General features: G+C 35.4%; 3 protein-coding genes and 1 long non-coding RNA gene across 4 annotated transcripts; 2 read left to right on the top strand and 2 right to left on the bottom strand.

The window, feature by feature from the left end:
* Window positions 1–429: 429 nt before the first annotated feature.
* On the bottom strand, window positions 430–1004 carry LOC120351210. Its single transcript, XM_039427556.1, has 2 exons — window positions 654–1004; window positions 430–514 (listed from the first exon to the last, which is right to left on the bottom strand). The coding sequence occupies exons 1-2, from the start codon at window positions 999–1001 to the stop codon at window positions 497–499; spliced, it is 366 nt and encodes a 121-aa protein (XP_039283490.1). The 5' UTR covers window positions 1002–1004; the 3' UTR covers window positions 430–496.
* A 37888-nt stretch (window positions 1005–38892) lies between these two features.
* LOC111048015 (methyl-CpG-binding domain protein 3) lies at window positions 38893–40991 on the top strand. Its single transcript, XM_039427558.1, has 2 exons — window positions 38893–39202; window positions 39962–40991. Exons 1-2 carry the CDS (start codon window positions 39023–39025, stop codon window positions 40058–40060), a joined length of 279 nt encoding a protein of 92 aa, XP_039283492.1. The 5' UTR covers window positions 38893–39022; the 3' UTR covers window positions 40061–40991.
* A 9621-nt stretch (window positions 40992–50612) lies between these two features.
* LOC120351209 lies at window positions 50613–54462 on the bottom strand. Its single transcript, XR_005571234.1, has 3 exons — window positions 54410–54462; window positions 50742–50801; window positions 50613–50651 (listed from the first exon to the last, which is right to left on the bottom strand). It is a non-coding gene; the product is annotated as an uncharacterized LOC120351209 (long non-coding RNA).
* Window positions 54463–56726: 2264 nt separating this feature from the next.
* LOC111046399 (nuclear pore complex protein Nup133) lies at window positions 56727–120090 on the top strand. The gene is made up of 9 exons (XM_039427546.1): window positions 56727–56894; window positions 75925–76039; window positions 78969–79096; window positions 102170–102360; window positions 105805–106113; window positions 112103–112282; window positions 112861–112975; window positions 114503–114682; window positions 116000–120090. Exons 2-9 carry the CDS (start codon window positions 75933–75935, stop codon window positions 118150–118152), a joined length of 3363 nt encoding a protein of 1120 aa, XP_039283480.1. The 5' UTR covers window positions 56727–56894; window positions 75925–75932; the 3' UTR covers window positions 118153–120090.
* Window positions 120091–127458: the final 7368 nt, after the last annotated feature.

The raw sequence follows: 127458 nt of genomic DNA, 5'->3' as shown, positions 1-127458 counted from the left end.
ATCATCATTATTATTGCATGTTATATGATTAACACATTCACTCGGACGGAAAATCTTTCTTCAGTTGTTTTATATGTATTTTTGGGCGCTTAGCTCAAATTTGATACTACCAAGCTCATTAAACGATGAAAAAGGGGGGGTAGAGGGGGTCCCTCAACCCCCAAAATTAGATCTCAGTGTTTGGCAGTAGAAGCATTTCAAAAGCATATAAAGAGAGCCAGTTTTGGTTCGGGGGATTATTCCTAACCCTCATTTAGGGTTGTTCCATCATCCACCACCTATGGACCCGCCGTGTCCCGGACTGGCTCAAACCGGCAGGTGTCAAACAGGTGTCCTCCATCAATAATCACACATAAATTTGTTTGATCAATTTCTTCTTCCTCTATTACAGCATCTTGAAACACTTTTAGGATAGATGATTTAGTTCCTTTTCTTAGTGAAACATTGTCAAAGAGAGATGGTGGATGTGAAGACAGTTCATATTCAAGATACAATTTCAATTTTTGAGAGCTATCACACACACAGAGTATTCTATTGAAGAGCTGTTGAAGTTGACTGGTATTTCTTTGGATCTGACTTTAACTAATTTGTGTGCTAGTTGGGTCTTAACCATGTCCTTTCTTTTTAATGTCAGTTCCCAAATGTTTTCCTACCATTGTCTTCATAGCAGCACAACCTATGTCATAGGCTTGGTCACAGTTGACTGACTCATCACTGATGAAACCAGATGATAATGAAACTAGCTCTCCAGATTCCTTATTTAATGGATTGTGTTGTCTGAACCATGTGGTGAACTTATCAATATCAGCTTGGTCTCTGAGTTTTCTTGACTTTCTCAGCTCAACATGTTGTTCACTGTAGGTAATAGAAATGTCTAAGAACTCCTCTAATGCTTCATTAATCTTTATGAAGTATGGTGTCCCAAGAATCCATTTATTCACAGTACTTTCATTCATTCCCCTTCCATGAGTGAGTCCTCCTACAGATTTCATTGGCCTCATCAGACATTGATCTATGCACATGTCTGTCCATGTTCCTGACCAGTATCTTGTTGTTCTTTTCACAGTAAAATATCCCTTGTTGATGAAAATCTAATTCTTTTTCAGAGGAGTTTTTCAGTTATTTTGGTCATTTCTGGGCATAAATATGCAGACTTTGCATAAGGCAAGTGGCCTGATGCATGGAAATATGGAAGCATATCCGTTGTGCATTTTAAATGCATAATCCAATCTCCTGTCCTCTCAGCATACACAAAATTAAGAGCTAAATCTATAGTGTGAAAAAGCTGCAGCCACAACTTAGCTGTCCTGCTTGTCTTTTCAATGGTTTTCATACATTCATCCAATTGATTGAGTTTTTCTAATAGCAAGGGGTTCTCTAATGCATGTTTTGTTGACATTTCTCCTGAAATAATTTTTCTACATACTTCATCAACTTCATCAAAACAGTGTTGGATATCAGGAAACTGCTCTCTAGCAATGTTCATTAGAGCTGCTACTGTTAGTGTAAATGCTCGAAGACATCTGTCATAAGCATGCCCATTCATCATATGACTTACTGTAGCTTTTCCATACACTGTGCCCCAGAGATCTTCTAGACCACTTCCTTCCATAATCTTCCCAATAGCTCCCATATTATAAGACATCACTAAATGAAATCCTCCCAAACGGACAACAGTTTTCGATATTTTACTGTCTTTATCAGAGGCACCTACTATATCCATAGCTTTTAAGAAAAGAGGCTGATCAAATGTAACAATACAGGTTTGATTTTGTTTCTTACTTTGGTCAGCTGCAAAAAGCAATGCTGTGTAGATGGTTGACATATTGCTGGGATCCAAATTAATAAATGGTACTGCCATAATGTATGTTGTTTGACATTCTGCTGAGTTTGTCATTAGGTTGGTCATAAATCCACTCCACCCAGGCTGTGAGTGTACATGAGAAAGCCATACGAAGTTGAGGGGATGTAAATATTCTGAAGGTAAACATGACACACTTCCAACTTCTTTTAGTTTATCCAAGTCTTCAATGATCATGTTAGACAGACCAGCATTTCTTTTCTTCATTGGATACACATACTCACGAATACTTTCAATGTTTTGAAATGATCCACTTGAAATCCTCTTCACAGTAGTTTGAGTTTGGACACAAGAACCTGGTGTGATGCACTGAATGCCTCCCATGGAATGAAAAGTTCCTAGTCCATCTAAGGTTCGAATATTTACGTCGGCATTGTCAAGAACGTGTTGAAGAAATCCATCAGGTTCAATAATTGGGGAGCCAGCACTGATTAGTGACGTTATGTAAGTCGAAGCTTCGTTGTATGATGCACACACTCCCATTGAAGACAACATGTTTATTAAATGTTTAGAACCATACAGTCGATGTAAAGTCAAGCTAGGCTTGTCTGTATAGGTGAAAGGAATGATCTTGGTCTCACAGCAGATATTATAGCATGACTTATAACAATACATTTCTTATTGACTTTTTGTGATTCAATTGAATTCCTCTTCTTTGTAACCTGTGACATGAACATTTCAAGAGTCTCGGGGATGAGATTTTTTCCACCTGATTAATTGTTTCCAAATCTGGATACGAATTGAAGTCATAGGTTTTCCTTTGTATGTCTTCTCTTATTATTGAGGCAGCAGCTGAAACAATCCTCTTCTTCTCTTCTTCTAGATCAAGAACCCTGTTTCTATACCAATTGTCCACAATTTTATGCACATTGTCAGTAAGGCAGAAAACATTCTTTTTACCAGAAACATTTGTTAATGTTAGTCTCTCTTTGAAATGCTCTTGGAGAAGCTTTCCTAAGTGTTTGTCAGAATAAGCAGCATCATCATCAGCTAAAGATTTAAAAATATCCTGAACTTCTTTTATAGTATATTGGCACTCATCATTGTTTTCTATATAGTTACATACTTTGGTAAATGTAGAAGCTAAGTTTGGTTTGAGGTCTACCTTTTTGTGTTTCAATCGGTTTAGATTTAGTAAATTCTGTGTACCAATGTTTGTGATAGCGCGCTTCTGCTGCTACTAAGTCTATTGCACTTAGAAGTCGGGCTTTTACATTTTCACCCCATATGTCACTCCTAATGTTGCACTTTTGTAAAAAACTTTCTTTGAACTCGATCGTCGTTACTTCGTGAAATGGTTTTCTATATTGAGTTGGAATTTTAGAGCTGTAATTTGCTGATTTTCCACAAATAAAACAACACAACTTAAAATCAAAATTGTCCTGATGGGTTCTACGAGTAACTCCAGTGGTTGATGTACTGGGTTCATTTTGTTCATCTAGTGTCTTTATAGCTGCTTGAATACTCGAAGGTCTTGTGTATTGTTGCCTACATAACTTGTGTAATTTAATAGTACTCTTTCCTCGTAGTTTTTCATGTAAACTGTCTCTTCTTTTTTTGCTGGCTTCAGAAATAGCATTGATTCCATTCTTTGCAACTACAATATTGTCATCTAGTTTGTTACCACAAATTAAACAATTTAAGTCCGATTCATCCATCACTAATTGTTTCAAACTTGTTTGGAGTAACAGGAGCACATCACGCCGAACTGATATTTCTACAAAACTATATTTTTGTAAGTAATCACTCAGAAGGGATCACAAATAAATAAATTCATAATCGAACTGTGTGAAAAAATTGTCACCATCAATGCACTAACTACGAAAAATCTACCACGTGTTTCACTATGAAAAATTACGAAAAACCTACCACGTGTTTCACTATGAAAAATTATGAAAAATCTACCATGTGCTTCACTACGAAAAATTACGAAAAATCTACCACGTGTTTCACTACGAAAAATCTACCACGTGCTTCACTACGAAAAATTACGAAAAATCTACCACGTGCTTCACAACGAAAAATTACGAAAAATCTACCACGTGCTTTACTACGAAAAGTCTACCACGCACGTCCGAACTTGGCAAACTTCCCTCTGAAACTGACATGAGGGATGAGAATGCCACTCATACGAGAATGCAAAGAACGAGTTTCTTTTCTTTATTTAGCAACAAAAACAATATTGAGAGGAGCAACGTTAGCGCCGCACCCCTACTGCCCGGCCCAGCCATAATAATAGATGTCATCTATTTCTATGGGCCCAGCTCACCACTGTATTGTCAAAATGTAGCATACAAAATACTCAGTCTTTTGTATATAATAGAGTTATATGTTATATAGTTATGCTATGAGCCTCACTCTGCATTTGTATCTTCAAAAATATCCATATTATGCATTCTATACAACATCTAGTCACAATGGTTCTCTTAAAATCTAACAATATAATTTTATGAACTTAAAGCCACAAAAACAAGCTACTTTTCTATTGAACATAAAAACTATTCTATCAATCTGAACTATGAGTATTGAAGAATAAAATATAACTGAGAATCTCTCGTTTTTCAAATAGACGCATGGCTTGTGCGAGCTTGATGTGAGGGGACCGCGTAGCTCGTAGCGTAAAAGTGTAGCGCGTTGCTATTTCCCCCTCCCAGAGCGACATTTCCGATTTTTTGTAAGCAAGATTTATATCGTTGGATTCAGAAAGAATAGATCTTAAACTTTCATTCAAAGTTTTTTTCGATAAAATTGCTTACAAATAAGTAAATTGGGAAACAAAAATGAGTCTAGTTGAAAAAAGTTCATTTTTTTAGATGTTTTTGTTTATATCAGGATAACTATCATTTTTATCGTGAAAAAGCATAGAGCCATTATTGTAGACCATTATATTAGCAACCTTTCTAAAAAAAATTCAACTCTATTCGATGATTGGTTACTGAGATATCGAGCTTCTAGTAAACATCGACATTTTAACTTAAAAAGGGGTGGGGGGGAAGCAAGAGGGGTAGGGTCGGGGACTTTTGTAGGGGAACTTCTCTTATACTAATGTAACATTGGGCAAAGTTTCAGCTTTTCACTAATTAGTTCCGACAAATGCCTATTTTTTGCCTTCATTGACTGGGCTAAAAGGAGCTTCTCTTTGTCTCAGAAACAGAGTAACGGCCAGCAACAGTCACAGTTATAACATAGTTATTTAAAAGTATTCTTTGAGTATCTATAGTGAGGTCCACGTTATAATGGTAGTGTACGATTTGCAATGGTGTTGCTATCCTTGCCTCGTTCAACAAATGTGAAAGAGTTAGGGGTTAGTTTTTATTTAGGTTATATTTAATAATGTTTTATTAGGATAGGTTAGGTTTTTGCTTTGAAATTGCAATATGCTAGAAGGGGCTAGGGTGCAGTTGGAGTTATGTTTTTTGATGTTTCAAATGTGAAAGGATAGGTTAGGAGGTTAGGATTTTGCTTTGAAATCTAAATTATCAAATGTAAAGGGGTTAGGGGTTAGTGGTTAGGTTTTTTTTTATTATATTTCATAATGTTCCATAAGGTTAGGTTAGGTTTTTGCTTTTAAATTGCAATATGCTAGAAAGGGCAAGGGTTCAGGTAGAATCATGCTTTTTGATATTTCAAAGGTGGAAAGATTGGTTAGGATTTTGCTTTGAAATTGCAATATGCTGGAAGGGAATAGAGGTTTTTCAAATAGTTATGTTTATTGATGTTTCAAATGTAAAAGGGGAGGTTAAGGGTTCGGTTTTTGTTTTGAAATGACAATATGCTGACTTAGTTATAGTGCTTTTCAACATCAGTTAAATAACAACTGTTATATTTTATTAATTATATTTTTCAAAAGTACTCTTTCTTATATGGAATAAATGATAATATATCAATTATTATATTGAATATAATGATAAATCATCATTGGATAATAATATCTTCATCAAATAGAATGACGATTGGCTCCAGTTATAGTGCTCGGTAACCATCATCACAAAGAACGTTACATTCAAAGATCTGACTGAATGGAACGGGAAAAACCCGTTTCTAACGCATGCGCGATACGGTGCTGTCTGAGACAGAGAGTGGTTTGTACGGAAAAACCTCTAATCCCTTCCAGCATATTGCAATTTCAAAGCAAAATCCTAACCTATCTTTCCACCTTTGAAATATCAAAAAGCATAATTCTACCTGGACCCTAGCCCTTTCTAGCATATTGCAATTTTAAAGCAAAAACCTAACCTAACCTTATGGAACATTATTAAATATAATCCAAAAAAACCTAACCACTAACCCCTAACCCCTTCACATTTAATAATTTAGATTTCAAAGCAAAATCCTAGCCCCCTAACCTATCCTTTCACATTTGAAACATCAAAAAACATAACTCTAACTGCACCCTAGCCCCTTCTAGCATATTGCAATTTCAAAGCAAAAACCTAACCTATCCTAATAACACATTATTAAATTCAATTCAATTCAATTTATTTTTTCCTTCTGAATACAATTCAAAGCAGTTACATAGAATCTTGAGCAATAAAGTTTATACAATTCAAGAAATGATATAATATACTTACTAATTAAACAAACAACAAAATATAGAACTATACTAAACAATAGAACTCTTGAGCTATCACAATTTTATTCATGTATAAAATTCTTGTATCAGATAGGAAAGAGCTTACATAGGCAACAAAGGCCTGTGCGTAAGCTCGAGTTATCGTAACAATATGTGTTATATCTATAATTATAAAGAGAGATCTCAATTTTTATTAGAGATCTAAACTACATTAAAATAATTTTCAATTATGAAACTATAATCCCCATGCATTAAGAAGGGATAAGAAAAGTGGAAAACTAAATTATAAATAACTTAAAATTTAGAAATGAAAGATGATGAAAACCAAGGAATAGCGAGGATGGCTACAATTTAAATAACAAATTCAAGTCAGGGAAACAGATCAGACAAGCATGACAGAACTGAAAAAAAATCTCTCTGAAGGCACCCAAAATGAATCAAACACGCGCACCCCCAGTAACAATGAGTGAGATGGCATTATCCTCACTGATATCAAACAGCCAGTTCTTCAAGTGCCACTTGAACGCAGAGTTCGAAACTACATCCAACAATCTATTCTGGTTGGAACGGAGAAGGAAATTTCGGAATAAAATATGAGAAATGTAAAAGCAATTTGTCATTGAAAACGATCTTGTTTGTTGTATTGTGTTTATACCTACTGCTGATGCATATCTTGTATTATATGAATGTTCTGTAGGAGTAAATATTGAATGGGAATTATTATAGATGTAGATCAACAGATCTTTTATGAAAAGTTTTCTCAGTGACAAAACTCTGGACTCACTAAAAAGTAATGCAGAGGAATATCTTCTATTCTTTTTTAAACCTGCCTTAAGAGTTGATTTCTGAACAGTCTCCAATCTGCTAATGTGCACCTGGTAGGCACCACCCCAGGCCAGTATACCATATGATAGCAATGACTGGACTAAGGCATGATACATCTGTCTAATTTCCCTAGCATTTAAAACATCACTGAGACACCTGAATGCATATATATATTTTCTTAATTTAGACAATAAGAAGTTGTATGTTCTGCCCATCTCACTCTCGAATCAAACACCACCCCCAGATACTTATAAGAAGAAACTCTCTGTATCACTTCACAAGAACAAGCATTCCTCTCATCAACTCCACATTCGTGAATTTTCAATGGATGTAAATTGGAATCTGAGTTATTACTTAGACTAATGGGCATAAACTTGGTTTTTGCAATATTAAGAGAGAGGGTATTCTGATCCAACCATTTCTTGATAGATCTTAGGTCAGACTCAGCTCTATCACGAGCCTCCTCCCAAGTTCTCCCTTCAACAAAAATTAAAGTGTCATCTGCAAAAAGAAATAGCCTCCCATGTAAATTTAATCTGGAAATGTTATTGATATATATGAGAAATAGTAAGGGCCCGAGAGTGCTTCCCTGTACCACCTCAAAGTCGACAGGAAGCTCATTACCATTTACTCCATTAATTGAAACACACTGCCTCCTTCCAGATAAATAACCATGCAAGCGCATTCCCAGTGACACCCAAGGCTGACAATTTTCTGATAAGGTTTCTCCGATCAATACTATCAAAAGCTTTTTTGAGGTCAAGGAAGATTAAGATTGGATGCATATTACTAGATAGAGAAAAATGAAGCTGCTTGTTTACATCAAACAATATATCCGAAACATTTTTGTCACCTCTAAAACCGTACTGGCATTCTGCCAGAATGCCATTAGTCGCAAGATAACTAACAAGTTGTTCTTTTACAATTCTTTCAAGAACCTTCGAAAAAACACTTAAAAGAGAAATAGGCCGAAAGTTGTCTTTGTCAGTAAAAATACCAGACTTATGCAAGGGAAACACTTTGGCAATTTTAAAAATATCAGGAAAAACTCCAGTCTCCAAGCTAAGATTAATAAGGTGAAGAAATGGTTTAATGAAAATAAATAGGTTTTCTTTCAATAAGGAGGCCGAAAAACCATCAATACCCGGGGCAGACCGCCTCGCAAGGCATTGACGTGCCCAATAACTTCAAGTTCTGACACCGTGTGGAGGGTGAACCTAGTGTCCAACCCAAAGTCCCAATCATCAACCAACAAAGCACCGCCCGAGTCAATTGAGCCGGCCAAATTCTGTCCGACAAACGAAAAAAAATAATTGAAATTGTCTGCTACATCTCTGAAAACAGAAGGAGTTATAGTAGTTACAGATGGTAAAAATTTATTAATGGGAAAATTTTGTTTAACATTATTCCTGCCTGCCAGTTCGTTGATAGTTCGCCAAAACATTTTTGGATTTCTCTGATATTGATCTAGCCTTCTTCTAAAATATGATCGTTTTGTTGCTTTTAGAATGCCTGTTACATGTTGTCTGAAATTACGATAATATATCTTTAGCTCCTCATTCAAGGGATGCTTTTTGATTCTCTTGCTGATTTTATCTCTTTCACGGATCAATTTAATGAGGTCCAGGGTGATCCATGGCTTGAGTTTTTTCATTCTCGTCGACGACTGCCTAAAGGGATTTTTGGAATTATTCAGCGCCTCTGAAAAATTTTGACAAAAATTGGTTGAAAAAGTTTCAACATCCTGATTATTATTTATAATGCTGTCCCAGTCAGCCTGACACAGATTTTGGTACAGCAAAGCATGGTCGATGAATTCTCCTGCGGGATGGTTCAATGTAGTTATTGGCCTGTCAGTTGAGAAGGATATTGTTAAACCAATGCTGTAATGATCCGTTATATTCAACTGTAGTGTAGCCGACTTTACATCATATATGTTCTGGTACCGAAGAAAAAAGTGATCTAAACAAGTTCTCGAATCATTTGCTACTCTGGTCGGTTTGTCTATGCATTGGGTGAGACCCGCTCCTAGGAGAGTATTCATGTATATGTCAGTATCTTGAGAATAATTGCCTATTAGATCCAGGTTAAGATCACCAGTCCATATTACGCTTACGTCTCTATTAATGCTATTCACAAGTTGCTCTAGAGAATGGAGAAATAATTGGATATCGCTATCAAACGTGCGATAGAATGCTAATAAATTAAAGGTTTTATTGTAAAAAGTAAAATCCAGCTTGAGCCCATGAACATCACCAAGTGAAACCTGGTTAGAGATAACTGATAAACGATTACTGTAAAAAACAATGACCCCATCGGCTCTATTGCGCTGTTTATCGGTAAAAACAACTTCATAACCCTCAATCGGCTGCACCTCCTCATCGCCTCGTAGCCAGCACTCAGACAAAACTATTATATCTATTCTGGGCAATTCATTCAAATAAATTAGGAGCTCGTCAAAATTCCTGGAAAAACTTCTTATATTAATGTGCAATATTGTAAGTTTGTCCTCGCCATTCCTGGTTGAGAAAAAAGTTTTATATTCAGAAATATTCTTCAATTCAGTACAAGGAAGAGAAATATAGTGATTGTATTGACTATCCTCATCCTCATCCATTACACAAAAAAACACAATCAATCATAGAAAAAAAAGAACAAAGATTACAACTGAAATCAGTAATTATTCATTACTTCTGCTAGCCGCGCCAAAAAGAAACAAAAATGATGATACGTGTACTTGAAAAAAAAAGATACTAAAAATTCCTTCACCTCACAATTTACCATGTGGATTCAGAAAAAAAACAGTCTTCCGTAATAATGAATTATTATATCTTTACTAAAATGATAATGAAAACTCGAACAATGTCTCCCACTACTTTGTGCATCACTGTACACAAATTCTCATCAACTTCAATCATTAAGAAGTTGACAGTAGCGTTTATTGATAAGACGGCAGCCGTTAGTAAACAAAGGCTATAAAAGTAGTAACTATCGCTCCGCCTATCAACAAATGAGATTAGATTGAATGAATTAGAATTATAGGTCAAAACTGAAAATGAAAACTTACGTTATACTTCCTTGCTACAGTACTTTACTTGCTCCTTTTCAATTCAATCAAATGTATATTCAATTCAATTCCATGTATAAGCAAGAATGTAATAATAATGAAAATATAGTTCTACTCTCAGAAGCTATGCAATATACTCATATAATTTCATCTGTCTACAACAGACTCATGGAAGGTAGTTTATTACAGTTCTGCTCTGAAAATATGACAAGGTGATGGGCGACTCCAACACCAAAACCCAGAAGTGCTCAAAATCTGACTGGTTCAAGTACAAAGCAACAATGAACAACAAATTATGCAATAATCTTGGTACAAATAAATAAATAATAAAATAATCTCAGTCCTAGCTAGCAAAATTAAGTCCGTAAACACTAACAAAATATAACCCAAATAAAACCTAACCTCCAACCCTTTTACATTTAATACTTAAGATTTATTCATCATCTTCAGAACAAAACATAAACATGTGGTCACCATGTGGTTCATTTCATGAACATGTTCACAAACATGTGGTTCAAAGCAAAATCCTAACCCCCTAACCTATCCTTTTACCTTTGAAACATCGAAAAACATAACTCTACCTAGACCCTAGCCCCTTCTAGCATATTGCAATTTTAAAGCAAAAGCCTAATCTATCCTAATAAAACATTATTAAATATAACCTAAATAAAAACTAACCCCTATCTCTTTCACATTTGTTGAACGATAGACAATGATAGCAACACCATTGCAAATCGTACACTACCATTATAACGTGGACCTCACTATAGATACTCAAAGAATACTTTTGAATAACTATGTTATAACCGTGACTGTTGCTGGCTGTTACTCTGTTTCTGAGACAAAGAGAAGCTGCTGGCAAACAGAGCCTCTATTGCCAGTCTGCCACTGCAGGAATAGGTGTGTTTTCGAGAATTAAATTGATTTCTATGACTAATTATTATTATGATGATGATAGTATTGCAAACTTGACTGGAATGAACAACTATAGACATCAGCGTATATTATAATAATATGATCATGTTAGGCCGGTATTATAGTGAGGTCCACGTTATAATGACAGTATTTGATCAACTTTGGTGTTGCTATCCTTGTCTATCATTCGACAAAGCAGGTAGTAATATCCTTTACATGCTCCGCAACGATGTCAAATCTGTTTTTGACAATGAAGAAAGATAATTAAGCAAGGCAGAGAACAGTGGCGGTTCTAGACATAAAAAACTGGGTAGGCAAAACTTATCATACTGTAGGTCTATTCATAGACCTAGGGTAGGGCTACTTAAGTAATTCATGTAAAAAAGACGTCAAAGCATATAGGTATTAAATGAAGATGTATTAATATATATAAAAATTATTAATACTCATATTTAATTGTTCAATTCGACACTATTTTGCTAATAGGCCAATCATAATTTTGCTGTTTTAATCATTCTTTCAAATAATATTTCAATTTGATAGGCTATTTATTTGGAATATCGAAGGAAATTTCTGAAATAAATACACATTTTAGTATTCATGAAATCAACGGTTTATTACACTTTAACATTATTTAGAACATAGAGTAATACATTTTATATCTACAACTGTAATCTTCTTTGCCCAACATTGCTGAACGCCTCTAAGATTTTTTCAGGGTTCTTAATCAGCCTTTCACTTTCCTCTCGTTCAATAGATAAAATTGAAAGATTAGTTAGACGTTGTGTTGTCATTGTAGACCTGAGGTATGTTTCCCCGTTTTAAGCATAGAAAGCCCTGCGTTCACGCACTGCAAATGTGGCATAGTAATAGAATAGAATAAAAACAATTTTCTGTTGAATCATCTAAAATATAACTCATGACTATAAACATTTAAATATACTTCCAAAATTTATTTTTCTATTTAACATTTTTAGGTTTACATGAAAATTTTTTAAAAAATCTCATAAAAACTGGGTAGGCGGCCGCCTACCCAGCCTAGGCCTAGAACCGCCACTGGCAGAGAATCGGCAACGCTGTTCTCTCATCCTAATCCACTGTCATTATAACGTGGATCTCACTAAAGATAGTAATGTTATTGGACGGTAACATGAAAAAAGATGAAAATATGATTTCTTACAACTTATTTCATATGATCTGCATATTACAGAAATATTACCGTCTAATACTGGCCTTAGTTTGTTATTTTTTTTGACCATCATACTTTGCCTTCTTGTTTTGAACTTAGAGATAATGTAGAAAAGTACCGCAAGCTGGTATCAAAGAAACGTCTTCATAAACAACTAGTTTTTTCGAATTCCCTAATCAAAATAGCATAAGAAAAATTGCATAGTTGCCTGTAAAGTTGGTATACGGGCAAAAGTTTTATGTAGTGGTAGTTTTATACTACCACAACATTGTGATTACTACAACATAACCTATTCACTTATACCTATTATACTTACACTTATACCTATTCACTTATACTTATTCACATAACCTATTCACTAAGTAGTGGCGCATTCGCAGGAGATTGCTCCGTTTCACTCTCTCTCCAGGTGAATGCCTTCGGGTTGCTGCTGCGTTGCTCGCCACTGCTCCTATTCGTGCTCTTTCCAGACGACCGTGAACCGAAACAAACGCTCTCACTCGCTCTCATTGTGAGCGCATAACGTGGGAACGTAACGCAGTTTCTTGAAGTGTCACCCGGCAAACCAATTTATAAGACATTGTCACGTCAAAATCATAATTTTGCAGTCACGATATGGCATTTCAACTTAGTAGAGCACTTGTACGTATAAGCAGTATTAACACTGTAACTTGGGCTACATTAATTTCACCAAGGCTTCAAGAAAAGCAATTCAAACAATTAATTTTATGGATGCATAACAACTGTGATACATATATTTAAAATGCTCAATGGAAATTCAATGTAGTATTTATTAAATATAACTGATTTGCACCTTGTCTTTTATGCAAGTTTCCATTATATCAATAGGGCCATTCAAATTTTCCGCCGCTTCTTGCCTCTCTCTGTCATGGCTGCCCATGTTCAATCAGTGAACTCTAAACTAACAGTATAGAGTTCACTGTGTTCAATTTGTAACAGGAATAGCGGCCACTCAGCCACTCTATAGTTTACAATATCTTAGCTCGTTATATAGCATATACACTCACTGAACTCCATGTTAGTATAGAGTTGTGCCAAAGAAGATAATTTTGAATAAAATTTAGAATTTAGAAATAGGCCGACACATCTAGAAAATACCTGAGTCTATACCTAATTCATGCAGGTGAACAGGCTAGAGTCAAGAAAACTTCAATTAATCTTGCCATGCCTGATTTAATAGGTTTATCCTATAAAATAACACTACAATTTGAAATAATAGAAAAATACAAACAGCTTCAATAAACATTGGCAGCTAAAATCGAACAACAGAAACAACAATATCATGTTACTTTGTTGACATTCTTCATCTGATTCGGGGGCGCATTACTATCCCCGTTTAGATAGCAATACGTCACAAAACCAAACAAGATCAGTCATAAAATAACCAATCAATTTCAACATGAAATTACTCAAGAAAGAAAAAACCCGTTGAACCCAAATTTCGTCGATAGTAACCCATATAACCCATTTCAAAATAATTTTGAATCCCCACCTTTTATTGACATTCTCGAATGAACCTTTGTTTCACTACACTGCACTTTCGTTGGTTTGTACGTTGCTTTATCGTCGGGGTTACAGTACCTTGTTTTTGGCGGTGAGCTTTTACCGGTTGAATTTGGCTTGATGGCGACGTCCTCTTACGTCCCTAGACCTGTCGTCTGAACGGGTGTCTTGAAGCGGTGTTACATAAAGTTGCGGAACCAAAGGGGTGGTAGTACAAGAAGTTGGTTTGGGAACACACATGAACCGCTGTAAATAAATGTATTACAGCATTAATTTCTAACTCTTCCTACAATTCATCAAAAGCTAAAACAGGAGTTATCTATTGATTACAATTAATTAAATTCTCTCATTCTTTGAATCCTCATTTTATATAGATTTTTATCTTTAAACTACTGATTCTTTTTATCAGAATTAATGGGTCTTTCTTCACAAATAATTCAAATTGAAATGATGCTAACTTATATGATATTTTTCGTTTGGTTTGCGAAATCAAATATAATTTTTCATATAGTAGCTCGGCTAGTATTGTTGGAAACTTGTGCGCCAGCAAACATTTATTTTATTTATTATTTATGAACTATAGGACGCAATCCAAGTGTAAATAACGGGCATTCGCCCAAAACTGCTCAGAACCTTTATTAAAAATGAACATTCCAGAGTTTATGATTTGATTTACCTACAAATACAAGTCCAAAAACTAGTATCAACTGAAATTATGAATTTATCACCTAATAAAACAAGACACTTTATAACACAATAAAAGAAAAAAATATTGAAAATTTCACTTTGAGGAAAGATAATGTTTGCCTTATAAGATTCACCTTTAATTAAATAAAATTAGTAGACACATAGAAAATAATTTAAATTGTATTAAAATTTGAACATTCATTAATATTAATTTCCTGGAGAAGAAAAACTTTCTTCTTCATCTATTAAGATTTCTATCATAAAAAATTTACTAAATCATTCAAAAGCCTTAATGACATAAGAAAACAGAGTCTGAAAAATATAAATTAAAAATGTCATAAACTCAATATGAACAATTCTTAAAAGTTTCATTTCAATTTAAAGGCTATCTTCCTGACTTTCAGCAATACTCTACGATAATATATCTCCAGGAACAATAACTCAAATGTAACGTAACTGAAAACTTTCTATACTTCTGTAGAAAAAATTATAAGTATCTTCCATCACTAATAAAATCAAAAGGATTATTCTCAATCAATATTATTAACTTGAAAAATAACAGGCTTTGTTGATAAATCTTTTGATTGAAGTTTCACTTAATAATTTCCCTAAATTATATTTTAACCTTATTTTACGTACCTTAGCGGTTATTTGAAGAAACAATTATTCGTACATGATGAAGAAACACAATTAAACCTTTCAGGACATGGCACTACTAGAAAATTTAAACATTAATAAAAATAAAACTAGCTCCTACATTAACTAATGAAATACTTGTAAACCTGCCCAAAAAGGGCGAAACATAATGACTACATCTTTACTCTCGTAGTGCTCCTAGCAAAGTGTCCTCCGGAACGTAATCTGGTCTCTCGACTGGGGAATCCCCACTACTGTATTTAGAAACAGGTCTCCTATTGGGCGAATGGAATCAATTTGACCAATCGTCGCGTGGCTTCTACAGCCTTTGGACAAATAGTAACTGCAAAATCGGTAGTTTGTTATAATTTCAATGCTTGCTGTTTTCCAACTTATCGCATTTTATGTCGCGACAAGAAGGCTAAGTTTTAGAGATAATTCCATAATCTACATTCCTCAACGACTCGGAGCCACAATTTTTAAATATCTATCATGGGAAACTCGAAGTCATGGCCGTTCATATTAGAGAGAGAAAATAATTTATTTCGCTAACTCACTTACAATAATGGCTCTAGTCTATTGAGTATTAAATTTACTATTATAACTTGGGAAAAGGCCTGAATAAAGACAGTGCCCGGCACAGAGTTCACTGTATATAGGTGAACTCTATACTAACTGGAAGGGGCTGTCCAATGCTAAGTTACAGCCAAAAGTGTGTAAGGCGGAGTGAGTGAGACAGGCCTACTGTGTGGGATTTCCTTCTCTCTCATACTAATACATTTAAGCAGGTTGTTGCGGCTCTTGAGTACGATTTTTCATTTTTAAAGTTGAAAACCGTTTTTGATGAGTATTAGGGCTATCAGTATTAGATCACAACCTTTTCTCTTAAATATTGTGATGTATTTGTCGTAAAAATGTGTAGAATTGAATAAAAAAAGACCGAGAAATTGTGATGTATTGTGTTGCATTTGGATGCAAGAATGGGCATGTTGAAGGAAATGAAACAGGTAAGTCAAACATTTTTATTCTATTCATTAATTTGAAAAAAAACTTTTTGTTTTGCATACATTTCCAATACTTTTTTCTATATTGATCAGTTTATTTGACCAAAAATAAAACAACAAATTTGGTTATATTCCTAGTATATGGTGATAGTCTCTATGCTAATTGGAAATTTAGGCCCACTTTATAGCATCTAAAATAAAGAAACATAGGTCAGGAACAAATTAATCCTTATTCAAAAAAGAATAAATACAAAAATGATTAATAATTCTGTGTTATCATCATGAGATGACATAATTTATTTTAGGTACCTACTTTTATTTTGAAAAATATGATATTGCAATCAGCTGAATTGTGATTAATTTTTTAAACCTTTCCATTTCAAATAAATAATCGTTCAATTTACAATATTATAATAATTATTTAGCATATTTTTCTGTTTGCTTATATATGGTCATAATAATAATAATAATATCGAGTGACCTGGCTGGCTCAGGTCTGGTGTCAGAGTTTTCAGTTCGCAACTGATCAATTTCAGGACCTCTGACATGACCTAACGACTGCTTTTTAGGCAGCCGGGACCGACGACTTAACGTGTCCATCCGAAACACGGGAGTGGCCCGAGATATGGTCATAATTATAATACAATTGATATGTTTCTTCATAGATTTATTTGCATCATTTCTGAACTCCCACACTTACATGATTTGAAATGTTATCAGAATACCTATTGCTATCATTACATATTCAATAATCCTGTGTTATTGAATCATCAAGAGTCCACATAATTCATTTTATTTACCTACTTTTATTGTAAAAAATATGATATTGTTATCAGCTGAATTATAATTTATTAATTTTTGGAACCTTTTAATCTCAAATTGTTCATTTTACTCTGGTAATTATGTAGCATATTTTACTGTTTGCTTATCATGGTCATATAATATAATAAAATGTTTCTTCGTTATTTGCTTCATTTCTGAAACTCCCACTCTTACATGATTTGAAATTACACCAATGCACACCTACATAATTCTACATCCATAGCCTGCTGTAAGTAGGCCTATATTATTAAATTTATTTCATTAAACAATAAATCATAAATCTTTCCTTCAACAATAACAATAAATCATATAATCCAAAAAACAATAGTATATCCTATCAAAATAAACATCAGACTGTGATAGTTTCAATTAAACACAGTCCTCCTTTGGACTGTGTACAAACAAAATTCGGGATTGGAATAATAAGGACTATGAGCCTGTTTTTTCATTCCCAATCATTTCATGACAGTTTATATTTGTCCTTGTTAAATAAATAAAAATTAATAAATGATACGCTTCTCTGAAATCTGGCCCCAAGTTATTCCCTTGCTTGTGAAAAGTTGACATTACTAAAACTACTGCAGTCACAAATGAATAAAATCTTTTCTCTATTCATATTCAACCTATTTCATCATTTTTGCTCTTAAAAAGTTAACAATAAACTCCTTAATGAAGGGAAAATAACGCTTCCATGGAATAAGACATACAATATAGAAATAAAATAGAAATTGCAACTGTGCAATGCATTTTCCCATAAGAGCCAATGTGTTACAAAATGACGAATCCCACAGCAATGCGGGTTGCCTATCTTCACCAGCTGCCTCACTTTCTTCGTGTTACTAGTCCATTCCAGTTAGTATAGAGTTCACTGCTGTATACACTAGATCCGTGACGTTTTGAAGATTGATACTAGCGCTGCCTATAACATTCTTACCAGCTTTGTGTGTCTCTCTACATTTTTCTACTTGTTTCTATATTAAACTAAATTATTTATTATCATCAAAAACAAAGCAATGGGTTTCTTTCTTGTTGATCTTGAATTGCTACCTAACCTAACCTAACCTAACCTAACCAATTCTAACTAACACAAACCCTAACCTAATCTAACCCTATATCTAACCTAATCCAACCTTACTCATTCTAACCAATACCTAACCAACTCTCATCCAATATAAAAAAACCTAACCTAACCTAACCTTTTACACTTATACTAACCAAACTCAATTCAACCTAACCTAGCCCAACCTAACCTAACCCCAAACCAATCTAACCCAACTTAACTCAACCTAACCAAACCTAACCTAACCAAACCTGACCCAACGTAACCCAACCCAACCTAACCTAGCCACCCCTAACCCAATCCTAACCTAATCTAACCTATCCTGACCTATCCCAATAAAAAACCCAACCTAACCTAACCCAACCCTACCTAACCTAACCTAACGTATCCTAACCTAATCAAATCTGATTGAACCTAACACAACCTAAACCAACCTAACCTAACCTAGCCATACCTAACCCAGCCCTAACCTAACCTAACCTAACCTAATCCAACCTAACCTAACTCAACCCAACCCAACCTAACCTAGCCTAGCCTAACCTACCCTAACCTAGCCTAGCCTAACCTACCCTAACCTAACCTAACCAAACCTAACCTAACCTAACCACATTGAAAAACCTAACCTAACCAAAACCAATCTAAACTAACCAAACCGAACCTAACCCAACCAAACCTAACCTAACTTAATCCAACCTACCCTTACCTAACCTCACCTAACCAAAACAAACAAACCTAACCACCCCTAACCCAATCCTAACCTAACCTAACCTAACCTAACCCAACCCAACCTAACCAAACCTAACCTAACCTAACCAAAACCAACTCAACCAAACCAAACCGAATCTAACTTAACCAAACTCAACCTAACCTAACTGAACCTAGTCTAACCTATTCTAACCTCCCCTAACCAAATACAAACAAACCTAACCTAAACTAACCTAACCTAGACTAACCCAACCTAACCCATCCTAACACAATCTAACCTAACCTAACCTAATCCAACCTAACTTAATCTAACCAAACTTAACCTAACCCAATCAAACCAAACCCATCCTAACCTAAGCTTATTAGATCTAACCTAACCTAACTCAACACTACCTAACCTAACCTAACATAACCTAACCTAATCAAATCTGATCGAACCTAACACAACCTAAACCAACCTAACCTAACTTAGCCATACCTAACCCAGCCCCAACCTAACCTAACCTAACCCAACCTAACCTAACCTAGCCTAACCCACCTAACCTAACCTAACCTCACCAAACCTAACCTAACCATATAAAAAAACCTAATCCAACCAAAACCAATCCAAACTAACCAAACCGAACCTACCTTAACCAAACCTAACCTAACTTAATCTAGTCTAACCTATTCTAACCTCACCTAACCCAAACAAACAAACCTAACCACCCTTAACCCAATCCCAACCTAATCTAACCTATCCTGACCTATCCCAATAAAAAACCTAACCTAACCGAACCAAAACCAACTCAACCAAACCACACCGAATCTAACCTAACCAAACTCAACCTAACCTAACTTAACCTAGTCTAACCTATTCTAACCTCCCCTAACCAAATACAAACAAACCTAACCTAAACTAACCCAACAATACTAACCCAACCTAGACTAACCCAACCTAACCCATCCTAACCCAATCTAACCTAACCTAACCTAATCCAACCTAACTTAATCTAACCAAACTTAACCTAACCCAATCAAACCAAACCCAACCTAACCTAAGCTTATTAGATCTAACCTAACCCAACCTAACCTAACCCAACCCTACCTTACCTAATGTAACCTAACCTAATCAAATCTGATTGATCCTAACACAACCTAAACCAACCTAACCTAACCTAGCCATACCTAACCCACCCTAACCTAACCTAACCTAACCCAACCTAACCTAACCTAGCCTAGTCTAACCTACCCTTACCTAACCTAACCAACCTAACCTAACCCAACCAAAACCTAACCTAACCTAACCATATAAAAAAGCCTAACCTAACCAAAACCAATCCAACCGAACCTAACCTAACTTAATCTAGTCTAACCTATTCTAACCTCACCTAACCAAAACAAACAAACCTAACCTAGACTAACCGAACCTAATTTAATCTAACCCAACCTAACCAAACCCAATCCAATTTAACTTAATATAATCAAACAAAACCTAATTCAACCAAACCTAACCTAACCCAACCTAATCCAACCCAATCTAACCCAACCTAACCTAACTCAATACAACCTAACCTAACCTAACCTAACCTTCAACCTAACTTACACCAACTTCAATCCTAGCCTAACTAATACCAATATAAAGCCAACATAACCTTACAAAAAAATGCAATTCAATTCCAACTAACACCAACCCTGACCTAACCTAACCCTATATCTAACCTAGTCAAACCTTACTCATTCTGACCAATACCTAACCAACTCTAATCGAATATAAAACAACCAAAACCTAACCTAACCTAACCTTTTTGTTACTAAACAAACCTAACACAATCCAACCTAACCTAACCCAACCAGAAACCTAATCCAACCTAAACTTCACCAAAACTAACCTAACCTAAACTAGCCCAACCTAATAAATCTATCCCAACACTATCCTAACCTAACCTTACTGTAAATAAAATGCTAATCCAACTCAATCAAAATTGAAACCAACCTCACCTACCTAACCAAAACTACCCTAATTAAATGTAATTTAATGAACACCTAACCTAACTGAAACTAATCCCAAATATTCCCAAACCTCATAAAAAAATGTCTAACTCAACCTATCCAGATCCAAAGTAAAATCTAACCCTAACCTAATAAAAAATACATGTACGTAACCTACACCAGCTTAATAAAATTACAAAACTGATCCAACCCAACCCAACCTGAAAACAAACCTATCTATTAAAAAAACCTTACCTAACAAAAAAAGAAGCTCAACCTAACAAAACCTTACCTAAACCGACTTTTTCATTATTGAACCAAATACATAGGAAAAAGAAATAACTCCAAACTTACCCAACTCAATCCTCAACCTCCCTCCAATCTAAAACCTAACCTTGCCTTTATACTAATCCTACCCTAACCATCCTATAGCCCTATCCTATTCCAACAAACCAAACCCAATCCACTTTTACCTTTTCTTCTAACAAAAAAAAACTAACCTAAACCTTACACCAACACAGTTATCCTCACAGCTTTTTTTTCACTCAAGAACGAAATGATGTATTGATCTGAGATTTGACATGAATATTCATGCTATGAAGACTCAACTTTAAAAAATATAAAAGAATTTCAATGTAAATTTTATATTGGTAAATTTTCAAAATGGTGGTCATTTTGAATTTTTGATAGCAAATTCTACAAAAACCGTTCACTTTACAAACAATTCACATAGGACAAAAAGTTAGTAAATTTTTTCAAAATCACCGCCATTTGAAAATTTACATAGGAATTTTTATATATATTTTTTTAAAGTTGAGTCTTCATAGCATGAATATTCATGTCAAATTTCAGATCAATACATAATTTAATTCTTGAGATAAGAATTCCTAAGTGAAAGAAACAAATTGCAGCTATGAGGATAACCGCTGAGTTTTGGACACTTGAAATATGACATTCTAGTCTCCTATCATCCAGGAACAATACCTAAAATGTTCGACACTACTTCTGAAACACTCTGTATATCATCTACTTTGAAGATAGGATCAATCAGACTATAGAATTATTTATAATCAATCAGCTGACAAGTGATTCAAATTAATTTTATTATTCATTGCCTGCATTACACAGATGTTTGGCCGTGTCTATTTCTATAAGGTAGAGTTTCAATATTTTTATGATGCCAATAATATTCCAAGTATCAATATTCTCACATTTGAAAAACTAATCTAATAGGTGATTGAAAATAAAATAAAAAATTATTAAATGAACTTAATAATGCTGAAGAAATTATAATATTCTTGATTGAAAAAAATAATTTTAAAATAGTACAGACATATTTTTATCAGATGGAAAGATTATCACGAAGCTGGATAAATTATTAGACTATCATATGGGATACAAATTCAAATGTGAACTGAGTTTTTGATTTGAAGAAAACAAATAACAGATTTTTAAGAGTAAATTATGATTCAACTGTGAATTGTGATTCAACTGAATCAACTAGATCAGGTGACATAAAATACTTGTGGATGAGAAAACTGTGTAAGGTCTACTGTTCACAGAACTACTAGTAACTTAATGCTTATAGATTCTATTAGATTGAACATAACTTATCATACACATGATAAACATATATGTGTAGGCCTATAAATTATAATATTATTATTCAGAATCAGTCCTTTACTTAAATCATACATCATTGGAATCAACTGTAGATTTCGGAGTCTGAAAAAATTATTTTATCAAAATTATTTCTATCAGGATTCAAGTTAATTTCTTGAAGAAGACTTTAACATCATTCGTTTCTAATAACCAGACTTCAACATCATACGTAATAAGAAGACTTCAACATCATTCATTTCTAATAACCAGACTTTCAATTTAAACTTGAAGCTTACCATATTATTCAGCTGTTTCAATTCTAAGGGTAACATGTTAAACACTCTTGGTGAGTATATAGGTAGTGTCTTCGATAGATTTCTTTGTAGGGTCTGGGTGGGATCCAGTTCCCTGTCGATCTGAAGCTTTAAGTGCTACTAGCTGGATTAAGTTTACCACTTCTAATGAAAAATACCATCAACACTTTATAGAAATGTAGATATCTTAGTGGGAGAAACCCCCATTCTTTGAATAAGGGATATGAACTTGTCATACGCTGTCATAAATACAAAGATTTATGATTGTATTCGGAATTACTTTAACAATGACATCAATACTAGGAAAACCTTAAATTTTTAACATTATAAATTATAATTCTCTTATCCAATTCACATACCAAGATTTATAATTGTATTCGGAATTGTAAAAAAATTACAGCTTGCGGGTACCGGTAAGCTAAAACATTCATTAAGTTCCTAACTTACCATCTTTAGAAGAGAATTTATGCTGTTCTATATTGGGGTGGAATCCATGAGAACCTATGAGATGTTTTAAATAATTTTCATGTAATTTTATCTCAATTTTACAGTAAAAACACTCATATCCAACCATTTTGCATTATTATATTTCACATTACGAAGATGAGAATTGAATCTTGCCGGCATCCAATCAGCTGATCGATACTTGGTCGCAGTCAGCTGACCGTTACAGAAGACAGAGTAACTGTTACCGGGAGCACAGAAAACATAGTATTTTCGAAGAACTGCGTAATAACTGCGACCGTTGCCGGTCGTTATTCTGTATCTGAGACAAAGAGAAGCGACTGTTCTGGGTACCCACCCTTGAGTTTGATGTTGTTAGGTTATGGTTAGTTTTATTGATCTATTGATGTTTATAGTAAAGCCTAATTTTTTTAAACTGTTCCTACTTCTTCAATTATAATAATATGAGCTTTCAGCTTTGTAATTAGAAAACAAACTTAATTTGAAATTGAAACTTCTAATTAAATTTGTATTAAGAATTCTTATTTGTGTTAATTGAATGATAAGAGAACTGTCAAAATATTAGTTTTGTCTGTTTTATAAAATTTATTTAATCAATATAAGCAACAAAATGTCTACAAAGATTGCTTCAACTGACTTATCTGTTGAAAGGAAGAGATTTGAATGTTCTGCTCTTTCTAAAGCATGGCAGCGCGAGGATGTAGTTCGAAAATCTGGTATATCACCTGGAAGGGTTGATGTTTATTATTACAGGTAAGTTCCTGTAATAGAAATGAGAGTAAACACGACATAGTATTTAATACCTTAAGAAAGGTTTTTAATAACTTGAACTATACAGGTTTTGAATTGGAATGAGTTTGTTTGGAGACTTAGTAACAGTAATAACAAATTCAAAACATATGTTGTTATACTACATTTTTCCCCCCAAAGAGTTAATGAATGTAGTCATTCAAATAATTAGGAGGTCTTCTATTTCTAAAACTTCTTCTTGGATATGTATTTTGATTTTCTTGTCCAGTAGTCTGTTGTCTAGGTTGTAAGCTCTCGGCAGTAGTACTAGTTTCGTTTTCTTGGTTTTGGGTTGCTTGAGGATTATGGAAGTATTCAAGTTCAGGTTCGGAAGTTGGTAATTGAGAATTTTCATCATTTTCAGAATCGGTTTGTTCTTCGTGATCTCTGTTTTCGTACTCTCCAACTGGAGCAAGATGACGTGTTGATACTGTGGTTTCTCTTCCATCAGGTAGCTTTACATGTGCATACTCAGCATTTCCAAGTAGAAGTTGGACCTCTTCAACAAGTGGCTCATATTTAGATGTTCGATTGAATTTGTTTAAATAGACAGGGCCGGAATTGAGAAGCCAAGAAGGAGCTGAAACACCATTGTTTCCAGATCTACGTGGGTGTAAAAACATACGCTCATGAGGAGTTTGATTTGTGGCTGTGCAAAGTAATGTTCTTGTTGAGCTAAGAGCATCTTCTAAAACTGACTCCCATTGATTTATTTCTAAATTGAGTGATTTTAATGCTAGCTCAATCGTTTTCCATAGAATACCATTATATCTTTCAACCTGTCCATTACCTGCTGGGTTGTAAGCAGTGGTTCTGCTAGTTGCAATTCCATTCGAGTGTAGGTAATTTTTCAAGTCTTGACTCATAAATGATGTTCCTCTGTCTGAATGTATGTAACTAGGAACCCCAAACGTAGAAAACAGGGTTTTCAGTTTTGATTTAACTGTAGATGATGACATGTCTGGACATGGGAAAGCAAAAGGGAACCGTGAAAACTCATCTACTATTACCAATAAATAACGATTTTGACTTGATGAAGGCAGAGGGCCTTTGAAATCGATATTTAGCAGTTCAAATGCAGAAGTGGCTTTAATCAGAGTCCCTTTGTGTTTGAAGAATTTGGGCTTGACAGCAGCACACACTTTGCAGGAGTTTGTTATACGTCTGATTTCATCAATTGAGTAGGGTAAGTTTTTACTCCGAACCCAGTGGTACAACCGTGTTATGCCTGGGTGGCATAGAGACTCATGTAAATCAACTAATAGATTTTCCTGATTTTGGATTGAAGAACATACTCTAGACAGAGCATCAGCAGCCATATTATCTTTGCCAGGTCTATATACAATATCGTAATGAAAACAAGACAGTTCCATTTTCCACCTCATTATCTTTTCATTTTTCACTTTACCATGATGGTTGTTATCAAACATAAAAGCTACCGACCTCTGATCAGTAATTAGCTTGAAATGTTTGCCAACCAAGTAGTGACGCCATTTTCGCAGTGCTTCTACAATGGCTTGTGCTTCTTTCTCAACACTTGAATGTCTTTGTTCTGCTGGTGAAAGTATCCTTGAGAAGAATGCAACTGGACGGTTTGATTGAGTCAAAGTAGCAGCAATGGTGCTCTCAGATGCATCAGTTTCCACAATGAATTGTGCTTCAGGGTCAATGCAGCCTACTACAGATCCAATTATTTCACTTTTTATAGTTTCAAACGATTGTAACCCTGCTTTAGACAAGGGAAATGCAGTACGGGCAAGAGGAATCACCTTAGTGGCATAATCTGGTATTAGTGATGCATAATGTGAAAACATACCAAGGGTCCTCCTCAGCGATGCAGTGTCTCTAGGCGGAGGTAAATTCTTCAGTGGTTCCAATCGGCTGGGGTCAGGCTTGATAGTTTTGTTAGATATATGATAGCCCAGCAAGTTGATCGATTTCAGTGAAAATGAAGACTTCTCATTATTAAGAGTTAGGTTGTATTTGTTTGCAGCGTTGATAGACTTTTTCAAGTTTATATCGTGTTGCTCCTGTGTTTTGCCACAGATTGTAACATCATCAAGGTAAGCATAAGTGTCTTGTAGCTGTTCAGAACGTATAACTTGGTCAATTACACGTTGGAACACTGCCACTCCATTAGTGACCCCAAACGGAATGCGTTTAAACTGGTAGAGTTGACCACATTTCTCAAATGCTGTGTAGTGCTTTTCTTCTTTCCTTATCGTAATTTGGTGGTATGCACTTTTCAAGTCGATAGTACTGAAAAACTCATAATTTGCAACTTTGTTTACAATATCATCGATTCTTGGTAGTGGGTAAGCATCCAGTAATGTAAAACGATTTATAGTTTTGGAGTAATCAATGACCATTCTTTTTCTATGATTTTCATTTGTAACCACTAACGCTTGAGCTCTCCATGGAGAAATGCTGGGCTCTATAACATCGTCTTTAAGCATTTTACTTACTTCATTTTCAATAAACTTCAAATCATCCGTACTGTGTGGTATTTGATTGCAATTGGTTTACATTCCGGTTTTAAATTAGAAAACAATGACACCGGTTCTACAGTTGAGGCTGCCACGCTGCATACGGTTAACTGCGGCTTTTTCCACCAAAAACTACTTTAATACTTTCATGGTTTTTCAAAATATCATGTCCAACAATTATATCCGCACAAAGCTCTGGTAAGACCGAAAGATTTGCTTTTTTGTAACAGTGATCAAGAATGACAAGATCTACTAAGCATTGTCCTGTTATATTGGATGTGATTGATGTAGTCGCCATTGATACAGTACCCCTACCTGGTCTTATAGGAAGACCTAGGTTAAGAGCAGTAGAATTGTTTATAAAACTCAGAGAACTCTCTGTATCTATCAAAGCAGAGACAGATTTTCCATTAACCAGGGCTTGTACTGTACTCTTTGTCAATCCTCCGGGCGAAGCTGCTAGGTCAATAGAGTTCATAATATCTTTCGATTTTTTTGATTGTTTGGTTTGTAATTTACTCGACCTGCAGACCTTAGCAAAGTGCCCCTGTTTTCCACAATTATGACAAATTGTATTTTTAGCTGGGCAGCTGACCCGAGGATGTCTCAGATTACCACAAAAATAGCATTTTTCATTAGCAGCAGCTAATAAACAGTTTTCTGAATCAGTATTCTGATTGCTTGCTTGAGTATTTTGGGAAGAAGTTGCATTTAATTGGGATGAAGATTGGAAAGCTAATGATTGTGCATATGCAAGTTCCAGGGATCTGGCTTGACTATATGCCTCTTCTAGTGTTAATGCAACATTCTCTAGTAAACGCTGGCGAATTGTAGGAGACTTCATTCCAGCAATAAATGTGTCACAAATATAATCATCCCTATTTCTTTCAGCTGTCACAGCTTTAAACTCACAGTCCTTACTTAATAGTTTTAAGGCATGAAGATATTGATCAATAGTCTCATTAGGCTGTTGTTGACGTGCAGATAGTTTATGTCTTGAAAATATTTCATTTACAGGTTTTACATAGATTCTCCTTAAAGTAGATATAGCATCATTATACGTACCACTTTCGCTTATGTACTCATAAATATCTGGAGTGATGAAGTTGATAAGTGTTTTGAGCTTTTCAGAGTCTGATGATTGTGGTGCGATACTGGTAATGAAGTTCTGAAAAGTTTTGTGCTAATGTGTCCATTCCTTGCTTGCAGTTGATAAGTTTGGATCCACACTAAACTTGTCTGGCTTCAGTATCGTATTCATTTTACAATATCAAGTTATTAAAATTGTAATAGAAATGAGAGTAAACACGACATAGTATTTAATACCTTAAGAAAGGTTTTTAATAACTTGAACTATACAGGTTTCGAATTGGAATGAGTTTGTTTGGAGACTTAGTAACAGTAATAACAAATTCAAAACATATGTTGTTATACTACAGTTCCACTGTCAATATTCAATAAAAAAATAGTAAATGTAGTGTTATCGAAGTTTGTCCTTAAATACGGGCAAAGTTTACCAAGTTTGTCTCATTGTTTGATTCATTGCAATGGGACGGACTCGTTTGTATTTGAATAATATGAGTATGAGACATTTGAATATTCTAATAATAAAAAAACAGCTTTCAGAACTGCAAAAACAAAGGCCATATTTTAATACTTAATTAATTGACACTTGATGTCGCTAAGAACTGGGATTTTCAGATCGGCAGTGTCATTTGGTAAAATCCAAAAATCATGTGGCTTGTAGAGGCTCTGCGACACTAAAGAGAGGCTTCTTATCCAACTCCTGCAGCAATTACAGAGATCTATCTAGCAGCCACTTGCTCAGTATCGAGCTGAATTTTGCTTAGGTCACTCTATATATTGCACTCCTCCAGGCTGATTTTTGAAGCATCTTATGACCCGAGTTGGGAAGCTGCTTTGAGTCCCCGCTAGTCTGCATCGAGGCACCTCCTGTCTGGTATCATGACGAGTGTTGTGGTTGTGTATGTCACTCCTTTTTGACAGCTGCTCATTGGTCTTTTTGACACAGAGCACAGTATGTACTGGCTGTGACTGAGAATGCCCAGGCTCTTATAAAGTGGAGTCATAAACCTCAGTGTTCTCTTTTGCATAAGCAATTTATAGTAAACGGCTTAGACATGTCCCAAAAGGTGTAGGCTACTCTATTCATCAAATGGATGTGGAAGAGTGCTTGGTATGCAATTACAAGGCAGTTCCGGTCAACCTCGTATATCAGCATCCTGGTGTGCCGTATTCAGGCACACATCATGGTTCCAGGACAGTCTTACATCAAGCCAGAAGGCGAGCATTTTTACCAATTCATCTGCAGCTGCGTGCCTCATCAATGAGTATACAAGGATGGATGTCTTTTGTTTTTATTTAGCTTCAGCTTGTTTGCCGCAAGCCACAGCTTTGCATAGTCAACCAGACTGGCACACCTGGTGTGCACCTGTCTCACAAAGGAAGCCCTGGCTATCAATGTGGTGTTATCGGCAAAGAGGACTGCCTCTAAATTAGGCAATCTTCCTGTTCTGGGAAGATGAAAATCACTCCTATGTGAACCATTTTTACCATCTTCCTTTACTTTACATGAATTTGTCTGTGCTTATCGTACAAGCGATATCGCCAGGTAGAAAATGTCAGGGATAAATCACTTCAGTTTGAATCCAGCCTTTAAGTCGTCAGGACTGAATGGTGATTCCATTTGGTATTTCTTCAGACGGTAGGTGTTGATAACATCTCAAGCTGCCTTGTAAGTGCTCACATGAGATCAGATGAATGTGTGCTTCCTTTTGGCCAGGCTAATCTGAGTCCCATTAGGTTTTTGCTTCAGCGGAGACTTCATCACAGAGTTGAAGACATTCAGAAACCCTGGAAATAGTATGACTAGCATGTATTCACGCGTAGTCAGTTCAAAAGCCTCCCACCAGTCAATGCTGGAAGCTTTCTGTGTTCTGTATCAGTTTTCTTATTACATTACAGTATTATCTAATTACATGTTAATAGGTAAACATCTTTCGTATAAAGTTTGAAGATGCTAAACAAGATCCAAATCTAAGAAAGGAATTACAAAAAATAAGGAGGTCGTATTTCATTCAGTCACCAGTAGGTCGCCAAAGACTAACTTATTTTGAAGTACGCTGGGCCACCATGATTGTGTGCTGGGCTAGCAACCCGAGTGAGACACCTCCGTGGTTGCTAAGATTTGGTGGTCGGGCGCCAGAATCCGGTTACTCGGCTGGTCACCCTAGTGTAATGAGAGCAATAAGAACCTAATTTGTCTCATTCAGGAAAACCCCTCAACTCGTTTGGACACTTGGTGACCCACTGTTTGCCGAGTCTGGTGCCTGGTAATGTACGGAATGTAATACGATCCTTAAACCCAAAGTATTTACATGACAAAATTGTGGTTTTAATTTAGAGAGATTATTTGAGAGTATAAAGCAGTTTTTAATCAATTTCCACTGTGAACTTTGTTAATAATCCATTGAGTTAGTAACAATGGATATATAATATATTTTTCCTACAGTTACGTTGAAAAGTGGCCATTGCTGCACTGATTACAGAACGCAAAGAATCACTTTTCCGCTCTAGTGCGGGAAAAATTTTTTCTGCACTCCAGATTTGCAACATGGCAACGCAAAATACTTAGTAGGTTATATGGAGCAACAGTGCAGCAAAATCAAAATGAAGTTGGTAACAGTGACTGGGCTGCTATAGTGAGGTCATAATAATAACGAAGCACAACGCGCACCTTATTAATTAGATATTATAACCAAGGACAACGAGGACTTTAGGATTTTAGGATTAAGGTTTTTATCAATAATAAAATTACACAGAAAAACATTTGATGGATTTCAGGCAATTTTACCCATAATTACCCACTTTTCATATTCAATGGTAACTGTAGGAAAAACTTAATGTGAAATACGTGCGCAAAGTTCCTCTGCTGCACTCAACAAACCATTCCGCCCTCGCCTTCTTTCGGTGCAGCAAACTGTCACTTTGCGCACTAGTTGCACAAATAACTATACTGATTGTTCTTTTGTTCTTTATTTCTAAAAAAATGATTCCACAAAAAAAATATATTTATTCATATACAAATACAATCCAGGTAAAAACAACAAGCATTCGCCCAAAACTGCTCTAAACCCTAATTTGGAATACACAGTCTAGAGGTTATTTAAAATAATAACTTAATTCGCACACTAAAGCTGCTTTTTCACTAAAGTTATAAACAAAATGTTGAAAACTTATCCTCATAGATTCTATTAGATTGAACATAACTTATCATACACATGGTGAACATAAGTGTTTGTCAAGTTCCCTTCAATCTAATAGAATCTATAAGGATTAAGTTATTAACATTTTGTTAATAACTTTGGTGTGAACGCAGCTTATTTTGTGTCAAAATAATCTACTACAATTTTGAATTTATCAGATTAATTAATTTCAAAATACGAATCTTAACAAAACTCTTCCTTTACAATCGCGAAAGAAATTGAAAATTTCACTTAAATCTGCAATTTATAATTTTTCATTGTAGAACATATCCAAATAGAAATTATTTATCCTAGTGATTTCCCTGGTTGTTTTTATCCATATTCCATTCACTGATATATAGAATTGATTGTACCTATCATTACGACGGTCTGCGGCTTTCCTTTTTGGACGTAAATGACTTCCTCCAGCGATCCCACTTCACAAGGCACGGTCTGCATCTCAATCGTCGCGGAAAGCTGATACTAGCCAGGAACTTTGAAGTGTTTGCCAAGCAGAATGCTGCGAGAATTGGTGTAGGTGACCTTGATCTATCGGCGACTACTGGTGGCAGGGCTACAACTGCGGATGAGCTGCGGATCCCTCAATTGCCTGAGTCTCCCGCTATTAACTATCTGTGTTCCTATCCTATCACACCCAATCAAGAGGAAATGGAAAACTGTGACGATGGATGTGAAAACTGTGACGATGGATGTGAAAACTGTGACGATGGATGTGAAAACTGTGAAAATGTGCATGATTCCATGTCATCTGAAAAGGACAATAGACTATCTCGGACTTCACCCCTTAGTAATAGTTTGATTGAATTACCAAGATCTTCATCTTTAGTAAATTTTAAAATTAACAATTCAAGTTTTTTATAGATAAACAGCCAGACAAAGCATTTAAAATCAGCACAATTCATGAACAGTAACAATGTAGGATTTAGAGTACCCAAGGGCCCCCGAATTCAAACACAGTTTTACCTTCCTTTTGTAAATTATGACGATGTTGTCAAGGCTATTTTATCACTTAAACCGAAAAAGTCATACGGAATTGATGGAATATCAGCCTGGCTGCTACATCGATCCTATTCAAATATTATTGGACCATAAACCTATTTAATTAATGAGTCTTTCAATCAAGGTCATTTCCCTGCAGTTTTCAAGCATTCAAGGATTATTCCGGTTTTCAAAGGGGGTAACAGATGTAGTGAAGAAAATTATCGTCCTGTAGCACTTATACCTACACTATCAAAGATTCTTATTCAGTTGTTGTTGAGCATTCGAGGTGAAAGGTTCGTTTATCATTTGTGCGCCTTATCTGTTTGTTCTTGAATCAAGTTATAACCGAAATACAATAATGTTCTAGCTTTACGGAATCTCTGTGTATAACCGCAAATTTGAAGAATTTAAAGCAGTAGGACTGGTTACTCTATTAGTGAATTCACTGTGATCGATTGTTGTTTTACGTACGGTCGCCTACAAGATGAGTTGCGAGAGCTGCAAACAACAGGTTAATCGTGCATCGAAATCGAAAATAACTTGCTCGAATTGCAGCTGTATGTTCCATGGTGCTTGTGTGGAGCTCACCGACAACGATCTCGATGTATTTCAAGGAACCGGCAAAGTTTGGTCATGTAAGAAGTGTACCAGTGCTTTACGTCTCCAACGAGCCAATTCAGACTCTACTCCAGTTAAGGCAAACACAATTTCAGCGACAAGTAGTAGTGCTCCAGTGACGATTGAACAATTAAATATTTTACTAACAAAAATGAAAGACGAGCTACTGGATAAGCTCTGAGCTGAAATATTTGCCTGCAGAAAAACTCTGGAAGAAAATGCAAAGGAAATCGCGAAGCAGGGGGCATCAATAACCGCCCTGAAGGAAGAAAACTCACACCTAAAAACCAAACTTCGGGAGTAGAACTGAAACAGGACGATCAGGAGCAATATGGCCGAAGAAACACCCTTGAAGTGTTCGGAGTTCCCGAGATGAACAACGAGGACGTCCAGGGCAGAATACTGGAGATCGGGAAGGCGCTGAACGTGAAGCTGGACCGCACGTCGATTGATGCATGTCATCGCCTCCCTAGAAGAAAGGACAACATCGCACCTGGAATAATAGTTCGTTTTGTTCGTCGTGGGGACAAGGATGCACTGCTAAAGAACAGAAAACAATGTAGAGACTTTTCAACTCAGCATATAAAATTGCAGGGAAATAGTCCAATTTACATCAATCAGTCCTTAACGGCGGATAGACGTAGACTGTTCGGTCAAGTCAAAAAGGTGCAAAGGGAGAGGGGTTTCCGTCATGTGTGGATCGACCGTGTAGGCAGAATAAAAGTTAGATGGGAGGATGGCGGTCCAATTCATATTGTTAGATGTGATGAGGATCTCCATAATCTTAAAAATGAGAAAAAGGACGATGCCGACGTAAGTAAGATTAAAGTATAGATCTCATAAAGCGTAGAAATGAACAGTAATGTTATTTGAAATCTTAATCTAGTGTTTACTGAGACAATTTAGCGTAAACAATATAGTTGAGCGTAGTAAACTGTCATTGAAGAAGGAGTATTTTAAAACTAATCTGTCATTTTATTTATTATAAGTTATCAAGTTATTTAATAAGAGTGTGAATGACATGCATGTATGGGTTGTTGTTCTGTATAATAAGAAGTTTAAATAATTGTTCATTGCTCCCATCCAAGCTTACTTGAATGATAGTACGTTATTAGAATACAGTAGCTTAGGAGAAGCGAATTCAATTCGTTAGATAAACTAGTTTCGTGAGATAGAGGTGTCTATTGTTATTCTGTCAAGTAAATAGTACCTATTGAACCTTTTATCGATAATGATAACTGACTATTTTGAACTGCTAATCTTTGAAGTTGGTAGAAAGTATTAGAGCTGAATTCCGTTATCTCGATCTTCTCTTGCTAATCTTTAAATACTGGGTTTCTCAGTTTAAATGAATTATATTTGCCTGTAGACTGACTGACGTGTATGTGTGTGTGAGAAATAGCATATCATTGAGTAGTATGGGGGAGCTAATATTTTTGTTGTTGCATTATTATACAGTAAGTAATGAAGTAAAATACTTATAATATTTATAAAATACTCATTCTTAGCATCATATTAATCCAGTCCTTGATAAATAACAATGTTGGTTGTGCACGGGGGATTCTATATGTAATTTTTCTTTTTTCCACACCTATATATATATTTTTTCTTAATTATTATTTCATATTCCTAATATTCTCTTCTTTTTTATTATCTATTTATTATTTTATAATCGTTATATTCTCTCTCAATTTATTTGCTTTTCAATATCAACTTATAATCGTAAAATTAATAATTACACTTTATTTTTATATTTTCCTAGCTGTGGCTAGGCTGCTAGTATCAAATGATGACGTTGACAGTTTAAATTTTTCCAATTGCTCAGAATTGGTGCATTCAGAAGAATTTGTTTCTTTCTTTGATTCCGTGGATTTAAGCTTTAAGATATTATGTACTAATATAAGGAGTGTTTCTAGAAATTTCGATGAATTGTTGGTGTATATAGATTCTTTGAACACACGGTTGGATTTAATAGTATTGACCGAATGCTGGCTTAAAGATGGGGCGGTGGGAAGGCCAATAGATGGATTTGATTTGGTAGCTACTGATAAACAGCGCAATCAAAATGATAGCGTGATTATATACATTAATAGCACAATAAATTATAGCGTTGAACAAACAACATTGGCAGATGTTTATGGTTTAACGGTGGATTTTCAGATACTGAACAAGTCCTTTTCTCTCCTAGCAATTTATAGAACATTCGATAGTAACATTAATTTATTTCTAGATGAGTTGGAAAATTATTACTATGCTTTAAATTCTAATAAAAGCTGCTTACTGGTAGGAGATGTTAATATAAATTTGTTCTCAGATGACCTAATCGCGAACAGGTACTTGAACTGTTTGGTCGGTGCTGGTCTTGTACAGTGTATAAATAAGCCAACTAGAATTGATGGTGACTCGATTTCTCTTATTGATCACATTTTTGTAAGATACGCTGATCAGGATCAGATGAAGGCGGCCGTGTTGCATACTGCAATAACAGATCATTTCAGTATAGCTCTTAATATTTCATTTCCAGTACAAAAACCGGCTGAATCGGCTAAGACCTATACTATTGTAAATAAAGGCCTATTAGCACAGGCTCTCCAGAATGCGGATTGGGGTTCGGTAGAAAACTGTTTTGAAATAAATAATTGTTCTAGTAAATTTCATCAAATTATAAAAAAATCAGTAGATTTCAGTATGAATACTAAGACGATGAGGTCAAGAAGAAAAAAATTAAAGCCATGGATAAATTCAGACCTGATTGATGCTATTAGACAAAGAGATAAATTGAGTAGGAAATTGAAGAGGCAACCATATAATAACGCTCTGAAAAATCATTATCTCACGCTTAGAAAAAATCTTACCGTTAATTTGAAAAGAACTAAACTTGAATATTATAAAAATAAACTAATGGAATTTAGAGATGATCCTAGGCGGTTCTGGGGAGTGATAGGAGAGTTGGCGGGAAAAAGTATTAATAAGGATTCTTTTGTTATTAGTAAATTTCTACCAGGTATCCAGTCTGTTACAACAGCGATTTACAAGAATGTAGCTGATGAATTCAATGTTTTTTTTGCATCAGTCGGCCAAATTCTGGCTGATGCTATAGATTCTGGAGAGCCTCTTTTAGTCGATGATAGTCAACATTTGAATCGAAATCACTTTGAGTTTCAGGCTGTAACTGAAGCTGAAATTATGCATGCCATAGGTAGTCTCAGAGGTGGGTCAGCTCCAGGGTATGATAATATCTCTGCTAAGTTCCTGAAAGATAATATTGCAATTCTGATCAAGCCACTAACTCATTTAATTAATCTTAGTTTACAGTCTGGTGTGTTCCCTGAGTTCCTAAAGATGGCCAAGGTTTTTCCCCTCTTCAAATCTGGTGACCCTACCGACAAAAACAATTACCGTCCCATATCATTGCTAAGCGTTTTTTCAAAAATTCTAGAAAAAATAGTGAAAGAACAGCTCATTTTCTATCTTAATAGGAATAGAATTCTATGTGACTGTCAGTATGGCTTCAGAAAAGATAAAAATATACCTGATGCTCTATTTGACATTTGCAAAGCCATAAATGAAGGAATGAATGAAAATCGACGAATGATGCTTCTATTCCTTGACCTAAAAAAAGCCTTCGATTCGGTTGATAGGAACAAATTATTGAATAAATTAAACCTTATTGGAATACGAGGTACAGCGTTGGCATGGTTCAGAAGTTATCTGTCAAATCGCCTTCAGTTTGTTTCCTTGATGGATGTCAGGGGTGAAGATGTGGCGGTTGACTTTGGGGTGACTCAGGGAAGCACTTTGGGCCCAATCCTCTTTTTAATCTATATAAATAATATATCAAAAGTAAATATACATGGGAGGTTATTTTTGTTTGCAGATGATGCATTGATATTTTTGAAAGGGCCAAGCTGGGTTGAAGTTAAGGAAAATGCTCAAAATGACCTTTTTCACATAAAAACATGGCTTGATCAGAATACATTGACAATGAACACCACGAAAACGAAATTTATGCCAATATCATTGAGACCAACGACCGATTACAATTTATCAAGTTTGAAAGTTCACTGCTGTGGGGATTTTCTCAGTGTTACATGTGGGTGTTCTTGTATTGAAATGGTCACTTCCTACAAGTATTTGGGCGTTTTTTTCGACCATAGGATGAGGTGGTCTGCTCACATTGAATACATAAAAAAAGACTTAGAAAATATATATATGCATTTAGAATGATGAGCGATGTACTGGATAAGAGAGAGATTAGAATGGCATACTTTGCATATGTCCAGTCCCTTTTGGAGTTTGGTATAGTTGCATGGGGTGGTGCTTGCAAGACGGTACTTCAGCCACTCTTTATTGTCCAGAAAGCCATTTTGAAAGTAGCTCTAAAAAAAATCCTCGTTTCTCAACTAACATTCTCTTTGAGGAGAGTGAGGTCCTGACTGTAAGACAGCTCTTCATTAAAAACATTTTAATACATTTATTCTCCAACATGAATATTCTTGGGCCCATTACACATATGCATCAAACGCGGTATGCTGTTAACACTGGTATTACAGCTATACCCCTCCAGAGATCCCTTACACAAACAAATTCCTTCTATATTTCACATGTTCTGTACCGTAACTTGGCTCGTCACTTCCCACACCACATAGTATTTCAGGGCGTCTCAAAATCATTATTTAAATTGAAATTGAAGAAATTTTTAATACAGCTGGGAGTGGACAATTCAGAAAACATCATCACAACAAATTATACCTACCTTAATTGATAAATTCGCTGGTGGTGACAACCTGACTACTGTTCTTGGAATCTGTATGCATCATTACAATAATTAACCTTTTTATTATTTTTTTGAGCTATCCAATAATCCTCTGTACGTAATAATAATATTAAATAGGATTCTGAATGCAGCAAAATTAGTCTTTCCTTTCTCTCTAACAATCTTATAATATGCAACTCTGGTTTGCGCACAGGCATTTTTTGCCCATGCAGACCATTTTCTAAAGATTTACTTGGCTTACTGTATTCATGAGGTTGATTTTATTCTTTGTTTGTTTTATATTGATAATGAGTACATAGGATTATTTTGTGATTTATAAAAAGCCTTTGATAAAGTTAATCATAGAACACTCTTACTCAAGCTTGAAATGTGTGGTGTACGTGGTTTCTCACTTTCATGGTTCAAATCATATCTTGAGGACCGGTCTCAGTTTGTTGAGGTGCAGGGAATCAAATCAAAAACCTCCAAGGTCAGCTCAGGGGTACCCCAAGGGTCAATATTGGGCCCTCTACTTTTTCTCATTTATATCAATGACCTGGAATTTGAATTACCGCTTTGCAAGGCTCTGTTCTATGCAGATGACACAACTCTGCTTTTTGGTGGACAGGAAGAGAGTATTCAGTTGAGGGTGAATAGAGCAGTATTATCTATGAATGATTGGCTATCTGGAAATAGTCTATCATTAAATGTGGTCAAAACTAAATTCCTCCAGTTTCTGACAAAAAATAAGTCACCCTTTCCAATATCCATATCTGTAAATGGTAGGCACATTAGTGAATCCGCTACGTCTAAATTTCTGGGAGTTACTATTGATAAGCATTTCTCTTGGATTCCTCACATCACTGAAGTGTGCAGTAGACTTAGTAAAGTGTGCTTCTCACTGAGAATATTAAAGTCACTGTTAAATAAAGAATATTTACTTACTGTTTATCATGGCTGTTTTGCATCGGTGATGACTTATGCAATGGAAGCTTGGGGGTTCTCATCCCATTCCAATGAGGTGTTCAAGATACAAAAGCGTGCTATCCGAATTATAGAAGACCTTCCAGTATATATGTAGAGGTACTTTTAGAAGAATTGGCGTTATGACATTTTATGGTCTTCTCGTTTATCGGTCTGTTATATATATAAGAAGGAATGGTGACCGTTTTATAACTGTAGGAGCTAGCCACAATTATTCTACAAGACATGGTACCAATTTGCTACTTCCCCAACATCGTCTTGCCTTGTCTGAAGGGGATATAAATGTCACTGGTATTAAAATTTATAATAAATTACCAGATAGTTTGAAGTCGATTAATAATGATGCTTTGTTCAAAAAAAAACCTTAAAAAGTTTGTTGTAGAAGGAGAGTTTTACTCGTTGAATGAGTTTTTGTCTGGCTGACTTTTTCTGACCTTTTATTATGTTAACTAAATCCAAAAAACATGTTACCTATGTGTATATAATTATTGTACTTGACGACTGCGATATACAGACATTTCTTGTTATTGTATTTATGCAGAAAATAAAGAATTTGAATTTGAATTACGATGATTCACATGATTTTATTCACTCAATGATGCGATTTTTACAATGCAATTATCTTCACTCTATTTTATTTTTCATGCAATGCAATACCCAGGTACTGTATTTCCTCAATTCAGGTACTGTACTTATCAATTTGGCACTCATCATTTATTTCATACTGTGATTGAATTCATCAAATATTACATTTTTTTGTGTATTAGATTTTGTATTTATCAAGATATAAGATAATATTTTTATAAAAATGTATTCTTTGTTTGTTTTTACCGAAGTTGTTTTGGGAGAAGAGACTTGAAGGACTACGAGCGTGTGATACGTATGGCCACGAGCTGCATGCAATGGAACTGCCGAAAGGTTTGAAACCAGTTGGACCCCATGTGAACGATGAGACGATACTGCAGTCGGTAGCGACGGCCCTGCATGTTTCCAACCAGCCGGTCACCGGCCAGACTGGCTCCAAGTCAGCTTTGGAGAAGAATCCAGGGGTTTTCATCAATCCGGATCAGCCTCTCGTTCAGGTTTGTCAATGAGCACAGTGAGCGCTCACTTGAGGATTTTAACATTACTATGTTATAAAATTACTATCGAACCATTTGATTAGCCAGAAGTTTTGAGCGCATCTTCTTGAAATCTCTATTCAGATCAAGTTCATTGACCAATAAAATTAACCCACTCCTTCGTCGTTTTGCGGCGGAACAGCATATCTTATCTTAGTGTGCTGGAATATCAACTTTCTTACTTTCAATAACTGTGGCAAGTTTTCTTTAAAATAATTTCTCCATAAAATTGAATAACAACGTTCCAACTGTGTTACGCCACTATCTAGCAAAAACTTTGGTTTTTAAGTGGTGACATTTAATGATGATGGTATTGTAATAAAAAACACTGTATATACACTCTTTCATTCTTCCATAGCTATAGAATTCTTCTCAAGTATCCTCTTTCCCATTTGTTATTCAGGACTATTAGTATGTACATAGAAATTGAAAATAAAAAGCACCCATTTAATATTAATTTATTTTTATACATGTTTCGCACTCTTGATAGTCATTTTCAAGTGTAAAAACATGTTTAAAAAATGAATATTAAAAGGGTAATTTGATTCCTGATTTGTATATCTCTCTATTGTTTTTTCCCACATACATAATTATCGTAGTATTATCATAAAATAATCTTGGCGATTCTTCCACTCAATTAAATGGTATTGTAGGTTTTTGTGAATTCTAATTTAGTAAATTTATTTGACAATTGCGCTTAATGCCTGTTCTCTTTTGCAGGCTGTGTCAGTTGCTGATGAAGATATTAAACGCCAAGAAGAAAGAGTTTCATCTGCCAGGAAAAAGTTGCAAGAAGCTATAAGAAACTATCTTGAATAATATGGTATTTTTTGTGTATTTTAAAATAACAGTATCAAATTATATTCAACTTTCTAGATATGTTTACTGTTGTCAAATTTATTGTATATAATAAAAATGTAGTTACAATTTTCTTAATACAAAACAAACACATAGTTTTGTCTTAATACACATAGTGAAAAAGATATCGAGTACAGAGTTGCTGATTTTTATATTCGAAAATATTTTCATGTTGTAATTAAATTTGTTTGTATTTAAAATCTCAAGTATGTTCTTCTAGCACAGACAGTGGTTCTATTGGAATTATTGTGTACTCAAATTGAAAAAATCCAAGAAATTAAAATTTTTATTAGAAAATTAGAATATTACTATTTATTAACATCTCATTAAGTAGAAAATATTTTATTATTAGGCGTATATTTTTAAACTTGAACGTAAATCTGAATTAATTGAAGTATTACCTTATATTTCAAATGTGTTCTAAACTGTAATGTATAATTTTTATCGCTTTCATGACTTGTATATTTTTTGTCTTGATGTGATTAAATATACGTTTCTATGTTCGTATATTCTGCATCTGTTGTCCAGTATTGCTCATCAAAAAATATCAGTACTGAGGATGCGCTAGTATGTTTTTTAAACAATGTAACAGAAATGATAAATTCCAAGAAAAAACCATTTGCAGTCTTCATGGATTAATCCAAGGCCTTTGATACCATACCACATGATAAGATTTGCAACAAACTGGAGAAGTATGGTTTTAGAGGTCATTCATTAAAATTCATAAGAAGTTACTTGGAAGGTAGATTCCAAATTTTAACAATAAAAGTATAGAGAAACTGTCATTTTACGGCCTGCTCCAGGGAACTGTACTTTCACCAATTTTTATCATACGTTATCCTATTAAGCGAGCAATTTATGTACATCTGTTTATATAAAAAACACTTATTGACATGGGCTACTTTTTAATTAATAAAATCTTATAGTTATAAAATAAAATAACCTGACGATGGTGTAATATCAACGAAACTAGTTGTTAAACTATTTTAAAGTTTTTTTAAAAATAAAGGGTACTATAAGATTTTATTTTGTTTTACTGTTTATATTTTTATATTTGGTTATTTATGTTCAACGGATCTCGGAAACGACTCTAACGATTTTTACGAAATTTGGAACAGTAGGTTTATGATATAAAAATTCGATTGCACTAGGTCTCATTCTAGGGAAAACTCACTGAACGACATTAGAAGGATAATTCATCCTTGGCTGAAACAGCTTAGACTTTCGTGGTCTGTGGATAGTAAAAAGTGAGCGAGTGATTCTGTGGAAAATCAAAATATCGCATACCCGAAATTCATAAGCTGACGCCAGCTGTAAAATACTAGTAGTTCTGTGAACAGTAGACCTCGCGCAGTTATAAACCGCAGCCTCCTCTTATACTGTCCATCAGAGTAAATCCTGTCTGTATGTCATGTCGACGAGCTATCGGTGTGAAAACGGCTAATGGCTGTTGGGGTTGGTGTATCAAAAATGCTAATATCAAAAGCTAATCTCCTTCAAGACATACTGGCAACAGGACAGCCAAAGTTCAAAGCAGAGAAAGTTCGAGAGACAATACTATGTTATTTTAGTTATTAATTGCATGCGTTATTGCACGCAATCAATAGTTCATTTATTTATTTATTCATTCACAATGGAGACAACGTGTTTCCCCAAATATGTCTCTTTAACAATAAAAATTGTACAGATACAAATGAAAAATAATGATAAAAATAATACGAACTTATGCAATAATGAATAATACAAACAACAAAGATACCACCTAATTCAAAAATGAAAAATACAGAGATTTCAAATACTTATGAAAAAATAAAACAAATTGAGAATTCTAAATTCCAAAACTTATAAAAATTGAAGAATTTAATAAGAAATAATGAACAAAAATTTTATCAATCGAATAAATAACATTAATAACCGAACGACGTCTCAAACCATATGCACATCCACACTGATACACCAACTATTTATTTGATCAGATCATGCTTACACAAGATTTAATTATCATATAACGCTTTCCGGAATTTAGCACGAGAAAAACAGAAGATATCTAGGCGCCCAGACAAGCTGTTATAAGTTTTTTGCATCCTATTAAGAGTGCATAAAAGTTGCATTCAATGAGGCATGCCATTTATAATTGACCGAGCGAAGTGAGGTCTAAGATTCAAGTCGACGGTTTGGCATTTTTCTTAATGTTTATATGTATTTGCGCATTTACGGCGAAACGCGGTAATAGATTTTCCTGAAATTTGACAGGTATGTTCCTTTTTAAATTGCGCGTCGACATATATACAAGGTTTTTGGAAATTTTGCATTTCAAGAATAATATAAAAGGAAAAAGGAGCCTCCTTTATACGCCAATATTACAGTAAAAATCTGGTGTGATGCACTCACACGACTTTCCTTGCCGTTATGAAAATTGATCACCTGACGCTAGTGTTCACGCGCATCTCAAGTCTACTATTCAAAGATCTAAGCCAGCTGGTGACAGGACAATAACGCTGGAGACACACGAGGTCTGCTATCTCTTCATAGTGGATGATTTTATAGAAATCAACAGTTTGCAATTGAAATAATAACATTTTCTCGAATTTCGTGCTTATTTTCAATTTTAGGTGAAAATGTTACTGAACATTAATGGTAGAGATTTCCATGCTCAATCTTTTCCAGTTGAATTTTTTTGTTTAAATTGTATCTGAAGCCTGATAATTGGGAATCTAAAATCAAACTTTGCATAGATGGAGTGGAGCTCATGAAATTTTTACAGACATGGGACTTGTGGCAGTTGATAGAGCTTATCAATGACTTCTTCTTCTGTCTCCTTTTTCTATTATCTTCTCCTTCTTCTCGCTTGTTCTTCTTCTCCTCCTGTCGTCTTCTTCTTCCTCTAGCTTTGTCCGGCAAGGACTGATTCGTTTTTGTATTATGGAGTCCCTTTTGTATAAGGTACCAAGAACAATAACAGGGATATTTCCCGGGCTTTAGAGAATAATGATACTAGTTCCCTCTGTCCTTTTGCTAAGTTGAAACGTGTAGCAACGTGAGTTGAAATGTATAAGTTGACCTAAATTTTTGAAGGCTGATCTTCGAATTGATAAAATGATAGAGACATGATCACAAGCAAATCCCTAAGAACATAAATGGAGATGGAGACTATTCCTTTTAACATAATCATGTTTCCTCATCCTCAAATGATACGAGTCGATCCATTCGGCGTATTCACGCCGATCCATTTCATCTAGAAATACCATCATCTGAATATTATGGTACCGTAACAATGAAGTGTGTGCAGAAAATCTCACTGACACTGACTGTACAACTGTGAGATTAACAACAAGGTATTCTTAGTCTAGGACTCTAAAAGACTCTCTGTTGTGAGGCCGGGTGACATAATTATTCTCGAGTGACGTTTTCATGTGAAAATTCAGATTTTTCTCCCCTCACAGGTTTTTACCTTGAGCATTATTGTTCTAAAAATCATTTTGTTTTTATATGTATGTAAATAATGTGTGTGTATGTTGAACAATAAAAAATTTGAATAATCAAGATTGATATCCAGTTCTTCAAACTGAAAATATATGCAGACGTGGAAGAAGAAGAAGAAGAGGAAGAAGATGAACAATAATAAGAAGAAAAAATATAGATAGGAGAAGATTATAACCGTTGAATACACTATTTTATCTATAACCACTCTTTTGACGAATTGAAAACTTATAAATTACTGGTGGTACACCCATACAGTCAGGGGTGTATTCAAATACCGTTGGATAATATCTTTCCAATATTGTTTCATTCATCTAGAAGTATATAATCTGTTCTTTCTTACATTGATATCACTTATGTATAAGTTACAGCAGTATCAAAATTATTTGATATTGACTGAACAATTAAAAGTCACATTGAAATGGTTATTTTGGAGTTTGGTAGAAATAATACATTTACATGGAACTCAATTTATTCATTGAAGGCAATCTACATAATTCTAATAGGTTCTGATAACCCATAATGATAAAATAGGTGTTCAATGAATAAATGAAGCCTAACAACTTGAAATATATTTCAAATTATTTAAGATTAAATTGATTCTACCTCGGTGCTAGTCAGCTTTACATTAATTTGTACATGTATCATTGTATTGAATTATTGAATATTTGATGATTTTGGTAAAACGACATTTTAATCCTGGACTAGTAGTTCTATGAACAGTAGACCTCGCGCAGTTATAAAACACAGCCTCGGCTCATACTGTCCATAAGAGTAAATCCTGTTTGTATGTTGTGTCGGCAAGATATCGGTGTGAAAACGGCTAATGGCTGTTGGGGTTAGTGTATAAAAAAATGCTATCATCAAAAGCTAATCTCCTTCAACACACTGGCAACAGGTCAGCCCGAGTTAAAAGCAGATTTCGAGAGAAAATACTATGTTTTCTTTCCGTTATTAATTGCATGCGTCATTGCATGCAATGAATAGTCAACACAACTGATTTTTTACTAAGTTACATTAATATATTAATTGCATGCGTTATTGCATGCAATTAAAAATCCACAACAGCTGAATTATTATGGATGATTCTATTCTGATTTTTACTGTAATATTGGCGTTCGAAGGAGACTTTACCTATTGTATTAACCTTGAAATGCAAAATTTCCAAAAAAACCTTGTTTAATAAGAAATATACCTGTCAAATTTCATGGTAATCTATTGCTGCGTTTCGCCGTAATTGCGGAACATATAAACATAAAGAGAAATGCAAAGCCGTCGACTTCAATCTTAGAACTCACTTCGCTCGGTCAATAAATCGAAATTTTAAGAAACCACAAATATCCTGGATGAAAAGGGGAATGAAATGCTATGTAGATATGAATCTAAATGTCCAGGATACACTAAAAAGTCCACTAAATTCATCATTTTTTTCTCCCACAGGAGAAACGTTTTAAGCTGGCATCAAATGATGTCACCACATTATTTACATATGTAAATTATATATTTATATATGTATGTCACGTGGATTGAAGGAGCGTTGTTTGTCACGTTGTTTGTTGATTGAAGGAAGATTCTATTCTACTATTTAAATAAATCATAATATAATTTACTTATCCACTTCAAGATTTACATAGTGATAATAAGTAGGAAATGAAATGTATAGCAAACACTTCAGTTGCTATGTAGGCCTACTGTATTGTATTCTGTAGTGTCTTATTTTTTTACTAAAGTGATGAAGTATCAGAAAATACTATTATTCAGCATTGTTATGTATTATTTTCAATGTCATTTTTTCTCTTTCTTTTCAATAATTTGTTTTTTTTAATAAGTAGATAACTTAACTATTGTTTGTTTTTAATCATGTTATTTGTATTATTTTTTTGTATTGTTATAATACTTGATAGAGAGTTGAGTGTAAGAGAGGGTCGACTGCGCCCTAACTTCGCTCTCTGAGAAAAATGAAGGCAGTCATTCTATTCTATTCATGTCACCATAATACAGTATATATATTAAAAAACAGATGACATCCAATTTATTAGAGGGAATGGAATGCCTTCATCTTCATGTGTAGGCAACACACCACACCAACCTTGTTCCTGTGAGACTGACCTTGTCTCTGTGAGACTGACCTTGTCTCTGTAAGACTCACCTTGTCTCTGTGAGACTCACCTTGTCTCTGTGGGAACTTGTTCCTATGAGACTGCCATTTATAAAAATACTTGTTCCTATGAAACTTGTCTCTGTGACACTAATATCGTTCAAAAACACTACTTGTCTCTGTAAGAACTTGTCTCTGTGATACGGACCCAATAATTGAAGTACAAATGTACTCATGGTGGTGTAAAAAAAAGTAAGTCCGACCCAACCAAAAGACACCAAACCAAAAATAAAGTAAGTTTAAGGAAAAAGCTATGCGAAGAGCCTTTAAACAATTACCTAAACTCCCGATTTTTTTTCTTTTTTTGGTGGTTGGCGGGGGTGGAGGGGAAACCCGAAAGATAGATTAGGAAACAACTCCAGAAGTGATACTTCATTTTCAGTTGGTGTTCAATTTTCAGCTGCTCTAATATAATTATGCTCTATTTAGATATGCTACACCATACATCCGCATATATAGGCACTAAGCTTACCTTGTCTAAAATATACAGCATTTTAATGAGTATATGGATATATATATATATAAGCTTACAAGGTCATAAGCCAACATCTACTGTCATATCGCCAAATCGTGACGTCAGCATCGGATAGAAAACTTTTCTGTAGAGTTTGTTTACATTAGTAGATATAAAAGGCGGCACAAGTGTGCCAGAACCCGCCTTTATCTCAAGGTCATCCAGGTCAACCACCCTAACCTCAAGGTCATCCAGGTCAACCAACCTAACCTCAAGGTCATCCAGGTCAACCAACCTAACCTCAAGGTCATCCAGGTCAACCACCCTACCTCAAGGTCATCCAGGTCAATCACCTTAACCTCAAGGTCATCCAGGTCAACCACCCTACCTCAAGGTCATCCAGGTCAACCACCTAACCTCAAGGTCATCCAGGTCAACCACCCTAACCTCAAGGTCACAAAAAAAAAAAAATTGAAAAAAAAATTGAAAAAAAAATTGAAAAAAAAATATTAAAAAAAAAATAATAAATAAATAAAAAAAAATATATATTAAAAAAAAAAAAAATAAATAATAATGAAAAAAAAAAATAATAATAATGAAAAAAAAAAATAAAAACACATAAAATTGGGAAAAAAAGGGAAAAAAGGGAAAAAAAATTCCCTCCAGATCCTGAACTGGGGTATAAAAGGAGTTGTTCTACAAGGAGTGGGACATTGTGTCTTTGACAGTTGTGCCGTCAGTACGTGTGTGTACCACCAGTACGTGTGTGTGAAAAAAAAAAAAAATAAATAAAAAAATAAAAAAAAAATAAATAAATAAATAAATTAAAAAAAAAAAAAATTGAAAAAAAAAAAAAAATCAAAAACACAAAATCGAAAAAAAAATAAAAAATAAATAAATAAAAACACTTAAAATTGGGAATAAATGGGAAAAAGGGAAAAAAGGGAAAAAAGGGAAAAAAAATTCCCTACTGATCTTGAACTGCTCACTTGTCGCCCGGCCGCCACCAGTCACCCCACCGGTCGCCCGGTCGGAAGAAGTATCATATTCTATTTAATTTAAGACTCGAAACAAAAATCCCTTATGGTGTAGTGGTTAGCAAGTCAGCTTTCTGAGTTGGAAGCTCTATGCTCGAATCCAAGGCGGTAAAGGTAAGTATTAAAGGTCAGTATCAACAGAACCAGAGGATATATTTTTTGTATGTAGTGGGGAGACTGGCCCACCACTGCCAGTCATCCTGCTGCCAGTTGTACGGCCGCCACCGATCGCCTGGCCGCCGGTCGCCCCCGCCGGTCGCCCGGCCACCACCGATCACCTCATCGGTCGCCCCACCAGTCGCCCCACCATCGTCACCAGTCGTCCCACTATCGCCACCAGTCGTCCCACTATCGCCGCCAGTCGCCCCACTATCGCCGCCAGTCGCCCCACTATTGCCACCAGTCGCCCGGCCGCCACCAGTCACCCCACCGGTCGCCCGGTCGGAAGAAGTATCATATTCTATTTATTTAAGACTCGAAACAAAAATCCCTTATGGTGTAGTGGTTAGCAAGTCAGCTTTCTGAGTTGGAAGCTCTATGCTCGAATCCAAGGCGGTAAGGTAAGTATTAAAGGTCAGTATCAACAGAACCAGAGGATATATTTTTTGTATGTAGTGGGGAGACTGGCCCACCACTGCCAGTCATCCTGCTGCCGGTCGTCCGGCCGCCACCGGTCGCCCGGCCACCGGTCGCCCCGCCGGTCGCCTCACCGGTCGTCCGACTGCCACCAACAGTCGACCTGCTGCGGCTGGCAATTGTCCCGCCGGCTGAGCATGAGCATTCTGAGCGCAGTCAGTGGCACTCAGAATATACTTATAGCTAAACTATATCTAAGGAGATGGTAGGTAATAAGTAAACAGTTTGGAATACAATTAGCTATTTATTGATTTATTCAACATCCATTTCATTGAAAAGTTTACTACAAGCAGGTATATCTCTGATCCAAAATCCAAGTTGTTTATCATATTGAGTGTGCAGAAAAGTGATGTATCCATGATGTTTCTCCTTGGTCCATGTCGAGCAGGTGATGTCCCAGGTAGTAGACTCCTTTTCCAGCACTAGTCCTTGGCAAGTCTTCTATGTTGTCTGATAGTCTTTGGATGATATTCAGTGATACCTCTAGAACACTGTTTCAGCTAGAGACAATACCCTGTCATTGATGTTGAATCACCTCACAACCTCTTTCCTTCAGGTAATTGATGCTCCTTCGAGTCAAAAGTATAGGTGTAGTAGTATTTCTCACCACTACATCATCCTCCTTTTCCTCTTCCTCCTCCTCTTCCTCTCCCTCTTCCTCCTCCTCCTCTTCCTCCTCCTCCTCCTTCTCCTCTCCCTCCTCTTCCTCTTCCACCTCTACCTCATTGTCCTCCTCCATATCAGTTTCCTCTTCCCCATCTTCTACATGATCCTCAACCATCTTCAGATCAAATGGGGAGATTGATGGTAAATTTGTCTCACCATAGTCAGCCCACTTTGAGAATAGGAGTACCATCTTCTCTATTGTTCTAGATACACAGTTGATCAACAGAATGTCTATTCTCCACAGATGATTCCAGCACAATGAATCTAATCTGCTATGTATCCAATATATATCCATATTTGTTTCTGTTGGAAGGTTTCGACTAGGTTGACTAGTGGCTCAGCTAGAGGTTTGAAGTGTTCCACATGTTTCTCTTCTGCAATCCGTCTACCCAGCATGATTTCCTTATGCCTCCTTTTGATTTCACGCTTCAACCTAGCAATCTCCAATATGGTAGGAGCAACCTCCTCCAATGTTGGCTTATGGTTCCTTTGTTTGATATACATACTGGTCAGTGTTTATAAGTATACTGAGGTCTAAGAGTTTGAGCTCCGCTATTTATACATTTTGGACCCATACCAAGTGCGGAGTGTCACTGACTGTACAGTGACTGATCAGTGACTGATCAGTGACTGAACAGTGACTGATCAGTTACTGATCAGACTGATCAGTGACTGAACAGTGACTGATCGGTTACTGATCAGACTGATCAGTGACTGATCAGTTACTGATCAGACTGATCAGTGACTGAACAGTGACTGATCAGACTGATCAGTGACTGAACAGTGACTGACTGACCACTGAGTGGATGACCCTACCATCCTGCCACAGACATGCTGAATACTGGTGAGCATGGTCCATGTGGCAGGAGGAGCTAGGGTCATTGAGAATGCTCATGCTCAGCCGGCGGGACAATTGCCAGCCGCAGCAGGTCGACTGTTGGTGGCGGTCGGACGACTAGTGAGGCGACCGGCGGGGCGACTGGTGGCTGGGCGACCGGTGGCGGCCGGACGACCGGCGGTGGCCGACCGGCGACGGCCGGGCGACCGGTGGTGGGGCAACCGGTGGCGGCCGGGCGACTGGTGGCAATAGTGGGGCGACTGGCGGCGATGGTGGGATGACTGGTGACGATAGTGGTACGACTGGTGGTGATAGTGGGACGACTAGCGGCGATAGTGGGGCGACTGGCAGCGATGGTGGGATGACTGGTGGCGATAGTGGGACGACTGGTGACGATGGTGGGGTGACTGGTGGGGCGACCGATGAGGTGATCGGTGGTGGCCGGGCGACCGGCGGTCAGGCGATCGGTGGCGGCCGGACGACTGGCAGCAGGATGACTGGCAGTGGTGGGCCAGTCTCCCCACTACATACAAAAAATATCTTCTGGTTCTGTTGATACTGACCTTTAATACTTACCTTCACCGCCTTGGATTCGAGCATAGAGCCTCCAACTCAGAAAGCTGACTTGCTAACCACTACACCATAGAGGATTTATGTTTAAAGACTTAAATTAAATAGAATATGATACTTCTTCCGACTGGCGGCGGCTGGGCAACCGGTGGGGTGACCAGTGGCGGCCGGGCGACCGGCGAGCAGTTCAAGATCAGTAGGGAATTTTTTTCCCTTTTTTCCCTTTTTCCCATTTATTCCCAATTTTAAGTGTTTTTATTTATTTATTTTTTTTTTTAGATTTTGTGTTTTTGATTTTTTTTTTTTTTAATTTATTTATTTATTTATTTATTTTTTTTTTTTTTATTTATTTATTTTTTTTTTCATTTTTTTTTCACACACATGTACTGGTGGTACACACACGTACTGACGGCACAACTGTCAAAGACACAACGTCCCACTCCTTGTAGAACAACTCCTTTTATACCCCAGTTCAGGATCTGGAGGGAATTTTTTTCCCCTTTTTCCCTTTTTTTCCCAATTTTATATGTTTTTATTTTTTATTTTTTTTTTTTTTTTGTGACCTTGAGGTTAGGGTGGTTGACCTGGATGACCTTGAGGTTAAGGTGATTGACCTGGATGACCTTTAGGTGGGTGTGGTTGACCTTGATGACCTTGAGGTAGGTGTGGTTGACCTAGATGACCTTGAGGTGGGTGTGGTTGACCTAGATGACCTTGTGGTGGGTGTGGTTGACCTAGATGACCTTGAGGTTAGGGTGGTTGACCTGGATGACCTTGAGGTTAGGTTGGTTGACCTGGATGACCTTGAGGTTAGGGTGGTTGACCTGGATGACCTTGAGGTTAGGGTGGTTGACCTGGATGACCTTGAGATAAAGGCGGGTTCTGGCACACTTGTGTCCGCCTTTTATATCTACTAATGTAAACAAACTCTACAGAAAAGTTTTCTATCCAATGCTGACGTCACGATTTGGCGATATGACAGTAGATGTTGGCTTATGACCTTGTAAGCTTATATACATATATATATATATATATATATATATATCTATATATATATATATATATATATATATATCCATATACTCATTAAAATGCTGTATATTTTAGACAAGGTAAGCTTAGTGCCTATATATGCGGATGTATGGTGTAGCATATCTAAATAGAGCATAATTATATTAGAGCAGCTGAAAATTGAACACCAACTGAAAATGAAGTATCACTTCTGGAGTTGTTTCCTAATCTATCTTTCGGGTTTTCCCTCCACCCCCGCCAACCACCAAAAAAAGAAAAAAAATCGGAGTTTAGGTAATTGTTTAAAGGCTCTTCGCATAGCTTTTCCTTAAACTTACTTTATTTTGGTTTGGTGTCTTTGGTTGGGTCGGACTTACTTTTTTTTACACCACCATGAGTACATTTGTACTTCAATTATTGGGTCTGTATCACAGAGACAAGTTCTTACAGAGACAAGTAGTGTTTTTGAACGATATTAGTGTCACAGAGACAAGTTTCATAGGAACAAGTATTTTTATAAATGGCAGTCTCATAGAACAAGTTCCCACAGAGACAAGGTGAGTCTCACAGAGACAAGGTGAGTCTTACAGAGACAAGGTCAGTCTCACAGAGACAAGGTCAGTCTCACAGGAACAAGGTTGGTGTGGTGTGTTGCCTACACATGAAGATGAAGGCATTCCATTCCCTCTAATAAATTGGATGTCATCTGTTTTTTAATATATATATTATGGTGACATGAATAGAATAGAATGACTGCCTTCATTTTTCTCAGAGAGCGAAGTTAGGGCGCAGTCGACCCTCTCTTACACTCAACTCTCTATCAAGTATTATAACAATACAAAAAAATAATACAAATAACATGATTAAAAACAAACAATAGTTAAGTTATCTACTTATTAAAAAAACAAATTATTGAAAAGAAAGAGAAAAAATGACATTGAAAATAATACATAACAATGCTGAATAATAGTATTTTCTGATACTTCATCACTTTAGTAAAAAATAAGACACTACAGAATACAATACAGTAGGCCTACATAGCAACTGAAGTGTTTGCTATACATTTCATTTCCTACTTATTATCACTATGTAAATCTTGAAGTGGATAAGTAAATTATATTATGATTTATTTAAATAGTAGAATAGAATCTTCCTTCAATCAACAAACAACGTGACAAACAACGCTCCTTCAATCCACGTGACATACATATATAAATATATAATTTACATATGTAAATAATGTGGTGACATCATTTGATGCCAGCTTAAAACGTTTCTCCTGTGGGAGAAAAAAATGATGAATTTAGTGGACTTTTTAGTGTATCCTGGACATTTAGATTCATATCTACATAGCATTTCATTCCCCTTTTCATCCAGGATATTTGTGGTTTCTTAAAATTTCGATTTATTGACCGAGCGAAGTGAGTTCTAAGATTGAGTCGACGGCTTTGCATTTCTCTTTATGTTTATATGTTCCGCAATTACGGCGAAACGCAGCAATAGATTACCATGAAATTTGACAGGTATATTTCTTATTAAACAAGGTTTTTTTGGAAATTTTGCATTTCAAGGTTAATACAATAGGTAAAGTCTCCTTCGAACGCCAATATTACAGTAAAAATCAGAATAGAATCATCCATAATAATTCAGCTGTTGTGGATTTTTAATTGCATGCAATAACGCATGCAATTAATATATTAATGTAACTTAGTAAAAAATCAGTTGTGTTGACTATTCATTGCATGCAATGACGCATGCAATTAATAACGGAAAGAAAACATAGTATTTTCTCTCGAAATCTGCTTTTAACTCGGGCTGACCTGTTGCCAGTGTGTTGAAGGAGATTAGCTTTTGATGATAGCATTTTTTTATACACTAACCCCAACAGCCATTAGCCGTTTTCACACCGATATCTTGCCGACACAACATACAAACAGGATTTACTCTTATGGACAGTATGAGCCGAGGCTGTGTTTTATAACTGCGCGAGGTCTACTGTTCATAGAACTACTAGTCCAGGATTAAAATGTCGTTTTACCAAAATCATCAAATATTCAATAATTCAATACAATGATACATGTACAATTAATGTAAAGCTGACTAGCACCGAGGTAGAATCAATTTAATCTTAAATAATTTGAAATATATTTCAAGTTGTTAGGCTTCATTTATTCATTGAACACCTATTTTATCATTATGGGTTATCAGAACCTATTAGAATTATGTAGATTGCCTTCAATGAATAATTGAGTTCCATGTAAATGTATTATTCTACCAAACTCCAAAATAACCATTTCAATGTGACTTTTAATTGTTCAGTCAATATCAAATAATTTTGATACTGCTGTAACTTATACATAAGTGATATCAATGTAAGAAAGAACAGATTATATACTTCTAGATGAATGAAACAATATTGGAAAGATATTATCCAACGGTATTTGAATACACCCCTGACTGTATGGGTGTACCACCAGTAATTTATAAGTTTTCAATTCGTCAAAAGAGTGGTTATAGATAAAATAGTGTATTCAACGGTTATAATCTTCTCCTATCTATATTTTTTCTTCTTATTATTGTTCATCTTCTTCCTCTTCTTCTTCTTCTTCCACGTCTGCATATATTTTCAGTTTGAAGAACTGGATATCAATCTTGATTATTCAAATTTTTTATTGTTCAACATACACACACATTATTTACATACATATAAAAACAAAATGATTTTTAGAACAATAATGCTCAAGGTAAAAACCTGTGAGGGGAGAAAAATCTGAATTTTCACATGAAAACGTCACTCGAGAATAATTATGTCACCCGGCCTCACAACAGAGAGTCTTTTAGAGTCCTAGACTAAGAATACCTTGTTGTTAATCTCACACCGATATCTTGCCGACACAACATACAAACAGGATTTACTCTTATGGACAGTATGAGCCGAGGCTGTGTTTTATAACTGCGCGACTTTTTTTTTTTTTTTCAATTTTTTTTTTTATTTTTTTCAATTTTTTTTTCTCAATTTTGTTTTTTTTTCAATTTTTTTTCTTTTAATTTTTTTTTTGTGACCTTGAGGTTAGGGTTTTTTTTTTTTTTCATCATTATTTTTTTTTTTTGTTTTTTCTTTTAATATTTTTTTTTTTCAATTTTTTTTTTTTTTGGTGACCTTGAGGTTAGGGTGGTTGACCTGGATGACCTTGAGGTTAAGGTGATTGACCTGGATGACCTTTAGGTGGGTGTGGTTGACCTTGATGACCTTGAGGTAGGTGTGGTTGACCTAGATGACCTTGAGGTGGGTGTGGTTAACCTAGATGACCTTGTGGTGGGTGTGGTTGACCTAGATGACCTTGAGGTTAGGGTGGTTGACCTGGATGACCTTGAGGCTAGGGTGGTTGACCTGGATGACCTTGAGGTTAGGTTGGTTGACCTGGATGACCTTGAGGTTAGGGTGGTTGACCTGGAAGACCTTGAGATAAAGGCGGGTTCTGGCACACTTGTGTGCCAGGACCCGCCTTTTATATCTACTTACATTGTTTTTCATAGCAGATTGTGTCTATTCCAGCGAGAATTCACCATTTTAATGAATAATAATTTACATCCTTCTGAAATTGACACAATCTGAAAGTTTTCCAACCGATGATAACGTCACGATTTGGTGATATGGCTGTAAATTTTGGCTTCAGAGGCTATACCAAGGAATAGGTAGCAGCAGCTTCTCTTTGTCTCAGAAACAGAGTAACGGCCAGCAACAGTCACAGTTATAACATAGTTATTCAAAAGTATTCTTTGAGTATCTATAGCGAGGTCCACGTTATAATGGTAGTGTACGATTTGCAATGGTGTTGCTATCATTGTCTATCGTTCAACAAATGTGAAAGAGTTAGGGGTTAGTTTTAATTTAGGTTATATTTAATAATGTTTTATTAGGATAGGTTAGGTTTTTGCTTTGAAATTGCAATAGGTATTGCTATTGCAAATTGCAATTGATATTGCCAGGGTCTAGGTAGAGTTATGTTTTTTGATGTTTCAAAGGTAAAAGGATAGTTTAGGGGGTTAGGATTTTGCTTTGAACCACATGTTTGTGAACATGTTCATGAAATGAACAACATGTTTATGTTTTGTTCTGAAGATGACGAATAAATCTAAAGTATTAAATGTGAAAGGGTTAGAGGTTAGGTTTTATTCAGGTTATATTTAATAATGTGTGTCACCTGGTCATATGGGACATATATATGAATCATATATTTATCTCATATTGATCAGTGTTGGCACTTCGTGCTTACATATTTGGTGGAGGCTTCTCCCGCCGTTCCACACCCCACTTACATGTGTTATTAGGATAGGTTAGGTTTTTGCTTTGAAATTGCAATATGCTAGAAGGGGCTAGGGTTGCAGTTAGTGTTATGTTTTTGATGTTTCAAATGTGAAAGGATAGGTTAGGGGTTAAGGATTTTGCTTTGAAATCTAAATTATTAAATGTGAAGGGGTTGAGTTTTTTTTTGATTATATTTAATAATGTTCTATAAGGTTAGGTTGGGTTTTTGCTTTAAAATTGCAATATACTAGAAAGGGCTATGGTCCAGGTAGAATTATGCTTTTTGATATTTCAAAGGTGGAAAGATAGGTTAGGATTTTGCTTTGAAATTGCAATATGCTGGAAGGGATTAGACGTTTTTCAAATAGTTATGTTTATTGATGTTTTAAATCTGAAAGGGGAGGTTGAGGGTTCGGTTTTTGTTTTGAAATTACAATATGCTGACCTAGTTATAGTGTTTTTTAACATCAGTTAAATAACAACTGTTATATTTTATTAATTATATTTTTCAAAAGTACTCTTTCTTTTATTAAATAAAATGATAATATATTGATTATTATATTGAATTTAATGATAAATCATCATTAGATAATAATATCTTCATCAAATAGAATGAAGATTGGCTTCAGTTACAGTGCTCGGTAACCATCATCACAAAGAACGTTACATTCAAAGATCTGACTGAATGGAACGGGAAAAACCCGTTGCTAACGTATGCGCGATACGGTGCTGTCTGAGACAGAGAGTGGTTTGTTAGACTTCCCAGCGTGTCTATTCTATAACTGGTCTAAGAATTTATAGCGAAACATTACATCATCAAAACTTATCTTACAGATTACCCATTAACGGTCAGCTTGTTCAGCGTATTGAACAGTTCGAGTATTGTTCAGCTTTGCGTGCAATCAAAATTCAAATCACATTGTAAAATGAATGTGAATTCTCATGAGGTAAAAGGAAAGATTAGAGAGGTTTGGTTTTTTTTTTTGTAAATGGCAATATGTAGATATTTCTTGTAATGTCTCAAGCTCCCAACAACAGTGTGTGCTCAGTAACTGTCATTGCTGAGAACGTTACAATGAAAGAACTGATGAAACAATACCTGCACTCGCGTATTGATGTGCTGTGTAAGGTAAAGATAGCATTGCAGCGAAACCAGCGGGTACCAGACTTAGACCAGATATAGAATAGGCACGGCTCATTGTATATTCATGAAAGTCGATGAAGCCAACATCTACAGCCAAACCCACCCATCTGGACGTCACGCATCGTAAAGAAATTATAGAAAATAGAAAACTTTTTCGAGTTTGTTGTGTGTAACTTACATTTTTGTTGAACAATGCATTGTTATTAGCTTGGTTGTGACGTCAAGATGGGTGGATTTGGCTGTAGATGTTGGCTTCAGAGTCTAGACTTCCTAGCGTGTCTATTCTATAACTGGTCTAAGGTGCCAGCGGCCAGCGAAAACGAAATCTAGTTATCTAGAAACTACTCATGAATCATGATCATGAAGTATGAAGATATAAAGAATTAAAGAGGGAGATAGGGAGCACGTACCGGTGATGACTTTATTTTAACAAAAGTATAGATTAAAGTTTGTTTTTTATTGTATCATTCACTGTAAGACTTGAAGCAAAAGGTAAGTCAATGTTTATTTTATTAATTTAGCATTAAATTTGTTACAAATTACTTTTAATTTCTATTGCATTTAGCTAACTTTGAGGTTAAAATCTCCAATCAGATCAGAAATCATAAACTATTATTCTACCTCTTAATAACCTAATACAGTTAATTATGTAAAACTATAGATATTATTGCAATGATGCTTGATAATCTTTTTAAATAGAGACAAGCACAACACAAAGAATGAATTCTACTTATTTTATAAGTTATGCTTTGAAAACCATTTTGGCATAACATAACCATGCTCTATTCCAGGCTGACAGGAGGCATGTACAAGTTTGGTTACCTGTGTAAACTTGACACTTTCATTCAAATTAATATAAATTGCCCTGAATAAATCATGCATAACAGTTTGATGAAAATACCCAGCAATAAGTAATAGCCCACCACAAAAATATGTTTAAGAATTATTATATTGTACATTTTAAATTACCTTGTAACTTACGGTGTGATCACATTGGATGCGTATATAGTTATGTCCACGTTATAATGGCAGTGGATAAAGATAGAAGAATAGCGATGCCGATTCTCTTCATTAATTAATTATATTTCTAAACTGTCAAAAACATAATTGGCATCGTTGTGAACCTAGAAAAGGATAGTACCACCGGCTTTGTCGAATGATAGACAAGGAAAGCAAAACCAAAGTTGATCAAATACTGTCATTATAACATGGACCTCACTATATAATGAGCAGATGCTCGCTTGGTTATTTATGTGTGCACTTGCTCATAAATAAAATCTGTAAAGAGCAATAGGACACTCACACTATAGTGAGGTCCACGTTATAATGGCAGTGGATAAAGATAGGAGAATGGCGATGCCGATTCTCTGCTTAATAAATTATATTTCTACACTGTCAAAAACATGAGTGGCATCGTTGTGGACCTAGAAAAGGATAGTACCACCGGCTTTGTCGAATGATAGACAAGGATAGCGAAACCAAAGTTGAACAAATATTGTCATTATAACGTGGACCTCACTATAGATGCGTACACTTGCTGGATGTCTTCAGTGTGAGCAGCTTTATGGAAATTATAACCTGTTTCAATGGCACTTCCCATTCTTACTTTCCTTGCCCTATTACCATAGGTAAGGAAAGTATTGCTTTCCAAAAAAATTAAGGTACCCCAATTTCTAAATTTCTATACGTTTCAAGGTCCCCTGAATCCAAAAAAGTGGTTTTTGGGTATTGGTCTGTATGTGTGTCTGTGTACACGATATCTCATCTCCCAATTAACGGAATGACTTGAAATTTGGAACTTAAGGTCCTTCACCTATAAGGATCCGACACGAACAATTTCGATCAAATTCATTTAAAGATGGTGGCTGAAATGGCGAAAATGTTGTCAAAAACAGGGGTTTTCGCGATTTTCTCAAAAACAACTCCAACGATTTTGATCAAATTCATACCTAAAATAGTCATTGATAAGCTTTATCAACTGCCACAAGTCCCATAAAAATTTCAGGAGCACTACACCATCTATGCAAATTTCGATTGTAGATTCCCAATTATTATCAGGCTTCAGATACAAATTAAACAAAAAAAATCAAGTGGAAAAGATTGAGCTTAAAAATCTCTACAATTAGTGTTCAGTAACATTTTCACCTAGAATTGAAAATAAGCTCGAAATTCGAGAAAATACGATTATTCAATTGCAAACTGTTGATTCTATTAAATCATTCACTATGAAGAGATAGCAGACTTTGTGTGTCTGCAGCGTTATTGTCCTGTCACCAGCTGGCTCAGATCTTAAAATAGTAGACTTGAGATGTGCGGGAACACTATCGTCAGTTGATCAATTTTCATAAAGGCTAGGAAAGTTGTGTGAGTGCACCACACCAGATTTTTTGTTTTTCGGTTCATGCATGATCTAAAGGTGCGTACAGACTTCCGCAACCGAACGTCACTCCACTGTACGCAGCTTTACGTGCTCATGTACTTATATGCATTTAATATAATCACACCCATAAATTGTTTCAAACCCACTTGTTTTAAAAATATGAGATGAAGGAAAGTATTGCTTTCCGAAAAAAATTACGTTTCCAAGAGCACAAAATTCTCTAGAATTCAACGCCGAATTAGGTTCATCACAATGAATGGTGACTGAGACATGGACTCTTGAAAACACAATTTCCCGAGAATTTTCCGCTTTGAAGTTGGTCTATTGCTAGAATGATGGGAATGGGAGGTTTGTTAAGATTCAAGAATAGCACGTCAGTAAATTGATATTCTCAAACAGGCTTCTCTGAGAATTCACTATTTTATTTACAGAAAACTAAAAAGTTGGTAACCTAACATTGTATCTAAAGATCAGGATAGGCTAAGAAAAAATGAAATTTGTCTCTTTGTTTCTCTTCATATTGCCATTTCCTTCTGTGTCTGTCAATATCCTTGCAAAAACTGTCTTGTGAACCTTAGATTGAATATTTTACTTGTGTATGGCATGCTCACTTCGTGTGAAAAGACGTTGTTCCGGAGAAAAGATTTAGTAATCATACCCCGCTCAAAAAGAATCGTAGTCACTAGTTCTCAGATAGGGAGGGTGACCGCGCAGGCTATTACTCAAAGAGTCAAGGCATTCCAGAATGATTTCTCTTGGAGAAAATAAAGAATGAGAAATCAGGGTTGTGTGAGCAGTGAGTCCTTCTAGTTCATATTATTAAATAATCTGATTTGGGTAGCTGAAAGTTTCTCAACAATGAGACATAAAATGGAGTACGGTACTCTACCACTATCAGGAAGCTCATTGTATAGCAGTTCCGGAATTTCTATTTTTTTTAAATAAGCACAAATAACAAAAACGCAATATAGCAATGTAGACCAGGGGTTCCCAAAAAAATGTTTCTATGTAGGTACTCCCTCACCTACCAGCAATGTCGAGGACCACCCCGGAATTTAGAGTTGGGATGCACTGTGAATCGTGCAATTTCTTGAATCCCAGTAGCCTACTGAGTAGCTTATATCGATACGTGAAATGTTTATTCAAATGCTATGAATGTGTAATTATAATAAGCCAAATTATTCATTTAGGATTTTCAGTTTGTGGATTGTTTCACCTATACTAGTCACAATCATAACCGACAATGAATTAGAATAGAAATAGTTTTTAAACGTGGGGAAGGATAGCGATTCCATCAATCGCATGTTAAATTCACAAAAGAAATATATACACATCAAATAAATATTTACTACTCATTTTTTTATTCAGAAAAAGAACTTATTTATCAATCAGGATTAATGAATTTTTCGATAATTAGATGCCTTGCCAAACACTTAGGTTCAACAACCGCCCAATTATGATCTTTCAAAAAGTATAATAACTCATTCTAATATTTTATCTTCAAGGGTTTCCGCATGCTTTGTTTTTTGGTTATTGAAAGTAGAACTTATCTAGTCCCAAATTCTATAGAAGAATCCTCTCCTTGATTTTCAATAAATCTTAATAATAAAAAAAAGTATCATGGTTATTGGTGTAAGCCTCTCATTAGCAAGGTAATCATGGAACTATCAATTGATCAAGTTCAAAAAAATATATTTTCCTACAGATACCTTGAAAAGTGGCCATTCCTGCACTGATTACAGAACGCAAAGAATCTCCGCTCTAGTGCGCAAAGTATTACTTCGCGTACTCCAGATTTCAATCATGGCAACACAAAATAGTTGGTGGGTTATATGGAGGATTAGTGCACGAAAACAAAAATTAAGTTGGTAACAATGACTGTGGTTAGATTTAGATAAGAATCATTTCAATGGCTACCCTACATTTATGATAAAATCCCAATCTAGAAATCCAAAACAAGAATAATGTTCATCTAAATCATAATTGAATAATCATCATTCACGAATTCCCATCATTTAATAAGAAATAATAGTTCTTTTCCATTGATAATTATTATTTCAACTGCAAGCAATGAGAAAAGTAGCAAATAAACATTATAAAATTCGAATTTTGAGGTTAAATGATTACCGTTCGATATCCATATAAATAAAAATAATAAAAAACATAAGAATACTACAATAAATATTCTCTGTTGTCTATGTTATTTTATAAATATTTTTCAGTTTACTTTGAGCATTTTTCTCGGTAATTTGAGCATAAGTCTAAATTTCTGAATCCTGTTTCAGTAGTTTTTAGCTGGATGAAACAAACTTAGACTGTACGATTCTTCCCGCTAGGTAAACGCTAGGCATGTATTATGAATGCAAATTTTTTGTTCTATCTGTATATTTTCTGATTCTTGAATGAATAGAAATGAGAACTTTGGCTGAGAATTTTCAACTTCAATTGGATTATCAATTTTCAAATGAATTAAGGTTATTAATAACAGCATCACACACACAAACATTTGATGGATTTCAGCCATCATTTTATCCATAATTATTCACTTATCATATTCAATGGTAACTGTAGGAAAATTTTTTTGTGGAATACGTGCGCAAAGTTCCTCTGCTGCACTCAAGAACGTTCAGTTTCAAAGAACGTAAACGTTTCTTTCGGTGCAGCAAATTGTCACTTTTTGCACTAGTTGCACAAATAATTATTATTTGTCTTCAAATCCCATTCCTCTCCGGATAGTAAGTTGAAAGTGTACACAAAAACCTCCTCGTTTTGTAGGTTTAATGTGTAATTATTTTGCCTCCACTGCTCGAAGTACCTGCTATTGCTCTGACCTTGAACCCTCAGTGAACTGATGATGCAGCAGTTAGTACATTTTCATCATAATTTACGGTTCTCTCAGCTCACAGGTGACAGCTCAGTTTCAGACGTGAAGTTGCAATTACACACGAAAAGTAACTTCGATAATCTAAATAACACATAGGCGCTGCCTGCAAAACCGAAGTTTGAGTGCTGGCAGCGAGTATCAATAGAAATTTCCAATACAAAAATAAATGAATAAGATTAAAATGAATGATGTTTTAATAAATATTTATACTTGATCAACATGAAATTAATCAGTAGGCCTATGTATAATACCATTCCATGTATTTTTGCATACATCCATTCTTCTGAATAGGCTTGATTATTTTCAATTTTCATGTGAATAATATTTACAACAGTTCTGCATCACTATATTTAATTGTAATTAGTCATGATCCTTTTTTATCGTGTTATCCTTTGGTATTTCCTATCTACTTAGACTTTTTACTCACTTTCAATCTCTTGATGAATGGATGCACATTCGATAATTCCATTGAGTGTTTGATTTAATCTGAAGTAATAAAATCTTGAGCTTGGCATTCGAGGATTCGAGGCTCAAAAATATCTCAACATATCCCTACAGCAGGCTACCCACAAAAGTTTTACATCATAATAACTTAGTTATTGTAATAAACAATAATTTTTATATCATATTTTAAACTTTTCTCTCCATTTTATACTATTTTCCTCACTTCCAGTCTTCTGATGAATGGATACATTCATTCGATAATCCATTGATTGTTTTCATCAATGACTTGGCATGAGATTGGCATTCTAGGCTCAACAACAGCCCAACATATTATTTTTTGAATGCTCTAAATATTGTATGTTTCGAGTGTTATGAGATGTTCTTATTTATTCTATTTGCAAAAGTATGAGACATTTTCTACAAATTTTCGCAGTTATTCATATTTGATCAACATAATATTATCATGATTATTATTTTGCAAGATCATGTATATATTATTTTTTAATATCTTTGACATTGAAATCCTTACCAAAAACCTGTTAAGTTATTATAATTTATCAAAACCAAATGTAAGCTTCTAAGCATTTATGTCAGTACTCACAAAAGCTCCATGATCCAATCTTTATTGTATACTCAAATAATTTAATTTTCTAAATCAGTTCAGTTGTAACTCGTGAAAAATGAATACAATTTCTTGAGTTCTTTTAATCTATTGCAATACACCATTAATATAGAATTATTTTTTTTTATTTTTGTACATAATTTCTCTACGGAAAGTATACAACATACAGCATATCCCTTGCAGTTATTGAAGGCTTTATTAACATTAAATAATTATCAAGTACTAGGAATATCAGCTTTCAAAGTTTTTTTTTCAATGCATTCACCCTTCTGAATAAGGTACCTTTGAACCTTTGGATCCTTGTATCTGTCCCTCCAAAAACATAAACATAAATAGGGTACATTATTCTCAATTCTTCTGTCAACATAGGCGTACCTAGGATCATGTTAGGGGAAGGGTCAAGCTACTTAGAGGTTATGTCCTTGGGGGGGGGGGTAGTGAACAAGGCCATCGTGTTCTTCTGTTGACCATAACACACAAGAAATTGATTGGGAGAGTGATTGAACTTGGTATATAGTGGTTCGAAAGTTGTCCCACCAAAATTATTGTCAAAAACAGTGACTCATATACAGAGCGGTCGCGTGGGTGTGGCGACCGAGGTGGTCGCCTTGGGCACCGCGGCCTGTGGGGCGCCTCGGCGACATAAAAAAAACAGAATTTTTGCTCAATTTTGGATTTGAACAGCTTGTGATAGTGAATGATCTCCAATTGTCACCTGGTCATATGGGACATATATATGAATCATATATTTATCTCATATTGATCAGGATTTTAGAGTTTTAATTGTAAAAGTTTAATGAACAGTGTTTTTGTCCTTGAACAATTTTTGTCATCGACAGAAAGATTGTTTGTTTGATTTGTTGTCAAAATTAATGTAGCTTCTCTTTTGTTTTTAATAACAAACGTGCTGCTTGTGCGACAGATAAAAATATGTACTTGAAATGGCTTCATGTTTGGCATTGACTGAGTTATATTTAATACCCAAAATTTTACTTTTGGGTGTCAGTGTGTGAGCTCGTTCGATAGGACTGAGAGTTAAGTCCGGCTGATCCAGTGAAAAAGGCTAGATTTCGGTTCGTCTAATAGTTCAATTATTCTGTCACAGATGGGGCAGTATAAAAATAATTGTATTGTTAAGGGAGACGGGTTCTGAGCCTATTCATTGGTTCAGTTAATATTTGTTCTTTTTTTAAAAGAATACTAAAGTCGCGAAATACCAGTGGATGCCAAAGTGGGAAGCTATTTCAAAAAGGTAGGTGACTACTGAATCATTGTTCTTTAATTTTCATAGCCACAAACATTGAATCCTCATTAGCAGCAAGCGAGTGTTTTCCCCATTAATTCATATCAAATATTGTTTTATAATCAAATTAATCTTGTTTTGTTCAAATGTATATATGTTAAAGATTCATTAATTGGAGTTCTATTTATTCTGTTCTTTTTTTTGTTATCATAGTTTTTTCCCCCTTACATATTTGGTGTAGGCCATCGTGCTTACATATTTTGTTGGAGGCTCCTTCCGCCGTTCCATATCGTCCTTACACAATCTTCTTCTAAATAATAAATATACTGTTCACTGGCTGTTCATCTGACGCCTGCTTGCAATATGAGTGGTCATAGTTGATTGCACGGAGTACATTGTGTTGTGTTTTGACTGTCAGAAAGCGCCTGGCCCTTTCATTATATATTATCTGCATATTAGATCAATGTAAAATAATAAGTTACATATTACTATAGTATTTGTTGTCTAAAGCGATTTCTTTGGAAACAGGAGCATGTGATGTTTACTGATCTCATGTTCTTGTACGGTACTCAAGCAGAGGCAACAGAAAATTCTCCAAATTTGAGAATAGGCGATTGTTTCCTCCTTCTAAGCATTTTTATCCCCTCCAATCTGCTCATAGCGAGCGAAGTGTTGAGTTTAATTTAAAAAGTTTAACAGCAAAGACATGTTCACAAACTTGTGGATTGCACAATTCAATTTCCTGACAATTCCCGTGGCTAGTGCAGAACGTAGTTTTATGAAAGTCAAACCTATTAAAATGTATTTGCGCTCTACAATGGCACATGAAAGGCTCAATATTCACTCGCGATACTCTTGATTGAAAATGAAATTGCAAAGAAACTGGATTTTGGAGAAAATTTAAAAACGTTTTTTATGCCAAATCAAGGAGATTACATTTTTGTGTTTAAGTTTTGAGTTTTAATGTACAGTTCCTATTGAAAAGACAAGACAATTTATAACCATCCAAAAACAAAATATCACAGTGTCAAAGACGCAAGACTGCTGACTGTATGTTAACTAGTTGTTCTGTGAACATTAGACCTTGCGCTCAGTAAGTTACATTGACCTGTTGTTATTTTTCCTTAAGAATTAATAAATAATTCATCAATTTAAAATGTCTAGGAAAATCCTAAATATACATAGAGCTCTCTGTCCTATCGTACCGTGACTTGTCGTCCCGGGATGTGAGTGTGAGCGCTGTTATCAGGTCTGGCTGCCGTCGATATGCCAATCCAATCAACCCATCAGAGAACATTCTGTGTTGTCGTGTTGGTGAAAAATCAATGTGTTAAAATTAAAAAAATAAACTACCATAATGCTGATTTCCTATAAGCTTCATTTGTGACTTTTCATGATTTTAGGAATCAATCTCTTTTCAATAATATTTGTTGCAATTTTAATCATCAGATTAAAAAAGAAAAATGTAAAAAAAAAATGTTTACTATCAATAACTCCAAACTAGAATCATGGTCTCAGCTTATGGAAGAAAAAGGTAGCAGACAACAACTGTCTACTAACGTTGATGGAGAGATACATTTTTAAGATGTCTGATGTTTTTGAACGGTTAGTATTGTAGTCCACTAGACAGCTGATTTATGATGAATAATTGTATAGTCTGATTTTTACGGTAATATTGGTGTTCGAATAAAACTCATTTTCCTTTTGTATTATCTTTAAAATGCAAAATTAACAAAAAAAAAAAAAAAACGATGAATACGTCGAAATTCAAAAAGGACATACCTGTCAAATTTCATGAAAATCTATTGCTGCGATTCGCTGTGAATGCATAACATAATTATAAACATTTGAACATAAAGAGAAATGCTAAACCGTCGACTTTAATCTTAGACCTCACTTTGCTCGGTCAATAATTAGTTTATTTCACTTTGTATATTGTGACTGTAAATATAATGAAAGTAGTGAGTGAGAGAACTGTGATGCTATCAAGCTGGACAAAATTGTATAAAAAAAAAAGAATGAAGCTGTACACTCCATAGCTATTTGCATGATATATACACATCTCAAGAGCTCAACCCAAATGAAATGGATTACGGAATTATAACAATAGAGAGGAAGCCGAAGACCGTTACCGTCCTGTTACATTTATTTCATAAGTCAAACGAAATCAAAATCATTCATTGTCCTAATGTTGTTACAAAAATACAATTTGTTTAACAACGTCAAGTACAATTACAATTTCTTCAACTGAGTTGTGGTCGATGTTGTAGAAACGTTCCATGATGAAATAAAAACACATAGATGTTGTCAGTTTTCTACACTTTAATTTGGTACACGACCATGGTTTCGTGACCACACAGGTCACATTTTCAAGCTGACTAAAACTAAAACGGACATATTGGGCTGTTTTTATTTCATCATACAATTACAATATTATAAATAATTATAAGATCAATATAAAACATAGGAATTACTATAGTAACTGAATTGAAAACAATAAATTTTTCTGTACGTCCATAGAACTGTTATGACAGTATACTTGAGAATTTAACCTTTTTTACAGGAAAAGCTGTGTAAACTACGCTTTTTTAAAAACTCAACCTCCAAAAATTAGTCTATAGAGAGTATAGAGATATTATATTGAGTCAATTAACAGTACGCGTTCTTGAACGGTCTACTGTTACATGGATAATGAATCTCCAATGTACACTCCAGTGCCTCCAGTATACAGTCGAATACTAGCCATAGCGGACTGGAATTAACAACAGCCAAAAAGATATGTCATCACCCAATAGAGCATTTGTCTCTCCAGGGGTATTGGTAACTGTTGGAAATTGGCAACACAAATATAAGATATTAATTCTGCATAAAAGAGAGTGGAGTTGTTCGCATACTTGTTCCTTATAGGATTTACGTGCTTCATAGAATGAGCAACAATTTTTGGTGCTGAACCATCACTTGACATGATTTCCCAGCTACTATGTCAGCTAACAATCGGCCCTTGTCAGGATCAACCTAGTTATAAGAATATAGGTAATATTTCAAATGTATGCCATCTTAATGTAGAGGGAATGAGTAGATCAAAAGGTGAGTGTCTCAGTAAAATTGCCCTGAATAATAGAGTTGATGTGTTAGCAATCCAAGAAACACACATAGAGGAACCAGACAGGAATACCAGAGGCAAAATCCCTGAATACACACTTGTTGATGCTATTGGCCATAGGACCTATGGGGTGGCTACTTATGTGAGGCAGGGTATTTCTGATGTAACAGTTGCCCACAAGAGTTGCACTGAAGATATATTCATACTGGCAATAGTCATCTCTGGAACAACAGTAGTGAATATCTATAAACCTCCAACACCCAGTGGGGTGAATCTGTGCTACCGGTTTTTGATCACCAAGTCCTCTATGTGGGAGATTTCAATAGCCATCACAATGAGTGGGGGTATGCAGTGAATGATAGAAGTGGTAAAAGGCTTTCTGGATGGGCAGAAATGAACAATTTCTTCTTGATATTTGATGCAAAGGACTCCAGTACCTTCTTCTCAGCACAATGGGCCCGAGGCTACTCTCCTGACCTGAGTTTCTGCTCTTCGGATCAGACTGGCAAGCCAATGCACACTAGCAGAAAGGTTTTAGGGAATTTTCCTCTTTTGCAGCACAGGCCTGTTCTGATGGTAATAGGGATATTGATTCTTGTGATTAGATCTCATCCTTGGCTTGGGTGGAATTTTAATGAAGCTGACTGGAAATTCTCCTCCAACAGGCTTGAAACTGCAATTCATTTCATTCCTCCCCTAGTAAAAAACTATGATCGATTTGTGGGGTTGATTCTCTCTTCAGCTAAGAAGGCAATCCTAAGAGGGTTTAGAAGAGAGTAGCCTATGTTCCATGCTGGAATGAAGAGTGTGACAATCTTTACAGAGAGTTCAACAATACTGGTAATCCTGAGACTGCTGACCAGTTGATTGAGAACCTCAACAAAGCTAGGCAAGATAAGTGGGTGAAGACAGTTGAATCTCTTGATTTCACGCAAAGTAGCCATAAATCATGGTTACTGCTGAGAAAACACTACTGGAAAGCTCATGACAAAACAAGCATTGTCTCAACCTGATTCTGGATCCATAGTTGAACATATTGCAGGTCTTTCCAAATCAAGTCACCAACCCTCAGACAAACTCATTTCAGAGGAGTTTAATATGTTAAAAAATAAGAAGGAGGCCCCTCTGGAAATTTCAAAGAAATTCACAATGGATGAGCTAGAGAGGGCTGTTTCTGTGCTGTCTACTGGGAAGGCTGCTGGCATGGATGAAGTATTCCCTGAATTTCTAAAAAATACCGGACCTAAAGTGCAACTGTGGCTCCTCTCTTTTTTCAACAACATAATGTCCTGTGGGGACCTGCCAGCAACCTTCAAAAAATCGAAAATAATCGCGGTGCTGAAGCCAGGCAAAGATCAGAGCTGTGTCAAAATCTATTGACCAATAGCCCTTCTGAGTGTTAGTTATAAGCTACTTGAACGTCTACTATACAATAGACTATCACCAATTCTGAATGAGCTCATTCCAGTTGAACAAGCTGGTTTCAGGCCTGGCCGAAGCTGCTGTGACCAGGTGCTGGCCCTCACATCATTCATTGAGAATGGATTCCTTAAGAAAAAGAAAACAGGTGCTGCATTCATTGATCTGTCCTTAGCTTATGACATGGTCTGGAGGAAGGGGCTGTTGGTTAAACTCTACAAGCTGATCCCATGCAGGGCATTACAGCACCTCCTGAACTCTATGTTGAGCAACAGGTTGATCAAGGTCTTTCTGGGCCAGAAAGAGAGTAAGTTCCGCACACTGAGGAATGGCCTGCCACAGGGTTCAGTCCTGGCACCCCTACTATTCAATGTCTACACAAGTCCAGCAACATAGTCTCGGAAATTCATCTATGCTGATGACATTGCCCTGGCTTCACAAAATGATGACTTAAAACAAACTGAACTCTCACCAATGATCTTTCAATTCTCAATGATTACTTTAGGACTTGGAAGTTGAAGCTCAACCCATCTAAAACCAAAGTAGCTTGTTTCCGTCTGAATAACCGACTTGCAAACACTGAATTGAATGTCTCCTTTAAAAATGTACCTCTCAATCATAACAAACAACCTCAGTATCTGGGAGTCACACTGGACCGCACCTTGACATCCAAAAGTCACTTGACCAAGACTGCTGCAAAAGTAAGAACCAGGTCGAACATGGTGCAGTATATCAGAGGAACATCTTGGGGGGCCAATGCTTGAGTTCTACGGATCTCTGCATTATCCCTGGTTTACTCTGCAGCTGAGTATTGTGCCCCTGTGTGGCTTAACAGTGCAAATGTTGAGAGCTTGGATGTCGAACTGAATAGGGTTATGAGGACCATCAGTGGTACTCTTAATGACCACACCTACTCCTTGGCTCCCAGTGCTGTGTAATATAGCCCCACCCAATGTAAGATGCAAGGCATACCTGAAGAGAGAATACGAGAAGATTATCAGAGAGCCCAAACTCCCAATTACACAGGACCTAATACCCTACCCCAACTGTCTCAAGTCAAGGCACCCACCAATGCTGACAGCTTCCCAGTTAATTGCTGAAGACTATACAGCTGATAAAGAGTGGAATGCATCGTGGGATAACTTTATTGAGCAGAACTCCTCTGTAATAAGAGACCCAACAGTACAGGTAAATGGTATGACTCTTCCTCAGAAACAATGGTCTCTTATCAATTGTTTCCGCACAGGAGTAGGTAGATGAAATTATTGGCGGTCAAAATGGGGCCTGACAGATGATCAAACATGTGATTGTGGGGCGGCAGTACAAACTATGAGGCATATTGCCGAAGAGTGCCCCTTGCAATTTTACTCTGATGGGGTTAAAGGTGTACATGATGTCAGTGATGAGTCTGTGGAATGGCTCAAAGGGTTGGATCTAGCTCTATAATAATTCAAAACATGATAGGCTTTTTATTTCAATTTTTTTATTTGTTCTTATTTATATATTTATTGACGTGAGTAAATAGTACTCTATATCTTTGTGTGTATGATTTGCTGACATAACCATGAATTGTTCAAATGTTAATGACATAACCATTGGAATGTTCAAATCTGCACCACTTCACTTCCTGTTTGATTGACAAAGGAGGCCCAGCTCCCAAAAATTCTCGTTGAAATGTAAGTTTTTAAGTGTTTTTAATCTATCCGTGTATATTGAATGGTTATTTCTACTATATATATATAGCACATAACAGAAGACACTTTAAAGTTTGTAATATAAATTAAAACAGGAGACACGATCACGATATAAATAGATTGAAAACACTTGAAAACTTACATTAGAAATGGGGGAAATTTTCGGAGACTGTGTCTCCTTTCTCAACCGAGAAGACTGCAGTTTATATATATATATATATCTTCTGAGTAGATTTTTGCCCACACCTATCTCTATCAGAGTTCCCAGTGTCGCTCTGGGCCGGCTAAACTCAGTCGGCGACTGGGGAGGGCCGCGGCAGGGGACGGGAGTCTCGGTGGGGCGTCCGTCAACCACCCTCGCTCGGGTTGGGGGTTGAAACAGGGCTCTGAGTGCTTTGGAGGAATGTTTCCCTCTTTTAGGAAAGAGGGGCCGTGCTTTCGCACTGCCAAACAGGGTTGGTCGCGGAAAGAAGGGAACAGGAACCTTGCAGTGTTAGTCGTGAGAAAAGGGCTTCGTGTCGGGACTGAGTCCTAGTCCTCGGGCACCGGATGTCTTCCCGGGGTCCGGGTTGGTTGCGGGGCTCTGGTAAAGGCTTTCCCTGGCCTTCCCAGAGGTCCTCTTGTGATCCCGCACTGGACCGGTGCGCTGCGACGGCCAGCACCCTGGACTTTCCTAAGTCCTCCTGGCCGGGCACTAGCTGTCCTCCTGGGGTCCGGATCGTCCGCGGAGTTGCGGGAAAGGCTTTTCCTGGCCTTCCTAGACGTCCTCTTGCGATCCCGCACTGGACCAGCGCGCTGCGGCGGCCAGCACTCTGGACTTTCCTAAGTCCTACTGGCCGGGCACTAGCTGTCCTCCTGGGGTCCGGATCGTCCGCGGAGTTGCGGGAAAGGCTTTTCCTGGCCTTCCTAGACGTCCTCTTGCGATCCCGCACTGGACCAGCGCGCTGCGGCGGCCAGCACTCTGGACTTTCCTAAGTCCTACTGGCCGGGCACTAGCTGTCCTCCTGGGGTCCGGATCGTCCGCGGAGTTGCGGGAAAGGTCTTTCCTGACCTTCCTGGATGTCCTATCTCGCCTCGAAGCCCCACTGGTGGCCTACCAATGGGGAGTCAGGTTTCGACCAAACCTGACGTGTTGTCGTTGGTCGAAACTGGCAACCCGTCGTCCAAACAGGTTAAGTGTCGTTTAACACTCGCCCAAACGAGTGTAGAGCAGTGGAGTTCACTGTGTGAGAGGCTAATCGACTTCAGCCTCGACACAACTCCCGGTCGCTGAAGAAATCGGAGTTCACTTAGTACTGGTGTACTGTGACGTTGCTAGCTGCTCGCTGCTTCCTTCTCACCTCTCTCGACCGCTCGACTTGGCTCTCCGAACTCGACTGCCTCTTGCTGGCCTTTCTCGAGCCTCCCTCAGTGACCGAGAGGGAGGGGAGAGAGGATGCGCAGCAACGCTGAGCGGTAGGCCAGTGGCTGGCTTGAACGTTGACCCCTCAGATTCTATGATAGATAGCCGAGCGTCGAATAAATGAGCCCTAAATTCAATGCCTTTCTCTAGTTACGATATACATCGTGACAATATATATATATATATATATATATATATATATATATATATATATATATAGTAGAAATAACCATTCAATAACAAGCATTAATGATCATATTATCATATTCCCCTGTAATATAAGTAGGTTAGTTGAAGACCATCTAGAATAAACCAAACCAAATCTAGACATGTTGAAGAAATTTAGTTTATTGAACATTTAAAAGAATATTTAGACTAGGTTGTTAGCCCAATTTCAGTAGTTTTTTAGGACTCTTGATAAGTATTTCCAACAGTGATGATGGTCTTTCACAATTTCTTCATTTTATTACAAATTTCCACTCTGAAATCTTTTCAACTTAGATAACCTATTTTACTGTCTTATACCTATTGTTTTCATATGAAATATTCATGTAATCTATATATATAAATGAATGTCTGTTTGTTTGTTCTCTCCCTATAGACTCGAAAACTACTTGACAGAGTGGCATGAAACTTTTGGAATATGTTCTGCGAATATTGGGGATGGTTTCTGACCAGAATTTTTAATAGGGGGGCCAATTACAATTATTTATTAATCCATTATACAAACCTATGTTTTCGAAATTTTCGGTCGAGCGGCTACCAAAGAACGGAAATATGATCTTGATCATATTGTGATAATATGATTTAGCATCTAAAGTTACCAGCTGTATAGTAATAATAATAATATTGTGTGACCTGGCTGGCTCAGATCTGGTGTCAAAGTTTTCAGGTCGCTACTGATCAATTTCAGGGCCTCTGACATGACCTAACGACTGCTTTTTAGGCAGCTGTATAATGAACACGTCACCCTATGATAAATTGTGTACTGGTAAAAGAATATGTTGTATACTGGAGAAAGAAGTTGGTGAAAGAATATGGAATTCTGTGTAATTCATCATACATTGCATATTTCCTGGACCATCTATTGACAATCAACAACTATGAAAACATTAAATTCATCTTTGAAACACCGATTTAACCTATCTATATTTTTTTTTAATTCAACACTTTACTGATAGATATTACTTGATTGAGAAGAATATGTTTTCGGAATAATAAATGCTGCATGACTAAGCACATAGGCAGACCGTATTGAGATGTAAATGAAAATATTGATTGTCAGATAAATTTCATGATTCACCAAATAAAGTCAGGTGTGACATGAGATACATTGACATTTTGGCGGTACAAAGTTCACTGGGTAAGCTAGTTTCAAATAATTTGTTGGAATTAAGAAAATATATAAATTAGAAATAATAATTAGTCAGACTGATCAAGTAGCTCTTGCTTTTCTTTTTGTTAGGTTGGAATCTTTCTACTTCCCAACTGTACCACAGTATACATAGAGTATGGAAACTTGGCTAGTACCCTGGCGCAAAAATTTGCCTTCTTGTTAGGAAGCTCCACATTGTAATAGTATTGATGGGAGGTTCGGATCACTTCACTGATCTGGATCAATTGATCTCGTTCACTGCCACGAGTCAATCAGAAGACCAGGATTGGAACTTCCTAAGGTCACGTGACGTGTCTAGTATTTGTGCCATGTAAAAATCATTGGTTAGATAGGCGTTTGATTCACAGTTTCTATTCTGTACCTATTCTGTGACTGTTCTGTAACTTACAGCTGATGATGTGTGAGCACATACAAAAGCATGCTCCTGTAAAATATTAATTTGTATTCAAATAAAGTGGATTTTTGGCAACATTTCAAGTCTCTTTAATTAATTATGGAAAAGTTCCACAACATCAATATTCAGGCTACAAACTTAATTAAATAGATTATTGATTTTGGTGTACTCAAAAGAAAATTATCCTTTGCACTCGTGCACCCTCGTAGTCCCCAACTATATGAGCGGAATAGACGTGCCGAGTTTATGTACCTATACCTTCTTCTTCATCCATTACCTACACTGTGGGATCGATGGCGTCATTGTCACAATAAAAGTCAAAAACATTAATTCATCAAGATGGAAGCGATCAAGATAAAGCATACTTAGTTAACATTTAAGGCCTTGCTCTTTGACTTACTGGCAAGCTAGCCATATAGTATTTGAGACAGGTAATCGTTTAAAAATTCCTGTACATCATTATAAGCCCTGGCTCTCAAATCCGGTCACAATCCTCTCGAAGTTGCTGGTATCCAACTGCTTCACTCCTGCATGTAGCCTTTTGAAGTAGTGGAGAGCTGCACTCCTGTAGCATACCCGTGATCTCTGGAGGCGCACCCTGGGTGTGTCAAACAGCACTCGAGTGGTGTTATGTTGAGGTACATCAGTTCGAGTCAACAAATTTTGTTGATTCTTCTTGATATACATGAGGCAGAGAAAAAGGAAGGCTGACTACTTTTAGGATACCTAGCCTAACAAAAATGGGCTTGCAATGTGCATAATGTTCGCTTGCAGTTATAATCCTAGCAGCCCGTTTTTGCAGCTTCAGTATGTCCACAACCTTGGCTGAATGACCCCACATGACCCCTGCCATAGGAGATGGCACTTCCATATGGAAATGGAAAAGTGCATAATACACTATGACCAGATATGCCTCTGTCACCTGTCCCTTCAGCTTGAGCAACAGGAAACAGATTCGGGACAGTCTCCTAGTCACCTGTTGGATGTGGCTAGCCCAGCTGAGTTTCGAATCCAATACAAAGCCCTACAGCTTCTTTGGTTCCTGATCATGAGGCAGACTTCGCGACAAGCAGCAGATGATGTTTTGCGTCTTGCTCTCGTTCAGTTGGAAACCTCGACCTGGAACCATGAAGTTGAAGACCGCAGATGCTCCGCTGACATCTCCAACACCTGCTGAAGGTCAATGCCAGATGACAGCAATCCACAACGAAGCTTTTTGATAAGTATATGGTGGTCAACACAGTCAAAAGCTCTGCTCAAATCACACAAGGTCAGTGCCAGGGATTCACCATCCTCGAACACTGAACCAATTCACTCAGCCACTCGATTTACTGCATCAACAGTTGACTTCCCTCTGCGCAAACCGAACTGCAGAACTTGAGAAAAGGTTATTTATCTCAAAGAACTTCTCAAGTTGAGGCTTGATGACTGCTTCAACCACCTTTCCAAAGATTGGATTCATGGATATTGGCCTGAAGCTGTTCAAGCTCTGTAGATCACCCTTATTGTACACAGGAACGGTTTCTTAAGGTCTTCAGAAAGTCAGGAAAGATGGCAGATCTCAGGCAGTTATCAACTGCTGCAGTTAGAGGTTCTGCAATAGCATCCACCACCTCTCGTAGTATGAAAACAGACATTCCATACACGTCAGGGCTCCGGGATGGTTTGAAAGAGTGGACAATCTTAATTTGCGCGTCTTCAGAATGCATGGTCTCTTATGGGGATCATCTATTTAGTTTAGTCTGTTTAGCGCTAATAAGAGGCAATACATCCTTTTAATCCTGTTAACGATCCAAAAAAAAAATTGAGCGTGTCCAAGGTGCTTATATAGTTGCAACTGTAGGCTGTTCTAGGGCACTCTCCCACGATGTGCCAGACTTGACTGCTGCACACTTACAGAAAGGTGACTCATCCTTTCCCCATTCATGCATCTTAGATAAAATAGGCAGATCTATCATGCTGCGTTTTTATTCAATGCTGACCATGTTTTGCATGGCAAATAGAAAACCTGTGGTTTTTGAGTAACACAAGAAATACTATTGTTCTGGTTTGCTGACCACTCTTATTGTCATACCTCATTTAAGCTGAAATCTGCATGAGTTCTACATCAAAATAGTATGAGAGTTCGTAGTACAGTATAATGACATGTCATGGATTACCATGCGGGATTCAAACTCACTCAACTTCAGGATGCTGTTGATACTTGATGTCGTCGTCCTTGCCTGGGGGTACGAGACAGACTGTGTCAAAGATTAAAGAAAAAATTCTCTAAAAATTTGAACAAATTTTGTTGAACAAAGTAGATAAGGCCTGATCCGAATCTTCCAATGTAGTACAAAAAATGTTAGATAATATTGCAAAAGTAATATCTTATGTCTTCATTCAATTATTGCAAATGACAAAAAACTCGTTCACGCCGTTGACTGAATTTAAATACTATTGATTTTCGTTCAAGCATTGACAAAAATCTATTATTAACCATAGTAGATATTATTAAAAAAAATTAATCGAGGTAAAACTTATTTTTATTTTTACTTTCAGATATAAAAATGAGCATTAGCGGATACAGTTCAAAGAGTATCCTGTCTCCAAGGAACGCTAGGGGCTCGAGCAAGAAGAGCTCTTCATTCCTTCAAAACATCATTAAAACACCGGCGTGAGTATTATTTTAATCTATGCTATTAATTTTATTTTTCATTTTATGATTTCCATAGCAACTAGTTAGTTACTAATAAGCTATTCCATTTTGATTTGAATTGATAAGAATAAAATAAAATCAAAATAGAATAGCTTATTAGTCACTAACAAGTTGCTATGGAAATCATAAAGGTAAAGGTAAGACCCATTTTTCACATTAAAGGGTACTCTGCTTTTGCACATTCATTTGAACACGTGCGCACTGAACTAATTCGTGCGGCTTCCTGCGTTGAATTTTTCTTCTTCCATGCACGTTAAGCAGCTGGATTGCGTCCACGTTCACATCTTGATAAAGTCTTTCCGAATGTTTTTTCTGTAAATATTTGAATTTCTTTGATGACTATCGCCACTCCCAGGTCGCGGTGGAGTGGAAATCAGAGTATTTTATGTATGTACCAAGGAGCGTCTACATAACTTCTGAGTACTCAATTCTGGAAGCGCTGGATAATGTCAACATTCCATGTTCATTAATTTCATTGAAACTTTTTCCATTAGTCCAGTCAAGGAAAGGTTATAGAGGGATAAGTTTGGAAGACACTTTTTGAATTTTTGACCCCGCAGTTCTGTTTAGGTTAATAAGGAGGAAAACATATCAAATTTTGCAACAAGTGTCAACTCAGCAGTTCCACACTTTCAACAGAGGGGATAAAGATACGCACTTTAGCTATATCTACCTACTAACTAGTCCAAATTAAACTGCAAAGTCAAAAATTGTGTCACAGACAGCCCCTTCAAATTTCATTGTCAAATGATCAATTATTGCAACATTGAGAATTTCACCCACTACATCAAAGTTGCTATAACAATGGAAAGAAAACTTGGAATAGTAAAATAATACATCATTTCAAAGAGAATTAAATACTCTACAAACCTACGATAAGTATTAATTTATACGATGGAGAGCTATAAGCCCTGAAAGAGCAAAAATTGGATAAAAATCTGTTATTTCAACAATTAAACTCCTTCAAGAGCGAATATATCGGGAACTTTTGGGAATATCACAAAATTCCACTGAACAAAAAGTGTAGAGAATCTATGAAGCTCCATTTTGCAATCGTTGGTTATGTCGGCTCAACGCATTGTTCTCAAGATTTATGAGCGTGGAAGCAAAAAGCTGAAAAATGCAATTTTTAAACCACCCTCATCCCCTTAACACATGAGTTAGGAATGGGGACTTTTGATATGTTCTTCTCCTAACTAGTCTCAACAAAGCTGCAAAATCAAAAATTGTGTTCAAAACATTCCCTCCAAATTCCTTTGTCAATTTAGTCTATTGTTGCAAAACTGGAGTTCTCACACTCAACCTAAAGCTGCTGCAACAGTTGTAGGGAAATGCGTAAAAGTGTAAAGTAAACATCAAATTTAAGAGAATTCAATGCTCTATGAGCTCATAATCAGCATGGATTTTTCCCATCGATTTTTAAAAAGTTAGAAGAGCAAAAATAGAAAAACAATTGGAGGCAAACGTGTTTTTTTCAAAAATGTCACACCTTTAAGAGCGGATATCTCGAAAACTATAGAAGATATAGAAAAAGTTGTGAGATGAATATTGTAGGGAATTATGTAAGCTGTCATTTCGTATGTGACAGTTATGTCCGTAAGATACATAGTTTCTGTGTTATATGCGAGAAACCAAAAAAATGTACCAGAAAATGTAAAAATGTTGGAATAGTGAAATAATAATAAGACCAAGAATGCGTTGGATTGACGACGTGGAGAATGACTTGAGGCAAATGGGTATCAGAGGATGGAGAAGGAAAGCTCAAAATCGGGACGAATGGAGAGGCATATTGCGGGAGGCCTAGACCCTCAATGGGTTGTAGAGCCGAGGAGTAAGTAGTAGTAAAGTGAAATAATAATCCCCTTATCACATGAGTTAGGAATGGGGACTTTTGATATGTTCTCCTCCCAACTACTCTCAACAAAGCTGCAAAGTCAAATATTTTGTTAAAAACATTCCCTCCAAATTCCTTTGTAATTGGTCTATTGTTACAAAAATAAAGATTTCACACTCAACACTAAAGCTGCTGCAAAAGGTGTAGGGAGATTCGTAGAAGTGTGAAATTATACATCAAATTGAAGATAATATAATGCACTATAAGCTCATAATTAGCATGGCTTTTTCTCATCGATTTTTAAAAAGTTATAAGAGCAAAAATAGAAAAAAATATAGTGGCAAACGTGTTTTTTTTTCAAAAATGTCACACCTTCAAGAGCGGATATCTCGAAAACTAGAGGAGATATCAAAAAAGTTGTAGAATGAATATTGGAGGAAATTATTCAAGCTTTAATTTTCTATATGACAGTCAAGTCCTTAGGATACATAGTTTTTGAGTTTTATGCGAGAAACCAAAAAATGGTACCTTTAAACCACCCCCACCACCCTAGCACAGGGGGTAGGGGTGGGGACTTGTGATATGTTTTCCTCCTGACTACCCTAAATAGAACTGCGCGGTCAAAAATTGTCTTCGAAACTTTTCTCTCTAAACCCTTTTTTGAGCATTAATTGCCTCGACTACATAGGCTTACTATTTTTCTCATTAGGCTTTCGTTATCTCAAATTAAAATTGATATTGGAAAGTTGAACGGTTCTTGTTATTTGTACCATTTCATCACATATGAGTGTTCGTAACTGAGTATTCGTAAAACATGTTAAACTGATTAATTATATTAGGATTTTCTGGTGCATTGTTCTGCTGAAATAATTAGTCTTCTATCAATTTTATGATTGATTTATTACAAATGCACCAATAACAAGTGTAAATTATAAGATCACCAGCGTTTGAGAAATTTTTATAAATTTGGATAGTATTAAATTTGAATATTGGCAAAATTAATTTTGAATTTGCTGTTACATTTAGTCTGATAGAGAATATTTACTTTTCCAGGAACAGAAGTGTTTCTGGAAGATCCAACCAATCAGTACAAATAATCCATCGAACTGCTCATCACATCGTTGAATCGTTTGGACTACCTCTACCTGTACTTGTTACTGAAGCTCTGAAATTCTCTGACAGTGAGTTGAATTTTTTCAATAGCTGATATTTACTCAGTAATTAACAGAAACTATTTCAGACAAACTTTTCGCTTTTATATTTGTCGCTTGTTCATTTCAACTTGGAGCAATATCAATAAAAATCTATTACTTACCTACTATCATTAGCATGTTTCGATCACTTGGAATCCGTTGCAAAAGATAAGAAATGAGATAGGCATAAAATAAGTTGAATTTGTATTGAGCTGAATGATTGTTCTTGGCCTAAGTAGTCATTATGATTCAGTTGAGAAGTATTTTCCATACTTGTTTTTAAATCAGATATATAATAATATTAATAATATCGTGTGACCTGGCTGGCTCAGGTCTGGTGTCAGAGTTTTCAGGTCGCAACTGATCAATTTCAGGGCCTCTGACATAACCTAACGACTGCTTTTCAGGCAGCCGGGACCGACGGTTTAACGTGTCCATCCGAAACACGGGAGTGGCCCGAGATAAATATCTTGCCCGGGCCGGGATTTGAACCCGGACCTCTGAATCATAAAGACTGCATCTGATCCACTCGACTACGGCCACTCTAAATCAGATATAATCCAATCACATTCCTTCCTTCTTTTATCTTTAGTAGGCTTTTATATAATAAATCGTCGGTCCCAAGTTAAACTTTGCAGGTTTAATACACATCATCATCTCAATATTTCAACTGTTGGAAAGACAGCTGTTGGAAAGAGTACCCTACACATTGGGTCAATGCTGTGAAGCTATCATGGGATAGAGGCAACTCCAGCATATAGAATAATACTACAACTTGAAGTGTTGCATGCTGCAAGCGGCTAAACGCAACAAATTAATAATAATAATCAACAGAACGTGATAAAGTTGTAAATTTTGTCAAGCATTGTAATTTTTCTGCAGAACTTTTATAATGCATTATAATCATATATAGATTAGAATTGAATTAGTTCAGTTAGAGAAGATCACCTGCTATTACACTGCAGCAGTTGTGACATATATTGTGACTCATATTTTTGTACAACATGATGAAATGTTTAGTTTTGTCTAAATCCTTTAGACTATAATACATTTCTCGTTGCTCTTTTTTCCCATCATTTCTATAATGTTTATACTTTAATATGATTATTTGGAGTACTTGTTAATAAAAGACTGTTAGACACTTGATTCTTTATTGACTTATTACTTTTAACTCACAAAAAAGACTTTACAAAACTAGACCGCCCGACTGGCTTAATACTAAGACTTCACTCCATTGCTTTTCTGACGTCATGAGCAGGATGCCCAACACTACACTGCTCCCCCCTTTAATTGACAAGACTTCAAAACTTTCAAGACTAAGACATTTAAAATAATACATGTTTATAAGACTGAAACTTCACATAAGACAATTTCCAATAAAGACGTTATCGTAAATACTAGACTATACTCATGACAGACATTCATATACTCATAATAATTGATTATATGACAAACAAGACGACATACTTAAGACATAACCGATAGTACAGTTTTTTTTATTGATATACAGACCAAATTGACTGACTAACTTGATTGACTTTCAACTAGACAAGACATTTTAACTTATAACATAACATCAATATTAAACAATAAAAAGACATTACAACATTTTCGGTTGAGCAACAAATCCAGAAATTCGAATCAGAGTATCTATTTGGCCTTCTGATCACTCTTTGTGACCTCCTGACTTGACCATCATTATCCACTCTATTATCATTGTTATCTACCGCATTCCTTTCCTCATTATTCACACTATTTCTTTCTCCCCTTACACCCGTTTCAAGATCAATACTTGGCACTATTGCCGCTAATGCTTTGCTCAACTTAGCATTCTCATATAACTCCCTGAGTTGATTGACATGGACTTTGAAAACTACATTATTAGCTAGCTTGACCAAATACACAAAATTACTTATCCTCTCAACAACTCTACCTAGTTCATACTTGACACCATAACTATCATTTTTCTTATTACAATTAATCCATACAATTTGATCTCTATGATATTTTGGGACCGGTTTCTTGAACACATTATTTTTAATATTCTGATTTTCAATACTCCGACTTTCGACCAAATCATCTTTGAAAGTAACAGTCTTTTTCAATTTTGTCAGTGGTACTTTTGTTTCAAAATTCAATATGACAGACATTGGTGATTTACCCATAACAGAAGAAGGAGTACTTCTATACGCAAATAAACAATCAAACAGCAAATCATGTGGGCTTATTTGCATTTTATTTTTAATCTTGTCCAGATTAAACTTGGACAATAGAATTTTGAAGGTTTGCACACTACGCTCTGCCAGACCATTTGATTGCGGCGAATACGGAGGTGAATAAATCAATTTAATTCCCTTTCGTTGACAAAAATCTTTCATTTCATGTGAACTAAAAGGTGGTCCATTATCACAGACCAAAGTACGTGGAAATGAAAATCCAGAAAACATTTCAGCTAATTTTGACAATACCGAGCGGAAATCACTTCTGTCTTTCAAAGGAAAACATTCTATCCATTTAGAATAGGAATCACAACATATCAAGTACTTATTAGTTTGAAAATCAAATAAATCAATGTGCACTCTTTCCCATGGACTCTTGGCAGACGGCCAAGGTTGACGGTATTGATTGTTTGACCTGTTTCTAGTTGACTGACAAATTTCGCAAGACTGAACTGTATGATAAATATCATTATCTAGACCTGGTCACCATACATATGAGCGAGCCAATAATTTAGATCGTACCACACCGGCATGACTGGAATGAATTACCCCTAATACTTTTTTTCTCAAACTTCTTGGTACGACAATGCGATCTCCAAAATAGAGACATTTATTTACCACAGATAATGAACATTGATTACTCTCAAAAACTTTTATATTAGCATCAATAGTATGTGGAAAACCATTTGTTACATATTCAATAACCTTACTCAACAACTCGTCTTTGCAAATGTGTTCATACACTTCATCTACATCTATTAATGGCGTTGATAAATAAATGAAACAAACTTCATGCTCTTCTACACTACAAGCTGACGGTAAACGTGAAAATACATCAGCATGAGGAATCAAAACTCCTTTCTTATGTACAATTTGATAATTATATGCTGATAAAATAACAGCCCATCTCATCAGTCTGGATGAAGCCATTACTGGAATTTTCTTATTTTCTCCAAATAGAGTTTTCAATGGTAAGTGATCGCTACAAATAGTAAATTTCCTACCCCACAAATATTTATGAAACTTTTTCACTCCAAAAATAATAGCAAGCGCTTCCTTATCCAACTGTGAATAATTTCTTTGTGCTGGCGATAATGTCGCCGATTCAAAAGAAATCGGACGCTCCTCCCCATCAATAATTTGACTCAAAGCAGCACCAACGCCAAACGAACTGGAATCTACAGATAACACTAATTCTTTATTTGGATCATAAATCGTGAGAAGTGAAGCTTCTGACAATGCAGTTTTACACTTTGAAAATACAACCATACAGTCTGAATTCCAAAACCATGGTTCATCTTTGCGCATTAACTTATGAAATGGTTCTAAGATATCAGGACACATATGTACAAAATTACGATAATAATTGAACATGGAAACAAAAGCTCTCAACTGTGTTAAATTCTCAGGTTGCGGCATTGCCAAAATCTTTTCAATCTTAGAAGTAGACGGTACTCTACCGTTAGCTGACAATTCAAAACCCAAAAATACTAAAGATTTGACAAAAAACTCAGACTTTTGAATATTTAACTTGACATTGTATTCTTCAAGGCAACTCAGTACCTTGTTCAAAGTTTCTTTACACGAATCAAGATCTTTACCCCCTATCAAAATATCATCCAAATAGGGAGAAACGTTATCGATTCCCACTAAAATTGACTCAATTACAGACTGAAATATCGCGCAAGCAGATGACAAACCAAAACATAAACGATTGAAGCGATACAGATCCTTTATTGTGTTTACAACTAATAAATCTCTGCTTGATTCATGAACTTCTAACTGTAAATAAGCTTCAGTTAAATCCAAACGACAAAATACAGTACAACCGGTAAAATTATTGAAAATATCATCAGGAACCGGCATTGGATGTTGATCTACTTTTAAATATTTATTCAGTGTTACCTTGAAATCAGCGCACATACGGATTTTTCCATTCGGTTTAGGAACTATTACCATGGGACTGGCCCAATCAGATGTTTTCACCTTATAAATTATTCCCTTTGACTCCAATCTATCCAATTCATATCTTTGTTTGAAAACACTCTTGGATATGACTTGGCTAGCGTTTCCACAGTTTCATTTTTTGCAATAGACAAACAAAAATTATCATTTTCATTAGACTTTGGCAAAATGTTATTTGCCCAATTTGGGTGCAATTACCGACAAACAATCTCTACCTAATATAGCTTTACATGAAATTTGATCGATTACAACAGCAGATAGCTTAGTATATACATCATTGTAAACAACTTCTACCTTGCATGAACCAAGGACGTGTAGCAGATTATTATTAACACCCCTTATAGCTCCGAAATAAGGCACTAATTGTGACAACAACTGGAGCTCTTTTGCAATAGCTGAGCTTAAAATAGTAATTGAACTCCCAGTATCCACTAGAAAACACACTGATTTGCCATTAATGACAATATTCACAAATAATGAATCACACTGACCTGATTGTGATGAATTGACTGACACATTGACTGTGGATTTGACATAATTTACTCTTTGCTGGTCACAACATTCTGCCATGTGACCTGTACGTTGACACTTAAAACACATCCACTTATTAGCTGGAGACTTATCAGGAGAATGCCTGGAGAAACAGTGACGGCATCTTTTTCTCAGTCCCTTTTCTGACTGTTGAGAAGGCGACGGCGAGCGACCCCTGGAGACCAATGGACCCGCTTGACCCGGAGATGAACCCCTCTGCGACATGGATGACGACCGACCAGAAACCGACCAGGAACGTGCAGGAGACCCCGACCTTGGTGACGAATCCGATCGGGACCGGTACGATGACGGACCTGACGGCGACTGCTCAGGATAACCCTGCCGTGGTGACGAACGTTGCCTGGACTGGCGAGACAAGGAACGTGAAGGAACATAGATGATACCATGAGAGTCTCTGTAGCATCACCAGCCAAGACCAAAGTGGACTTCTCAACCAATTCCATTTCTAATACTAGACGACAAGCAGTATCAAATTTCATGTCATCTGGCTCAGTCAAAAGCCGACTCACCATTGACGTTTGTAGTAGGCCAGACACCAGTCTATCGCGTAAAGCCTGGTCACAAAAGCTTCCAAATTGACAGGTGGTGGCCAAGCGAGATATCGCTGAAATATAGTTGTGTAGCGACTCACCTGCAAGCTGCTTCCGAGAATGAAATTTATATCGTTCTGGTATTACTTTACACACTGGTTTATATCGGTTTGTCAAAGCCTGTATGCACTTTTCATATGTGGCTGTTGCGATTTCGACTAGAGACAATGCTGTTTTCAACTCCGCATAGACAGACGGAGGAAGATTGACACAAAAGTGACCTTTTTTTACCTCATCCTTGAAACCTTCAATGCTAAAATGAAGTTCGAGACGCTCCAAAAAGGATTCAAAGTCCTCCACACTGGGTTCGAAAACTGGAGGTTTGGACATGTTGACACGAGACACATGAGTGAGGTTAGATTATAGTCTAAACATAGTCTATGATTTCAAACACATGCGAAGAAATTTGACCAAGTCCGGAAAACATAGTGCAAAACATGATAACCGAAATCGATACAAACATAGTTCAAACACGAATACAAAACACCAAACGAAAAACGTAACTACGACACAGTCCACAAATAAAGGCGCCAGAGTACATAACCACAAAACAGGAACATGCGATGCACAACTTCACCATTAATTATCTCGTCACCAAATATAATGTTTATACTTTAATATGATTATTTGGAGTACTCATTAATAAAAGACTGTTAGACACTTGATTCTTTATTGACTTAATACTTTTAACTCACAAAAAAGACTTTACAAAACTAGACCGCCCGACTGGCTTAATACTAAGACTTCACTCCATTGCTTTTCTGACGTCATGAGCAGGATGCCCAACACTACAATTTCAAGACACTTTTCACTGTTTTAAAATTGAATCTGCAATTCGATATTCAAAATATTAATAAAACTTGATAGCAAATATCAGTGTAATCAATAAATGGACTAAACTTTTCACAGGGAATTTATCATAATATATACTAGTGTTGAACATTCCACTGAATCACTGTAACAAAGTTATATTTCTGAATAAACAGATAATTCTAAACAATATAAAGGTTAATTAAATTTAAAATAACTTTAAAAATGAAGTTTTATTGAAAAAAATAGATACAATCTTTGTAGACTTGTGTTCTTTTCTAATTGGCAATCGATGATGACATGTCTCGGTTTCACCGGAAAGGCTTCTTGTTCTTGTCTCTCAAACTTTTTAATGGCTGGTTTATGTTAGGAGTGTTGGCTTCTGTTGAAATTTTCCTAAATAATTGAAATTGAAGATGTGTTATTTGTGATCTAAATGTTTCTGTAAAGTTTATTGATGTTATTGAACATACATGAAATGTAGATTTCAATTTTTCTTTTCATGTTGTGCTGAATTTCTCGTTTAATGTTGAAAGCCATAAGACTGTTTTGAAACCTGTAAACGATAGATAAGTATTCTTAATCTATAAGTTATATATTTTAATTTTGATTTTGAAGTAATAATTTCTGAGTTTTTGTGAAAGCTGTTGGAATCTGTTTTGATGAACAGAACAAACATATTAGTAACCTCAATCATGTTCAATCTATGTTCGATCCATGTATGATTATTTGTTCTGGTGTGAACTGAAATTTTTGAATCATTTTTTAATAAATTATAATTTAATTTGCTCTGAACTGGATTTCTTATTCATAAGCATTAGATCCATTCATGATATATCAAGATATTAGCTTATTAGGAACTGATGACTTTCCTCAAGTGATAGGTGAATGCTATCCAACCTATTAGGATAAATTGGTAGCATGTCAAATGGTACCCCTGGTGGGACCCACACTACAAAATATATCCCTGGTTATAAAAAAAAATTATTAGTAGGATAGAATATCTTGATAGAATGGGAGATGCTGCTGAGTGGGGAATTGGTTTGAAAGAGTTCAGGTTCTAATGAGTAAATATTTTTTATGCAGTAGCAAGATGGAGAACAATAAAAATAATGAAATTTTATCCGGTGAAAATATTCAAAACATAGATGAAGAATCTCAAGATTTAGACCTAACCTTAAACAATGACTCAAACGATAGTGTAGCTGTAAGTGAAAATGTTTTAAATGTAACAATTCAAGAGGAAGTAGTAGAAATATCAAATGAAACAAGTATTGTAGGACCTAAAAATGATCTAAATCTTATAGTGTTTTTAACACAAAAGTTTGATAGAAAAGATGCTAGGTTTTATGAGATGAAGCAAGAATTTGCTAGTATTAGACTAGAGCAGGTTAGTACAAAGCAAGAAATAAAAGAGATTCATGATACATTAAGTAAAAATCACAAAGAAATAGGTCATATAAAGCAGAAAACTAATGATCTTGAAATATCAATGTTAGATGTAGAAAATCAATGCAAAACAAAATCATTCAAGTTTCTGATAGGGTCGATGAAGTTGTTCAAAGTGTCAATAAAAATAAGATCATAATTGAGCAACAAAATATGACACAAGATGCTATTAATGTAAAAAATAATGAAAGTATTAAGCATGTTGAAAAAGAGGTTCTGGATTTAAACAAAAAAGTAGACAGGGAAATCAAGGTATTGTCCTCTTTGAAAATAGACTGTCAGGAAAATACAGCTGCTATAACCGAGGTTAGGAAAAACATGAACAAAATAAAACATGTCCACAAAACCTATTTGCAATCATAATGGTAACAATAGTAATTTTGATAGGTTTGAGTTTTAAACACAAATTGACAAAAATAATCCAATGCATTTCTCAGTAAACTTGACTGAATATCTTGAAAGAAATGAAATCACAAACTGGATCAAAATTAAAGGTATTTTGGAAAACAATTCCAATTCAAATTTTGCTCATCGTGATTGGTGGATTTTCATCTGTTTTGATGTAAACAACTATGAAGAATTTGAAGAGAAATTCATTGCTAGAATGTGGTCAGACGATATTCAGTCATCTGCTAGAAATGATTTGAGATTTGGAAAATATAAGCCAAACTTATCTAAAAGTCTTACTGAGAATTATATTTCTCGTTTCAATATTGCTAAGAACCTAATTCCAGCCTTAGATAAAGATACTATTTTTTAATTTTTGAAAGGTCATTATGATGAAACCATATCTACAGCTGCAATCATTCGTAATATCAAGACTGGTGATGAGTTGATTTGTTTGTTGAATGAGTTTGACAATACTGACACTTACAAAGTAAACAGACAAATGTCCTGTGATCATAACAATGCTCAAACTGGAAGTCAAAACAAAACAATAAGTTTTCATCAGAGTATATATATAAGCTTATGCTCTATGGGCCAGCATGTGGAAGCGTCAGAAGTGACTTGTCATAATTTAAAAAATACAAAACAGAAATTACATCAAAGATGTACATTGAAGGACAGACAGTATGCAATAATATGCAGTATTACTGCATATTTTGGAATGGCCTCTATGGGTCTGCTTCAAATGTCAATTCTCTGTAGTACTCCTTCGATCCATTTAAGCCCCATATCACTTGCCGCATGCAACTCCTGCAATCCTCCGTCACATGGGAACAGAGGGCAGTTTGAAACCAAGTGCTCCATTGTCTGTATCTCGCCACATTCACAGTATGGGTCAGGTGTAAAGCCCCATAAGGCAAGAGACTGGGCGCATCTTCCAGTAGATGTCCAGAACCTGTTCAAACAGCACCACTGCCAGCGGCCAAGCAGTGTCCCTGGCACCTCTCCATTTGGATCCTCAATTAGGTGTTTATTCTTTACTGATGAGGTGGACCACCTTGCCTTCCAAATTGTTCCAATATCCTGACCATTCTTATCATCTAATATCAGATACCTCCTAGATTGTAGCCGTCTTGCTGGTGCATTATTTAGCTCCTTAGCTATTGGCAACTCATTCCTTGAGACAACCCTGTTAACAAGTTGTCTTGTCTTATTCAATCTGCGGAGGTCTGGTGGCAGGACATTACAAAGCACAGGAAGCCAGTTGGTCTCTGTTGGTCTTATTGTGCCACTGATTTTTCTCATGGATTCATTTAGCTGCACATCGATCTTTCCCACATGTGCACTATGTGCCCACACAGGTGAGCAGTATTCAGCCACACTGTACACCAAGACAAGACTGGATGTTCGCAGCATTCCCACATTGCAACCCCAGGTTGTTCCAGCCAGTTTGCTTATATTGTTTCTGGTCTTTAACTTGTCTCTTACTCCCTCCAAGTGATGGCAGTATGTTAGAGACCTATCAAGTCGCACACCTAGGTATCGAGGAGCTTCCTGATGTGTCAGTCTCTCTCCACAGAAAACAATATTTAGCCTTCTCCCTGCATCCCGATTACTGAGATGAAAAGCTGTTGTGACTGTCTTGGTTGGGTTGGGTTTCAGGTGCCATGCCTTGAAGTATTCTGCCAAATTTTCCAGATCTCTGTTGAGCATAGTTTCCAATACCTCAAATGAGGAGTCTTGTGCCACCAAGCCAATATCATCTGCATACACAAATTTCTGTGCTCCTGTGGTAGGGAGATCGGCGGTATACACATTAAAGAGCATCGGGGATAGCACGGAGCCCTAAGGTAGTCCATTCTGTATTCTCCTCACAGAGCTTTCCATACCACCATGTGCCACCCTCAGCGTTCTATTCGATAGCAGGGATCGTATGAGGTTGACAGTTGCTCTACATTTCAATGTCCGTGTAAGTTTTAGTAGCAGTGCACTGTGCCAGACTGTGTCATAGGCCGAGCTAAGGTCAAGAAATACTGCCCCTGACTTCAGCTTCCTCTCAAAACCATGCTCTATGTAGGTTGTGATGGACAGCACTTGTTCTTCACAGCTACGGCCTTCCCTAAATCCTGCCTGTTCCTGTGGAAGACACTCTTCTACTCTTCCGATAATCCTGGACAGCAGGACACGCTCAAAAAGCTTGATGACAGATAGGAGTGATATTGGTCTGTAGCTCTTTGGGTCACTAGGCTCCTTTCCTGGCTTCAGAATGGCAACAACTTTTGCTCTCTTCCATACCACTGGTGTTCTGGATTGCTCCATAACAATTGTGAAGAGGTTAGTTAGCCAGTGTATGGCCTTGGGTCCCAGGTTTCTTATGAATTCAGGAAGGATGCCATCAACTCCAGCAGCTCTGCCCAGCTTGATGTTTTTGATTGCAGCTAACACCTCACTATGGTTCACTGGACTCACAAAGCCAGATCTTTCAGTACATCTACGCAATTCTCTTCTCAGATGTCGCTTCATATGCAGTGAGTCTCTGTGTGGTACATTGATATTGCTAACCTCACATATGGTGTCAGCTAATACATCAGGTGAGACTGTTGCATGGGTTGTGATCACTTTCGCTGCTCCCAGTCTTCTAAGAAGATTCCATGATTTTCTACTGGAATGAGTAAAATCCATGCTCTCCATTGCAGCCACCCATCTGCTGCGTCTCTCCTCATCCAGTTTTTGCATCAGCTGGTTGGCAGTCTCATCACTGTGAATTCCTGTATTCTTTGAGGAGGTCACTACACTCCTTACTCCAGCAGGGAATGTAACTCTTCCTATGACCTCTTGGCATTGATCTTTTAGCCGCCACATAAATCAGTTTGGTGAATCTCAATAGACATAATAAAATCATAATTCTCAATAGACACTGGGATTCTGCTAACAGTCGTTTCTATCACTTCTGTGAAGTGGGCCCAGTCCGCTCTACATAGATTCCATCTTGGCATTTCTCGGTTTTGGATAGATGGCAGCACCAATCCAAGTTCAATGACTGCGACACTATGCTGGGTTCTTAGAAAGCGGGATTCTATTGTTCTCTCAGTCATCAGTGGCCTACCATTCTCAGAGCATGTCACAAAACAGAGATCTGGTGATGATGTTGTTCTCCAGCGTGCAGAATGGAAAGTAGGGCTCTGTTTTGCATCAAAGACCAGGAAGCAGCCAGCTCCCTCCATCCACTGCTCTAACTCTGCTCCATCAGCATTGACATGACTGTACCCCCATAGTGGACTGTGTGAATTGAAATCTCCTGCATATATACATGGGTGTTCTGCAGCCGGTAATAGAGGAGTACTCCACCTTTCTGAGGGAGGCTTGAAGACATTAAAAATTGTTGTGTGCCCATATTTTATCCCAATCAAATGGCAGTTTCCATCCACAGCTGTACATAGCATGGCCTTGTCCTGGGTAATATATGTGGCAAGACCATGCTTGTCATGAAGAAGAAAATTGATCAAAGAATACCCTGGGATTTTTAGCCTGCTCTCGGCATTTGTAGCAACATGTGTCTCTTGAAGGAGTATTACATCTATTTTGAGGTCCCTCATCATCTCTCCACATATTTCAGCCTTTGATCTAGAAATTCCTTCAATGTTGAGCTGAGCAACTCAGCTAGGTTCATCAGAGTGAACCTAGGGATGATAGAAATAGATTTCAGAATTCAAATGGTGTAATGTTTCATGATAATAACAAGCAGTATCAAGGAAGTAGGAATTATTTCCAAAATCGAATGTACCAAAATGGACCAAACAATAATGGTCATAGAGATCAAAATTTTCAGAATAATTTCAGAGATAATAGAAATCATCAACTTGTGAATTCAAATCAATTTAATTCAAATCGACCAGCTAACAACTACCAGTTAGATTTCAGCCTCCCACCACCAGGTTATATGCCTGCTCAAACTTCAAATCAGATGAATGCAAATCGTCCAAGACAGAATGTTCCTTTTAACTAAAAAGGGGACGACGAAATGACAGCCCTGTTCTCCCAATTAAGGAAAGGTCAAATTTTGATATAGCAGTAGACATAAATAAAATAAATTTTGAATCTGCAACTTCAAACAGATTAGAAATTAGAAAGCCAGAATTAATCAGTCAAATTCATATGCAAGAAAATAGTTGTAAAAATTTAAGTAATGAAGTAATACCTATTTATCAAGAAAGTCATATTAAAGAATCAAGTGTTAATATAGTACATACTCCAGAAATTCAGGTAGGTGAAGCTATGAATAAATCTGTAACTGTTTGTCAAGAAGAACCATACATGGTAGGTTGTATTTTTAATGAACTATTGGAGGAACAAGAGAACACTCCACCTACTGGATATGATTTAGCAGAAATAGAAGTACAAATTTTCAATAAGAAATATCAAATGATTATTGACACTGGCTCTGAGGTAAATGTAATTAATGAGAAACTTGTTGATGAAATGAAGAAAAACAATCTCAAGTTGAACTTAGTACCAGCTCCTAATGTAAGTATAGTTGTAGCTACTGGTATGAGACATAAGAAGGTAAATAAACAGATTATGTTAAAGTATTATTTGATAAGATAGAATTGCCAATAGTTTTTCTTATAGTTCAAGATTTAAATGTAGATATTTTGGTGGGTTGTGATTTCTTGAAAGATGCTGGAGCAGTTATTGATTTTAATCAAAATATGAGATCATTGAAAGATTGTTGTTTTCCATTTATAAAAAAGGATACCTTGAAGTACAATAGACTTTTTCATGTCAACATAAAAAGAAACCAAGAAACGTTTGATACTTTATGGAATCAGCAGATTGATAATTGAAGATTACAACTAAGTGGTGAATCTCCTGAATTGGTAAGCCAATTAATTGAAGTATTTGAAACTAATAAAGATATTTTCTCTGATAGTCCTGGATCTGCAAAAGATTATTTATGTCAACTTAAAATGAAAGATAATGTGAAATTAGATAAGAGTTATCCGATCCCATATCAGTATAGAGATCAAGTTAAGAAAGAATTAAAGAAAATGTTAGATCAGAAAATCATTGAACCAGGTAGCTCTGAATATACAAGCCCTATGGTAGTGGTAAAAAAGCCAAATAATGAAATTCGATTATGTTTAGATAGAAAAGAGATAAATAAGTACATAATAAAAGATTTTACAGAAACTGAACCAATAGATAACTTACTCATTCGATTCAATAAGTGCAACTACATTAGCAGTTTTGATCTCACTCAAGGTTTCAGTCAGGTAAAATCAACTGAAGATAGTAAAAAATATGAAGCTTTCAATGTTTTTGGTCAGACTTATCAATATACACATCTACCATTTGGTTTGAATATTAGTGGATCTGAATTTATCAAATTCTTGTACAAAATGCTAGGTGAAGAGGTTTGTGAGTTTACTATTGCTTATACTGACAATCTTGCCATTTCTAGTATATCTCTTCAACAACATATCAGTAGAATTGAATTATTATTCAATGAGTTAAGGGAAAGTAACTTGAAATTGAAACTAAATAAATTAAAATTTATTGCAGACAAGATAAGGTATTTGGGTTTTATTATAAGTAAAAATGGTATTGCAGCAGATGACTCTAAGCTAGATGCTATTCAGAAATTTCCCATTCCACAAAATTTGAAACAATTGCAGTCATTCATTGGTCTCTGTAATTTTTACAGAAAGTTTCAGTAAATTTCTTCTATTATGCATATCTTAACCAATCTTGTCCATAGTCATTTGAATTTGTAAATTTAAATTTGTATTCTTCTGAAATAATATTAGAAGTTGAAATTGTAGCTTATTTTCACAATCTTTAATTGTTGATGAAACTTAACTTCTCTAAAATCTATCTATTGTAGTGTAAATAATTGTGTGCTTGCGGTATATTTTTTCATCATGTATTACATATTTTAATTACGTCTATTTTTGTCAGGTATCATATTAGGTAACTAGGTTTTTCAGAGCAAATTATGTCCCATTTTCTCATCTTTCATTGCATATCGTGCCATAAGCCATATGTAATTAGGTTATAGTATTATTTTATTTATTATTTTAAATTAGTTGTTTTTTCTACTTGCTTGATAAATTGAAATTAAGGATTGTTATATAAATTAATATTGTAAGTACTACCGTATTAATAGTCTTGAATTGCTGAAATCAAATATCTACTGGCAGAATCATACGGTAATATAAGTTTCAATCACTCGCAATAATTGCTTCTTAATAAAATATAGTGTTGCAGCTGATGCCTTATCGCAATAATTATCTTGTTACAAGCAAGAATTAGGAGAATTATCTCATGAAAGAACAAACGCTGATTTCTATTTTTAAAATGAATGATATCACTTTGCAGCTCTTGATAGATCAATATTGTTTCGAGTTATTTTTCCATTTCTTCTTGCTAGACTGGTCTTTAGACATTATACTAAGTTAACTAAGTTATATAGTATATTAACTAAGTTATTATGAGTACCTAATAATTATATAAATCAATATCTCTCATTTTTCTCTTTTATTCTGAGTACATTATTAATTATCACTGCCGGTGGGTTTGTTCATGTAATCAATTTATGCGGTTTATCTATTTTATTTATTCAATTTTGTTTACAATTCCTTAACTCATGATCAATAGATATGTCTCTTATTTATTACTTCATATTTACATTCTTTTTCTATACAATTTTGGTTGGGGTTTGTAGGTCTTTATTATATTATTTCTTGAGAGGGCTGAGCGAGGTAGGGGTTTTTTTTTCTTTTCTTCAACGGTCGCATTGGTCGTTGAGCCGTTATCGGTCGGGTTCCAATTATCTTTCTTATCACCATAAATTCTTTCTTCGTGTTCTTCCCTAACTAGTTTATTCTTTAATATATTCTTCTATGACATTCAGGGACATTCACCTGGATGAATATAGACATATTGAATGTAAAAGTATTGAAGCTTCTGAGGTGAATAACGTTTTTTCCAATGGTGAACATTTCCTAAAGTTCATATACTTGAATATCAGAAGCTTCAATAAAAACTTCGATAGCTTCATAGCTTATCTACAAGGAAGTAACGTAATATGGGATGTGATAATGCTGGGAGAAACTTGGTTGGGGGATGATACGGCGGGTATTCAATTAGAGGGTTACAGGGTTTTCAAAACAAGCGGATGGAGAAACAGAAATGATGGAGTGCTTGTGTATGTGAGGGAGGGAGTGAGTGTGAATGAATGTAGACAGATGGAGCTGGCCCACGTGTATGGTTTAAGTATAGATATATCATTCCAGGGAAAAAATATAAACCTTATTTCGGTTTATCGTACTCACGACAGTGATCTGGATGAATTCACCGAAGCATTGCATAACTATTATAACTCTTTCAATATAAATAGCTTCTGTATTCTGATGGGTGACATTAATGCCAATATACTACAAGCAGATAATAAAACAGAAAGATATCTTGATATGTTGTATGAAAATGGTTTCATGAGCGGCATTGATAAATATACGAGGGTACAAGGAAACAGTAAGTCATGCATAGACCATATCTTTGTCAGACACGAGACCTGTGATAGTCTAAAAACAGCGGTAGTCATGACTGATGTAACCGACCATTTCAGTATTGTATTAGAAATTTCATTCCCAAGAATCAATTCATCAAAAAAAGAAGATAAATATATTGACAAAAAAACTCTTCATGAGTTAATCAGCAAGTGTGTTGGAGTAATGTTACTAGTTCTCAAGACATAAATTCATCATGCAATTTGTTTTTCTCCACACTAGATGAATTCATATGTAAATCCTACAAAAACAGAAAAAGTAGTAACAGAAAGGTAAAATTAAAGCCCTGGATGACAGACGGTTTATTACGCTCTATTAGAGAACGGGATAAAATAAGTAAACAGCTCAGAAATCAACCCTTCAATCAACAACTCAAAAATTACTACATTACTTACAGAAATCACTTGAATTCGTTAATAAAGAGAACTAAGATCCAATACTACAAATCTAAAATTTTTGTCTCAAAAAATAACCCTAAACTTTTTTGGCAAACAGTAAATGAAATTTCAGGTAAGAGAAAAAACAAAGACCCTTTTCCACTGGACCAGTATACATCAGGTAAGACATATTTAGAAGACAAAAGAAAACAGGTTGCAGATGAATTCAATAATTATTTTTCCAACGTGGGAAGTAGTCTAGCTAGCAAAATTAACCCTGTTGGCCCACCGGTTGTCAATGACTCAGACTATGCAGTGCACAGTAGATTCAACCTTCGCACTATAGATAATACTGAATTGCGCAACTATGTTAACTCCCTGCGCGGCGGCTCGGCTCCTGGCTATGATTGTATCTCTTCCGATACTCTGAAGTCTAACTTTGACAGTTTATCTGCTCCGCTTCTACATATTGTCAACTTAAGCATTACCTCTGGTATATTTCCTGATGCTTTCAAAATAGCAAAAGTAGTCCCATTGTTCAAGTCAGGAGATATTAGAGAGAGTTCAAACTTTCGTCCAATCAGCCTGCTTAGCATATTTTCCAAAATTCTTGAAAAAATAGTAAAAGATCAATTAACAAGATACATTGAAAGTAATGAATTACTAACTAACTCCCAATATGGGTTCAGAAAATCAAAAAATATCTCAGATGCCCTCTTTTCTATAACTAGAGACCTGAATTTGGCTATAGGTAACAATGAAAAGAGTGCTCTAATATTCTTGGACTTGGCTAAGCATTTGATTCCGTTGATAGAGGAAAATTGCTTAAAAAGATGGAACTTATGGGGATAAATGGAGTTCCACTTGATTGGTTCAAGTCCTACTTTAGTAACCGCAAGCAGTTAACTGTCATAAATGGAGTAAACAGTCAGTTAAAAGAGGTAGAATATGGAGTTATCCAGGGTAGCACCTTGGGTCCATTATTATTTTTAATCTATGTAATAACCTTGCAAAAGTGAACTTAAACAGTAGGATCTACCTTTTTGCGGATGATGCTGCTGTCCTTGTTAGGGGACCTGATTGGGAAACTGTACTGCATAGGGCAAAATGTGATTTAGCCACTTTGAAGTCATGGTTTGACCATAATGTTCTAACACTAAATGTTAGCAAGACTAAGATAATGCCGATTTCCCTTCGGGACTCAAGTGACACATCAGTTGAAGGAATCAAACTCCATACATGTGGGAACATTGAAAATGACTCTTGTGCCTGTGCATCGGTTGGAAGGTGAACTCTTACAAGTATTTGGGTGTCATTCTGGACAACAGACTTAATTGGACTGCACATGTTGCTTATCTGAACAGTAGACTGAGAAAAATGATTTATGTTTTTCGGCAACTCAGAGAATATCTGAATAGGAATGAACTCCAAACAATCTACTATGCGTTTGTACAGTCCATTATTGAAGGGGGAATTCTAGCTTATGGAGGAGGATACAGATCTATTTTGAACCCACTATTCACCACCCAGAAACTTATAATAAAATCTGCACTTGGAAGGCGTCGAGATTACCCATCCAACGCAGTGTTTGAGGATATGAAGGTGCTTGATGTCAGACAATTATATGTTAGAACCTTGGCATCGTACATATTCAGGAATCATGCTAGCATATTCAATACCATTACACATAGTCATGCAACTAGGAGAGCAGTACAGTATAATATTCAAATGCCTAGAGTATATAGAACTATATTTATTACCAACTCCTACTATATAGCTCACGTTTTGGTGAAACATCTTCCAATAGCTCCAGCGGATTTCGCCAACTATACGATATCTTCATTTAAAATAGCTGTCAAAAGGTGGATTTCGAGTATTGGAAGAGATGAGTGCTGTGAGAGATTGATCACTTCGGAGTACAGATTCTAGATTGTAATCTAGATGAATTCAGTTTAGTCTTAAAAATAATATTGTTATTAAACAATCTTAAAAAATATTTTTTTTTTAATCAAAATAATCCTATTGAGGCTTCATGTGTGTGTGTGTGTGTGTGTGTGTGTGTGTGTGTGTGTGTGTGTGTGTGTGTGTGTTTGTGTGAATGTGTTTCGCCGAGTTTTTCTGTGTTTCTTCTTCTGCAATTGGGGTCGGGGTTTGGGGGGTTAATCGGGGACTGGGATAGAGTGGGCAGGTGATTCATTTTTAGTACAGCTTAAATAGGAATAATTATTTTATTTATTAATACATATATAATATAATTATTACTGTACCATTTTATATATATTTATATATGTAAAATTAGTACATATTTACGAATACAATTTTTGATAGGGAACGATTGGGGATGGGGCTTATTTCTTTCCTTCATTTAATTTTTTATCATTTTTGTAGTTATTAGTAAATGAGTAAAAAATAATAAGTTAATAAGTATATATGTACAAGAGTAACCAATAAAGATACCTACCTTGGACTCATTTTCGCACACAGGCAGCAATGCCTATGCGAAAATTTTATTTCCTATTCATATTAATTTGTATTTAATTTAAGACTCTTTTCAGTGTACCTTATTCATTGTCAAGTGTATGATTATTTTGTACAGCGGAATTTGTTTTTTATTATGTTTCTTTGAAATAAAATCTTTTTTGAATTGAATTGAATGAGTTTTCTTCTGGGCTTTTAACCCATTATGCATTTTTTATTTTTTTCTGTCCAATACTTTGGATTTTTGGTAGACAAGTAAGTGTGATTCTTTTAGAGGTGTGGGCGTGAACCACATATGGCTGGACTCGATTATCTGACCCACTTGTTTGCGATATAAAAACCTTAAGACTGCAACATCAAATGTTTGTAAAAACTTTTGCATACTTTTGATTTTGTTGTCCGATACTAGAGTCTGCTATCACATTGCCTCACAGACATCTAGAAACTCTCCACCCAGTCACAATAGTAAAAATATCTTTTTCCTTCACCAGTTGTTTCTGTGGGAGTGATAGCTCACAGTTATAACAAATTAGAGTCATACTTGGAATCTACAAAATTCCATAGTAGTATATTTGATTAAATATACTTCCTTATGAAAGTTTTCAACTGACATGTAGGATAGGCTCTAATTAATCTTTCTCTTCCTTGTATTACTTAGGGAATTTATTTACCCATTTTTCCTTTTTCTCTTATTTGTATTTTTTGGGAAACTTATTTACCAATTTTCCATCTTGATTTTCTTTATATTGTTGAAATGGTTTGTAGTTATTGTACAGTCTTCAAATTCATAAATTATATGAAAAATGAATGGTTCAATTTAGAAAATGTTGAAATTTTATCTGATGTATAAATTCTTTTTTATAATAATAAAAACTTCAAAATTTGAAAGTATTAATGAATTTTGTTGTCATATATAAGAAATGTGCAAGATAAATAAAAAGTCAATTTGAATAATGATGAGATTATTGAATGTAAAAGTTTTGTCATATTATTAATTGAAATGAGTTGAAGTTTGATTCTCTTCTAAAATTGAATATTAAATTGATGTCTTTTTTCTAAATTTTAAAACTGTTTTTCTTTATAAACTTTGATATGATTAATTATCGTTTGAAATGGATGCTGGGGTGTATGTAGAATTTTTAGTGGGGTTTGATGATTAGTATTTTGCTGGTATATGATTGTTTTTGAGATGGAAAACCATTATTACCTAAAGAAGAAATGACCAGAAGGTTATGACTTAGAGAGGCAGTAATGAGATTATATTTTTTGTGTTGATTACTTATGTTGATTGCCATAGATGCAGAATAATGATTAATTATGTTGATTGCCATGGATGCAAAATAATGATTGATAATGTTGATTGCCATTGAAGCGAAATATTATTGATGTTTTGAATGATTTCTTGTTTAATGATTAGTATTAAAGTTTTGTCATGAAATGTAGTTTGTGTTTAGAACATTGAAAAGTCGAAATAAACTATAGTATCCAACAAACGATTATTAAGAATATTGAATAAATTGCTTTTTATAAATTATGTAACAAAATTAAAATGAAAATTTATAAATTTGTCTACATAAATAACTTTGAAACCCTGAATGATAAATCATAAATGTGAAATACTATATTTGAAATGTTATATTGAATGATAAATGAAATGCAGATATATTGTATTATGAAATGGTTTTTAGTGGAAGACCAACTGTTTGAATATATTGAAGTATGTAGTAAAATTATTTTGTTGTGATGATCTGATGTTTTTTGCAATTTTGATAATGATACAGAGTGTTATGACATTTATGTAACATGTATTTGATTATGTTCTAATTTTTTTAAGAATGGATTAAATTTTATTATTTGAACAGTGAATAAATGGAAATGAAATTATTAAATACTTTATTAATTTTTTTGTAATTCATGTCTCTATTGAATTTAAAGAAAATTCACAACTTATGTATTGCTGACTGTATAATAAGATGTTAATAAATTTCATTTTTATACTGATTACATACTTGTAAATAACGTGTATGTGCATTAGATTGTATTGGTAGCCTAATGATTTTTTCTTTTTAGTTTATAAGCATTTTAAAATAACAGGAACAGCATGGACGTTAACTTCAAAATAATTATCGCGTGAATCTCGAAATCTACAACACAAGTGAATGCCATGAAGAGTGTTAAGAACATTTGGGTGATTTTCGAACTGGTGTGACTCATTAATGGATTGCCAACGCCAATGATACGCCAATGTCGACACCAATGACTACGCCTATTGCTGACTACGCAACTCAAGCTTCTGCACTACTACATTACCTGGAGGTAATTGCCATCCATGTCCAAGTTTGCAACTTTAAACTCAAATAACAGTCACTGTATCATGAAAGAAACTGATTCAAAACAAAAAATCCTCACCTAAATTAATCCTGTATGCTGAACTCTACACCTTGAAAGCTGAAAATATCAAAAAACCAAACCCTACCTAACTTAATCCTCACCTAAGTTAATCCTGTATGCAGCGTCTATCTCTTTTCCAAAAAACAAGTTACATTGTCATTTCAAGCCTGAAATGTATACTGTATGTATGATACACAATTTACGTGACTTTGAGTGAGCTTGACATGCACCCGTCTACTACAAGCATGAGGGAATGCTAACAGATGTCACCTGTATCAAGCTTGGCATGCATCAGTCGACTACAAGCATGAGGCCATGCTAATAGATGTCTACACGTATCCAGATCAGCCCAACACTGGAGTCACACTTAACTTGAAATTCATACTGAGTGCCTTAATGGACTGTTTTCAAAATTCTCAAAATTTGCATCTATAAAAAAATCAACCGTGTCAACAGTGAAAGAAATGGACTGTTCAAAATTCGCATGGATAAAAAAATCAACCGCATCAACAGTGAAAGAAATTACATTTTTTTAATTTATTGCAATTTTATGTGAAAATTAAATGTAACAATTCATCAATTCATCCAAAAAATTCTGTTCAACATACTAAATTTTTATGCAATAACATTTAAATTTTCTATAAAACTTATGTAAAATTTCAATAATTATTCTTCAAATATATTAAATTTTCTGTTGTGATAATTTCCTTGAATTATAAAGCTAAATAAAAAATAATTTTTATATTCAATACTTTCAAATATGGTTTGGAAATATATAACAAATGCTATTGATGACTTTTTTATAATAATTTTCAATTATAAGTTGACATGTAATGTTTGTGTAGAAAAAATTGTTCCTGTTCTCAAATTTAATTTCAACAATTTCCATTTGTTACAATGTAATGTTAATTTTTTTTAAATTCTCAAACAGTAAAATTTTTTATGTCGAGAGGGGGGTATTTGTAATATTACATTTTTTCTCAATTAAAATTGAATCTGCAATTCGATATTCAAAATATTAATAAAACTTGATAGCAAATATCAGTGTAATCAATATATGGACTAAACTTTTCACAGGGAATTTATCATAATATATACTAGTGTTGAACATTCCACTGAATCACTGTAACAAAGTTATATTTCTGAATAAACAGATAATTCTAAACAATATAAAGGTTAATTAAATTTAAAATAACTTTAAAAATGAAGTTTTATTGAAAAAAAATAGATACAATCTTTGTAGACTTGTGTTCTTTTCTAATTGGCAATCGATGATGACATGTCTCGGTTTCACCGGAAAGGCTTCTTGTTCTTGTCTCTCAAACTTTTTAATGGCTGGTTTATGTTAGGAGTGTTGGCTTCTGTTGAAATTTTCCTAAATAATTGAAATTGAAGATGTGTTATTTGTGATCTAAATGTTTCTGTAAAGTTTATTGATGTTATTGAACATACATGAAATGTAGATTTCAATTTTTCTTTTCATGTTGTGCTGAATTTCTCGATTAATGTTGAAAGCCATAAGACTGTTTTGAAACCTGTAAACGATAGATAAGTATTCTTAATCTATAAGTTATATATTTTAATTTTGATTTTGAAGTAATAATTTCTGAGTTTTTGTGAAAGCTGTTGGAATCTGTTTTGATGAACAGAACAAACATATTAGTAACCTCAATCATGTTCAATCTATGTTCGATCCATGTATGATTATTTGTTCTGGTGTGAACTGAAATTTTGGAATCATTTTTTAATAAATTATAATTTAATTTGCTCTGAACTGGATTTCTTATTCACAAGCATTAGATCCATTCATGATATATCAAGATATTAGCTTATTAGTAACCGATGACTTTCCTAAGGTGATAGGTGAATGCTATCCAACCTGTTAGGATAAATTGGTAGCACGTCAGTACAATAACAATAGTGTAGAACTTCAACCACAGCTGTTAAGCTTCTGAAGTTCTTTTTTCCATCATGATACTTTATCTATATTATAATTGCATTGTAAAAATATTTGTAAAACATGTCAGTGTTGTTGTGTCATATTAGCTTAACGTATTTTAGCTGGTGTGGTTTGTGTTCAGAGGAAAAGATCACCTGCCTTTACACTGCAGCTGCAATTTCAACCTTTTTCCGTGACTTAATCAAGTTGACACATATTTTTTTACAAAGTGATGAAATGTTTAGTTTTGCCACACATTGTTTGGTATTATACGAGCAGCATTGTAGTATTGTCACACATTGTAGCTGATGTTGGAATTGTGTGGTTTGTGTTAAGGTTCAGCCGTGGTGAGCGTGGACGTGTCGAACGAGGGATGGGCTTGGCTGGTGTGTGGCCGCCGACTGCTCGTGTGGCAGGCCAGCGGTCGTCGACTCACCAACACGCAGTGCCGCGAGTTGGCCCTGCCTCAGAGTGACCTCGCGCATCGCGCGCATCTCGTCGCTGTATACACCACTGCTGGCAACCAGGTAACAATACCATCAATCAAAAATTATTCAATTGAACAGTGTCTCTCAGTATGAGGTAAGTTCTTATTACATCAATTCATCTTCTAACACCACTTACTGATGGAAGATTTATTAGAAACTGTAGTTAACCAACTGCTGGAATATTATTACTGTATAATAATAATTTCAAATATCCATTGAAAGCTATATAAATAGAACTAAGGATCTCTGCTACTTATTTATTGTCCGAATATATAAAAAGCAGAATATTGATCGAAGAATTAAATACAGTAGTACAAGGTAATTTGAAAAAGGAAACTGAAGTATTTGGACAGTTTAATTTTTCAAATATCCTTCTGATATTTAGTTCTTCGGTCAATATTTGCAGTAGCAGAAGTCCTTTGTTCTATTTATATAGCTTTCATTGGATATTTGAAATATTTTTTATACCACTTACTGAATTTTAATGAAAACTTTCACAATGTATTTAAATTTTATAACATTTCTCAGTCCATGTGAGGTTGGTACAAATGTACATGAATATACTGTAAAGTTATGTCTCGAAAAATATGTTGACTTTTTGTGATTTTGCGTTTCAGCTGTATATACTTTTGTTTTGTTGACTGTATTCTTGTAACAATGATCAATGTTTCTTGTAAATGAGAGGACAATAAATATAATTCTAATATACTTTTTCCATTTGAGAAAATTGCCCAGAGGCAATTCATTGGACGGCTCGATTGCCTGATTCAACGCCCTTTGGGATTATCTCAAGTAATTAGTTTTAATGGTTTGCAAATGGATCGTCCAAGAACCGTGATGAGTACATGAACCCATGAATTCATGCATGATCCTTGAAGGACAAAATTCGTCACCCTGTTTCTAACGTATTCATTGATATGCTGCAGAGAGTTCAATTGATCAAAATGACTGAATGAGTCATGACTAGAGCTCAAATGACTACAACATTTGTGCATTGAAATATTTAACGCTATTTACCTCATACAATATTTATGAAGTGAATCAAATCTGAATGCTATTATATATGTTGATCTACAAGTAAAAATTACGAGGGTCATTTTTTCAACCGCTTATTGGTCATAAATAAAAGACGAATGCATACGAAAGAATAAATTATCCACCAAAAGTAACTTACACTTATGATTATTCTTCACTATAATTGCCGTGAATATTGAGGTATTTCTCATACCCTCCAAAAGGCGTTTCGTGGTCATTTTTCATATGCCTATCAAAACCCTCTCCATGAAATCGCTTTGGAAACAATCTAAAGCTGTAGGTTCATTCTCTGTTGATGCTGTTCTCCACTTAACTAACATCATAAATAACAATTTCAAATCCAAGCATAAAACACTATCAGTTTTTTTAGACCTTGCAAAGGCGTTTGATTCCATACCACACAAAATACTATTGCAAAAATTACATAATTGTGGAGTTAGGGGCATAGCAAACGATCTGTTTGCGAGTTATCTAACGGATCGCTCTCAATATTTGACAATTAATGGTAAAATAAGTTTGAGAAATCTTTCTGTATTTGGTCTTCCTCAAGGCACAGTCCTTTCACCATTGCTGTTTTTGATTTATGTTAATGACCTTTTGAATCTGAAAATACCTAACTGCAGAGTAATTTCATTTGCTGATGACACGGCTCTTGTTTTTTCTGGTGTGTCATGGGGAGATGTATATAACAATGCAAATGAGGGCTTGAGAATTGTAAAATCATGGTTTGATAGACATGTACTCACCATCAACCTGAAGAAGACTAAATTTATGACTTTCTCCTACTGAAATAGGTCAACCAGTACAAACCTTGTCTTTACAAATGCATTCTCACGCTTTGTTAAATCATGTGGATTGTGATTGCCCTTGTATTGAAAAGGTGAAATCCTTAAAATATTTGGATATAATGATGGATGATCATATAAAATGGGATACTCATATTGAATATATGTGCAGACGGCTTAAAATATCTAATTTATAAGTTTTATAAACTAAATAAAATAGCTGATTATGTAATAATGAAAAATATTTATTATGCTTATGCGCAATCACTTTTCCAATATGGAATTGAGATATGGGGGGCTGCTTATGATATCCATATAAACAAATTATTCACATTACAGAAACACCTTATCAGAGCTGCATTATGCAGACCAAGATTGTACCCTAGTAGACTTCTTTTTCAAGAATTACAGGTGCTTACAGTGAGGCAAACATATGTTAAAAGAATCATATTATTCAATCATAAGAATAGTTATACATTCAACTTGAGGAATAATCCATATAATTTGCGTCCCTCTAATCCATTACAATTTGATATTGACTTTACCAGCTTAAGTGTATGTAGACGTCAGTTTGAATATCAGTGTTACTTGTTTATAAATAAATTCCCAACTGAATTCATTATTAATAGAATTACAAAATCCATAATGAATCTTATACTGGATTGGATTGAGATAAATGCTTATTTCAAATTATCTATATCCATTATGTAGTGTTTCATTCTTGTGTTATAAATTTAAAAAATATTATTTGTCATTGCTTCCTTGAATTGGTCTTTTTGAGTCTGTCATTTGCTTGTGATTTTGTTACTTTGTCTTATCGTTTGTAAGTATTGAGATGTGACCTGGTTTCCATAATTTTATTTATTCTAGTGGTTTGAATAAGCTCTTTTTCTTTCTATTGACATGTTTGCTGTACCTAGTTGTTCGAATTCACTGCCGGCGCACAAGTTTTCTTTGCCGGTAGTGCCATTTTGTAAGTTAGAATATTTATTTTATCAATCTGTATTATTTATGGCAAATAAATGAATTTGAATTTGAATCGAATTCATTTCTCATTATCATCCGCCTCATTACGCACTCACAAGCCTAGAGCTCATGTGGGCATCACCCTCAGGAAGAATAAAAACGCTGCCGCCAAATGAGTTGGGCTATCATTAGGTGGCGTTATGGAGTTGCTTTGGAGCTCCTCGTTAATCAGGAAGTTCTGCCCTCAAAGTCATGTCTTGTGTTTGAGCAAATGTATAGTTACTATTGGCCAAGTCAGGTTTCAAGTGATCAAGTAATTTCTTTGATTTTTGACACCATTCACGCACAAAATCATCACTCATGATGTTTCCTGCGTAATCTTGAATCATTCTCAATTAGATTTATGCTGAACTATTGCATTTTGCTTGCAAAAACCAATAACGCTACATAACTAGCACTTGGCGGCAGACTCAAGTGAGGCGGTCATGTTTGTGGGTCTTTAACTCGACAACAATATTGGCGATCTGGCCGCATCGATTACAGATGGTTTGGTGGGTATGATAAGCTGTTCAGTTCTGTGAAAATCGCCTCCTACCGCTTGTCCGTCGCTTATGATAAGAGATCGGAGGTTGAAAAAATGACCCTCGTGTATAGTTTTGTTTTTTTAATGAATAATGAAATGTTCATCGGCCCACAGATGCCGAGCTGCATTGCCGTCTCGCCCGAGGGCCTGGTTCGCTTCTGGCCGTCGGTGGCGCACGAGAGCAGCTGCGTGGAGGCGTCATGCATGGCCTCGCTGCAGGGCGAGGAGTGCGACAGTCTGCGACTGCTGCTGCCAACGGGTGTCCTGCTGGCCACCACCTCGGCCACACTCGTGCTGGTCACGCCGCAGCCAACCTCGCTGCTCTGTCGGCCGCTCAAGGTGCCGCACAGCTGGATCGGCGGCTTCTCGCGCAAAATGTCCAACTACATTTTCGGCGCGCAGAGCACACAGACTATGGAGACGGTCAGTACCTATAAAGTCAGCACCTCATTAGCATTGAACCTATTGACAGATACATATTATAAATTCAGAATCTATTGATGTACTTATTACCTTCCTTGATATTGCCAAGGCGTTTGATGCTGTGAACCGACTAATAGTCCACTATTGGTGAATGATGTAGATCATTCTACCAACTTGACTTTCGAGTTGCAACCTGTGACACGGTTTGACATTTACAAAATTGTCAAGAATATGCGAGGAGGCTCTGCTCCGGGTCAGGATGGCATCCATACTAAATTTATAAAAGAACACATACATGCTGTGATCGAGCCTCTCTCCTACATTATTAATGAAAGTATTCGAACAGGCAAATTCTCAAACGCATTCAAGATTGCCAAGGTCATTCCCATTTTTAAATCCGGCTCTAAATCTTCAAACAATAATTTTCGGCCCATTTCAATGTTAAGTGTATTTTCCAAAATTCTTGAAAAAATGGTTAAAATTCAATTACAGGCTTATTTAGAATCAAACAGTTTGTTAGTTCCCAATCAGTATGGCTTCAGATTAAACAAGAATACCTCCAATGCTCTGTTCGATATCACAAACGAAATAGTGCTAAAGGTAGGTGAGGGTAATAATGTACTTATTGCCCTACTTGATATTGCCAAGGCGTTTGATGCTGTGAACCGACCAAAACTATTGCAGAAATTGGAATGCTGTGGGGTCAGAGGTGTGACACTGCGATGGTTTCAAAGCTATCTATATGAACGGAAACAGACCACCTGTACTAATAATATTTCCAGTGATATGGACAATGTAGATTACGGTGTGATTCAGGGAAGCACACTGTAATATTAGAAAATCATACAATAAATAACTCAGATGTTTGAATCCTGTATATTTGAAATTGCCGCTTAAAAACAATGCCACCATAATACCAATTTGAATACTCGATACAGGTTATGTTTGAATATAACAAATGAATATTATAATCAAGATACAAGTTTGCCACATATTATTATTAGTAATGATTGTGTTAAATAATTACATTGATTATTGTATTGTTTTGTTGCGTGATGCATTTTTATGACTCAAGCAGTTGATCTTGATCTTGACTAGCTTTTTGTCTGGTTACTTCCTTAGATTCTTTTTAGGGTGGACGTAACATATTTTTCTCTGTAGGATCTAAGTTAATTGAAAAATATCTATTAAATACTTTTAAAATTTATTCAACGTGGCAAATAAAGTAGGAGAAAATCATTATAAAGTGTTAATAATGTAAATTTCAACTTGAACTCATAATAAACAGAAATGATGTCCAAAAATGCCATCAAACTTAGATGCGATATTGGTGAGATAATTCCATTTATAACATTTAATGATTTCATATTATTTCTAGTATTATTAACCGTTTCTCTGATTTTGTTTTATTTGTCTTATGAAAGACAATGATTTACAGTCTCATGTTCTTGTTTGGTTTTGATCAATAAATGAATACTAGTTTCCAATTTATCTTCATATTTGTCTTCAGCCCTATTTCATGAACTCTATTGAAATATTTGTGTATTGTACCAGAGTTGAAGTCTAGAGCATTGATTAGAAGTGCGAGTAACTTCTAAACATTGGTCTACTCACATCTTCAGCTCCGATGAAGCATTATAGTTATGAAATTAGCCTTTGCTAGTTTCAATCTCAAAGGACCTAATGTCTTAAATGGTACCCCTGGTGGGACCCAAACCCACAATCCCGGTTTAGGAAAAATGGTCTTGAATGGTCTCACCAGGGATACCATTTAAGACATTAGGTCCTTTGAGATTGAAACTAGCAAAGGCTAATTTCATAACCATAATGCTTCATCGGAGCTGAAGATGTGAGTAGACCAATGTTTAGAAGTTACCTGCACTTCTAATCAATGCTCTAGACTTCAACTCTTGTACAATACACAAATATTTCAATAGAGTTCATGAAATAGGGCTGAAGACAAATATGAAGATAAATTGGAAACTAGTATTCATTTATTGATCAAAACCAAACAAGAACATGAGACTGTAAATCATTGTCTTTCATAAGACAAATAAAACAAAATCAGAGAAACGGTTAATAATACTAGAAATAATATGAAATCATTAAATTATAAAATTATAAGATAAATTTGTCTGTTCAAATAGTAATATAAAAATTAATAACATCAGTATACTAGACAATATACAGACAATATTTCATGGATACTATAATATGTTGTAATACTAATAACTATAAACAAAATTGTGTTAATGACACAGTAATCACTAAATCTATCAGTTGCAAGGTAAATTAATCTTATATAAGATACTTCAAAATAATATACAAAACTTTTTACATCACACAAAATAATTCAATAATTATGTTTTGTAGATAAATTCATGTATTATTGTGTAATTAAAATTCATGAATAATGCTCATCATTTTACTCTTTTCTGAAAACACATTAACGATGATAATGATGAAACGAGAATTATTTGTGATAAGTATACTGCAACGAAATTATCTTCCATAATGAAGGTGGGATGATAATAGTTCTTCAACAACGAATTTTTTTAATGATAGTTGATATGATGAAGAGAGTGTTTCAGCCATAGTTATTATAAAATGGTAGTAGTACAGAACTCTGGAAGTTCTTGTAGACTACATCTCATTGTTGAACATCATCAGCTTTCTTGGAAGAGTACCATAGAATTAGTGTGGTCATCAGTTTTCATCGAAAATACTTATAGTCACAGATTTGTTGACACAGCATACATAGTTCATTTCAATTGTGCTTCTAAATTTTTTAGAGTGATGATTTATCAAATACTACATCGACGATAACATTGTAGCAATAACCAATGAATAACTTGCCACATTCATAAATAGTTATTTGATACTAATGAATAGTTCATTTATAAAGTTCATTGTGATAGTGTGTAATAAAAATCACTGTGGAATAACTAAGTATACTTTAACTTTGATTATTATAATAAAAATCATTTTCCATACTCGAATGTTCGTTTAAGTACTAAATAAAGCAATAAATTCTTTGTTATAAGCATCTGAAAATCATCCCATAAAAACCACAATAGTAACTCACTCCATTCCTTAAGTTAATCCATCTAAATTTTCCAGTTGCAAAATAATGCAACTACAACTACACCGACAATAAAGTGCTATCTAAAACGTGAAGAGACTTGAATATGTAAGAAATGAGATTAAATGAGTGATTATGTGAAAAACTCCAAGACTAATTGAACATTCAGTGTCTACATATATGAATTATCAGAACTTTAAATTCAAATCCAAGCTAAATAGGCATTGCAAGAAACCTTTACCAAAACATTCCTTACCTTGAAGCTATGCTTTCTTAAAAAATTGACTACAATAATTCCTTTCTAGTAACTCACTCCATTCCTTAAGTTAATCCATCTAAATTTCTCACTTGCAAAATAATGCAACTACAACTACACCGACAATAAAATGCTATCTAGAACGTGAAGAGACTTGAATATTTAAGAAGTGCGATTGAATGAGTGGATTATGTGAAAAACGCCAAGACTAATTGATCATTCAGTGTCTACAGATATATCAGAACTTTAAAAATAAATCCAAGCCAAACGGATTTATTATATCAAAAACTTATAAAATGTAATGAAATCCATGTAAAAATGATTTTTTCTTCAAAGTGTTCCAGTTTAGTATATTCATTTCAAGTACTTAAACAAACATTCGAGTATGGACAATGATTTTTATTATAATAATCAAAGTTAAAGTATACTTAGTTATTCCACAGTGATTTTTATTACACACTATCACAATGAACTTAATAAATGAATTATTCATTAGTATCAATGAACTATTTATGTATGTGTCAAGTTATTCATTGGTATTGCAGCGAGTGGAGCAGTACAGGTACCTTGGCGTTCTGATTGATCATAAATTAAGCTGGGCTCCACAGGCAGTTTCACTCAAGCAGCGAGTGCGCAAAATGATATTATGCCTTCAGACAGCTAAGAGAGGTCCTCCCTCTACATCAACTGCGGGTGGCGTACTACGTATATATCCAGTCAGTTCTCATGTATGGTATCATAGCTTGGGGTGGAGCCTCATCGTTTGCCTTGGAGCACAGCGAGCAATCATCAAGACATGTCTCAGGCGAGACTATCGCTACCCATCTAATCTTGTTTACCAAGAGTTTCAAGTTTTTAATATTAGACAGCTTTACATACAAGTTTTAATGAATTACATTTTTTTCACTTTTTGTGTAGTTGAGAAGTTGATATTGTGGTAATTATTCATATTGAATGAAAAAGACTAAGAAATTGTCTTGGACAATTGTATTCAAAATACAAATTTTTGACAATTTCTTAGTCTTTTTCATTCAATATGAATTACATATACTACATTAAACACTCCATTTTCAATAATTTAGTTCATACTCATAATACAAGAAATCTAATTAACTTTGGTATTGCCCATCCTCGACTCCTACATAACTGCTTGAAAAATAATAGTAAATACATTTGTCATATATTGTATAGAAACGTTCCCAATCATTTAAAACAGTTAGAACAGTAAACATTAATTACAGTATTAACACCTACAAGCAACATTTGAGTAGATGGTTATTAGAAATTGGCAGGGATGCTGCAGAGCAACTGATTCAATCCGTCTATACATTCAGAACTTGAACTTATAGTGAATTCGAAATTTCTGATGAGTACTATACCCATTAAGCTACTATTCATATAATATGTCTGTATATACTTATATCAAATTAAATCAAGTTTTATTCAATGATATCACTTACATGAAAAATTCCATTATACCAATGATATTACAGATCATTGAATACAATACTGTTTGCTTCAGAAAAATCTTGTCTGCAAACAGGAGTGAAATACATTCAGAACTTAACTAAAAATGCCTATCTATAAACTCAAATGAAAATACTTATCTTAATTAAATTTAATTATCTATATTCATCACACACACCATGGAGAAATCATAACTAATTTAAAATTTTTTGAAAGAATTGAAACAAGTGACTGTCAATATTCTTTGATTTGTTGAAGAATGTTAATAAATTCAATTATAATAGTTTTAATTATAATATGTACAAAAGATGAGAACATAATCTCTATCAACTTGAAAGAACTTACTCTCCTCTCACAGACTCAAGTCTATGTGGAGAGTATTCACTGTTAAATGAATTTTATAAATTTGTATTATGTTTTTGTGAATAAAAAGTTATTTGATTTGATTAACATTGGTTTGATATCCTTGTCTGTTATTAGACAAAGCAGATAACACCATGCTTTTCTAGCTCCGCACCGTAGCCAAATCGTTTGTACGCCAGGAAGAAATATGATGAATTAAATATACTGGAATATAATAAAAATTATATACTGAAAATTTATGACACCATTATAAATATAAATCATCATGAAAAAATATTTTTTCTTCACGAATAAAACATAGATTTGATATAGAATTGATCATTATTAACAGGAATTAACCATTAATACAAACAAATGCTTTTTACAACAACGGCTGCTTTACGCGACCATGTTTGGAGGTTAGAAAAAATGGTGTTGGTTGGAATCAGAGATTAGTACTGTCGCTAATAGGAGTGATGCTTAAACATTCAAGATGAAAGACATCATTGTTTAGCTCAGTTTGTATTAGCCAGAGTTATGGCAACTGACTTGGGTAAGGATAACAAATCACCTTGGCTTTGATATGAATTGCACTATAGCTGAGTGTATTTTGTTTTGCTTCTATTTTTTCAAAAAGGACATGTTTTAGCTTTGTAAACATCTAGCTTGACTAGATTCCTTTATCATGTCATTTATATATCATTCAAATATAGTCGTAATTACTGTACCTACAATTTGTTGAATGCGGACTCTTATAATATAGTTTATATGTATAATATTTTGAGAATATAGTTGAATCTGCATCAAAATATTCATCCACATAAATCGTATTGATATTTCAGAAACTAGTGAAGATGGTGACAATCTACTCCTCTAAAGATGGAAGCTCAGAATGGCAAGTGTTGGTTCTTGCCGGATACTCGGTGCAAAAGTGGCTACTGTCGGCCAACGCCTGTGAGCGCCTCATCTACGAATATGACGTCACCAAGCCCACCAGAGAAGCATTCCAAATCTTTGTTCCTGTAAGTTCACTATTTATCAATTGACATTTTTTTCAATTATTATAATATTAGTAAATACGTTGAGTAAAATTATTCGTAATCACATCAATGCCAAGTTTTCTCAATGCTGATTTTATAATTATTATCTGATGTTTTTTATTGTTATTATAGCACCTAATTAGATACTAATAATCTATTCTATTTTGACTTGAATTAATAAGAATAATGTTCGTAAAGGAGGTATAACCTATTGGTTCAGCCTTCTAAATTGGTTGAGGAAATTCGATTAAAATTATTCTCCACGCATCCATAATATAATGAAGGATAATCTGCTTTTGCACTTTCATTCTGACACTAGCACTAAACTAATTTGTGTGGCTTTCTGCGATGAAGTCTTCTCAATCCATTCATGTTATTATTACTATGATTTTCAAAAATTTGATTTAAAAATAGTCCAATCTATTCCACATTTTGAACATATTACACTTTATTAGAATCATAAAAGAGATTGTACTGGAATAATCTTGATAACATAGTTTTCATTAATTTACATCTATCTCATTTAAGCTTCCATTGAGCTAATTTCATTATTTTTTCAGGAATTGCAAAATGGTGACATTGAAATAGGCCTTCTGGACATGCAAAGAATGGATTCTTCCATCCTTCTTTTGGCGGCCGCTATGGGACCTCAATCAGTGTTCCACTATGCCCTAGGTAACAAAAATAAGATTATACTGTTGAATGAATACTAACATTACAATTTTCAAACAAATAATTCATTTAATAAATCATTTATTAATGTCCCTTCTTAGAATAGGTGCAATACCTACCTATCTAGCTGAAACTGGTTAATATATGTTTCACTTGATTCTGTGTATTGAGAGAAATTTGGTGATTCAATGATACATCGTACAGCTCATGAAATAGTACATACAGCTCAACCCTATGAACTGTACATACCATTGCATCTTAACTATTTTCTGTTCCTTTTCAAATTTAGATTTTGAATTCAATTTCAATTCAATTTATTAAAAACACACAAAACAAGACAAAACAAAATTACAAAGATTTACGAAAATAATAAAACACAATAAAATGTTACAAATATGAAAAACCATGGGCTTAGTGTTTGGGTGTGTTGGAGAAGAGAAAAAAAAAGAAAAAAAAAGAGAGGAAGATACCTAGCCAACTATGGTTTCCCATGTAATAGGCAGGCAAAGAAGAGAAGAGAAGTTATGAGGAAAAAGGAAGGGAGAAATGGGGGGAAGGAAGAAAACAGAGGAATAGGTACTCAAAATAAAGTTAAGCGAGTCCACTGAAAAATGAAAAAACTAATGAAAAAAAAATGCTGGAGCAGAAATCTCGAGTCATATATCTAAATGGAAGAAAAAATCCGAACAGATTCGGGCGTAAGTCGTTTTTGTTGCCTTGTTGTATTTTCAATAAATTGGGCTATAATATACCGGGTGTCTATAAATGAATATCGGGGTTTTAACGCTTTATAAGATTTATTACATTATACTTACATATTTCATTATGTCAAATGAAAGAGCAACTCAGTTTTTGTTCGTTGGCACCAGTGCGCATGTGCGTGAAATGTTTCCGCGGCAATCTGCTAGAATGCGGTATAGCAAACTTCGCTAACGAAATGTTGTTACATGACGATGAAGATTTTCTACATCGTGTTGTCTTCAGTGATGAATCGACTTTTCACCTCAGTGTACATGTTAACACTCATAATGGTATATTGTTGGATACATTGATAAAGAAAATTTATATATATTTGAAAAAATATTTTATATGTATATTCATATCTCTCAAATATCTTCGAAGATAGATTGATATCTAGTTTCTAAAAAACAACATTTCAATTTCAACACTTCCAAATCTTTCTTTCTTACTTCGATTGTTAACATTTTGTACGATTCCTTATAAAGAAATATTACAAACACCATGTATGATTTATTCGCATTTTATCATGCTCTCTACAATTCCATTTCCATTATTTCACACATAAAAGAGAAATTATCTTTTGCTTTAGACTGTGATTTGTTGATAATTATCCCAAGTAAAACCAATTGAAAGCTTAATATTCTTTCGTAGACGAATTTTACTTATTTTTTCAAGTTTATGTCTTTGACACTTCAACTTTTCAAGCTCAAAATGGTTATCTCAAGTTTCACTAGAATCACTTTCCAAATTTCATGATAAAATATCAAAGTAAGATTAATTATGTTTCAGCGAGTCTTAGTGCTGAAGGGTTGACTCCTCCTACCGAAACATCCTGGTTTTACGTGTTGAAGTCGCCGGAAATCTGCCAGTCTCTGAGTAGCAGCTCCTCCGAAGAGAGGTCTCTCCAGTTTGTTCTCATTGGAAGCACAATTTTCATCTACAACCAGCGATACATCGTCGTTGTTCATTGTGAGTTTGGCTCTTAGCTTTTCCATTCAATAGCTTCAACCAAGGTTCATAAATTGTATTGTCTCTTGAAAACAGATTCAAGCTCTGTCATTGTTGAAGTTTTCAGTAAATTGAAATTGTATTGCGGTAGATGTCAATGACATCTACATTTGATCAATGACATTTAGAACTCTAAATGATGTCTATGCTGTCTCGTTTATAATCATAGTCGTGAAAAATCCAGTCTTTTTAATATTCAGTAAATTGTGAACGTTGTTATTTATTGAGTTACCAAACTTTAGGATTTTAGTTGAATCAACTAATAAAATAATGTCTGCGTTCATTTTAGTGTGTACAGTAGACATATTAGAGGCATAGTATATTTATTTATTTCTTAAGTTAGCACAAACAATACAATGATCGGAAAAGAAAAACAGGCTATTGCCCTAAACTTCGCATGTAAAAAATAATCTGATGCATTCCTATCGTTTTCCTTGAAGTCGTAGAGTTGTCAACTACAGATTGTGTAATGTAAATCTATGTATATAATTATGTAAGAAAAGCCTTGTAAAAAATAAACTTGATGCCTTTCACTGATTTCCTTCGAAACAATCGTAATTCATATAAATGTATTTAATTTATAATTGGTATTCAATGTTTGGTTTGAAGAAAATCAACTTAATCATTCAAAGGAACGCTCAAATTCAAAGAAACAACACAAAATTCTCCAATTTTTACAAGATGCACATATTTGATTGAAAACAGGACACAGATATGTGCGATCGCATATCAAGCGAGCTGATACCACAATTGAAAACCTTATCAAAAAATATGCAGGTCTAATGGGGCTCTAAAATGTCATTTACTTGAAATAGAAATTTGTTACAAAATAATACAAAGGCATTAATTCAGAATTTGAATACAATTCACTGTTGTTTTTTATTACGATCTTGCTACTCTTGTCCTTGAAATGCATTGATTTAGAGATGTTATTAGAACTCAGTGCTGAAATTACTATAAAGTATTAACAGTATTTTTCTTTTATGTTATGTTCATAGTTACTCATTTCAAATTTACTTGATAATTGCTTATACATTACTGTTTAATAACTATGACTTATTCAATAATTTAATAACATTTTGGATTGTTTGTGCCCCAATAAAACTTTGATTCTAATTGATCTCTTATTAATGGGATTTTTATTCTAGATTCTAATTGATCTCCTACTAATGGGATTTTTATTCTATGGACAAGTGCTACGTACAATAGATGTATTATTAATCATGACCTTATTCCATTCGAATTATAATATAATGAAATGAATTGTTATTATTTCAGCGTCTCCGTCAGGCGGCGAGGAATTGGAGCCGATAGAACTGAACGGTGCTCGCATCCTGGGCGGCACTTCATGCAAGTCGGTGCCAGTGTTCTTCACCTGCCAGCATGGCTTCATTTCGCTCGACTCCTCCGACGATTTCAACGTAAGTGTTGCCATGGACTGCACGGCTGTCTCCGAAACTGTTCACTCCGACAACGAAATTGAAGAACTTTTGAATTCCACAACCAGTGATCGAAAAGACAGCTGTGAGTTGGTGAAGGCTGCTCTTCTATTGTACATAAGTAAAAAGGTTGCTCACAGCAAAGCACTGATGCACGAACACTTTCCACCTGATGCTGGCCCAACACTGAAAATTGACGCCACTTTTGATCTAACAATCGTTCAAGTCAGCGAAGGAATCATTGATGACATTCCGTTCAAAGATCCACGTTGGGCTGACACCAAAACTACGACTTCCACCTTGAACATCAACTCTAACATAACCTCTCTCCAGATATTAAACCAGTTGGAGGAAAAGCAGAAAGCTTTGGAATATTTCATAGATTTCCTAAAAGATATAAACCTGTGGAACCAGCTTGGTGGAATAAAGTGTAGAGGCAGGACAATGGCGACAACTTACATGCTAGCAGAGCATGCTGAAAAGATAATCGCGTCAATTGTGTTACGCAAATTACAAAGCAAATTTCCCTCACAAATTGATTTGGCTATTGAGGAGGTGTTGAAGAAGCACTCTATGAAACCGATTGGTGCTCTGAATAATCAGGATATTTTCTTCAGGAAAGTGAGTTTCGTTCACGAGGCTTTGCAGCAGATATGTAGGTGGTGCGACGATTTGGTTAACAAGTCTCAAAATCCGCAACATGTTGCCCAGCAGATCTTGTCTGCCAACAGTGTGCTGCTGGAAGCGGTACAAGCTGTTATCCAATACCGACAGCAGAAGTCTAGTATTTTTGGCGACCGTCAATCAGTTCAGAATTTCAACGAGTATCTGCCGTGGACTGCTTCTGCCGGTCCTGACGGTCTCTACGATTTCCTAATCACTCAACAAAAGTTGACATTGGAAAACGGCGTCCGTGCTACGGGAGACATCAACATGCACACTGAACTGTTAGACCAGCTAGTCAACTTGGCTGATGTTATCTTGGACGGCCGCAAATGTTACCTTGAGAGCATCCGCGAAGATTCGGAGAAATTCAACTCAGATATTCATAAGTATGAAGTTGATCGTTACAATCTCATAAAACCGTTCCTAGATCATGACGAATTCGAAAGAGCTGCAATACTCGCTGAGAAATATTGTGACTTTCAGATTCTTGTAGAGCTGTGTGACAAGATAGGTAATAAAGAGAGACTAAATCAGTACTCGGCCAAGTTTAGTAAACTGGATTTTTCACAGTTTCTTTTCAACTGGTACATGAGAGAAGGAAAACAGCGAGATTTAGTTGAACAATGTTTAAAACAACGAATACTTGCCGATAGACTTAGCACTCATCCATCGTTGTCATGGCTGCATGCGGTTTTCAGTGACGATTACAAAACAGCTGCTCACACTCTGCTTGACTTGGCAAATTCTGAAGTAGAACTGCTGGCGCGGAAGAAGTCGATGATCTCATTGGGTAAACTAGCTCTACTAGCAGCCGGCGGTGATGATGACACCCTGGAAGACGTCAACTCTAGCTTGAATCTCATCTCCCACCAGGAAGGATTGCCCGAGTCAGTGCTTACAGCTTACGGATACAACTTTGACAATGTCAGAGTCTTCTCTCCGCCGGAACTGATCAAGTTCTACATCTGCGAAGAGAATCCATCCAACTCGGAACTTGATTTCAAGAAAGCACTAGACCTACTGCTCTATATCGACGATGAAATACTAAGGATGGAATTGAAAAACGAAATCTGGTGTAAAGCTATCACTAGGGATTCATGGACAGATTTGGATGCCAATACCCCTATCACTGCTATTCAGGAACTTTTGTTTTTCAAGCTCGCCGACATTTGTATAACACTTGATGGCAATCTTGATTGGATGCCAACAATCGAAGAAATTCTCAGCTCTGAAGAAATTGGTGAGCTTCGTGAAGACAGTAACTTTGAATATCTTTTACGAGTTGGGTACGAACACATTAATAAAACACTAGATGATATCATTTGAAGAGCAAATGATAATTATAGGCCTAATAATTAGTAATTCGAAATAATTCTTGTTCATTGCTAATTTTATAGTACTGTATTATTTTCTACAAATCTTCAAAACATGAATAAATGTGTTTTTAATAATATAAGATTTCTTATTAAACTCATTGATCTCATTCATGGTAATGATTTTGCGACATTGATACATAAGCGTATGGCTTATTCTTATAAGAATAACATACAACTTTCAACAAACATTCAACAGACTAACATTCAACTAACACCATGAGCCTAGACGTCAGTTTTCATAAATATTTTGAACTCTTGTAATTTATTTGAAATGTTTCCTCATGTTATGCCTAGTCCACACTATCGCTCAGTCGCTGGCTATTCTGGTAAGTTTGGCCACGTTAGTCTTGCCATCCTCACTGCAATGTGCAATGTGACCATTTGTGGATGCTTGACTGGCCACTCGCCTTCGCTTGGGTAGCCTTCGACAAAAAACGGAGCGATAGCAAGCAAAGGCCAATTATAGCAAACGCTGGCAAACCACCCATTCACACTATCGCGATCGTCGTCATTACTTGTACGCATTGGGCGATAGTGTGGATGCGGCAGTAGAAGTAGATGGTAGTACGATGAACCATGTAATAATGTATAAGTCTGTGGAATTCTTATTCATATATTACAAAAATTGTGAAATTTTATTAAAGTACTACGAGTGCGGTACGGTACTATGAGTTCGGTACTGTAGCCTACATTATACTCTTGTAAAACAATTAGATGTCAATACCATTCTCCTGTCTCCATATCCGTGCCTAGGCCTGAAACAGCCAACAACAAATTAATTTATTAAAGGTTATTAAATTGATCCTGCCGTTGAATAACAGTGCATAATATATGATATTTTTTACCAATATTTTGACATCCAGACTTTTATTGCTATAGGTGTTTGGTGTGTACCAAAAAATAGGTAGTTCGTTGCAAAGATGTCAAGCTCCTTGAAACCAACAATGAAGGATATAAAGCTTTGAAAATATTTCTTGAATGATGAACTCAAATAAATAATATTTCAATTGGGCTTTGATGAAAGTCTCACTGAATTTTATATATTTTTTATTATAGAGCGGTTTGATTAATTCTTGTAACTCCATTTGCAATCATGACAGTTGTAACGTCTTCAACATTATAATTAAGTTACAGTAATGTTACATATTTTCTGTAGGAGGAAAAAAAATTATATATGGTAACTAGAATATCTGATCTTATCTTAGCTTTTTATCTTAGTTGCTTGGGCCTGCCACTAACCTTATTGCAGGTCTGCCAAAAATGCTTGTAAAAGCTTTTTGTGTTTGGCGAAATGCTTCAAGTGAAAAACAGCTATTTGAGCTTTGGCTTTTGAGTCTTCGATTCTTTTTTGTTTAATCTTTATTTGCCGCTCTATTTGATGTTATTTTATTTTAAAATCAATATAATTTGTAGTTTTCCAGTTCGTACCTAGTTTATTTAATGTTAGAGCTGCTATCAAACAAAAAGCTTGTTCACGCATGATTAACAGACCTGCAATTAGCTATCGTTATTGGGCGGTCCAATTAACTTATAGTGTTTTTGACTAAATTGTTTTCAATTCTTTGGAAAATATGCAACATGATTTGTAAAATGTGCTTGTTTAGAAGACTTTACGATTACGAATATCAACAAAGACTCAGGTTTCATATAAAAACTGTGTCTGAAGCTGGATTCCCATAAATGTCAGTATTAGTGAAAGTGACTAGCACAGTAAAAGCATAATTTCTATATGAGTTCTTATTGGATTATTTCTTGTCCGAGTGAGTACCCTATGAATTTATAAGAAAACATAAGGAAATATATTCTCATTTCTCACTGGACTACTGGGTATATGTAATCACGACGTAATCCTATTATATTAAGAAAGCAATTTCTGTATTTATATATCTGGTTATTTATGTTTTACGGATCTCAAAAACGGCTCTAACGATTTTCACGAAATTTGGAACATAGTAGGTTTATAATATAAAGATTCGATTGCACTAGGTCTCATTCTTTGGAAAACTCGCTGAACGACATTAAAAGGATAATTTATCCTTGGAAAACAGATGATAATTTCGTCGTCTCTCGATAACAGAAGATGCGTGTGCCTGTGTGGGAGAGAGACAGAATTATTTCCAGCTGTGTAATCATAATCAATCAGCGAGAAATTTTATCTAGCTAGAAAATTTAATCAACATAATCTGATTTGTTGACATGACATCATGATAATCCTCCTAAACTAGAGTAGGTATATAATAATTTTGAAAGTTGATAATTATTTGACAATTTCACGTGATTAGTGAGTGTTATTTTGTTATTCAATTTGTTTTGTATATAATCTGAATTATATTTTTTGTTTTCAAATGTTTGAACAGATAATTGAACCTGAATTCAAGTGTATGGAACATAACCTACTTTCTGGACTATTTATAGTGTATAAATCAAAATTTGGGAAACAGTTTTGGACTGTGCCTGTTATTACTTTCCCAATCATTTTAAAGAATTGTGTTTGGTTTATCAAAAGTCAATAAATAAATACGAGCAAAGCTCGGTGCCCCGAAATTGTTACAAATTAGCAACGGAGTGCAATATTGATGCAAATATTGCAAATAGAGCAGTTCTGTCAGTAGAAAGAGCATGAAAACCATTGGCGCTGAACTGGCATTGGGATTCAAAGGAAACGAAAGTAATCATTATGGCCATGGCCGAAGCAGCTGTTGAAGCCTTATGCCCGGTCTACACGACAACGATATTAGCGCAAACCTGCCAGGTTATGAGAGGACACAGAGAAGCAAGCAGAGGACGCATCAGTCTAATGTTTCGCTAAATTAGTTCTTCAATTTGCTACGAGAGATCAGTAACATCGACAGGCCTTCCCCGCTAATTCAGAAATCCCCCTCCAACAGTTGTAGTACTGTGTCATGGGGCGATGTCAGTATACACCACCGTCAAAGTCAGACACATCCATCCTAGCACTGAAAATCAGTCTTGTTTTGGCGAAGAAGAAGAAGAAGGTCAGACAAGTTCTACTTAATTAAACAGGTGTGTTAAACAAACTTGTAGAAATTGTAGTTCTAATTACTTAGCAAGTTAAGTCGGCCTAATACTATGTTGCAGTCTACGTCTTAAGGCTGTGCAAAGGCTAAAAATAAACTTTTCCTACAGTTACGTTGAAAAGTGGCCATTGCTGCACTGATTACAGAACGCAAAGAATCACTTTTCCGCTCTAGTGCAGGACATTTTTTTCCTGCACTCCAGATTTGCAACATGGCAACGCAAAATAGTTAGTAGGTTATATGGAGCACCAGTGCAGCTAAATAAAAATTAAGTTGGTAACACAGACTGTGGTGCACGTTATAATAATATAAAGGACACCGAGTTCGAGGACAGCCACCACATCAGTGACAGCCTCCTTCATTCAAACACTACTACATTATTCAATTTTATTTATTAATAATAAAATTACACATATATATATTTCCCTGTAGCCTACAGATGGATGTAAGAGCTTACATAGGCAACATAGGCCTGTGCGTAAGCTCGGGTAATTAGTACAAAAATATTATAATATAGGATGTTCAGTAATTAGGTACTTTGAGAGTTAAATATTATCAAAAAGTTATGCTCCACATGCAAGAAGGGGGGTGGAGAATTGTACACAACCGAGAAGTGGTAAGGACAAACTCACAGTCTTGGAATGCAAAATAGTTTAGTACAAGGGATTAGAATTCATCAATCAATCAATATAGTTTGAATAACCTGCCAGGCCGATACAGCAAATGTAAAGGTTAACTTCCCCATGGACATGTCCATTCAGGTAGAACTAGACGCGTGCACCGCCAATTCTACCAATCAGCAAGCCCGCGTCTTCATCAGTGATGTTAAACAACCATGTCTTCACACGTCTCTTGAAGATAGATGCTGAATCCGAATTCAACAATTGACCTTGGTTAGAAAACAGACGGAAGTTCCTGAATAATACATGTGAAATATAAAAGCAATTCGTTGTGGAAAAGGTTAATGCCTGTTGAATTGTGTTGATGCCCACAGCTGATGCATATCTTGTGTTATGAGAATGGTCGGTTTGTGTAAATATTGTGTTGGAGTTGTTGTAGATGTGAACTAATAAATCTTTAATAAAAATCTTTCTCAGTGACAATACTCTGGATTCTTGGAATAATAAATGTGTAGGAAATCGTCTGTTCTTTTTTAATCCTGCTTTAAGAATTGATTTTTGAAGAATCTCCAATCTGTTAATATGCAGACGGTAGGCAGCACCCCAGGCCAGTATACCATAAGACAACAGAGATTGGACAAAAGCATGGTACATTTGCCTGATTTCATTAATATTCAAAATATCACTAAGACACCTGAATGCATATATATATTTCCTCAATTTCAATATTAAAAAATTTATATGATCTGACCACTTTACACGTGAATCAAAAATTACCCCTAAATACTTGTAATTAGAGACCCTTTCTATTGTATCACAATCATGGCAACCAACGATGCCATTTCCACAATTATGTATGTGCAAGGGATCCAGATCAAAATCGGATTGACTAGTAAGACTAACAGGCATGTATTTTGTCTTTGATACGTTGAGTGACAGGGTATTCTGGTCCAGCCATTTTTTAATGGATCTCAGGTCCGCCTCTGCCCTCTCATGAGCCTCCTCCCAAGTCTTACCCTTAGTAATGATTAAGGTATCATCAGCAAACAGAAAAAGTCTTCCATTGAGCTTCAATTTGGAAATATTATTGATGTAGATAAGGAAGAATAAGGGCGGCCCTAGTGTACTTCCTTGAATGACCCCAAAATCAACAGGAGCCTCAAGCCCATAAACTCCATTAATTGAAACGCACTGCTTCCTATCTGACAAATAACTAGTAAACCATGAGAGAGCATTTCCTGTGATACCAATTGCTGACAGTTTTCTTAGAAGATTCCCTCGGTCAATACTGTCAAAAGCCTTCTTGAGGTCCAGGAAAATCAAAATTGGTCGTACTTTTCCAGTTAGTGAATGATGCAAATGTCTATTAACATCAAACATTACATCAGAGATTGTTTTATCTCTCCTAAACCCATATTGGCAATCTGCCAAAATGTTATTGGAAGTTATGTAACGAGTAAGCTGCTCCTTCACAATTCTCTCTAAAACCTTTGAGAATACACTCAGGAGAGAAATTGGTCGATAATTGTTTTTATCAGAGAAAGATCCAGACTTATACAAGGGAATAACTTTGGCAATTTTGAAAATATCAGGAAAGACTCCAGACCCCAGACTCAGATTGACCAGGTGAAGGAAAGGCTCAATGAAAAGGAACAGGTTTTCCTTCAAGAAGGAGGCAGAAATGCCATCCATGCCTGGAGCAGACCCACCACGCAAGGCATTCACATGCCTGATGATGTCCATTTCAGACACAGTATGTAGGGTGAACCTAGTATTCAAGGCAAATTCCATGTCATCCACGACCAGTGCACCACCTGAGTCAATTGAGTTAGCTAAATTCTGTCCAACGGTAGAGAAGAATATGTTAAAATCATTTGCAACCTCTTCACAAACAGCAGGAGTTATGTTATTGACAGTTGGCAGAAACTTATTTATAGGAAAACACTGCTTTACATTTAATCTGCCAGCTAATTCATTAATAGTTCGCCAAAACATCTTTGGGTTATTCTGATATTGATTAAGTTTAATTCTAAAGTAGGAGCGTTTTGTAGATTTTAACACATTTGTTACATTTTGCTTAAAATTCTGATAGAAGGCTTTCAACTCATTGTTCCAGGGTTGTCGTTTGACTTTCTTGCTGATCTTGTCTCTTTTACGGATTAATTTAATCAGATCACGTGTAATCCATGGTTTTAGTTTTTTCATTCTCGATGAATGTTGTCTCAGGGGCTTTTTTGAATTTGCTAATGACTCTGAAAATTTCTGACAGAAGTCAGTTGAGCAATCATTGATGCTATTACAATTAATAATGCTGTCCCACTTTGTCTGTCGAAGGTTCTGGTAGAGCAAAGCACGATCAACATAATCCTGGGCTGGGTAGTTTGATATCAATTCAGATCTATCAGTTGGGAAGGATATGGTTAAGCCAATACTGAAGTGATCAGTTATATTTGTGTGTAGTGTAGCCGATTTTACATCACAAATGTTATCATACCTAAGAAAGAAGTGATCTAGGCAAGTACTTGACATATTTGACACCCTTGTTGGCCTATCTATGCATTGAGTAAGGCCAGCACCCAGAAGAGTATTGAGGTAAGTATCAGTTTCAGGTGAAGCATCTCCTAAAAGATCCAAATTAATATCGCCGGTCCATATGATATTCACATCTTTATTTATTGAATTTATAATTTGTTCTAAAGATTGAAGAAACAGCTGAATATTGCTATCAAACGTGCGATAGAAAGCCAGTAGATTGAAGATTTTATTATTAAGTATGAAGTCTAGCTTGAGACCATGAACATCACCAATAGACATCTGATGAGAGGTGACTGACAATCGACTATTATAAAATATTACGACGCCATCGGCTCTGTTACGCTGCTTATCTGTATGTACCACCTCATAACCCTCAATCGACGGCATGACCTCACCACACCTCAGCCAGCACTCAGACAACACTATCACATCTACTTTGGGCAATTCATTCAAGTAAATCAGAAGCTCATCGAAGTTTCTGGACAAACTTCTAATATTGGTATGTAGTAGTGTAAGCTTGTCCTCACCACTCCCGGCTGAGAAAAAAGTTTTAAAATCAAGAAAATCAGACAACTCCAAACAGGAAAAGTTTTCTTAGGAAAACATTTTCTCCAATCATTACTTTTTACTTTCCTTGCCCTACTACCATAGGTAAGGAAAGTATTGCATTCCAAAATAAATTAAGGTACCCCAATTTCAAGTTTTCTATACGTTTCAAGGTCCCCTGAGTCCAAAAACATGATTTTTGGGTATTGGTCTGTGTGTGTGTATGTCTGTGAACACGATAACTCCATTTCTAATTAACCGATTGACTTGAAATTTTAAACTTAAGGTCCTTATACCCTGAGGACCCGACAATAAGAAATTCAATAAAATTCAATTCAAGATGGCGGAAAAAATGGCGAATAATTACTAAAAAACCATGTTTTTCACGTTTTTCTCGAAAATGGCTCTAACGATTTTCTTCAAATTCATACCATGGATAGCTATTTATAAGCCCTATCAACTGGCATAAGTCTCATTTCAGGGAAAATTTCAGGAGCTCCGTAATATTCTTGAGAAAAATGGCGGATAATGACTAAAAAGCCATGTTTTTCTCGAAAACGGCTCCAACGATTTTCTTCAAATTTATACCATGGATAGAGCTATTCATAAGCCCTATCAACTGGCATAAGTCTCATTTCTGGGAAAATTTCAGGAGCTCCGTAATATTCTTGAGAAAAATGGAGGATAATGACTAAAAAGCCATGTTTTTCACGGTTTTCTCGAAAACGGCTCCAACGATTTTCTTTAAATTTATACCATGGATAGCTATTTATAAGCCCTATCAACTGACATGAGTCTTATTTATGAGAAAATTGCAGGAGCTCCGTAATATTCTTGAGAATAATGACAGTTACTAAAAAACCATTTTTTTCACGATTTTCTCAAAAACGGCTCTAACGAATTTTTTGAAATCCATACCCTGTATAGTTATTTATTAGCTCTATCAACTGACATGAGTCTTTTTCCTGGGGTACTAATGAGGGGTCCACCCAATCCTTGAGAAATGGACTTTGTAACCTCCTTCTCGTGCATGAGGTAGGTTGGTACACGGTTTTTACTTTTTCTTCTTCCATATACCGTGGGTAGATAGAGCAGTTTATAAAAAGAACACAGTCATAGTCAAGATATTTCATCTGTAGAACAGCTGTTTTGACGAATTTCAAAAAAATCATCGAATTTCACAATTTACATAAAGGAAAAAGTACTCTGAAAACAATTGTATATACACATATACAGTAGTCTGATCGTAGTTGCAAATATGTTGCCGTCAATCGTCATTATGTTATTCCCCTAAATTATTCTCGTTTGATAATGAGGCTTATAGTTCAATGAGCAAGGAAAGTTGTGTGAGTGTACCACACCAGATTTTTGTGATATGAACGCCTAAAGTTTAAATTTTTGGGTCAGGACATTTCAAATTCGGTATGAGATAAATTCTTCATGGTATTGTTGATTGAATAAAACAAGAAAATTTTGAAACATTTTCTGAAAATATCAATTTTTGAGAAAGTTATTCAATTTACAAAAAAACTCAACTAAACGCTATTTTTGGTTATTTTTAGTAAATTGAATAACTTTCTCAAAAATTGATATTTTCAGAAAATTTTTGTTTTATTAAATAAAAAATACCATGATGAATTTATCCTTTGAATTTTATGGATTCATCTCGTACCGAATTTGAAATGGTCTGTCCCAAAAATTTAAACTTTAGGCGCTCATGTCTCAAAAAGTAATGATTGAAAAAAAATGTTCTCCTAAGAAAACTTTTTCATTTTGATAGCATGGAAAGCGAACTCCAGAACTTCGCCATCGGTAGCGCATGCGCAGAATACTGAGACTCACACGTGACAATGAGTCATTTGCATGCCTACAGCGAGAGCGACCCAACATTTTGTGTTGCAGTCGGAATTGAGCTATTGTCATTTGCATTGTCTTCCGTTGTTGCATTGTCATTTTCGTTGTTCATCATTTTATTTAAATTATTTAATTATATTTCTTTAATCTTCATCTATTCTTAAGTGATAAGGTACAGAATACAGCATAATAAGTTCCTCATCACTATCGGAGCTACTGTCCTCTAACCACGGTAAATTATTACGAAGTGATTTTTGGTCGCTAAAATTTAGCGTCATGTCCATTGTCGAACACTTCTGCTACTAGATAGTAGACAGTCTAGAGCTAGACACTAGTACAGTACTGCACGAGACGAAGTACAGCACTCTGGTTGCCGGCCTTCCCCCATTTCTAGAGAACTAGCCTCATCAAAATAAGAACAAAACCAAACTACCGCTGGCGGACGTTTTTTGGTGTGAACTGCTTCCAGAAAAACTACCTCCGCGGGAGCGAGCTCACTACCGCTAGCAGATGTTGGTGTGACGACCGCTTTAAGCGATCCTTGTTCGTGTCCTCGCGCGCCTCTCCACTAGGAAATACTGAAATGAAGTGCAACTAACGGGTGATTCTCATAGAACATAATCTCATGAGCTTATATCATTGTGCGAAATATCACTGTGAGGA

This window comes from Nilaparvata lugens, chromosome 4 (genome assembly GCF_014356525.2).
Source record: "Nilaparvata lugens isolate BPH chromosome 4, ASM1435652v1, whole genome shotgun sequence".
Taxonomy (NCBI): domain Eukaryota; kingdom Metazoa; phylum Arthropoda; class Insecta; order Hemiptera; family Delphacidae; genus Nilaparvata; species Nilaparvata lugens.
The sequence above is the reverse complement of the archived record's forward strand: the minus strand, read 5'-3'. Positions and strand labels throughout refer to the sequence as shown.

Coding starts and splice junctions, on each gene's coding strand:
- LOC120351210 (XM_039427556.1), bottom strand. CDS start 1,001: ATGAGGCCAATGAAATCTGTAGGAGGACTCACTCATGGAAGGGGAATG.
- LOC111046399 (XM_039427546.1), top strand. CDS start 75,933: ATGAGCATTAGCGGATACAGTTCAAAGAGTATCCTGTCTCCAAGGAAC. Junction 76,040..78,968: donor AACATCATTAAAACACCGGC/GTGAGTATTATT, acceptor TTACTTTTCCAG/GAACAGAAGTGTTTCTGGAA. Junction 102,361..105,804: donor ACACCACTGCTGGCAACCAG/GTAACAATACCA, acceptor ATCGGCCCACAG/ATGCCGAGCTGCATTGCCGT.
- LOC111048015 (XM_039427558.1), top strand. CDS start 39,023: ATGGAACTGCCGAAAGGTTTGAAACCAGTTGGACCCCATGTGAACGAT. Junction 39,203..39,961: donor CGGATCAGCCTCTCGTTCAG/GTTTGTCAATGA, acceptor TCTCTTTTGCAG/GCTGTGTCAGTTGCTGATGA.